The 138,471-nt window shown below is 31.7% G+C and overlaps 16 protein-coding genes and 2 pseudogenes across 25 annotated transcripts; 5 read left to right on the top strand and 13 right to left on the bottom strand.

The window, feature by feature from the left end:
- Window positions 1-344: 344 nt before the first annotated feature.
- On the bottom strand, window positions 345-3,015 carry LOC105642065 (Heavy metal transport/detoxification superfamily protein). Its single transcript, XM_012226759.4, has 4 exons — window positions 2,591-3,015; window positions 2,332-2,385; window positions 1,422-1,481; window positions 345-602 (listed from the first exon to the last, which is right to left on the bottom strand). The coding sequence occupies exons 1-4, from the start codon at window positions 2,915-2,917 to the stop codon at window positions 474-476; spliced, it is 570 nt and encodes a 189-aa protein (XP_012082149.1). The 5' UTR covers window positions 2,918-3,015; the 3' UTR covers window positions 345-473.
- A 19,425-nt stretch (window positions 3,016-22,440) lies between these two features.
- LOC105642056 (uncharacterized) lies at window positions 22,441-28,103 on the bottom strand. 3 transcript variants are annotated; one of them, XM_089716259.1, is made up of 10 exons: window positions 27,948-28,103; window positions 27,677-27,784; window positions 27,148-27,306; window positions 26,490-26,567; window positions 25,688-25,783; window positions 24,759-24,851; window positions 24,535-24,678; window positions 23,817-23,924; window positions 23,079-23,130; window positions 22,441-22,648 (listed from the first exon to the last, which is right to left on the bottom strand). In XM_089716259.1, the coding sequence occupies exons 2-10, from the start codon at window positions 27,773-27,775 to the stop codon at window positions 22,614-22,616; spliced, it is 864 nt and encodes a 287-aa protein (XP_089572385.1). In that variant the 5' UTR covers window positions 27,776-27,784; window positions 27,948-28,103; the 3' UTR covers window positions 22,441-22,613. The 3 variants fall into 3 exon arrangements, with proteins under 3 accessions (XP_089572385.1, XP_089572384.1, XP_089572386.1); XM_089716258.1 differs by having other exon boundaries at window positions 27,888-28,091; XM_089716260.1 differs by lacking the exon at window positions 22,441-22,648 and adding an exon at window positions 22,722-23,000 and having other exon boundaries at window positions 27,888-28,092.
- Window positions 28,104-32,612: 4,509 nt separating this feature from the next.
- Window positions 32,613-34,979, top strand: LOC105642027 (protein NRT1/ PTR FAMILY 2.10). The gene is made up of 4 exons (XM_012226704.4): window positions 32,613-32,746; window positions 32,941-33,158; window positions 33,336-33,898; window positions 34,043-34,979. The coding sequence occupies exons 1-4, from the start codon at window positions 32,653-32,655 to the stop codon at window positions 34,941-34,943; spliced, it is 1,776 nt and encodes a 591-aa protein (XP_012082094.1). The 5' UTR covers window positions 32,613-32,652; the 3' UTR covers window positions 34,944-34,979.
- A 2-nt stretch (window positions 34,980-34,981) lies between these two features.
- EMB506 (Ankyrin repeat family protein) lies at window positions 34,982-39,998 on the bottom strand. Of its 3 annotated transcripts, XR_001047275.4 has the most exons (9): window positions 39,640-39,995; window positions 38,172-38,605; window positions 36,625-36,704; window positions 36,271-36,369; window positions 36,078-36,176; window positions 35,883-35,981; window positions 35,700-35,798; window positions 35,368-35,620; window positions 34,982-35,227 (listed from the first exon to the last, which is right to left on the bottom strand). XR_001047275.4 is itself a non-coding variant. In XM_020682480.3 (8 exons), the coding sequence occupies exons 2-8, from the start codon at window positions 38,563-38,565 to the stop codon at window positions 35,516-35,518; spliced, it is 975 nt and encodes a 324-aa protein (XP_020538139.1). In that variant the 5' UTR covers window positions 38,566-38,576; window positions 39,640-39,998; the 3' UTR covers window positions 34,982-35,515. The 3 variants fall into 3 exon arrangements, 2 of the variants coding, with proteins under 2 accessions (XP_020538139.1, XP_020538137.1); XM_020682480.3 differs by having other exon boundaries at window positions 34,982-35,620; window positions 38,172-38,576; window positions 39,640-39,998; XM_020682478.3 differs by having other exon boundaries at window positions 34,982-35,620.
- A 1,315-nt stretch (window positions 39,999-41,313) lies between these two features.
- On the bottom strand, window positions 41,314-44,952 carry CSLC04 (Cellulose-synthase-like C4). The gene is made up of 4 exons (XM_012226692.4): window positions 43,875-44,952; window positions 43,433-43,741; window positions 42,567-42,971; window positions 41,314-42,257 (listed from the first exon to the last, which is right to left on the bottom strand). Exons 1-4 carry the CDS (start codon window positions 44,514-44,516, stop codon window positions 41,619-41,621), a joined length of 1,995 nt encoding a protein of 664 aa, XP_012082082.1. The 5' UTR covers window positions 44,517-44,952; the 3' UTR covers window positions 41,314-41,618.
- Window positions 44,953-53,749: 8,797 nt separating this feature from the next.
- LOC105642007 (putative small nuclear ribonucleoprotein F) lies at window positions 53,750-56,518 on the top strand. Of its 2 annotated transcripts, none has more exons than XM_012226682.4 (6): window positions 53,750-53,887; window positions 54,508-54,570; window positions 54,796-54,883; window positions 55,020-55,057; window positions 55,240-55,304; window positions 56,262-56,518. In XM_012226682.4, exons 2-6 carry the CDS (start codon window positions 54,565-54,567, stop codon window positions 56,329-56,331), a joined length of 267 nt encoding a protein of 88 aa, XP_012082072.1. In that variant the 5' UTR covers window positions 53,750-53,887; window positions 54,508-54,564; the 3' UTR covers window positions 56,332-56,518. The 2 variants fall into 2 exon arrangements, with proteins under 2 accessions (XP_012082072.1, XP_020537949.1); XM_020682290.3 differs by having other exon boundaries at window positions 53,772-53,871.
- A 4,567-nt stretch (window positions 56,519-61,085) lies between these two features.
- On the top strand, window positions 61,086-64,004 carry TBL22 (TRICHOME BIREFRINGENCE-LIKE 22). The gene is made up of 3 exons (XM_012226669.4): window positions 61,086-61,431; window positions 61,524-61,807; window positions 63,090-64,004. The coding sequence occupies exons 1-3, from the start codon at window positions 61,200-61,202 to the stop codon at window positions 63,849-63,851; spliced, it is 1,278 nt and encodes a 425-aa protein (XP_012082059.1). The 5' UTR covers window positions 61,086-61,199; the 3' UTR covers window positions 63,852-64,004.
- Window positions 64,005-65,989: 1,985 nt separating this feature from the next.
- LOC105641991 (hypothetical protein) lies at window positions 65,990-67,195 on the bottom strand. The gene has a single exon (XM_012226657.3). It carries the CDS (start codon window positions 66,637-66,639, stop codon window positions 66,088-66,090), a length of 552 nt encoding a protein of 183 aa, XP_012082047.1. The 5' UTR covers window positions 66,640-67,195; the 3' UTR covers window positions 65,990-66,087.
- A 5,588-nt stretch (window positions 67,196-72,783) lies between these two features.
- Window positions 72,784-77,544, bottom strand: DOX1 (Peroxidase superfamily protein). The gene is made up of 10 exons (XM_089716020.1): window positions 77,372-77,544; window positions 77,020-77,283; window positions 76,239-76,388; window positions 75,209-75,342; window positions 74,804-75,017; window positions 74,539-74,684; window positions 74,213-74,440; window positions 73,850-74,052; window positions 73,512-73,755; window positions 72,784-73,235 (listed from the first exon to the last, which is right to left on the bottom strand). Exons 1-10 carry the CDS (start codon window positions 77,492-77,494, stop codon window positions 73,010-73,012), a joined length of 1,932 nt encoding a protein of 643 aa, XP_089572146.1. The 5' UTR covers window positions 77,495-77,544; the 3' UTR covers window positions 72,784-73,009.
- Window positions 77,545-81,466: 3,922 nt separating this feature from the next.
- Window positions 81,467-87,739, top strand: DEG9 (DegP protease 9). Its single transcript, XM_012226602.4, has 10 exons — window positions 81,467-82,128; window positions 82,272-82,471; window positions 82,581-82,761; window positions 82,905-83,096; window positions 84,985-85,217; window positions 86,166-86,267; window positions 86,411-86,461; window positions 86,543-86,647; window positions 86,736-86,854; window positions 87,370-87,739. Exons 1-9 carry the CDS (start codon window positions 81,534-81,536, stop codon window positions 86,832-86,834), a joined length of 1,758 nt encoding a protein of 585 aa, XP_012081992.1. The 5' UTR covers window positions 81,467-81,533; the 3' UTR covers window positions 86,835-86,854; window positions 87,370-87,739.
- Window positions 87,740-87,851: 112 nt separating this feature from the next.
- On the bottom strand, window positions 87,852-91,088 carry LOC105641952 (WAT1-related protein At3g28050). The gene is made up of 7 exons (XM_012226612.4): window positions 90,711-91,088; window positions 90,539-90,604; window positions 90,340-90,453; window positions 88,936-89,173; window positions 88,674-88,832; window positions 88,425-88,576; window positions 87,852-88,321 (listed from the first exon to the last, which is right to left on the bottom strand). Exons 1-7 carry the CDS (start codon window positions 90,902-90,904, stop codon window positions 88,180-88,182), a joined length of 1,065 nt encoding a protein of 354 aa, XP_012082002.1. The 5' UTR covers window positions 90,905-91,088; the 3' UTR covers window positions 87,852-88,179.
- A 2,620-nt stretch (window positions 91,089-93,708) lies between these two features.
- On the bottom strand, window positions 93,709-95,806 carry LOC105641964 (WAT1-related protein At5g40240). Its single transcript, XM_012226622.4, has 7 exons — window positions 95,397-95,806; window positions 95,194-95,259; window positions 94,977-95,090; window positions 94,636-94,870; window positions 94,391-94,549; window positions 94,118-94,269; window positions 93,709-93,996 (listed from the first exon to the last, which is right to left on the bottom strand). Exons 1-7 carry the CDS (start codon window positions 95,585-95,587, stop codon window positions 93,858-93,860), a joined length of 1,056 nt encoding a protein of 351 aa, XP_012082012.3. The 5' UTR covers window positions 95,588-95,806; the 3' UTR covers window positions 93,709-93,857.
- Window positions 95,807-96,851: 1,045 nt separating this feature from the next.
- LOC105643089 (WAT1-related protein At5g40230) lies at window positions 96,852-100,641 on the bottom strand. Of its 3 annotated transcripts, none has more exons than XM_089716063.1 (7): window positions 100,335-100,641; window positions 100,159-100,218; window positions 99,931-100,044; window positions 99,508-99,748; window positions 98,344-98,502; window positions 97,514-97,559; window positions 96,852-97,149 (listed from the first exon to the last, which is right to left on the bottom strand). In XM_089716063.1, exons 1-7 carry the CDS (start codon window positions 100,523-100,525, stop codon window positions 97,133-97,135), a joined length of 828 nt encoding a protein of 275 aa, XP_089572189.1. In that variant the 5' UTR covers window positions 100,526-100,641; the 3' UTR covers window positions 96,852-97,132. The 3 variants fall into 3 exon arrangements, with proteins under 3 accessions (XP_089572189.1, XP_089572188.1, XP_089572191.1); XM_089716062.1 differs by having other exon boundaries at window positions 97,514-97,665; window positions 100,335-100,639; XM_089716065.1 differs by lacking the exon at window positions 97,514-97,559.
- Window positions 100,642-101,696: 1,055 nt separating this feature from the next.
- Window positions 101,697-105,656, bottom strand: LOC119369347 (WAT1-related protein At5g40230-like). Of its 2 annotated transcripts, none has more exons than XM_089716306.1 (7): window positions 105,321-105,656; window positions 105,168-105,213; window positions 104,945-105,058; window positions 104,516-104,756; window positions 103,316-103,474; window positions 102,469-102,620; window positions 101,697-102,093 (listed from the first exon to the last, which is right to left on the bottom strand). In XM_089716306.1, the coding sequence occupies exons 1-7, from the start codon at window positions 105,532-105,534 to the stop codon at window positions 101,943-101,945; spliced, it is 1,077 nt and encodes a 358-aa protein (XP_089572432.1). In that variant the 5' UTR covers window positions 105,535-105,656; the 3' UTR covers window positions 101,697-101,942. The 2 variants fall into 2 exon arrangements, with proteins under 2 accessions (XP_089572432.1, XP_089572431.1); XM_089716305.1 differs by having other exon boundaries at window positions 105,168-105,227; window positions 105,344-105,656.
- Window positions 105,657-112,636: 6,980 nt separating this feature from the next.
- On the bottom strand, window positions 112,637-128,705 carry LOC119369348 (WAT1-related protein At5g40230-like; annotated as a pseudogene).
- On the top strand, window positions 117,950-124,105 carry LOC149492492 (uncharacterized). The gene is made up of 10 exons (XM_089716307.1): window positions 117,950-118,505; window positions 118,609-118,716; window positions 119,112-119,270; window positions 119,852-119,929; window positions 120,597-120,692; window positions 121,539-121,637; window positions 121,711-121,854; window positions 122,466-122,573; window positions 123,262-123,313; window positions 123,745-124,105. The coding sequence occupies exons 2-10, from the start codon at window positions 118,618-118,620 to the stop codon at window positions 123,777-123,779; spliced, it is 870 nt and encodes a 289-aa protein (XP_089572433.1). The 5' UTR covers window positions 117,950-118,505; window positions 118,609-118,617; the 3' UTR covers window positions 123,780-124,105.
- LOC149492491 (WAT1-related protein At5g40240-like) lies at window positions 126,435-127,849 on the bottom strand (annotated as a pseudogene). The gene is made up of 5 exons (XR_016318844.1): window positions 127,842-127,849; window positions 127,593-127,705; window positions 127,229-127,475; window positions 126,936-127,093; window positions 126,435-126,691 (listed from the first exon to the last, which is right to left on the bottom strand). The product of XR_016318844.1 is annotated as a WAT1-related protein At5g40240-like (transcript).
- Window positions 128,706-129,403: 698 nt separating the features above from the next.
- LOC119369090 (WAT1-related protein At5g40230-like) lies at window positions 129,404-133,373 on the bottom strand. Its single transcript, XM_089716304.1, has 7 exons — window positions 133,101-133,373; window positions 132,925-132,984; window positions 132,702-132,815; window positions 132,287-132,527; window positions 131,026-131,184; window positions 130,179-130,330; window positions 129,404-129,804 (listed from the first exon to the last, which is right to left on the bottom strand). Exons 1-7 carry the CDS (start codon window positions 133,289-133,291, stop codon window positions 129,654-129,656), a joined length of 1,068 nt encoding a protein of 355 aa, XP_089572430.1. The 5' UTR covers window positions 133,292-133,373; the 3' UTR covers window positions 129,404-129,653.
- Window positions 133,374-138,471: the final 5,098 nt, after the last annotated feature.

Here is a 138,471-nt window from a genome sequence, read left to right as displayed (position 1 = left end):
TAATATTTAAAACACTAAAAACTATTTCAAAAGCTATTACAGAAATAGTTAATCGAATCTATCGGCGGGGTGAACACAGTCAATTCGGTGTAGTTGGAAAAGTTTTTCAAATTAAACTAGAAATTACGTTCTGAAAATTTTTCAATTCAAATGAGATTATTTTATTACTGCAACCAAACAGGATCGGTATAAATTGCAGCTTGAAAATAGTTGTGCATCAATAAATAGCCATTGTTGTTCACTGAATTCGTAGAACACAAAATTATACAGAGCATATAATTATTACTACACCAGACAACCTTACAAACAGAATCTCATCGATCAAAGATCATTTAGACACAGCCTACAAAAAATGCCAATTGATAGTTTATATTTTACTTCCAAGAAAGAGTATGCATACATGGAATTTTGAGAGAATCGAATATAGGAACTACAAATTTTTCTCTCATTTTTAGCTTAAAAAATTGCATGGTTTAAACAAGGACATCTTCCTCATCTAAAAAACTCAAGTTCAAAGTCTGTAACTTGAAACCTGCACCTTGTATAAGCTCTACCAAACCAGAAGCCACTCCAGTAGCTTGCACAGTAGTTTGTTTTGTTAACTGAAAAATTGGAAAAACAAAAAAAAAAAAAAAAAAAAAAAAAAAAGAAAAAGAAAAGGAAAAAAGGTGATTATATGCAGCTGATTTATTGTTCATAAAGTACTCCATCCCTTCCATTTAAACTGTCAACTTTTAGATTTTTACACAGACAAAAAAATTGACTAGTTTATCTTGATTCTACAAAATTTACACTTCAAATTACCTCAAAACCTTTTTACTAATTATCTAACACTATAATTTATAATTATAGTGGGATTCAATAAATAAGGGTAAAAAAAGTAAAAGTACAATAAATTTTTTCTTGAAATTTTAAAAAATAACAATTAAGTGGAACAAAGCAAACCGTAAAAACTGACAGTTTGAGTGGAATAAAGGGAGTACTAATTTATACATTTACAACGGTTCTAGTAGAATATTCGCAATAAGAAAATCTTGATTATTGACTTTAGAGATAAAATAAAACAAACTACCAAGACCAAAAACTATTCTTACCCATTAAAAAATTGTGTGTTTCATAAATTTGAAAAATATGTATCACATATAACTTCAACCAAAACTTAAGATTATAAATTTGCCATTCCGTAGAATAATTAGTCAATATCTAAATCTCAACCAAACAAGTCTTAAATGGCTGATTTAATAAATTACATGTAAGCAAGGCAAATCAAAAATAAAATCAATTACTCATGCAAACATTTGACATATATTAAATTCCCTGAAAGTTCCAAACTGACCTAAATATATAAATATTATGCTAAACTGAACTGCAGCTAAAGTGTTACCATAAGATATGAGAGGGAAGAAACAGTTTGTACCCACCTGCACACTTGCAAGACCCTCTTCAATTTGAACCTTCAAATCCGTAATACCATCGGTCGTCTATATAAGAAATAACACATCACTCAACAATTAAAAGAGGCCAATTAATCAGTAAGCATGTAAGCAGCACAAAAGTGTTCTCTCAACATTACAGTAATCACATCTCAAGTAGACTATAAATTGATGACCAAATCATCACCAAAGGGCAGATATGAGATCTAGAACCAACCTAAAAATTACATAGATTCCATCACCTAAACAGAAAATTCAAGCTTCAAACAACACATTGATGTTATCATTCAAATTAACTTATAGGTCATGTCCTTCGGAAGTCAGTAATTATTAGAAATGCCAGCCTGAAATTGCTGCATGTAATGTCCAAAACCTATTGATTGTTATGAAAAATTCAGGCAAGGGGAATACATTTACCAATGTTTCATCATTTGTCCAGCATCCTTAATTTTCTAGTTTCAGTTTGCAGGTATATAGTGAATGCAAAACCAATACCACCTCCATCAATTTAGGATTCTTTTCCAACAATTGGAAAATAGGTATTCTGTCTCATTACACATGCTGAACGTTTTAGATTAATTACTTAAGCTTTAGAAACATAACTTGAGTTTACCAAATTACGTTTTGATGTTTATCATAGGTCTACCAGGTTCCAGGTAAAATCCAAGAGAGCAATTCTATCCTCATTCTGAAAACTTATTGCAAATCATAACATTATTTGGGAAGAAATTGAACTTTCGTTATCCTCATTATAGAGAGGATACTCCATAATAGGAAGAGATAAATCCACGTGAACACACATTGTAAAAATCTGCAACAAGCCCCTCACCAAATCCAAAACAAATTTTCTATCTTAATTCAAAACAAAAGAAACAAAGGGTGGGTGGAATTTTCGTACCTCCAAGGCCTTGGTGACTGTAGGAACAGCAGATTCATTCAATACTCCCTCAGCCTTCAAAATGCAAAAACAGTAACATGATCAGTACCAAGAACATTTCAATATTCCATATGAATTCAAAAACTAACAACTGCAATTGATTCAATTACTACCTTCCCTATAGCATTGTTGAATTGAGTTCAAGAAATCTTTAAAAGAACTTGATAATTATAAATAATAGCAAAAATTTCAAGAGAACTTCAAAAAAACACAACAGTACCTGAAAGAACATGGTAAGAGTGTCCGAAGGAGAGACAGGGACAGAAACTGTTTGTTGTTCAGCTCCTTCTTGTACTTGAGCTCCTTCTTCTTGTTGTTGTTCTACTTCTGGGATTTGGGTTTCCTCTTCAGCTGACCTTAATTTTCCAATTCGATAGAGAAACGAATTGTTTTTCTTTAATTTCAGGCGGTTGAGAGAATTGGGAAACCCATGGAATTGGAAATGGAGGTTTTTTATGGGAAGGGAAAGGGAATGAGATGCAATTCTAAGAGAATTGGGAGTGGAAAGTGAGTGTGGAGTCGAGAAGGCGGAGACTGCGAAAGCCATTTGCGTGTTGGATTATTGGGCGAGAGACTGCCTGAGAGGTTTTAGTACTGTTTGCTGGTTCCCTCCCTATCCATACCACAGAAAGAGTTTTGTTTGTCTGTGACTACTTAGACGGTTATAACCTCAATGTTTTTTTTTTTTGACGTTCGGTAATTATACGTCCCTGAGTTATCATCAAAATTATTATTACGTCCCTGCTGTTTAGTAAAATTATTAATTATGTAGTTAGTTAAACTACATATTTCTTTCGTGCAAAAAGGGTTGAATAGTAAATATCTATAATTATAAATATTTAAATATTATTTAATACTGTTACATTTAATACTGTTTAGTCCCTTGAATTTACCATTGAATTATTATTTAATTCTTCACTAGTTCACTTAACAATAAAAATAGTTTTTTTTTTTAAAATCAAGCAATAAAATAAATATACGAATCTAGATTTAAGAAAAAATTAGTGATTTTGCTAAATAAAGAGATATGATGGTAACTTCAACTAAAATTGAGGGACTGCATAATTAATTATCCCTTTTTCTTTAATTTTTTATTGAGTTTAATATTTTCAAGTTAATTAATGAGAATAAAGGCTAATTTGGCACTGAATTTATTTAGAAGGACCAACAAACCGTGACTCATGTAAAGTTGATTCATTATGCAATAGGAAAAAAGCTCGATTTACCCCCTCAATTTGGCATGAATATTCGAAATGCAAACAAGGCACCTTTTCGGCTAAAAACCTTAGGAAATTGCAATTTTTTAATCAAAATACTTGTTTTTCCCCTGGGTCTTTGGCCGTGTATCTCACGTGGTCAAACTAATTTTTTATTCAATAAATATTCTAAAAATAAAAAACTATAACGGTATTAAAATTCCTAATTCCTTAAATCACCTATACCTCTCCTCATGAAAATCTTCTAATACAATACCAATTCCTTACATTGCAATCCTCAAATCAGTAAACAAAATGCTAAGATTGGGATATGAAAGGTGATGAATCGAGCATGAATTCATCAAGTTGTTCTTCTTACATATTTGTGAGACATCACGGAAATTCTCCTCTGAAATTTGATTATGAAGCGCCACCTAAGTTTTGTAATTGTGGATTAAAGGTACCAAGATGAGTTTCATGGAATGAATCAAAACTAGGAAGAAGGTTTTATTCATTTCGGTATTTTAAGGTAATTGAATATGGATATCCCTTCATGTATTCTGAAATTTTTATTAGTTTGTGTTACTGATAAATTCTCATTTTCCCTTCTAAATGGCAGCCAGAAGGATGTCATTTCTTTGAGTGGCACGATGAGAAGATGAGTGAGAAGGCTGTAAATGTCATAAATGATTTGAGGGCAAATTTTTCGACTGTCAATGAAGGCGATGCACATTCCTGTCAATTGATAAGGGATAGATATGATATTCGTGCACAAGAAATGGAGGTTGAGATGCCAGTTGTGTGATGTGATTTGTATGAATAGACAAATGAATTTAATAAGCTCAAGAAAAGAGTATTTTGGTTATGGGTTGGCTTTGGGTTAATGTTGGTGTTTTGCACTTTGCTCTTTTAGCGGAGATATCTACAGAGCACATTTGACTTGTGCTTAGCTTGTTTTGTGCAATTTGTTGAGTCTTGTTGGCAATTTCTAGCACTTTGCTCTATTAGCTTTGCATAGCTTGTTGCTTAGTTAGATGCAAGAACCTATTATGTAATATTTGATTTCAATGGGAATGAGAAATACTAGAATTGTTTTAATAAAATCTCATAACATAACACCATTAACAAGTAAAGAAGGCATGAAAAACAAATAAATTGAATTAAAACCTGCAAAGCTAAACCGGAACCTATAATGATAGAATGCAAAAGCTTGATAAATAGTATTCTTTACGCATTGCTCCTGTGACATCCTACCGAGTCGAGTCTTAGCATAGAGTTGAGTAGTCGAGTTGAGTCGAGTTGAACCAAACCCGGTTGGGGTAGAATGGGTTTATAAGTGGAGTTACTTGAGTGAGAGAAAAAGATCAAAGCATATGGGTGAGGATTTATTTGCATTAAAAGATCAAGCTTGGGTATTAAGTGATAGCCTTTTGCTAATTGAGGTACCAGTTAGGAAGTTTTACATAAAATCCTTTGATTTTTGATGGCCTACCCGTGATTATCACTTCACTTTCCCATTTTTATCTTTATCTTCATCTTCTTCATTTTCTTCCTTTCCTCTTCCACCTTCCTTTCAATTTTAATGGTAGTTAAGCCATAACTTCAATTTTTCTTCTATCCAAGTAAGTAAACCTTCTTGAAGTTCATAATTGAATCAATTGGTGCTATTATTTTAGAATTCATAAGAATTCTTATTTATAGGTGAAGTGAGTTCAAAGGTAGTAGAAAAAAGAAGTTAAAGAGGAGCTCAAGCTTTTGGAGTAAAGGTTTGATATCTCTTTTCCTTTACCATTTTCTTTGTATGAGATTTGTGTGGTGTGTTGCTAATGAGACAATATTGCTTCATGTTGAGTGGGAGGACTGGTAATGGTGAGAAACAGGGGAGAACAGGGGAGGTATTGAATAAATGAAGTAAATAGTGAGTTTATGCTGAAACAGGGCTTGCTGGAAATTCTACCAGTAACTTCATCTTGATTTTGACCCTATTTAATGATGGAATTAGGAAGTGTCATAGAAGAGTTATTTGTTCCTCTATGTGTTATCTTTACATGGGTTTTTGAATCATCCAAATCGGAGTTGTATATTGAGAGATATGACTAAAAGAGTACAGACTGTGCAGGCTGGAAAACGCGAAACGCGCGCGCGAATCGCATGACGAGCTCGCGTTGCCTTCTCGCGCTCGCGATTTTCAAATGCGCGCTCGCGACTTTCACCTCAAACTCTCTGACTCGCATTTGGCACTTCTCGCGCTCACAACTTTGAAGTACGCGCTCGCGTACTTGGCCCTTGGCTTGTAAGCGCTCGCGACCTTCATCGCGCGCTCGCGAATTTGGCCTGGGAACTCACTGTCTCTCATTTGGCACTTCTCGCGCTCGCGACTTTCAAGTACGCGCTCGCGACTTATGCCCGATAACTCACTGTCTCTCATTTTGCACTCTACGCGCTCGCGACTTTCAAGTGCGCGCTCGCGACTTTCACCTGGAAACTCACTGACCTTCAAGTGTGCATTACGCGCTCGCGACCTTGCAAGGCGCGCTCGCGACCTTGCAAGGCGCGCTCGCGACTTGTGTTTTCATGCACTTTTGGACTTCATTTTCAATGCAATTGTATTCCTTTGCTTCACTTATATGCCTCCAATCATCTTAATACCAAAATACAACATTAGAACATGTATCAAAACAACATTCAAGCATGCAAATGATGTGAAATCAAATATACATTATGAATTATGAAGTTATGAACTATTAATATGATGTTGTGTTATATTATTGACATACCAACATTATGCTCCATTGAGGTTAGGTAGAAACCATGTAGATAAGGCTATGTCGCGACATAGGATAGCAGATCTGCACCTCATACAGTTTGATACTCCGGCTACAGGCTGTTGAGTGGATATGATTATATATGGGCCATAGCAGCCAAGCATACAGTATTCATCCAGTTTCATACAGTTTTTCTTATCACTTCGGTTTCACTATAACCTTATGGAGCCATACAGATATCTTGATATAGCATTTCATGAATTATACAGTATTATAAACAGTACAAAAGATAATCAAGGTATCATGACAGTATCATGATGTGTGTGCTTATATGTGCCATATGTGTTTACATGGTTCTTTCTATACATGTATGTGTTTAATTGTTTCTTTATCTGTTGTGATATCCACTGAGCTTTATTTGCTCAGTGAGTTACCTGTTTAACTCGCAGGTTTTGAGATTGGACCGTAGAGAGTCAGCTTACAACTGCTGCAGTTCATCTGTAGAAGACTCAGTCTTCAGGGTAGCTACTCATTTGGATGTGTATCTTTTGTCTATCCTTTTCATGGCATGTACAGGACACACAGTTGGGCCCATTTCATTTTGACACTAGTATCATGTTTCGTAAATATAAATTACATTATTATTGTAAACAACATCAGCATGATATTATATTCGATATACATTATGATTTCAGCATGTCAGGCCATACAGTCAACCAGTTTGTAGCGTCTCGGTCCGGTTCATTCGGGTTTACGGGTGGACCGGGAAGGGGTGTTACAAATTTTGGTATCAGAGCCCTAGGTTTAGTTTCCCCGGGCTTGCATGAATAAGTCAGTATAGTGTACATGCCATGTCTACCCTGATGAACTAAGCAGTTGTTGTTCTTTTAGGAGGATGTCACAGGAAGGTGAGAGTGAGTCACACGCCTCCAGAGCAGTGGAGGGTGAGGCTCCAGTAGCACCAGGTCAAGCCAGAGCAGTGGAGGTTGAGGCTCCAGTAGCACCAGGTCAAGAGGTGTTGTTAAAGCAACTTGCAGACACTTTTAGACAGATTGCAGGGGTGATACCTCAAGCACCAATAGTAGTAGAAAGAGAAAGAAAGCCCCCACTAGAGAAGCTTCGGAAATATGGGGCGAAAGAATTCAGTGCTAACAAGGATGATAATCCAGAAAGAGCTGAGTATTGGTTAGATGGGACATCGAGAGTTCTGGAACAATTACAATGTACACCAGAGGACAAGTTGGTTTGTGCCACATCATTGCTCATAGATGAAGCATATACATGGTGGACTACTGTTCAGCAGCGGGTATCAGCAGAGCAGCGTACATGGCAATTCTTCTTGGATGAATTCAAGAAAAAATTCATCACAGAGGCTTACCTAGATGCGAGAAGGAAAGAATTCTTATACCTGAGGCAGAACAGAATGTCAGTTGCCGAATATGAAAGAGAATTCACCAGGCTCAGCAGGTATGGTAAGGGGATAGTGACTACAGAGGCCGAAAGGTGTAAAAAGTTTCAGGAAGGCCTGAACGATGAGATTCAAATGGGAGTGGTAGCTTCCAAATTCAGAGAGTTCTCAGCTTTGGTAGAGGCAACTCAGGAGATAGAGCGCATTCAGGCCAGTCAGCGTACCAGACGCCAGCGGTCTCAGCAGAGGAGAGACCAGACTCAGAGTGCACCCAGTACCTATCAGTCAGAAAGCAAGAGATTCGGAGGTGCTAGTAGTTCAGCTAGTGCTAGACCTTCCTTTAGCCAAGGCGCAGCTAGGGTTACTAACGCGCTAGCGGTATCAGTTGTGGCTAGTTCTGCCGGAGGTAGTCGAGGTTCAGGCAGAGGAATTGGTAGAGGCACTAGTAGAGGTGCAGAGTCAGCCGGTTATATTTTTCCACCTTGTGAGCATTGTGGCAGACGACATGGTGGAGATTGTTGGTTGATGACTGGTAAATGTTGGATATGCGGAGCATCAGACCATCAGAAGAAGGATTGTCCGAAGAGGGCAAAAGTTCCTACACAGTTCATAGCAGGCAGAGGTAGAGGTGAGAGCTCCGGAGGGCAGAGACAGCAGTCAGAGACTGTAGACAGACTTGATACAAGAGGTCCAGCCAGGGTCTATGCTATGCGAACCAGGGAAGATGAGGAAGCTCCAGATGTAATAGTTGGTGAGTTTTCCTTATGTGATCATACAGTTTATGCTTTAATTGATCCTGGCTCATCTCATTCATACATTAGTGTACTTAAACCTTGGGTTAAAGGGTTAGAAGTTGCATATGTGAGTCAGGGTATGTTGGTTACAAATCCATTAGGAGATGTAGTAAAAAACTCATACAGTGGTCGAAGGATGTCCAATTGTTATTCATGGAAAAGAGTTTCCAGGAGATCTTATGGAGTTGCCATTTAGAGAATTTGATGTTATTCTGGGTATGGATTGGCTATCCAGACATCAGGCTATAGTTGATTGTGCAAAGAAAAGGGTGACATTATATACAACAGCAGGGGAAGAGATTATAGTAGTCGGGAAGCGGCGAGATTTTCTGGGTCATGTGATATCAGCCATGGCAGCAAAGAGATTAATTCAGAAGGGTTGTGAAGCATACTTGATATGTGCATTACAAGCAGAGAAAGAACAGTCAGAAGTGCAAGACATACCAACAGTGTGTGATTATCCAGATGTATTTCCAGAAGAGTTACCAGGGTTACCACCAAGGAGGGAAGTGGAGTTTACTATAGATGTCTATCCTGGAGCAGCACCAGTATCAATTGCACCTTACAGAATGGCACCAGCAGAGCTAAAAGAGTTAAAGATTCAGCTACAGGAGTTATTGGATAAAGGCTTTATCAGACCCAGTGTATCACCTTGGGGAGCACCGGTGTTATTTGTAAAGAAGAAAGATGGATCAATCAGATTGTGCATTGACTACAGACAACTGAACAAACTGACAATCAAGAATAAGTATCCATTGCCTCGAATCGATGATTTGTTTGATCAGCTAAAAGGTGCAGGTATGTTTTCTAAGATCGACCTTAGGTCGGGATACCATCAGTTGCGGATAAAGGAAGAAGATATCGCTAAGACTGCATTCAGGACCCGATATGGTCACTATGAATTTTTAGTCATGCCATTCGGTCTCACAAATGCACCAGCGGTTTTCATGGATCTCATGAACCGCGTGTTTCATTCATATCTGGATCAGTTTGTGGTGGTGTTTATAGATGACATTTTGGTCTACTCCAGAGACAGGGTTGAACATGATAAACATTTGCGGATTGTACTTCAAACACTGAGGGATAAACAGCTATATGCCAAGCTCAGTAAGTGTGAGTTTTGGCTGGAAGAAGTTTCTTTCTTAGGACATGTGGTGTCATCGGAGGGTATCAGAGTGGATCCTCATAAGATTGAAGCTATTGTTGATTGGAGACCACCCAGAAACGTCACAGAAGTTCGAAGTTTTCTGGGTTTAGCCGGCTATTACAGAAGGTTCGTAAAAGGATTCTCCATCATTGCATCACCTTTAACAAGATTATTGAAGAAAGCAGTTGTATTCCAATGGGATGATAGATGTCACCAAAGTTTTGACACTTTGAAGAAAAAGTTGACTGAAGTACCAGTGTTGACTCAGCCAGTGTCAGGTAAAGACTTTGAGATTTACAGTGATGCCTCTCATACTGGGTTAGGGTGTGTACTCATGCAAGACAGGAAAGTGGTAGCTTATGTCTCCAGACAATTGAAGCCACATGAATTGAATTATCCAACCCATGATTTAGAATTGGCAGCCATTGTTCTAGCATTCAAAGTATGGCGGCATTATCTGTACGGTGAAAAGTGTTACATTTACACAGATCATCAGAGTTTAAAGTATTTACCGACACAAAAGGATTTGAATTCAAGACAACGGAAGTGGATGCAGATTCTGGCTAATTATGATTATGTCATTAATTATCATCCAGGCAAAGCTAACGTGGTAGCTGATGCCCTTAGCCTCAAATCATTGTTTGCTTTGAGAGCAATGAGAATTAGCATGGAGTTGCAACAGCAGGGAGTTATTCTAGCACAGATGCAAGTACAGCCATCTTGGGTTTAGGAAGTTGCAGAGGCACAGAAGAAAGATGCACAAACAGCACTATGGGTAAAACAAGTACAGGAAGATCATGGTGGGAAATTCAGATTGGATAACAGTGGAGTCTTATTCTATGAAGACAGAGTTGTTGTACCACAGATAGGGGAGCTTAGACAAAAGATTCTGCATGAAGCTCATAACAGTCCATATACAATGCATCCAGGTAGTACCAAGATGTATCAAGATTTGAAGAAAGGTTATTGGTGGCCGGGCATGAAGAAAGATATCGGAAATGTTGTAACAAGATATTTAACATGTCAACAAGTAAAAGCAGAACATCAACTGCCAGCTGGGTTACTTCATCCAATAACAGTGCCAACATGGAAGTGGGATCAGATCACGATGGATTTTGTTACTGGATTACCTCAGACGCAGCGGAAGCATGATGCAGTATGGGTGATCGTGGACAGATTAACTAAGTCCGCACACTTTCTACCAGTTCGGATGGACTATTCTCTGGACAAGTTAGCAGACATTTATGTTAGCGAAATAGTCCGACTACATGGAGTTCCATCATCCATTATATCTGATCGTGATCCAAGGTTTACATCGAAATTTTGGGGTAAACTGCAGGAAGCATTAGGAACGAAATTGCATTTCAGCACTGCATTTCATCCTCAAACAGATGGCCAATCAAAGAGAGTCATTCAAATTCTAGAAGACATGATGAGATCATGTGTCATAGAATTTGAAGGCAGTTGGGACAAATATGTACCTCTCATGGAGTTTGCCTACAACAACAGCTACCAATCAAGCATTAAGATGGCACCATATGAAGCATTGTATGGTAGACCATGTAGGACACCTGTGTGTTGGACAGAACTGAGTGAGAAGAAGATTTTGGGTCCAGATTTGGTTAGAGAAATGGAAGAGAAAGTGGAACTCATCAGAAAACGGCTGAAAGAAGCAAGTGATCGACAGAAGTCTTATGCTGATTTAAAGAGAAAGGATATGGAGTACTCGGTCGGTGATAAGGTATTTCTGAAAGTTTCGCCATGGAAAAAGATCCTAAGGTTTGGACGAAAAGGTAAGCTTAGCCCTAGGTTCATTGGTCCATACGAGATTGTTGAACGCGTAGGACCATTAGCCTATCGCCTAGCGTTACCTTCAACCTTAGATCGAATTCATAATGTCTTTCACGTATCCATGTTAAGGAGATACAGATCAGACCCATCACACGTGTTATCAGCAGAAGAGATTGAAATTCAGCCGGATCTCACCTATGAAGAAGAACCAGTTCAGATCTTAGCCAGAGAAATTAAAGAATTACGGAACAAGAAAATAGCATTGGTAAAAGTTCTTTGGAGGAATCATAAGACAGAAGAAGCAACTTGGGAATCTGAAGACACCATGCGACAACAGTATCCGCAATTGTTCACAACAGGTAAACTTCGGGACGAAGTTTTTATTTAGGAGGGGAGAATTGTGACATCCTACTGAGTCGAGTCTTAGCATAGAGTTGAGTAGTCGAGTTGAGTCGAGTTGAACCAAACCCGGTTGGGGTAGAATGGGTTTATAAGTGGAGTTACTTGAGTGAGAGAAAAAGATCAAAGCATATGAGTGAGGATTTATTTGCATTAAAAGATCAAGCTTGGGTATTAAGTGATAGCCTTTTGCTAATTGAGGTACCAGTTAGGAAGTTTTACATAAAATCCTTTGATTTTTGATGGCCTACCCGTGATTATCACTTCACTTTCCCATTTTCATCTTTATCTTCATCTTCTTCATTTTCTTCCTTTCCTCTTCCACCTTCCTTTCAATTTTAATGGTAGTTAAGCCTTAACTTCAATTTTTCTTCTATCCAAGTAAGTAAACCTTCTTGAAGTTCATAATTGAATCAATTGGTGCTATTATTTTAGAATTCATAAGAATTCTTATTTATAGGTGAAGTGAGTTCAAAGGTAGTAGAAAAAAGAAGTTAAAGAGGAGCTCAAGCTTTTGGAGTAAAGGTTTGATATCTCTTTTCCTTTACCATTTTCTTTGTATGAGATTTGTGTGGTGTGTTGCTAATGAGACAATATTGCTTCATGTTGAGTGGGAGGACTGGTAATGGTGAGAAACAGTAGAGAACAGGGGAGGTATTGAATAAATGAAGTAAATAGTGAGTTTATGCTGAAACAGGGCTTGCTGGAAATTCTACCAGTAACTTCATCTTGATTTTGACCCCATTTAATGATGGAATTAGGAACTGTCATAGAAGAGTTATTTTTTCCTCTATGTGTTAGCTTTACATGGGTTTTTGAATCATCCAAATCGGAGTTGTATATTGAGAGATATGACCAAAAGAGTACAGACTGTGCAGGCTGGAAAACGCGAAACACGCGCGCGAATCGCATGACGAGCTCGCGTTGCCTTCTCGCGCTCGCGATTTTCAAATGCGCGCTCGCGACTTTCACCTCAAACTCTCTGACTCGCATTTGGCACTTCTCGCGCTCGCAACTTTGAAGTACGCGCTCGCGTACTTGGCCCTTGGCCTGTAAGCGCTCGCGACCTTCATCGCGCGCTCGCGAATTTGGCCTGGGAACTCACTGTCTCTCATTTGGCACTTCTCGCGCTCGCGACTTTCAAGTACGCGCTCGCGACTTGTGCCCGATAACTCACTGTCTCTCATTTTGCACTCTACGCGCTCGCGACTTTCAAGTGCGCGCTCGCGACTTTCACCTGGAAACTCACTGACCTTCAGGTGTGCATTATGCGCTCGCGACCTTGCAAGGCGCGCTCGCGACTTGTGTTTTCATGCACTTTTGGACTTCATTTTCAATGCAATTGTATTCCTTTGCTTCACTTATATGCCTCCAATCATCTTAATACCAAAATACAACATTAGAACATGTATCAAAACAACATTCAAGCATGCAAATGATGTGAAATCAAATATACATTATGAATTATGAAGTTATGAACTATTAATATGATGTTGTGTTATATTATTGACATACCAACATTATGCTCCATTGAGGTTAGGTAGAAACCATGTAGATAAGGCTATGTCGCGACATAGGATAGCAGATCTGCACCTTATACAGTTTGATACTCCGGCTACAGGCCGTTGAGTGGATATGATTATATATGGGCCATAGCAGCCAAGCATACAGTATTCATCCAGTTTCATACAGTTTTTCTTATCACTTCGGTTTCACTATAACCTTATGGAGCCATACAGATATCTTGACATAACATTTCATGAATTATACAGTATTATAAACAGTACAAAAGATAATCAAGGTATCATGACAGTATCATGATGTGTGTGCTTATATGTGCCATATGTGTTTACATGGTTCTTTCTATACATGTATGTGTTTAATTGTTTCTTTATCTGTTGAGATATCCACTGAGCTTTATTTGCTCAGCGAGTTACCTGTTTAACTCGCAGGTTTTGAGATTGAACCGTAGAGAGTCAGCTTACAACTGCTGCAGTTCATCTGTAGAAGACTCAGTCTTCAGGGTAGCTACTCATTTGGATGTGTATCTTTTGTCTATCCTTTTCATGGCATGTACAGGACACACAGTTGGGCCCATTTCATTTTGACACTAGTATCATGTTTCGTAAATATAAATTACATTATTATTGTAAACAACATCAGCATGATATTATATTCGATATACATTATGATTTTAGCATGTCAGGCCATACAGTCAACCAGTTTGTAGCGTCTCGGTCCAGTTCATTCGGGTTTACGGGTGGACCGGGAAGGGGTGTTACAGCTCCACCATTGTAACCTAAATAACAAGAAGTACTTGTTGCAGAACTAACAAAAAGAAGCTGCTACTACATCTATATAACATATAACCAAAACTCTATTTGTACTATAGCAATAAGAAAAAGAAGCTACTGCCTATTCAATCTGTATAACCCCATAACCAAAATGACCAAAATATCATCTGCAGCTTATTTCATAAAAAATTACAGCTGCTAAACCAAAATATAAAATGAATCTAAATTATCTAAAATCTTCAAGACAAACAAAAACAACAAAAATTGCTAAGTAACTTCAGTACTTCATGGCTTCCATAGAGGCCTAATTGGCTGCATTTTTGCCCTCTGAACCTTTTGCCTAGTCTGCTGCACTGCTGGCATATGCAAATCACAATCAATTGAAGTACTATTTGTAGGATTGTTTCCTGTGACAGTACTTTCTTGTGTTTGAATGTTTCTCCTTCTCTACTTGGTATTTGAGCGAACTGGGAATGCTGAAATGAGGTTGAAGAGGCAGGGATGTTTGAAGATCTTGCATTTAATGAGGCTTGCATATTTTTTTTTTCTTGTTATATTCCCAATTGCTCTTTGTTGTTATTCAAACAATTGTCTTGTGGTGACACATGGAGAACTATTCCATTGAAGGCCAATTGCTTGAAAATCTCCATATCTAGGATTACGATCATATATGTTCATAGGGGAGTCTACGGTAATCTTTCTCTATTTTTCAGCAAGAATTGGATTTGAAGACCTCAAGTTCATCTTATTCCACATGTCAGGCTGTTTTAAATAGCAATGAAAATCAATAATGTACTTTCCATCAAAATGAAGCTCAAACCAAAAGTATTGCACTTACATTCCATTTGACAGCTCCAGTAACCTCATCATAGTAAAATCCAAGGCCAAAAGTGCCCTTTCTCTTCTTGTTGAATTTATTAGTGCTTATTGGATCAACCTTCTCCTTTCCGTTTTTAGAGCCACAAGGTGGATTTGGGGGTCTCATAAGGCCATGGGAATTGGGGTCTCATAATGACCAGACATTAACATGTGATGAACAACAACATCATCCTTCACCTCGATTAACCCATCATCTTGTACACTACTTTCTTTCGGCAGCCAATAAATCTTAAAGTTACCTCCATAACCACAAGGCCTACCATTTTGGTTAGTCTCCTATAGTGTAACCTATCAATGTCATTGACATTAAAAAATCCAATCTCACATCCATCATAACTGACTTTACCTATTCTTACTGTAAAAACACCCTTGTGATGAACTACAATTGTGATACTAATCTCACACGACATGCTGATCATAAATAAGAAAGAACATATAAGAGGTTTTCACATGCAAAATATTGACTGTAATAGAAAAATCGTTTTCCCAATACTGCTATATAAATCTCATTCTTTTTTCCATTCAACGAAATAGTCACATAATCTACCATTCTAAGCTTTTTATATAAAAATAAGTGAAAGAACGTTACCTGGAAAGGGGCGATACAGTTTGATAAAGAACGCGACTTCAATCAATTCTAGGTTTTTGAATTTTCTTGATTTCTACTACAACTTAGCCAAACAGCCCCAAAACAAAGTTTGTTATGAGGGATTCCGATATGATTTTCCCTCCTAAATGTTATTGATGGAGATCAATAGTTGCCCTCGCTAGCATTCGACTCCCTAATTGCAATTCCAAATGCTTCATGTTCTGCGTATATCACGCGTATTGACCCAGAGGGAGAAACAGGTATTTTAATTTAAATATTGCAAGTTCCTAAGGTTCTAGCCAAAAAAGATACTTCGTGTGCATTTTGAAAATTCATGCCAAGTTGAGTGGCAAATTGAGCTTTTTCCTATGCAATAAAATAACTTTTATAATTTAATTAATAAAATTAATAGCTTTTAAACTTAATAAAAATAAAAATTGTAAATATCCTACTAATAAATGAATAAAGCTATTTAGCACAGATTGTGCTACCTCAATAGGGGCTTTTTTGAATTTTATTATATATATATATTTTTTTGTTTTCAATTGATTAAATGCTATAATATAAAGACAGAATTATTCTTTTATTATGTGGGAGGAATTTTCATAATTAAATTTCAAATTTAAGTTATTTGTTAATCCTTGAGCAACATTTATTACATTTAATTGGTTCCAATGTATATTAATTTTAGTTCCAAAGACCATTTATTAAAGAATTAATTGCTGACTAAATGCTTAATTTGTATTTCAATTGGCTTATAAACTAGGAGATTACAAAAGAAAAAGATGTAACATTAAAAATTAAATATATTTGAAGTAATATCATGATTTATACTTTAAAGAATTATATAGTTTGTCCCTTAAAGAACTTATATATTTTTAACTATGATTTATACTTATAAAAAAATATATGTATTAGCTATGAAACTACAAATAAAATGGAAGTACGAATTTAATTAAGAAACCTTTAAGATTATTTATCTTATGAATTTTTATTTAATTAAATTAGGGAAGTAGATTTAAATTCATTACGTACGTAAATATCTTAATCTCAACCATATTACTCATATATGATTTATTTAGTATTTTCTTTAGACAAATTAATAATTTCTCTTCAATTCATATACTATTATAATATATTTATTATAATCCATGAAAATATAAATTATTTTTAATCGAAAAAATTTATTTTTTTATTTAATCTAATTATAATCACAAAAACTTTCTAACTAATCAAACTCGAAACATGACAAAAATATTAATTAATTTAATTAAGTATATTAGTGTTTAATAGAATTACTCTTGTAAATAATTTTCATTTATTTAAATTATAATCTTATATTAAATTATTTAATTCTTATATTTAATTTGATTATTTTTATTAATTTTTTAATTTTATTACACATTGTATTGATTTATATTCATTCCAACTGGCATTGTCAGAGATTTAGATTGAAAATTCTAATAATTATATCATTAAAGATTTGTATTTAATATATATATATATATAAGAAAATTAGCTTTATTCGATAAAATTCGGTACTTATATTTTATTTTCTCTGTTTTCACCTTTATTATTTATTTATATTTTTTAGTTAATAATTTAACTAATTGATGTGGAAATTCAAAATAAAAGGCTGAAAATTGTCAAAAAAAAACCAAAAGTCAATTTATATTCTTAAAATAAAACTAAAGCTTAAACGCTAACTTTAAAATAAAAATAAATTTCAAGCATAAATTTTAAGCCTTTAATTAACCAGTAATTATTATAATTTTTTTTTTCCATTGTGGTCCTCTTTATCTTCAATCAACCTCTCATTGTTTAAGATCGGTGCTCATGGAGATAGATGGATGAAGATATGTCTTTGCCCCTGCTTGTTGTTGTTTTTAACTTTTTTTTTTTTTTTTGTTAAAAAATATAAATAGTTCATTAAAATAAGTTTATCATGCAACTCACATAAAACCTTTAAACAATTTGGCTTGTGAGTTCAAATTTATAGCACATAGTTACAGTTCAAACTCATGAACAAATAAAATTTTTTTTCTCCTAGAATGTTCAAAAGTTTATAATAGTCAAAAAATAAAATTCTCTTCAATAAAATGTGCTCAACTTTGAAAAATAATTTATCTACATTCTAAAAAATATAACTATTTATTAATTTATTATTTTAATCAATTGATATAAAAAAAATTCAAAAATTATATTCTAATTAAAAAATATTAGAAGATTACGTGTATATGATCAAAATTATATATATATATAATTTTGTTTCAATTAAATAAAAAGTTTTAGAAATTAAAATTTCAGGATGTTATAATATATATTTAATTTTTGAACAAAATTTAATTTAATATAATTGCTCTTTATGAGATTAATGTTTTCACTATTTTACATCATACGTATCTTTACTTCAGAGATGTAGTACATATATATATATCTTAGTGATTTAATTAGTAGTTTAATACTTATAAAATAAATTATATCGTATAATTATATATACTATGCTTACTGTAAAATTGAATAATTACACTTTGCATGCATAAGAAAGATTGAATAATTATATAATTGAAGTACATAGATCAATATGAATTTTAGAAGTAGTTGGTCAATATAGACTATATAATAACATATACAATTTCTATACCAACGTATCTAATGTTGAAAAGGAGAAAGCTTCTTTGTAAAAATATTGATTTCTTTTGAATTTACTTAACCACTTGTCATCAGTTGATTGGATGACAAACACAATTTTTTCCACATAACAAAATCACACACTTTCCACCCTTAAGAAAGGCCTAACATAACAATTGCAAATAATTTTAATATTGATTTAATTATATGTTAAGGAAATGCTATTTTCATGAGTTTGCTTGCTATAATTAAGTTGGTGGAATGTCTTTTTCTTTATAGCTATTATTGTAATTTATTTTTTTAAAATTTAATTAACATTAACATGAAAATTAATTGAAATATTGGAGTCAATTAAATTGTTTTTCATTTATATTAGCAAATGGATATTTTAAGATAACTTGTAATACAAGTTATCCATATCAGAAACATTGGTGCACAACGGTTACACTATAAGTTTCAAAAGTTTTGGTTCGGATATTGCATTAGATGATCACCAACTACTTGTATTAATAACAAACTTTTTTCTAATTGTTTATGGAGTAAAAAGTTAATTAAATTACCTGGCGCCAAATGTTAGTTTAGTCAGATTTAGTTATTATTCTCGTAGTTCCTTCAACTATACTTTGACTGATGTAAATAAACAAAAGATAACTGTAACTTGATCATTTCAATGAAATGATCAGAAGATATTTTTCATTCACTAGAGTTCTTATTATGTTTGCTTTTTGGTGTTCAGATAACACGAGAAAATCAATTTGATAAAACCATGAAGATGCTTTTAGTTTACAAATATATATTGTATAATGGATTAACACTATTATTTATGTTATTTTAATTATATATTTCTTAAATTTTCTTAGATAGGAGTGGTTTTATATGTTAGATTTTTTAATTTAGGTTGCTATGTATTCATTTATTTTTATGATTTATCATACAATTTAACATATTAAATAATTTTTCTCAAATCACTAAATATATAATTTAAATATTTTGTTTTCTTTATTTTTATTTGCGTGTTAAGGTTGTTGTACAAAATATCTTGTATAATTATATTGGTATTTTAAACTTTATTTACTTCATTTAGAATTTAAATAAATCAGATTCATTAAAAATAAATAAATTAGTAAATAATAAGTGAAATGTATATATAAGTTCGATATTAACATATTTCATGTAGAAAGGAAGAAAGCTTTTTCTTTATAAAAATATCAATTGCCTGTCATGAGTAATTGATTGGATGGTGTACACAATTTTTTTCCATGACAAATAAATCACAATTTTTAAGAAAGATCTTTTTTTTTTTTTTTTTTGAGTATTGAGGAAAAGAGATTTGAATCCAGATCTATTGCTGGATCATATATACACTTACCACTGAGTTATGTCTTAATGTGCCTAATTTTTTTTTAATAATTAAAAAAGGGTTAACTTAACGATTGCAAATATTTATCGTTAATGGAATGATTTTTTCCATTAATTTAAAGATTGTCAAATGGTTTTCTAAAATTATTGAATTTTGTGCAATAATATTAATTATTCTATATACAATTTTTGGGATGAAATAAGTCTAGTTAAATTTATATTAAATTTTTAAAAAACAAAGAAATTCAACGACTATAATAATAATAATAATAATGCATAGTTAAATATTAATGGAATGAGTAAAGACTAGAGAGAACCAAATTTGCTATTAGAGAATTTAAAAGAAAAAAATAACAGACTCAAACTTAGGTCTCTAGTCGTTTGAGTGTGTACGACCCTTCATGGTCAGATCTGACTTGATCTTCAATCCAATTTTGAGAATAGGTAACACTCAAACATGGAGAAGTCCAGCAGCGACGCTGTATGGAAAAAGAACAGAGTGCGCAAAGAGATAGAGATTGTGGCCGGGAGAGACAGATAGAGAGGAAGAATAAATTAGCGATTAAAGAGAGTAAAAAAAAATGGAAATGAAAATTTGTTGATTTTAAAGGGGTAATTTAATCTTTTCAATATTAAATAAACAGCAAAATCTAAAAAAAAAAAAAAATGAAAGGATCATGGAATTAGACGAAATAAAACATTAAGAATAAACTACTCCATTTAAAAAACAACAAAAAAAAAAAATTTAAGGATGAGAAGTTATTATTTTGTCGGTCAAATTAATTAATGGATTAATTGCTGTTATAAAAATTTATTATTTCTTTTATCAAGATGAATTTCAATTGGAAAGTCTAATATTATAATTTTTTAATTTTAATTTCATTTTTCAAAAGGATATGAATTTTTTTTATTTCATTAAAAGGTTATTGAACTCTATTAGCTATTAATAATATAATTCTATATCTAATTTATACGAGTATTTGTAATTATTCATATCATCGATGAGTTACATTTAGGAAAAAAAAAATTATAAAAATTATAGATTATAGATTTGATGTTTTAATTTTATTCTTATCTTTTTCAAATATTTAAGAAGACTATATCGAGACATATTAATATGACCGTTATACTTCCAATTTGAGTCTTTGATTAAGCTATTTATGATATCATATGACCGTTAATTGTAGTTCGAGGTTTTGGTTTCGCTCTTACTGATACTGCCATTGCTAGCCATATTATATGCTTCTCGTATCTCATGTTGAAGAGATAAGGAAATTTGTCATAAAACACATTATTGATGGGATGATAAAAACAATTTTTTTTCATAACAAAAGTTTTGTAAAATGCCATTTTCATGAGTTTGCTTGGTTTAAATATTGTCAAATCTCTCTCTCTTTTTTAATCCATTGTAGTGTTTGTTTTTTATTCCTTAATTAAATAATAATATGCGACTTAAGATATTGGAGTCAATTAAATTTCTTATCAAATTCATATTTTAAGATACATAATCGATAAAGTTATGAAAAGAAAGGGGTGGTAGCTCAGTTTCCACAAATTCACATTATTCTTTTTTTTTTTTTTTTTTTTTTTGGTTTTGTTTTGTTGGCTCACTATTTTAAACGCATTCTATTTAAAGCATCAATTCCAACGTGATAAGGTATAAAATCATTACAGAAAATAGAAATATATAAAAAATAATTGGTAAAGTTCAGAGAGTAACAAAATATTATACATTGAATAGTTTTTTTATTTTTTTCCAAGAACATAAGGTGCCAAATTATTAATGTAGCACCTCTTAAAAGCCAAGGATTTATCACTTATTTAACAAGCATAAAATTTGAGGGTTCAATAAAGAAGTTTCAAAAAATGACTTAATAGAAAAACTTATTCAAGATCATGGAAAAAAAAAATGTGTTTGTCCATTTACTGTTTCTTGAAAATTTTTGGTGAATAAGAAAGGTGTAAATAGGGTGAGTGATTATTAATATTGGAAATATAAACTTATATCCCAACTTAATAAATCTTTTTGTTTTTAAGAAATCACCGTAAAGTGTTTAATATTTATTTAAATTCATTATTAAATTATTCTATATAAAAGGTTATCATTTTACCCTTAGTTAAACACATTTTTAGGCTAAAAAGTGCTAATTTTTTAGATAGAAACGACATAATAGTGAATTTAAGCAAAAATTAAAAATGTCATAATAATTTCTAAAAAAAAAAAAAAAGAAATGCTAATTAGAATATAAGTTGAGAACATAAGTGTATTAAGTGCATTTGTTATTTATTTTGCAAATTTTAGTAGTGAGTGCAAAGAGATGTTTGGTATTATTTATCTTTCTGGGTTTTTTTTATATATGTTTTTATTTAAAAATGACTGATACTTAAAAAAATTGAAAAATAAAAATTAAGCATAAACAATAAAAAAAATATCACGTTAAATCTACTATTAACAAAAATAGTACGATATAAAGATGCAATATTTATTCTTTAGCAGAAACTCTTTAATTATTTTATCATTAGTAATTTCTTTTAGAATGATCATTAATTATTTTTTTTAGAACATGATGATGAATTACATTTAACAGTAAACTACACATCACAATTAATTAGTCCAGAGAACTTATAGTTCGTGTGATGTAAGTAAATTGTTTTGGTTGATCTATTTTCATTTAAATTTAATTTTTTCGTTAAAAAAATAAACAAACCTTAATTGCATCTATATAATTACATTCAATGGAATGCCAAATTTCCACCTATTTTTATTAATACTATTTTCAAATTTCCACCTACTTTAATTATTAAAAAATAGCAAAAATAAAAATATACTCAGATCATTATCAAACTGACTGCAATCAACGTCATGGCATGCTTCACTTTCAGTTGCTGAGGATCAAAACATTATCCTTTAATTCACTAAAAGTTCGAAAGCCTACGGCACTACTACTACTGCTACTACATAATGTGAGCGAACATATCCTAGGATTCAGATTACTTTCTGTTGCAATCCTCTTCAATTTGGCCAACTGCATAAAAATCAGATGTACAATTTTATGCTGGCAAGGATATGAAACACAATAACTCTTGAACCCACAGAAATAAGGGGGAAAAAACATGTTATTTCATGTTATTCACTTTACAGTTCTTGAAAATTTCATTGACAAAAGCTGATCTATGTTTTATTCTATTAAACAATTAAGGTCTGGTTCCTTAATACTGTTAGTCCAATGCAATGTCGATATGTCAGACCTTCAATTAGCCACAACATATTAGTACCATGGCGTATTAGCATGGCCTAATAATGTTAAAGCATCAAACCCTTTGTTAACAGAACAAAGCATATGCCATCTCATCTATGTTGACACAAATATTCAGACCCTAAAATGATGCAAGAAAAGATATGTAACTTTTTTTGGCACTTTTCCAGAAAAAAGAGTACAGCTTGAAAATCCTTACCCCGGAGATTAATGGCCAGGTTTGCTTGTTTATCAGCTTCGGAATTGTATTCCTGGATAGAGAATAGAATGTTAGTGAATGAGCCAGTGCAGCAGAAAACAAGGCCTTTCAATTAGACAAATGATATGCAAATAGTGCAAGAGCTATGAGTAACTACTAGTAGATTACCTCTAGTTACATTCAAATAAATTTCTTGCTTACTCTGACATTTTTAGTATTTTACAGATTACAAAGAACTGAAATATAGTATAAGTGCAGGTCATCCAAGTGTAGCAACCTACACATGCAATGTACCACAATATACAACTCACGATAAACAACACTGAATGAATAACTTGTTATGGTGATAAATCTTTAACAACATTATGAATTGCAGAATTTGAAACAAATAGAAGGCACAGCAGAGATGAGCGCAAAAGACCCAGCCCAAAAAATTAAAACTTTAACGAGCAGATTGAAGTGTGAGTTCAATGCCTCCTCACCACTTGATTGAGTTCATAAGATCAATTAATACAGTGAATACAGTATGTTGTCTATGATAGCAAGCAGTAATCAAGAAAAGAAAATCAATCAATGATGAAATCCATCAGAAGAATTTCAAAATATTACAACTTACTCAAAGAATATGAACATAGAGACTTTTGAACAAATGCTGATACTTGTTTGTCTAAAATAGTTATAGCATATATTTTATAAATGTTGTGGCTTCTTAGTAAACAAGTCATTATCTGTCTATACCCTAAGAACATGTCGAATCTGGAATGATGTAAACTTATCCTTGAGCTCCTTGGCCTCTTTACACAAGTCCGCCAGATTCTGGGCTTTGATTTTCCATAGACCCTGAATCTGTATATAAGCAAGACACAACTATAAAACAATATATCAAAACGCTAAGAGGGAAAGTAAAATAAAATAAAAGGGCAAATGATGAGTTCATCATTTAATGATAAATTCAAGAACAAAATGAAGCATTTTGCTGTGATTATGTTGACACATTAATCGCATAGAATAAAGGAAATAACTATTATGTTCTCTCCTTGAGCTTCAGTTGCAGAGTTTTGTCCCTTTCTGGAAGCAGTTTGGACGAATTAAGACAAGGGAAATATCAAATAAATAATTAGCAATAAAACCAAATAAGATACCAATTAGTAGTTACAATTGTGTATTTCAGAGTAATAGAACTAAAAGAATGTGTATCAGCTCTCATTTTTCAGAAATTTTTTTAGCTAAACTGTTTTTAGTTTTCTCTTTCTGATTTATTATCCTCATTTTTTATTGTATAATTCCTTTCACATTTTCTTTCCTTTCAGAAAACTTGCAAAAGCAAGAAATTCATTTACAGGGCAATCTAATTTTCTTTTGGTCTGCTTTTGAAAATAAAACCAAACTTCCTTAAGTATATTTGCAAAATAATATCCTTCAAAAAGGAAGGTATTGTAGGATTAAAACATAGAACCTGCATGCAGACAAGATTTGAATCTCCTTGGACACGGATATTTTTGAACCCTTTCCTAAGTGCATGCTTCAGTCCTAATATTACAGCTCGATATTCAGCAACATTATTTGTTGCAGTGCCCAATCCCTCACGAAGCCGGCAGACCTACCAAAGCTCAGAAATAGAAAGAGGTATAGTTTAAAGATCATATGGCAGACTAATATATAATTCAAGTAACAGCATACCATGCTCCCATCTGCAGCACGCAGCACAGCTCCAGCTCCAGCTGGACCAGGATTTCCTTTTGAAGCACCGTCAAATTCAAGAGTGCAGGATAACTGAACATATTAATTTTTAAGTTTTATTTTCACCACAGATATTCAAGAATATTATACTGTTCTTCATATTTGGCTTGGACAAAAGTCAGATACTCCAACCTATATAACTACTGCGTAAGATTTAGGTAACTACGGTGCATACTGAGAGTGTATGAAATGTCACAACAGTTGCCAAAAAAAACATATTTAGTGGAAATATTTTCTAACCATAGCCATTCAGCCAAACATATTGTTGACACTACAAAATTTTTGGGACAGGTCTGCAATTTTTTTGGGATGTTTGAAAGATATCCATAACATTTTAATTTTCAAACATATAGGATATCAAAATTTAGCATCTGATTAAATGTATTTGAGGACAGAAAATAAAAGAACAGGAAGAACTTTCATCAATGAATTTCACAAAAAATAATAATAATAATAAATGGTAGATGATAGGTTTCTAAACAGACAAACCAAGCATACCATTTAATAAATACTGGAGAGGTCATAAAAAATATGTCCAAGATGGGAGACGATATAAACCTTGGGAGAAACACACTCCAAAAGCTAGCTCGTGAAAGTGTTGAGCCCAAAGCCCATAGAAATCCCACATTGAAATCTCATACTTTCAAGTCCAACGTTTGCAGTTAGAATCCTAACAGGAGATCTAATATTTAGATATATCCTAAAAAATATATGAAAATAAAAATCATATTTAACACAAAGACACATGCAAAGGAAAATGTAAGAGGCCGATGGATTAAGGCAGACAATTAAATGTGCATAAAGAAAATTAAAAACATTTTTTATAAACAGATAGCATGTGAAAATGTAACTTCGTTAGAACAACTCACACAACTGGAAGCCATCACTTTAGTTTCAACAGAATTATCTGATTTCAGATGGTTCTTTAGAGGATTTGTTGAATTTGAAGTTGATCCAATTGCTACCTGCAATACAATAAATTGTATAAGCAAACAATTCTTACCGTATTGCAAATCTAGCAGAAATGTACACTCATGCTCCAGTGTCAAATAACTCAAACAATCCCTCCCAAAACTGTATATAAGATATCAGGAAAACAGTCACAGCTAGAGGAAGTTGCTTTCACTGCAACACAGTGAACAAATTTTTGAACTCATGCTATGAGGATTTGTTGAAATTGAAGTTGATGCAATTAGTTGAAAACAATAAGAGATATAAACATGGCTAGCATAGTTTGAAAATGCAGAATATAGTGAATATATATATATATATATATATGTGTGTGTGTGTGTGTGTGTGTGTGTGTGTGTGTGTGTTATTCCCTTTCCCGAAACCAAAAAAGATACAGAAAGCTTCAGGTAAGATATTTCACATCCATCATATGCCAATCTGAAAATTTTGAAGGGAAATAAAGAACTTGAGATAATCAAAATCAAACCTTCAGCAAGTTAATCAGACAGAAATGATGTAAGAAGAATATTCCAAATCGCTGAAATTAAAATGTAACAGTAATAAAATTACCCATACCCAAAACAAACTAAGAATTGTCTTGAACACAATATATTTCTAAAAATAGAAAATATTGCATTAGTTTAGAGTTTTGACCTGGTTTAACTTTTTCTGAGAATATAGTTAATTTGAAATGATGCAAATGTGAATCTTTAAACTTACTGCCAAACCAAGCACATCTTGCAATCTCTGTGGCGGAGAATAATAATCTAATGCTTTTCCTCCAGAAGAATTCGGTTGCTGTAAGCACGTAAATATCAAGAAATACATAATAAATACAGAACTCATCTATTAAATAAATGAAATGGCTTAATTAACTTGCACAATTATTATACTCTTAAATTGTTGATATAGAATAGGATTATGGTGGACACCTAAGATAGCAATGATAAATAAAAAAGTAGGAATACAATTCAAAAACAATGTAGTAAACGATTAACAAAAACTTTAAGCCAATAACAAGGATTACTAGAACTTTTCTCACTTGTACTTGTAGAAAGGTAGAATGTGTAGTTGAGAGGGGTGATTGAGATGGTTTGGCATGTCCAACATAGACTAATAGATAAACCAGTATGAAAAGCTATATCCAAGTCCGAGAGACAAAGAAGAGAGGTTGCAAACCTAGGATGACTTGGGGCAAAGTAGAAAAGAAGGTTTAGAACTTCCCTACAGCCAACCTCAAATAAGATTTGAAGCAAGGCTTCCATGAGTTTAGTTGAGTTTTTAAAAGCTTTAATGTCACAAAGACGTTTTCTAAATTTAACAAGAACATTGGGATGGGGACTATGCAAAAAGAACACCTAATTTAAGGTAAACTAACCTGAAAAGGGCAGGGAACAATTTTACCAAAAAGATCCTTTTGAACATCAACAGCATGGATAGAATAGGTAGCATTCTTGAGCCCATGCGAGAGTAGGTGCTCCTCAGCTTCCTTAGGCAAACCATACCCCTTGAACACAGTTACAGAAGGATCACATACCTGAAAAGAAAAAAAAAAATGTCCAGTGAATGAATGATGCAGAATCAGCAATAGTTCAACTAAAGAGGAAAGAAATCGTAGCCAATTTTAACAATGATATATACAAAGCCAGATATATTGGCTCCCAATACAAGCTCAACAGCATAGAATTAAACCGAATACAAGCTCAAAACAAGCTTGAGACCAATACACCAATTTATTTACCAAATGAAAAAAAAAAAAAAAAAAAAAAAAAGGCTCGCACAAGAATTTAATTTAATGTAAAAAGGGTATATTTTTCAAAACTCGAGAAGACCCAAATAATGATTTTGAAGTGCGTACGCAAAAATTGGTAATCAACAGTTAAAAATAAACAAAAGAAAGTAATTACTGATGATCCAGCTTGAGCTTGACAATCACTTAAGCTTTTATAAATGCCAACAATATCTCCTTTCCGCACAACGTAAAAAGCATCTTTCTCGTCCTCCATTTTAGATTGCTGTACAAATAAAACAACAATCAGGGTTTCGAGCTACATAAACATGATTCAGCTAAAAAACTGTTCAAACATGATATGATGATGATAGCTATTAGACTGATACCTAATAATCCAGAGTACAGTAGAAGAGAAGGTAAAGTAGGACTCAATACGAAGAGCAGACCTGTCGCTCGATACTGAGTTTATAGCTACGAGAGATGACGAGTATATCCTCGATAGTGTAGCGCAGTATAGTCTAGTCAAGTCCCGTCCCGTCTTGATTTCGGTTCCCTGAAGCGTTCAGAGCACGATTAACAGACGGGAAGGAGAAGAGACAACAATTTTTTGGGCTTTGGCGGGAAAGGGGTAAATGGACTAATGGGCTTCATTTCAATGCTTAGTGGGCTTTGACTTGGTCCATTCACGAATTCTTTGGGCTTTAATGCAACCTTTGGTTTGGGTTTACAAATTCATCGGTTTATCACCCAACTACTGGTGGACCCATACAAAATTTTCCAGCTTGAGACATGTTTAGGATTGCGAAAAAGCGAGGAGAAACACTTATACATAACAAATAGAATTTATATTTCTTCAAATAGAAAAAAACAGAATTTATCTTATATTTATTTGTCATTTCCATGTAAACATAATTTTGATATCTCTATTACCAGCATATATAAGATCAAATGCAATCATTTAATTATGAATCATTATTTGCTCAGCATTAATTCTCGATAGCTAATTGCTAATTACCCACAATTAACCACTAATGCTAAATAAACAAGCTAAGTCTTTTAAATTTGGAAAAAATATTATGGGATTTTTTTTGGTAAAATCAAATATTTTTCGTATTAGTTCTAATCCATTTTTAGTCTAAAAGGATTCATGACCAAATTTACTTTGAAATGGTGATTAATCTACCCTCCAGAAGTTTTGAATAGAGCTGAAAGGATTCAATTCCAACAACTTAAATTATCCTATGTTTCCTTCTAATATGAAAATGAAATTTAATTGAAAATTTGAATCAAGTTTGAAATTTCTACCGTAAATTTGAGTCTTTCAAATTGGGTCTGGTATAATTTTTAATGTAGCGGATTGAAATATCTAAAATATCCTTAATAGATTCATGCGATAGATTTTAACTGTAACAAAGAGCCCAAAGGATTCAATTTAAGGATTAAAAATGAAATTTCATTGAAAAATTTGAAAATTATAATTAAAAATTAAACTTTAAATAATAAGCTTTATCAACTCTTACATTAATATGCAAGTTGTCCATAGTTAGCCTTTTGTTCCTCATAACTCAGAAGTCAAAGGGAAACCATCAAATGTTGGGACAACCTGCATATTTGATTTGATCTTTGTCATTTACCTATATTTATATTTTGATGTTGGACTTGTTTATTGTAGTTGTACACACATGATGATCATTTTCTGCCCTGTTATCAGGATGCCACATGGTCCGTTGGATTGGACATGATAGGAACTTTTCTTTTCTATATTTTTTCAAGATATAAGAAATAAATAACAAAATAGTATAACAAAACATCTAAAACATGTTAATCTTACCTTTATCTTGATAATTTGAATAAAAAATTAATAAGCTAAACTTCAAGTGAATTATCAACGGGTCGTCTTTGAACATCATTCAATTTTTTACGACCAACGTTGTGTTCATGGACCGCTTTTTAATAGCTTTTAAAATATATTCGGTAAGATTAATTATTTTAATAATTATTAGCTATTTTAATAGTCGTTAATTGTTAAATATTAGTTGTTTATATAGCTATTTAAAACAAAAGTGTTTGGTGAAAATAACTGTTTGATTAGTTATTGAATTTAAAATGATAAAAAAAGACATTTGAGTATTGAGTTAGAATTTTAAATTATTACTATAAAAGTAAACTTGATATAATAAAAAAAAGAGATGATTACGTGATGTGTTATAAATCTATAGTGTATAATACAGTTATATAAAAGAAGATATCATTGCAGTATTATAGCAATTAGGTTTGAACAAGACCGAGAAGCGCAACGCTACAATCATATAAGAAGAAGAGAGTCCTACATGGTGTCACTTGACCAATAACTAAATCCTGACCAATAACTAAAACCGAATAAACATAAGGTACTAGAATTACTCGTTGCTCTATCGAGACAAGCCATTCGAAGCCAATCGAAATAGCTCAAATTTCACTGCGTATGAGCTACTTCCAAACAAATAATTCATAAATGAAAGAACTAATTAAGAGTATAGTGAAATTTTTGAAAGAGTTAAATTATTTTATACATTTAGTTTGAGTTTGCTAGTTATTCGTCAAATAAGTTTACTAACAGGGCATCGTTTTTTTAAAAGAACTAAATAAATAAATAAATATTAAAATGAAATAAAAAAAAAATTATACATTAAATTACCCAAGGCAATTTATTTGAAATTTGATATTAAATTTTCAATATTTCATCATACTTCAAAATCTTTATAATATATTTTTTTATTTTAAAGTTGTCAATTACTTTATTATAACATATAAAGAATTGTTTTTTTTTTTTTTTCAAAAGAAATGGTGTTTTGACTTCACACAAAGGATATGGTTAACAAAACTAACTGTTTTAATAGTTGTTAGTCGTTTTAATTGCGTTTAGTTGTTTGAGTAGTTAGTAGTTATTTGAGTAATTTTTTATAAACCATTCAAAATTAAACCTTATAAGTGTTTGTTGGAGTATGTGGGTAATCCCACATCGGATAAATACAACTGATTAAAAGGGCATATAATGTGAAGAGTGAACCAACCAAAATAGTGTAGGCCATTTTGTGTTAAAGGTAAGCCCAATATTAAATATATAATTGAATTTGATTTGATTAATTGCTCCTAGGGCCCAGATTCTCAACATGGTATCAGAGCCTAGGACCCGAACCTGCATGAGGAAAGTTTCTGTGTTGGGTCGTACCCTGATGGACCCATGTATTGGGCCATTGTATGCTTGTCAAGTGGTACTACCCACTTGAGGGGGGAGTGTTGGAGTATGTGGGTAATTTCACATCAGATAAATACAACTGATTAAAATTGCATATAATGTGAAGGGTGAATCAACCAAAATGGCCTATTTAAAGATAAGCCAACTCATTATAAGCTCGATATTAAATATATAATTGAATTTATTTAATTAATTGTTCATAGGATCCAGATTCTCAACTGTGTTAGCTTTTTATAGCACGCTACTTCAACCTTTACTGTAGCTGTACACATGTGATGATCATTTTCAGCCCTATTATCGGCATGCCACATGGTCCGTTGCATTGGACATGGTAGAAAAGTTTTTTTTATTTTCGCAGGATATAAGAAATAAATAAAAAATTATTATAAAAAAATATCTAAAATATGTTGTTCTTACCTTATCTTAATCGGTTGAATAAAAAGTTGATGAGTTTACTTCACGTGAGATGAATAGGTCGTTTTTTAACGTCATTCATTTTGTACAAAGAAAAACATATTTATAACATGTTTATGGCTATTCACGAATTAAATTAATAAAATTAAAAATTTTTATTGAAATGTTGATATTTTTAATTATGTATATATATATTTTTAAAAAAGATAACATCGGAATGCATTTTTTAAGAATTTTTAATTTTATTTATTTGGTTTATAAGTGGACCACGAATCCTATTTAGGCAAGTTTTTTTTTTTTTTTTGAGAAAAATCAAACTAAAAATTTCATTAATTGAAAACTGTACACAGATATAAGATACAGATTAATATATTTCTGCATAGGAAGCTTGTAATAAACCACTTATTCAGAGAATAAAAAAACACAATCTTGATTTGAAGTATCTGATCAAGTTCACAAATCATAATATTTGTACTATAGGCGATCTTTTGCTCCACTTGGTGGCTACTCATGGCCACTGTTCGACTTCATGGTCTTTCTACAAGTCCGATCTGATTACCTTCAAATTTCTTTCTTCACTGGAGAGGAAATCTGCTTTTCTTTCTGCATAACCATCCAAATAATAGAAGATGCTAGACAAAATCACTATAATGTTGATAATAATAACTCAGAATTAAATCTGAGAACAAAATCTCAAAATATGGACAATAATAATTCAAAACTAAATCTAAAAATAAAATCAAAAAATATGAACAACAACCCAATATTTGGACGATAATAACTCTGAAAACAGATTTGAGGAATATTTTAAAAAAAAAAGTAAAGAGAGTGGTCATCCGTACAAGAAAATAAAAAAAAAAAAAAGAGTTTTTTAGATTCTTTAGATTTTGAAAGAGAGAAAGGGAGAGAGAGCCGCACCCTAAGCAAGTAATTCTTAATATCTATACATTTTAGAAATTTCACTAAAAGCCAGTTTTATATATATATATATATATATATATATATATATATATATAACATAAGGGAGAGGAAAACCCTCTAAACACAGGACTAGTGATACATATATTTAGTATATCACATGGCACATTTGGTTTGGCATTTACAAATTACATGTGTATGGTACGTTTGGGTCAACCAGATTGCATATTATATTATCTATCTCTCCCTTTACTCATTAATTTAAAGTTGTGTTTCAAATTAAATTTGAAGTTAGGTCAATGCAGAGATTTAGAGATCTGTGAATATATTTTTAAAATTATTTCTTTTTCACAAATTATAATTTCATAAATTTTCTAAACATGATGAAAGCAAAGCAATATATCAAACATATATATTCTAATTGAAATAACAAACAAACACTAAAATCATAATTTTATTTTTTAAATATTACAACTATGGTTAAAATACATCCACCTACCCTTAATAGTATTTTCATTCACAGCAAACTTAATATAAAATGGTTAGATGTCCACAACTGAAGCCTCCTGTGCTGAGCATCCATGGAGAACAAAAAGGAGGAGAAAAATGATTCAAACATCGATGATAAGCCAGAAATCAACTATGCAGGAATCAAAGCTATGCCTTTTATAATTGGTAATGTATTAGTTATTTATTTTATATTTACATATGCATATACGGATGGCGCTAATCCATGCTCGAGTCGAGCGTAGTATTCTAATAATACTCTCTCAACAGTGATACTAGGAGATACAATTCATTTCTGCTGATTCAATCGCCTATTGATAAATATGGATGATATTTTAATTTATATGTACAAAAATTTGCAGGAAATGAGAGTTTTGAGAAGCTTGGCACCATAGGTTCTTCACAAAACCTTGTGGTGTATCTAACAACAGTTTTTAACATGAAGAGCGTGAAGGCCACAACCTTTATAAACGTCTTCAACGGCACTGCAAGTATAGCCACCTTAGTTGGAGCCTTCCTTTCTGATACTTATTTTGGACGTTACAACTCTCTGGGTTTTGCTTCTGTTGCTTCTTTCTTGGTATTTTTGGCTTTTAAATTTAATTTCTTAAACTTAATAGCTTTGCTAGCTATTAGTATATAACTAGTATAAGGTTGAAACAATAGTTTCTTCCTTCTAGACATGAGACTTTGATCTCTGATTCCCCTCCAGGTAGAATGACCAAAATGGCATTTTTTTTTCTCCTTTTGTCTTCAGGGAATGCTTGTTCTAATGCTAACAGCAGCAATCCCCAATCTTCATCCTCCAAAATGTGCAGCAGGGGAGAGCAACAGCAACTGTATCAGCCCAACTCCGTGGCAATTTGCTTTTCTACTAAGTGCATTTGGGTTCTTAGTCATTGGAGCTGGTGGCATTAGGCCTTGCAATTTAGCCTTTGGGGCTGACCAATTCAATCCCAATACAGAATCAGGCAAAAAGGGTATTAGTAGTTTTGTCAATTGGTACTTTATCACCTACACAGTTGCAGTTATGGTATCTGCCACTGCTATTGTCTATGTGCAATCAGATGTTAGTTGGGCTATTGGTTTGGCTATTCCTGCATTTCTTATGTTCCTTTCTTGTACTGTTTTCTTTCTGGGAACAAGAATTTATGTTATTGTTAAACCTCAAGGTAGTCCCTTGACTAGTGTAGCTCAAGTACTTGTAGCTGCTGCGAAGAAGCAATCCTTGAAGCTTCCTCAAAATCCAGCAGCTTCTCTTTTCAATTTCATTCCTTCCAAATCTTTAAACTCCAAGCTTCCACATACAAACCAGTTCAGGTAAATATATATTTTACTTCTCCAAATAATATTTTTTGTCCATTTGGTAAAACACCCTCGAGTTTGAACTCACGATTAAGTCCTGAAGGCAATTGTAATATCAATTAAGTCCGAGTCTAACATAGGTTTGCATTACAACTTCAGGTTCCTTGACAAGGCAGCAATTATCACAAGCGACAGCGAAATCAACTTAGATGGGTCTGCTAAGAATCCATGGAGACTTTGCAGCATTCAACAAGTTGAAGAAGTGAAATGTTGGGTAAGAATATTTCCCTTATGGGCATCAGCTATAATATTCCATCTTCCTTTGATTCAACAACAGACATATCCAGTTCTACAAGCTCTTCAGCTAGACAGAAGATTAGGCACTAGTGGTTTTAAGATACCTGCTGCTACTTATACAATCTTTACTATGCTAACTCTCACCGTTTGGATTCCTATCTACGACCGGATTGTCGTTCCATATCTTCAAAGACTCACTGGCAAAGAAGGTGGATTCACATTACTTCAAAGAATGGGAATTGGAATTATTCTTTCAATTCTTTGTATGCTGGTTTCTGGTTTAGTTGAAGAACATAGAAGAAATCTGGCATTTAACAAGCCTACACTTGGGATTGCACAAAAAGGAGGTAAAATTTCATCAATATCTGGTATGTGGTTAGTACCTCAACTAGCAATTTCAGGATTAGCAGAGGGTTTCAATTATGTTGCTCAAATTGAGTTTTACTATAAGCAATTCCCAGAAAATATGAGGAGTATCGCTCAATCTTTCTTCTTTGCTAGCCAGGCAATCTCAAGCTATTTAAGTGGGTTTCTTGTTTCTATAGTTCATCAAATTACTTCAGGGACCGCAACTGGAGATTGGCTAGCTGAGGATCTTAATGAGGGGAAGTTGGATTATTTTTATTACATGATTGGTGTGTTTGAGATCGTTAACTTAATGTATTTTCTAGTATGTGCTAAGTGGTATAGATACACAGGAGTTGATGATACATCAGTTGAACTGGCCAAGGGAACCAAGGAATCCCAGAAGCAAATTGTCTGAATTGGAATGTTTGAATGGAATTATACAATTACTTAATATTGGCTCTGAAACTTTTTATCAATTTCAATTTCCCATGTATAAGATGCTAATTCATTGGCAAGATTTATAGAAACAAGTGCTTAATTTAACATCAACTAACTTCTCATCATAAACCATCAATGAACTAGCTTATATGTAACGTTGCCAGGGCGTGATAAATCCAGCAATAACTGACATTGACACATTCACAGATGATCATCATTGGGGCAGTAGCAGCATCAACTATTCCAGCAGGCTTATACGACCTGTATCACTGACAAACAAAATTAGACATCTCCAAAAGGATTATATTTGTCAGCAAGCTCCAATCTCATTGTGCATATTGCTTTTAATTGGGTACCCTAGAGACCAACAGGTTTGACTGATGAACAGAAAGTCAGCGCACCATGTACAAGAGATGACAAGTCTATCCAGAAACAGCATGGTCTAAGATTTGTTTCATGCACAGTAAAATGCAGAAGATGCTTTCAAATTATCTTCCAAATCAACAGTACATTGATCGAGAAAGTTGCCAAACACCATTCCCTTTCCCATCAAAGATCTCTGTTAGCTGGTACAATCTTTACTAACTTTGCAAGGTCATACGATTTGAAGTCTTTTCCATAACATAAACAAAGATCCAGAGGTGTTCTTCCATCCTGGACAAGTAGATCAATTAACAATATCAGCTAACCTACTATAATATTCATGGTCAATTGCATAATTATATACATTTACCTTATTTCGTCTGTTCTTATCTGCACCATTCACTAACAAAATTTTAACTATATCTCTATTTCTACTTTGCACTGCAATATGCAAGGGAGTCCAGCCTTCCTGAAAGAAAGTTAGAGAGAAAGTTTGAGGCTCAACATATCAGCAGAGCACAGAGATCAGGACAGTTCTAGAAACTATACGTACATTATCTGCAATGTTGACATCAACCTCATATTTTATCAATAACTTCACAGTTTGCTTAGCACCAACTTGAACTGCATAATGGAGAGTGCTAGCACCATCCTGTTATTAGGATAAACGGACAAGCACTCTATTTATTAGATAAACCCAAAAAGAAGAAGATAATGGAACTTTGTGATGATGAAATTTTATCCTCACCTGATCTTTGACATGAGGGCTTGCACCTTTCCTTAAAAGATGACTTATTACAGCTTCCTTTTTACCAATAATTGCTTTTTGCAGAGCAGTGAGACCATCCTATTATACCATTTCAATTTAAAGTTTATTTCTCAAGGTGAAAGAAATAGAAAACATAAGATATAGGCTGAATGCTAGTACTAATAAAATTCACCTTATCAACATTGTCAATATCAAGTCCATTTTCTAGTAGCTTATCCATAGAGCTTATCTGTCCTGATAATGCAAGGGTCTGGAGTGGCTTCCATTTTGCCTGAATAATGGAGGTATAATAAATAACCAATAAAATCAAATACCTTGATAAGTGCAAAAATTGCACATATACTACCTTTTTTTAACAGATAATGAGCCCTAGATAGCTAAGTCAAATTTCAATAACCGAGTTCCTTCAGTAAAAATTGCCACCAATGCATAAGCAAGAAAGGCAACATTTTAATAGAGGTATGGATAAAAAGAACAGGTTTCATATTAGAGATAAAAGAAGAAGCTCAGAGTTCTCATGACTTACCGTTGATATCTTATCAACATTATAAGTTGCATTCTGCTGTAAAATTGCTGTTTCTTCTGGTCCTAAAAGCTGTTCAACCTCTGTAAAAGTTTCCAATAAGCTTTATTACTTTGGCAACTCAGCAATTATATAAATCCAAAAGGAAGAGGGTAAGAACTAACTGCAGGTGTATAGCCTACATATAGAGAGAGCCAATATCTTTAGTCCATTTCAATTTGGAACCCAACCGACACAGATATCAGGTTATTGCTTCTCTTTTCTAATGAGTTTGGTTAATTCCTAGATTAGAATAAAATACAAACATAGTTTGATCTTGCCCACAAAAAGAAATGAGAACGACAATTGTGAAAAAAGGACATCATATTAGACTCTATAGGTATCACCCTATACAGCTGATAATCAACTATCAAGTCAGATCATCAACTATGCCTGCCATCTGTGAACAGAATTGGCCAGGATGTCTTCCTTTCTCCCTTTCATGTTACCTACATGCTCATGCATGTTTTCCATTGGACCAGACAACGGCCAATATTACACACAGTTACAAATTAATATAGTAAATATAAATTTAACATCAAATGACCCTGAACCAATCAAAAGTAACATGGCTATATTTTCTAGTTTGATGTTGGCATGGTGGTTTAACTACACAAAATTTCCTTTCAGGTACTGAAATGGAGAATAGAGCTTTGGTTGTTTCAGTCACATCTTTGCAAACAAAGCTGTATCCTTATAATCCAAGAATTGCTTTTACTTATCACTCACATAAAACTTCCCCTTTTTAAATGATTAAGAGCATGACAACATAACATTCATCAAAGTAAACAAACTGAATCCTGTGTGCAATGCCTCTTAAGACATGCTTATTTAATATTAATCAAAAGACATCTCAAGCATAACATTTTCTTTTTTGATAGTCTTTTTTTTTTTTTCTTTCCAAAGAATTCCATTTGATATAATCAGAAATTTGAATCCATGTTTTCCCATTTTATCATTCAGTTTAAATCAACCATGAACACTGCACTTATTTTACACTTCAGTGACACTTGAACAGGGGATTACATGGATATAAACAATAGAAGAACTTTTCCTGTCTTCTGCTGTTAATCAAGCATAATAACTATAGACATGGAAGTATCCGTAATTCCTTCTATAGATAGCGAATGACAAAATACCTAATTGGCTAATTCACATAATCAATAAAATACGAATGTTGACAGAATAATAAAATTGAGAAGTAGAGATTTCTAGTTAAGACTTGTTAACCAGGGTTACTAATGCTTAAGCATGTATATTAACATGTATATTAAACCCTCCATAGATTTACATATAAATGCAGAAAGACTATCTATTTAAATGACTGGACTTTCACATGTTTTAACAAACTGCAATAGTTTGAGTGAGAAACTTATTGTTTGCACCACACTTATTTTTTGGGTTTCTTTCTAAAAACAAATATTCCAATAAGATCACAAAATCATCTTATAAACATGCCTCTTTTTTCTTTTTCTTCTTTTTATTCATGAACAAGGGATAAAAGGCCTCACCTTTAACAAGACCCTCCTCATAATTTAAGGTCGAATTACCAACTGTACTGGTAATAATGGATGCAGTATCTGATCCGTGCTCCCAATCACTCTCATAATCCAAATCATTTGCTTCAATTTCCTCATTTTCTTCATCATAATCACTATCACTACCATCATCAGGGTCTTCCCAAACTCCCTGCACTCTTTCTGCAGGTGAAACCCGTTTCGATTCAAACACAAAAGTACTCAACTTTGAGTCTTTCATGTCAAGAGAGAAAGCAAATCTTCCATTTTTTCTAAAGCAATTAGATAATCTGAAAAGGTTGGTGCCAAAATTTACACTTGGGGCAGCAGAGAACTGACAAAGCAAACAATTAAGAGGAGAAACCAATGCAACTCTTGTCACGAACATTTTCTTCTTCTCTTCAACAACAGAACATATCAAATTCAAACTGCAATCCCAAAAAACTAATATAATATCACAATATAGTCAAAGAAGCAAATCAACTATAGAATACAGAAATTATATTGCAAGAAATAAACAAAAATGAAATAAATCAATACCTAAAGATAATTCAGCATCTTTTATTCATAATTAAGTGTTCGAACATTGGACAAGTATGCAGACAAACCAGAAAGATCTTTGGCATTGGCCTTATCATAAACCCCAGTTCAGACTAGGGTGGGCAGCGGGGCAGATTCCCGCAAAAAATAAACTAACCGAATCCGTCCCGAATCCGTTAAGGAATAAACCAATAATACCCAAATCCATTTAGAAATACCCGCGTACTACCTGAATCCGTTTAAATACCCGTTTAAAAACCGAGCCGTAACAAAAACCACAAATTTTGATCCAGACCGGTTAATCCGAACAGAACTGGAAACAAATAAATCACAGATAATAAACTTATGACACATCACAGACACCATTGATAAGTTTCATATGTACCATCCCATCTTAATATTTATTGAATCAAAAAAATCCAAAACCAAGTAAAATCCATTTTGTTTCCGAGTTATTTTTTAGTTTTCTATATAAATATGGATCTGATGTGTTTGGCCAGAACGACATTGATGTCGGCCACCTGGTATGTTAAAAACTGTTTCCTGAAATTGCCTGTGATGACCTGTGGCCACATTCTCACTCTAAGCTTGTTTGTTTTGCAGGAAATTGGCAGAAAATAAGAGATTCTGAAAATAAATCATTATCAATTCATCCATTACTTGCGCAGACACTAACGATCACAGTACTTTAGTAAGCAAGGAATTATAGAAAGCAAAATTCATTGCGCTTTCAACCCTTTTAGCAAAGATAAACTATTATTTACCAATGACCACACAAAAAGAAAAAAAATATGAATTTTTAGAATTTATTTTCTAAGGCCCATTTTCTACAGAATTCAAACCGAACAAAAAATATATTGAGAGAATGAATTCAAACCCAACAAAAGAAGGAAATGAAGAGAAAGAGGTGATGAAAACTGACCTGATTAGAAGAAATCGCAGCTCAACTAGAAGTAGACACCAAGTTCGGCAACTTCAGGTGGTGAATTTTGGCCGGAAAAGTAGATTGGTGAAGGGAGAGAAACGTGATGAGAACTGAGAACGGAGAAGATGAAGGCAATCGCGATTTGCAAAAGAGAGAAATTGCCGAACACGGCCTTGTTACGGATAGACTTGAAGAGCGCAAAGAGCTTCATCTTTTATATTCATGAAGCTATTGATGTGGTTATTGTTTCATTAATTGGATTTAATTATCACCAATAGTACTATCAAGTCAAGAAGAAGAAGAGCAAGGTCATAAAAACCCTCTTGATTTAGAAAACTGCAACTTAAGTTTAATGTATCTATGAGATAAAATTTCTTTTTTTTTTTTTTAATCATGAGATAAAATTTGTAAATATTCCAATTCTTACTTTATGATTATATAAGTATCAGTTGTCCACGTGGACATGACTATGTTATTATCAGAAAATCTTAAAATTTTAAATATTTTTTTACTTTTCTTCTCCATCTTCTCTCTATTACTAAATGACACAATCACAATGTTTTTTTTATCTCATCCTCCTTAGATACAACTGATTGCCATCTACGGTGGAAGCTGAGAAAAAAGCATTGGAGATAACTTGGCAGATTTATGATGCAACGACAATAGGGGAGCCGATGGTTGGCGCATGTATCTTCACCACGCGTACGCCGGATTGGATCCACGGCTAGAGTTAAAAGATAATTATTTTAGAGGAGCCAAATAATTTTTTTTTTTTTAAACTTTTAGGAGGCCAAATGTATTTTTTCTATATTTTAAAGATTTAAAATATAACTTTTATAAGTAAACCTTTGCCTCTGGACCCACCACTAGGGATGATAATTTTATCTGATCCCGTGGATAACCAATCTAATTTCATTTTAGTAGGCTAGGCACGAGTTCAGATAGAATTTTTAGTACTCTTATTGGGTCAGTAGGGGTATGCACGAGATTGCGGGATTTTTGGTACATTTCTAAAAATCGATCCGAATTTTTCATCCAAAAAAATCCAATATTAATTTAATAGTCACCCGAAAGTAATTATGGGATGAGATTTATTTTTAATTAAAATCGATCTAGACCAATCCAAGTTCTGTCCCTTCCATCCAGAAAATCGGGATTTCCCATTCAATTTTTATTTAAAATTCTAGTTGTCTTTTTTTGTGAATTTCAAATTATGTCCATAAAAATTATTTCATCCTTTTTATTTTAGTTTTTTTATGATACTAATTATTGCTAAAGTATAATAATACGAAAAAATATTACGCATTTTCTAAAATTTAAATATTAATTTTTGTTGTTACAATAATAAATTATTAAGAACATTCTTGTTTTTGTCCAAATCGAATTAAGAACTTAAACTCTTGTCCTCTTTGGATTCCTAATTGAATTTCTATTATATTAAGATTTTTCATTGAGTTTAAATATTACAAATTGGGTTAAAATTATTTCTCATTTTTTTGTTTTATTAAAAATATTGGAACTTCTGATTGTGTTTCTAAATAGAATTCTGAGCAATTCTCCAAATAACCTTTTTTTGGGAGGGCTCAAAACTGCCACAATTAATGGATATTTGAGGGAGAATTAGAATTAAAAAGCAAGAAATGCTTTATAATCTAAAAATCAAGTAATTAATTTAAAAGAAAAATATAATCTTTTCTTATATTTGCTCCTTATTATTCTATTAATTCATACATTGATATAACATACATGAATAATATTGTACAAACTCAACTTCAGTAATTCAATCTTTTTAATTATCCGATCCGTCGCCTACTGAATCTGTAATTCAAGAACCATTAATTAATTATATCCAACTCTTTCTTTTCTTCTATCTGTGATGTAATTAATTAAGCAGCAATGTTTGTCTGCAGAAAACAACAGGACTCTTTATAAACACAAAAAAACCTTTTAACTTAATTAATATATCTGCTTCCTCCTCAGCTTACTTGCTCACCAATCAAGTCCAAGCCAACAACTAGAAAAGACAATCCTTGAAACAACAAGAAGTAGAAATGAACTCCATGGGCAGATAGAAGGCTTCTTGCTGCTGCAGTTAGCAGAAGGAAAGCAAGAGCAAGTTCTTTCCTATAAACCCTATTTCGCTTTTTAACACGAGGACTTTCTTGTTCTTGATCGAGTTTATTTAGTAACTCCAAACCAGACTCTGAATATCTTCTTTGCATTTTCTCTGTGCTTGCAGATTTTGATTCTCTCTCAGCTAAAGCTAATAAGTCAGACTCTGATGATCTTCCAGTTTTTTTTGTCACAACCCATTCGTATGCGCTTCCAAGCTGAAATAAACCTGACACCATGGCGTTAAATTTTGTGACAGACATTGTGTTTTCGAATAACAAGTATGGGACCAAGAAAGGGAAGGATTTTGGTGCAGGAAGGATGTTCAAAAAGGACATAAAAATGGGTACATAACAAATTACCCAAAGAGGTAATTCTGCTTCTGGAATAAACATGGTCAATGGGAGTATAATACAAAATAATGTGAAGGAGTAAAATGGAAGTATAAGTTTCCTCAAAAGAAAGAAAAGAAATATCAAGTTTGTCTTCTTCCATATCGAAATCTGCATACAACAAAATTAAAAAAACAAAGTAAGTTATATAAAAATTTTTTGATCTCTAAAACATCTATATAATGGGTTCTAGTTTGTCATTTCCATTGGTAGCAACATTTTTCTTTGTGACTAAAAATTTGGAAATATTCTTTTCAACCACTCAGCAAGCTTAGCTCAGCAGTAAGTGCATATATATATATATATGAAATGGACAAAATCCCCAAGTGCCAGCATTCCTAAATCAGTTTTGGACGTATAAAATCAATTTCAAAATCTAAATTCACTATCTAACATTTGCTAAGAGCAATTGTAGCAAACCTTGGAAGTGATTATAGCAGGAAGGCATAAGCGAAAGAGTTGCATCGGACCGGAATGCCAACGATGTTGTTGTTTCTTGTAAGCTTCATAAGATTCTGGTAATTCACAAAGAACTTTAACATCATTGAGGAAAATAAATTTCCATCCATTTAAGTGTGCTCTTACTGCAATATCCATATCCTCTACTGTTGTTCTCTCAAGCCAACCTCCTGAATCCTCTAATGCTTTAATTCTCCAAACACCAGCTGTTCCATTGAACCCAAAGAAATTAAGAAAATAACCATTTACTTGTTGTTCCACCTCAAAATGGAAGCACAAGTTCACATTTTGAAGCCTTGTAAGTAAGTTCTCATCTTTGTTCACAAATGACCATCGAGCCTGAACTAGTCCCAAGTCAGGATTTCCCTGTCATAAAAAATCACATCATAATTAGCATTCACTCAGTAATTTAACAGCCTTAGAAATAGGGATGGAGGTAGAGCAGATTCTTGTGAGTATCCAACCCACCCCAACTTGTCACATGTTCGGATTTAAGGACTCGGATATTGTTTGTTAGTTCTTTCTGGGACTTATCTCTACTTGGAAACAGTGGCAAAGTTAGAGTTCAAAAAAATTAGAAAATTTTAAATTTGAAACTCAATTCTTGCTCAGTCAAGCTTTAATTTCCATGCTCAATTAGTATTTTGAAAGATTAAAAATTTATTTATTAATATTAAAATAAAACTTAAATAAATTCGAGAGTTAAATCTTTAATTAGACTCGTCAGCAACTCGAATAAGATATTATAATACTCGAACTAAATCCCTACTACTAATGGAGCCAAAACTCATTAAAGTCAGAAGATGTTGAAAATTACTACTTTTTACCTTAAAGTGAGGAATAGTTTGCTTGAGGAAATCTGGATTAGGTTGGAAATCTGCATCGAAAATTGCAACGAATTCATAGTCTTTGACGTAATCACAACCCATAGCTGATTTAAGATTTCCAGCTTTATATCCAGTTCTTATTAATCTATGTCTATAGATTATATTGATCCCTTTCTGTCTCCATGAAGAAACTTCATCTTTAATCAGAAGTTGCACATTTCCATCGTCTGAATCATCCAGAACTTGAATTAACAATCTGTCTCTTGGCCAATCAAGCTGACAAGCCGCTGCTATGGATTGTGCATACACCTAAATAAAAATAAAATGCAAATTCTCAATTTTGGATCTGAAAATAAAAAGATGAATGAATCTGAAATATATAATTCATACCAAACGGAGAATTATAAAATTTCAAATGAAACACACAAAATATTGTAGTTACCTCTCTTTCGTTGCACATCGGAATCTGAACAAGAACCATTGGAAAACTCGAAGGATCTTCAATGTCATAAGCTTCACCATTAATCTCTGGCTTCAATTTCTTGTACTTAATCCAAAAACATCCAAGACAGAGTACTAATCGGTCTAGAGATTGAATCAAGAATAGTACAGTACAAAATTTGGAAAGCATTATAACCCAAGGAGCAATATAATCAACTCTAAATGATAACCAAGCTACATAAGACCATTGAACCAGACCTTCTTGAATATCCCATGGTGAAATAAGATTCAAGTTCCATTTCTTGAAATGTGCAATAATTTCTATCACCAAAGCTACTATTGATATAAAAAGAAAAGCTTTGATAAATCGATACAACTTTCCTCTACTTCTTGGCTCTTCTTCGTTAATTTCAGATAAAGCAATGCGTTTCTTGATTGAAATAAGTCTAGATTTGAAAGCCATCGCTAACCAGGAGATGCAAGATAGAGCTTTATAGGCTTTTAGAAGAAGAACCCATGAAAATTGCTTTGGACTCGCTGCCTTTTGTTTATCAGGAAACAAAGATTGATCTGAAGCATTAATTTCTACTATAGAGAAGCTGTTTGCCTTCTCCATTGTTACAACAACTGAGCTCGGAGCCATTTTCCGTCTGGTTTAAGTTCAAAACAGAGGGAACAGAGCAACAAACAAGGCCGAAGAAACAGAGCAACACTTGAAAACCTCCCAAAACAGAGAGCTCAGAGCAATACTCAAGAACGCAGATCAAGTTTTAGTAGCAGAAGCTATAATTTGAGGTGGGAATATTTTTTTTGAGATTTAAAAATCATTTTTGGAAGGAAATTTGGCAAAACAACCAAGAATCACCTGTTTTACGTGTATATTTCACTACAGTCTGGATCTCTAAAAATACAGTGGAAACAGAGTTGCAAGAAGATTGACGTATGAGATTTCAAATCTAAGGATAATAGAAATGCAAGAAAGACACAGAGAGAGAGCTCGTCTTCATATGCTATCTGTGAACTACTAATAAAGAAGTAGAAGAGTGAAATTTCTAGTGTCTATGGTCAGAGTTGAAAGATCCAGCTCATATATATATCATATTTATATATAATTCCCTTTTATGAACAGAAACAATATTTAAATAATTGTAAGTAACTAATTAGAAAATATAATCAAAATTTGTGTTCTATGATCTAACCATGATTGATTATGTTAATTAAAGTCAAATGACAATAGTAGTTTATTTGAATTTCTAGTTTGAGAGTAGCAATGAAAGGCTAATTAGATGCCTCTGTGGTATAATTAGTTTTCGTGCTTTCTATTAAAATATAGATAGCGACAAGTCCGATTTCAAACGATAACAAAAATTTGAATTATTTTAATAAATATAATAAAGAGTAATTTCTATTGTGTAACCTCAAAATATTATCTCAATTTATTAGATTTTGCAGTCAATTATAAAAGAAGCGGTAGACCGTAGCTTGAGCCTGCCTGTGAGTTGTGCCTTAAAATGGCGAAGTTAAGATCAAGAGGCTTTTAGGTCGACAACTGGGTACAGCCTAATTGCATATTACCCCACAAAAAATTCTTGCTGTCCGATGAATGGGAGGCCACGGATATGTTCAATTATCGTCTACTACAATTTTTTTTTTTTAAAAAAAAACATTTTTATGTCAGAATTCATTGGTCCTACTAATTTAGATTTGCACCGGACAGATCCATAAAAAAGGCAAAACGTTTCCTTCTAAGTGTTTAAAAAGACTCCACACTCAGAATTTGAACTCAAAATCTTTAATTAAGTGAAAAGGGATATCTAGTTAAGTGAAAAGGGATTTCTGGTTAAGTGAGAAGAGATCTCTGTCATCTCATCTTATCTTTCGGAGTGATGTACTATAATTTATATGCAAATAATATTAGAAATTCAGACAATTAACAAGTGTCATTTTTTTCTATTTTGATAAATAGGAAGTTTGATTTTTGAGACTAATTTATAAATAAATATTTTTCTTTCATTTACGATTCTTTAATCCGAGATAAATAATCTATCTTTTTGATTGTACTATAAAAATAAATTAATTCATAATTTAATCTTACAACTAAACTAATAGCAAAAATGAGACTTCTTTGTCATTACTTACCAAACACCAAGAAGTTTCTCTTGGCTTTACTTTTATTGCCAGGCATGGAATTTGATTACTTTGTTGACATTTTTAGTTATTTAACGCGTTCTAATTATTAGATTTTCATTTTTGACTAGAGTACTTAGTTAGACTTTTGCTTGGTTGTATCTTAGCTATTAACAATTTGGTGTACGCAAAGTAGGTTTATCTAATTATTTTCTCTTTATGTCTTTTAATATTTTAAAAGTGAAACGTTTCACATTTAAACGATTAAATCCATTTCGCTAGTCTTGTCACCGAGAGAAACGAGAGATTAAATAAATTTTTACCAATTTTGTGATTCAAAACAAAAGATATTGGCTTTAATTTAAAACTGATTTTTTTTAATCTATTTTAATTTGAAATCAAAATTGATTTTGGCTATATTAATAATTCATTTGGATTACTATCAAGATTTTTAAAGGGTATGATTTTTTAAACTCAACTCGCTATAAAGATTCTATGGGAGGGAAGTCTTATATAAAAATAGCTCGATGTTAGGATGATAAAAAGCTTAGCACACCTTATTTTTAGTATTTTTCTAATATGAAAAAAAAAAAAATAAAAAAGATTGTATTGTTCAAAACTTCAATTATGAAATTACTTTTCTCCTACTTCACACCTCAAAGCAGAACAGATCGTTCTTATAAAAAGAAAGGTTCTTTCACATCTTCCTAATCTGAAATAGTTAGAAATTAGAAAAATTCCCTTTGTAGGATATACCTATAAAAATAGATCCAGTGAATACAGAGTAGAGTCTACGTGTATTGTACATACACATATACATGAATTCTATAAATAAAAAAATGACACATAGGATTTTATTTTTTGTATCTATTTGGCATTTTGAATTGCTCAATTTCTTCTATTTATGTTAGGATAGAATGGTCTGAATTCATTCATTTACAGAACGTGAGAATGGTTATGTTCTCATCATTGAAATCTTGTCTTTTGTAGGATGATGTACTGACAGTAAATGTATGAAATTGATGCCAAATCCCTGAATTAAATGCTCTAGGTCAAACAAGTCTCTGTTTGGGTACAAATATAGTTTCTCCATTAATTAGTTTAACGGAGTTGCAATTCCCATCCTACCTTATTCTTTACAAATTCAATTTTTTCAATTTAATTAAAAAAAAAGTTTGGATTTTAAACGGTACTTTTAAAACCGAACTGAAAGTCAAACCGATTTGATAAATGAGTAGTGATAGGATAAAGCTAATTCAGCTTAAGTGAATTTTTTTATTTTATAATTATTTATAAAATTACAAATGTAAATTTAAACAATTCTTTAGTAAAAAAAAAAAACAATATAATTACAAATATAGAATTATTCTTGAAACCATTCATCATTAAAATTTTTAAATAATAATAACAAATTTTATATGCAGCATAATAGTTATAACAAATATCGGTAAATATTTAAATATAATTGAATAGAAAAATATAAGCTATAGATTTCCAGACATAAATAAAAATAAATAAATTATTTAACAGAAACATCAATTTTTTAATGAGAATCATTAACGAGCATGACTTAATATAAATTATAACAATTTCACTTAAGATGTTGTATGTAGCTTTAACGAGTGAGGAATTTAATTGGAGAGATTGACTGTACAATGCGCGTAGTTATACCATTTTGACTTTTTTTGATTGTTAATACAAAAAATCTAATTTTTACCGGTTTATTCTATTCTTTAATTTTTCGATTTTTACTAATTCAATCTAATTTCATTTTAAATAAAATTAAATCGGCGTAATCACTGCTTTTTAAAGTGACCAATCAGATTCAATTTTTAATGCTCCGTTTAGTACAAATAAATTCAAAATATGGAATTCATTTGTAAATGAAATCTGTGAATGAATTATTCATGTTTGGTATAATTAGTTCAAAACATGTAATTTAATTAAATTCTATGTAACTATGTATGAAATAAATTTATAATTGATAATTCATTTGCCTTTTTTTCCCTAAAATATCCTTGAAATAATAATTATATAATAATAAATATCAATTATATTTATGTTATGCTATATAATTTTTTGTATACTTTTATTAAAATAAATATATAAAAAATAATATTAATAAAATTATTTCTTTTAATTTGGTTATGAATGAATATTTAATTTGAATCTCTCTCCTCAACAGTAAAAAAAGCTCAAAATATTAAATATAAAAAATAAAAATATTAAAATAAAAAACAATAATAGAAAAATATTTTTCTAAAAGAAAATTTTTTTACATGGTTTTGATCAAGTTTGATAAATAAATAAATTAAATAATTAAAAATTGAAAAATTGGCTTTATAGAAGAAGAATGGTAGTTTTGTCATAAAAGTTGGATGATTTAGTTTTGTGGAATTCATTTAGAAATTTCAACTATTTTTAGGAATTTGGTGTAGTTATATTCAATTCCATAGAATTGAATTCTGGAATTGAAATCTACATTTTTTTTTTCATTCCAAACACAAAAATATAGATTTCTAAATAAATTCTATAAAATTTTGTGGAATTCATTCGTTTCAAATAAAGGGTTAAGCTTTGATTTAAGTGACATTGGGGAAAATTCATTTTAAAATATTAATCAAGTGAATCAAAGAGAGTGCTCTTTAAACTTATAAGGAATTTAATTTTGATCAATACACAAAACTGATTTAAAAATATTTTAGTTGATATTAATAAACTACCTTAACATGATATGAATAAATAAATGAAAAAGGGAAATCCCAACAATAGAAACTCAATATTCCTTTGTGTGGATGAGATTGAGATTTATTGAAAGGGAATTTAATAAATTATTCAAAACAAAGCTTCTAAAAATTGAATAAATCAAGCTCTATTGAAATATCAACATTAAGTTATTATTTGAATCATATTAATGATTGTCATTTTGTTTGAGTGAATAATTGTACGTCAGCGATGCAGGGTATATATGTAACAAGAGTTCTCGAATTCAATCTTCATTAAATATACTTGCAAAGAAGGGTAAAAAACTTTAACTGTGATTAAATCCCAATTAAGTTTCAAATCGAATTAAATGGTCCCTAATAACAGAATATCTGTCCCGAACTGGATTAACCGGTCTCTAATAATACAGTTCATATACCAATAATTTAAAAAGAAAAAAAAAGAATCCAAAGTCCCAGAGGTGGAGTGAAAACGAGAATGAAAAGCTAACTTTTGGCATGAGACTCTAACAAGAAGAAGAATATGTAATCAAACTCCTTTGAGCTTTTGGTTCAAATTATAGGTAAAAAGTGATGATCTGTGTATCTGATAGAGTGGCCCATTAAAACTCATATTTGAATTTGACACATAGACACCATAATTATTAAATTTGTACTCAAATAACCATGAATGCTCTTTCTTTCTTTCTTCTTTTGTTCTTTGCCACACTGCAGAGAAATCGAGAATCTCGTGAAAGTACTTATACAACTTAATTATTAAACCCTCAACTTGCTGATTTGGTTCAATTATTAGATCTGTATAATTTTTTTAAATTGATTTAAAAATCCCCATTACAATAAATTAGATTGCCAACAATTTAATTTGGACCGAAATCGAATCAAATTGATTTATCAAAATATCATATCAAAATCAATTGAGATGTTTTAGGTCAAATTTGATAAAATTAACTGTTTTAGTAATTTTCTTTTCAGAAATATTACGGTAGAATTTATTAATTAGGTGCTTGGCCGTCAAATTTTGACAATTCAAAGAAAATTGTACAAATTAACATTAAAAATTTAGTATTTTATTTTAAATTTCCATGCATAAAAGAGAAAAGGGAAGAATTAATTTAATTGAAATAGAATAATATATAGTTTGGGGTCAATGATTGATGATTTTAACAACATTATCAGGGTGTGATTGGGTGCATGTGTTCCCAATTAAATAATTTCATTATCAAAATAAAAAAGACAGTACATTGAGAAGTGGGGACTCCTAATTCTATAGTATTGAGAGCCCATGTGATGTGAGCCTAACTCACACTTACTCTTTGTGTTCTGGGGAACTTCAATTAATTACTGACATCACATTCCCTCAATTTCAAATTACAATTTGTTAGTTAATATAGTTAACTTCTCAATCTCTAACTGACAACACCTTTCAAATGTTACTCTCTGCCTATAAATGTTTTAATTGCTGTATAATAATTCTAAATGACTTATATTTATGGACAAATGGAATAAGTATTATGGAATATATATTTATAAAAATATTTGATTAAGTCTTATATAAAAATGATAATTATAAGCGTATATATGACTTAAGTTAGACTATATGGGCGGTTTTGCTGGTCCGGATATAAATGTTTGATTTTGTTAAATTTTTTCTGGATAATAATAATAATAAATGAAAAAAAAATTAAAATTTTGAAAAGTGCATAGGTAATAAGCTTACCAAACCCATGAATAGTTGGACCCCTAATTATATTTACATATTAAAATATATTTAAGTGAATCTGAATCAAAATCAAAGATATTTTTTCAGAAGATTCTAAATATGCCATAAATCAAGCAATAAATTAAGTTTCCTTTTCTTGTCTATTAATCTCCTGTTCCCACATGAAAACTAATTTTCTAGGGAAATCACAAAATTTCCAACAAATGATGAATATAGTAAGGGTTAATAAATAAAAAATAAATAAAAATGTACAAGCAAAAAGAAAGAAGAACAATTCAAGGATTAGTGAAAATGGATAAAGGTTTGTCAAGCTTCAATGGAAAAGGAAAAACAAAAATGGGGATAGCAGCTTAATGTGATAGAGATGGGGTGTATCCTAGCAACCAAGCACAGCAACTCAAAGCCCTCATCCAGCAAAGCCCCACACTTACAATAGTAGCAGTATATTCAGATATTTGCATCACTAAGCCAATTTTGTCTTGGCTTTGGCTGCTGGTGGCTGCCTATGGGCACCTTCACATGTGAAAATACTGTCCCATGTGATGAGCTAACCTGTTTATGGTTGTTCTCATCAACTTATACTATAATATCAGCTGCACTTCACTTATTAATAAATTATTCTCATTTTCTGGTCGTGGTTGTTCCACAATAGTAGTTGTTTCAGTAGTTCTTAATTGTTTAATTAACATTTTATCAAACACATTTTATCATATTAAAAGCGTTTCATAATCGGCTTCTTCAAATTTTAAACCTCATTGTAAGCGCTATATTACTGAAACATATAAATAACACGTAATATTTTGACCTTTAGTTAAAATATTAACCGCTATTTAAAAAGTTATTGTGGAACATCGGCCATTGCACTAAATTTATATCACAAAGTAGTTTATATATTGAATTAAATTATTTATTTGGTACAATGAAAGTTCTTTTTTTTTTCCTTCTAATTTTGTATATATATAAACATTAATTCTAATAATTAATGTTTCTAGCATTTTAGTATCACTATTATTATTTCTTTTTGTTCCATGTTCGGTGGATCGAGGGCACTTAATTAGCATCTGATTTAAATCTTCAGTGTAAAGTGGCTTCGAATCTAATTTCAGCAGTGTAGATCAAAGATGTTTCGAATGCCAGTTCTTAAATGCTCTAAACATGAAGATTTGCTAGCTCCTCCACTAGCATTATATATCATTATTGCTGGTGCACCCTTTTTTTAATTATTTTTTATATTTGCATATAGAAGGCAAAAACCAAAGCTTTTTAATTTTTTTCAACTGATTTTTATTAAACACAAATGATACAAAAAAATTCTTTAATTTCAATATAATTTTCGCTAATTTTATTTTAAATTATTAATCAATTCTTATATATTTTTTTTTTTTGACAATTATAAATTACGGCCTTCATATAATTGTATCGAAATTCAATTAATATGGTGAATAAAACAAACAATGTAGATCCCACATATAATATGCTATTGCTAAATGAGAAATATATTAATAATCACATCGAACGTGATGGTAATCACACGGAAGCCGTATTTATTCAGAACAACAAAAATACAAATATTGATTAATAAAATTAAAAAAATTGACTAAAATTATAAAAATATGGAAATTGAGAACTTATTTGATTGAAGATAAATTGTTTACTACGGTGAAAATCTTTAAAAAAAAAATTAAATTTATTATCTAATATACAGGAAAACAAGAACTCAACTATTTACCCGATTTTTCATTTTTCGTTTTCCAAGAACACATGCGAACACCGTAGCAACCGATAGGCAGCGGCTGGCGGGGCATAATTTGTGTAAATGTGTAGTGAATTGCCGACACAGAAAGCACATAAGCATATGCAGATTTATGAAACTAACACTGATAGTAGTAAAACAAGTGTTCCCTGACCAAAAGGCAGCCCTTTCTACATCAAATTAAAAGCTCCGCAACTGACTTTACCTTCTAAGAAGAGAGAATAGCGAGAAGCACAAAGCAACCAAATGGCCAACGGTAACTATCAGAACCCAGAAAAGATTAACAAGAATGTGGCTTTGTCTGAAATGTTTGTCTATTGTCTGTTTGGTAAGATGTCCATTTTTAGTATTACAAGTGGACTCATAATTTGAACAATAAGTTTAGATGATCATAAACTCCATGCATGCATGCATCATAAAAAAAAACAAATGCCTGTTCTCTAATTTACAATACTTTCTAAATGCCTTTCAATTATTTGGATTCTCTCAATATATAATTTATTTCTTTTTGTTATTTTTTTATACTAGCAAACGTATTTGGATTCTAAATGCCTTTCAATTATTTGGATTCTCTCAATATATAATTTATTTCTTTTTGTTATTTTTTTATACTAGCAAACGTATCCTCCGTTTCCAATTTAACCGTTGGATGAACGATTAATTATTTTCGATCATGAGCAATTATGTTTGAAATTTTTTCTAAGATGCCGACTCAATTGCTTGTTTCTGCGATCATCAGAGTGGAATTTAATTCACTTAACCGGTAAACCAAATTGTCTTGAGTATATATATTTAATATGCCTTGTTTCATTAATTTAAGCTGATAAACCACAATCTTATAATTTTAAAATTATACATCATTTAGTATAAATAAATTAAAAAACAAAGATATTATTTAGAAATGAAAATCATATTTCATATATTATAACTTAATCAATTAGTATTTGAAAACACTTTGTCATTTTAATCAGTTACTTAAAAATACCACAAGATAATTAATTTATATTATTTTTTAATTCAATAATATAAATCTAAAATTTTTTTAATTTTGAAAATGACTTTAATATCATATCATTGTCTGGAGCAGCTAATTAGTAAAATGATTAATGTTCAACAATATATAGTTGATTCCATAAATATGAATTGGCTCGAAAATGTCTTTAATTATTATAAATAAATAAATTTAGGTATATACCATATATATAGTTTAATATATAATACAACTATCTCTTTAACAAATTAGAATCATTAATAGAAAAATACAAAACTATGTATTCTATGATTAATCAAGAAACAATCATTTGTTGAGGGACTTGAGTTTATTAAAAGCAAATACAGGAGTAGCTGAGGCTATTATTTGTTGAGTTCTCCATTTTAACAAAAAAAAAAAAAAACATTGAATGTAGGCAATAAAGGGCCATTAATGGGCTTGTGCCTTCACATTTTAAGTTTAGGCATGGCTTATCTAATGGCTATAAAAGCCCAAAATGATAATTATAAATAAATCCATGCTATTCAAAATTTAGTGAAACGCAGAGTTTTGGCGGTAAAAAAAAAAAAATCAACATATAATAAAAACGAATTATAGACAAAAGGCCAGGGCGAAAAAAATTAGGGATTTCAAGTGTTGAAGCAGAGCGGAGTTGCAGAGCAAGCAGCTTTATCATCCTTCTCTGTTCGATTTCTCTCTGGTTCTCTTCTTTTTCTTGTTTTGATATTGAAATTTCTCGTTCTTCTTAGCCCATCATTCTGTTTCTTTGCTACTTCCTTGCTGAACTTATGTTTATGTTGTAGAAAATTATGATAATTTTTTTTTGTTTCTTTAGTTGCTATTTAATTCTAATTTTTTATTTATTAATTTTGTTGAATGCTGGTTTTACGAATTCAAGTTCTATGTCTTTACCTATCTTTTATAGTTGATATTCTAATTTTTTAGTTAAATTTTATATTGTTACTGGCTTAGTTATTTCTTTTCAGAAAAAAAAAAAAAAAACGAGTTGCATTGTTTAATTGGAAGAAAAATGGATGTCGCAGAAGTTGAAGATATTGTCATTGTTGAATTGTTCATTACCTGTGAATTTCTTTTGAGTTGGTATTAAATAAATGTTGAATTCCTTTATTTTTGAAGTTGTTGTTATGTTTATCCTTAGTAGTGGAGATTCCTTAAAGTTATGTTTTGTTAAATTTTTTATGGTTGAATATGCATGAAAGTACCATTTCCTACTACTCTGTATAGCTATATTTTCTGAATTATTATCATTTTATGATTCAATTTTGTGACACAAGTTTATTTTCCCTCCACAAATTTTAGGTTAAAGCAAGTCTTGATTATTTTCATCAACTTCTTTCTGCTCTTCTTCCATCCTCCATGGCTGTAAGTACCAGTTTAAATGCTTATTTCCATTTCTTTCTTTCCTTATTCCACCATTTCTCCTACTCTTTAATTGCCTTAAATGTTCTTGCATGTAAAAAACAAAAGGTTTGAATTTTATTTTCGTGGGTTATTTCTAATATTCCAGTTCTTCTCTGCTATTTAAATAAGAGACAACAATTTCTTGCATGATCTTGCTGGTTGATGGGTTTAGATTGAATATTGCAGACCATACCAGTTAATCCTAAGCCTTTCTTGAACAACTTGACTGGGAAGACTGTTATTGTAAAACTCAAGTGGGGAATGGAATACAAAGGCAAGCCTATCTTCTTTTTCTTTCTCTTTATCTTTTTGCCTTTTTTCCTTTTTTTTTTTTTTTTTTTTGGGTCTTTCTTTAGTTTTCTTCTTTTTACTCTTAGTTTTCCTTATCTTTCAATTGGTTCCCATTTCAGGTTTTCTCGCTTCAGTAGATTCATACATGAATCTACAGGTACTGCCTCAATTTTCTTGTATAACTTGATTTTTTGTGGCACTATCCCATGTAGCTTATTTGTTGAAATAATAATCCTTTTCAATTCCGTTGGAATTCTTTCTTTTGTCTTGTTTCAGCTATTTTTACTCTTTGATTTAGGTTGTTCTAACCTCGTATGATTAATGGAATCCAATATGCAGCTTGGCAACACTGAAGAATATATTGATGGACAATTCACAGGAAATCTTGGAGAGATTCTGATTAGGTAACTTAAAATAAATGCTTCCTAGTGTGAAAACTGTGTCTAAGGCATGGGTCATAAGTTAAAATTTCTTTCCAGTTGCTGGGAAGGTGGATAAAAGTAGAAATTTCAAGGTCTTCAGCTTTTTGGAAAAACCATCATACTGTTTTGTTTTTTATTCATCTTCTTAGCTTTGAGTCTGAGTTTTTATGTTAGAAGGCAGCATTATGCTTCTCTGACGATAAATTTGCATTTTCTCACATCTTTAATTTCACATTTGAAGTTTAGATTGTAAATTTGTCATTATTTTCTGGAAAAACATGTGAAGGGGCATTGATAACTTTTTTGGTGGATAGATATGTCTTGTACTCAATAATTTTGCTGGCTACTGATGTAAAGGCTAACATCCTTAGAATTTTGTTTAAGTGATCAAGTTCAGTTCTGTAGCTGATTAGTGAGGTCTTAAAAACTTCGTGCTAACTGGTAAAGAGTTTAAATTATTGAAGAAAAATTGCTAGTCATTGGATAGTGGTGGAGTTTAAGTTCCTTATCGGCCAAATATTGGTGGATTATTGGGGTTGGAGGGACTATTGAGCTAGGGAAAGGAAGGGCTCCCCCAATGGCAGTTATGTAGCACCACTATGTATGTATAATGTTTTGCATTATTGTTTGAACTGCCATTGAAAACAATAATGGTATATTGAAAATGTTATTTAGAGGATTATTAAATTTTGTTTTAAGATAAATCACATGCTCTAGTCATGAATAAATTGAAAATTGTTGAACATTACTCCCAAATTTCTTTCTCCCACATCATCCAAAACAGTGCTTTTATGGCAAAGCAATTTCAATCTTGTTGCCAAATAGACCTGTTTGGTTCACGGAATAGCATGACATAGGAATGGAATAGGCTAAATGCATAAATTCATCTCTTTACTTTGTGCAAATGATTTACTTGTTTTTATGTTATTACTCTTGCAGATGCAACAACGTTCTCTATCTTCGTGGTGTTCCAGAGGATGAAGACATAGAAGATGCAGACCGTGACTGAGAAGTGGATGAGTCTCATTGAATTAATATAACTCTTGCAGTTCTACTCTTCATGTTTGACTTCGAATCCCGTCCATGACATTTACTGTTGCTCGATTAACAAATTGACATCACTAATTCTGCCTTGGATTTGTTGTATGTGGAATCTTGAATTAGGTGATTATTAGAGATCGTCTGATTGCGTGCTCTATGGTAAATTTACACTTCTGTGTTGAATAACCATCTATTACAGGAATTCGGAGCCTTCTTACTACTAATGTACTCGCCTGAAAAGCACTTCTATTCCAAAGATAGAGTGCTGCTAAATTTTGTACATGGGTCCTTAACCCATTGCTTGTCCTTTTCACTTCAATTCCTGTAATTAAAATTAGGGGTAAGCCGAGCTGAATTTGAATCTGTCAGGCGAAGCTTGGTTGGAAACTTGGCGAGCCTGAAATTATTTGAGGCTTGAGTCCAACTCAAAAAGTTTTAAGCTTGAGCTCGACTCGAGGTTTGAGGTTTAAGTAAGTCTAAAATAAATATTATGTATATGTATATATAAAAGCTTGATAAACTTTTGAATTGAATATCATTAGGATTGAGCTCAATTTAAGGCTAAAGTTTAATTTGAAAAGTTTTAAGCTCGACCTCGACTTGAGATTCGAGGCTTAAGTAAATCTAAAATAAATACTCTTTCTGTCCTATTTTATTTGTATGGTTTAACAAAACACGTATATTAAGAATTTAGTCAACAAAAGTTATTTTACCCTTCTTTACTTTTAATAACTCATTAAGATATTAAAAACTCTTTATTCAGTAAACAATTATAAATGTTATTGTGGGAAAAATAATTGTTTATATGTCTAAATTTAAAAGCCTTACAAACATTTTAGGACATTCAAAAAAGAAATAATAAGCAAACAAAATGTGACAGAATGAGTATTATATATGTTTATATAAAATCTCGATAAATTTTGATAATTTTTTGAGTTGAACATCATTAAAATTAAGTTCGGAGTCGTTTGCTAAACAGTTCTTCTCAAACTCAATTTCAATTTGAGCCGAATTGCGGAGTTCAAATAACTCGTGAATTGGGTTGGCTCATTTACATCCACAATTAAAATTATGGTGGGACAATTAGAGTATTGTAGCATATAGCCTTCAAATTACTTTTTTTTTTTTTTTAAATTTGGAAAATTCCATTTTATGATAATGACAATACAAATGTTACTGAAGAAGGATTCAGTTTGACGCCCAGCTGGTGAACAAGAAAGGCATCTCGTGTGCGTACTGATCTGGCATGACAGGTTTGATTCTCTATATTTCGAAACTATAACCAAATTTTTGCTAAATCAGCGCTATTCTTTTTTACAAATATCTGTCTTTGTTCTGTTGCTATATTACCTCCAAAAATAAAGGTGAAAAAATTGATTGAAGAATTTTAATATTATTGATATTCTTGTTCCAGCTCTATCAAAGTTCAAAACAATTAATAACTTTGCAATTGAGGTTTACAGATAATTAATATCACTAATTAATATAATATTAATTGTAGTCTTTCATTAAAATCCAAATCAATTATGTCAATTAGGTAGCGGTTTTAGTTGATCTTTTTATTTATGGGAGGAGTGGAGGTCTCGAGTTCGAGTTCTTTCAACCATAGTTATTTTCATCACTTTGATGAGCTAAGAGGTTACTTTATTACGTAACCCGTAATGTTATTTCGATCCATAAAAATTTGCAATAAATTTTAAAAAAATTTAATACCTTGTATCGTTTGATAATATTTTTCAACGTAGATAAGATGTAAGATGGCTAAATCAAAGATCTCCATTTTGCCAACTCAAAGTAAAAAGATCTCCATTCTGAAAATTAAAGTAAATATCTTTGCAATGGAGTTTATGCGCTGTGACATCCAACAACTTACCTCACATGGAAATATTGGAAATCCTCCTCCGATGGCTTTGACTTAGGCTTGCGTGACAAAAGGGCCGCCGCAGTTGCCAATTAGTTTTTTTTATTTACTTTTTAAAAAATTAATATTGAATTGTTAAGCACCGAATACTTTAATTATTAAAATTTCTGATTTTTTTTTTTTTTTTTCATTAGCTCTGTATCCAGGAAAAATACACCTTAAAAGTTATGAGATTATCTGGAAAGAAAATAAAGGAAAATAGCTGGAAAGGGATTTTGAAAAAAAAAAAAATTTCTTTTCCGTGTTTGGATACCGAACAAAAATTCAATTTGTTTCCATTTATCAATTTATTATTATAATTTTTATTTATTCTCTAATTTGAAAAGAAAATTTGTCTTTTTTTTCCCTTCATTTTTTCAAATAAAATAATAATTTTTTTATTATTTTTTTAAATTAATTTCCTTTCTTTCCTTTCCTATTTTCTACCCTTAAATTTTCTCCTCTCAAACACCGACTTTGCACACAAATATTAAAATATTAAAATCATTAATGGGACTGAAGCATCCTTCAAAATAAACAATTTAAATTAAATGATGCTTCAGAATTGCTGTTTCAAGAGCATTTTTAATTTTTTTTATTAAATGTGTCAATTTTACTGAATAAACTGCAGCCTCCATCTATTGTTTCTTGCTTGCAAAATTTCACCTGAAAAACAATTCATTTTGATAAATAATTCTAAAATTAAGATCTGTCATAGTTTTTTTATTTCACATTATTTTTGTCCAAAATCCCTAAAACATAAACACAAGAAAATGTACATTTTTTCAAAATATGAAACAAAACCTAATGAAGTCAACGAGACAAGAACACCGTAGCCATAGCACCGCAAGTTCGTAGGGTTCAAGCAATCACTGTCTGTGTGTCACTCTATTCACTTCCTCCAAGGATATATAAAGCTGAAACTTTTTTTCTTTTCACATTTTAACTTTTTTTTTTTTTTTGACATTTTAAATAGTTGGTAGAATGCAAGAATGTCGGTACATGAAATTAACAAGTGATGGGTTTTATTCATCCCTGTCCTACTCCTTATTCCTCCTGAATTACGACATGCAATGCAAACGACCAAACAACATCCAAAGGACTGTTAACCACACCATGGATCATATATCCGTACTGAGCTTACAAATATCTGTGCACCATTATATATAATCATATATATAATCAGGAGGCGTAAGTTTCGGATATTAGAATATAAAGATTTTTTAACATTTTCAGTAAAATATACTTTTCGGATATTCAATTTGTGCATTGTTGATTGTTATATATATACTCATTGTCTCTCTTCTTTTTTAGCCAAATGTATAAAAATTCCTTAATATATTCCAAAATCTCTAAAGAATTTCAGTCATGCCTGCATCCCAAAAACTAAATTTTATTTATTTATTTATTTATTTTTGATTTCTCCCAATGGTTTTCAATTGATTTTGAAAATGGACAACATATTTATTAACACGAATTGGTGACATTGGAATGTATTAAAACAAAGAATATCCTTTCGTTATAATACAAGAAGTTGACAGTTGATTATGAAGACAAGGAAAGAAGTGTTTATAGAAAATAATTGAAAAAGGAAATAAAATATTTATGAAAGGAATTGAAAAGGAAACTAAAAGATATTAGATTTAATTAGATTGGTGATTAATTCTGTAAATTTTAATATCATAGAAAAATATGCTCTAGCATTAATATTGTCCATTCTGGCAATATACATAGAAAAAAAAAAAATATATATATATATATATTAAGCGATGGTAAATAATAAAATGCGAATAATTTTTAAAAAATTTATATTGTAATTGATTTAATTTATGGAATGGTTCATATATGCAAATATTGTCGTCGAAGAATATTACTTCTCTTTCTTTCTTTTTTTTTTTTTTTTTTTTCGTTTTTACACCTTTTTAACTTATTTTATCCTGATAAGAGATTCACTAGTAAAGAAATAACTTAGTATTAAAAGACATGATGCATAGATTTGATCATGTATTTTCAGTGATTATTTTTATATCTCTTGAATTTTGCGGGAAGCTTATTATGACTTTGTATTTTCACATTTTAATAATAATTATACTTATGAAATATGAAAGTATAAGATTATAAATAAACAAATGTTTCATTTTGACAAGGACATAGTTATTACTAAAAATAAGAAAGTATATAATCATGATTGAACTCTTATAAATTTCAAGATACTAAAAAAATAATTGACTATATTTCAAGGTCAAATTTATAGGCCAATATTAAAATTGATAGTTTGTTTGGATGGATGTAAAATGTGAGTAGATGTAAGATATGCGGTGAAAATATCTTGGAATTTCAAAATTCCTTATTTGATTTGGATGAAAATGTGAAAGAGGGTGTAAAATAAAATTATTTTACACTCTTCTAGCCTAATTTTCACTCTATTTTGAGAAGGGAATAGTTTCATTTTACACCCTTTTTTACTTCCTTCCCCTTCCCAAACATGGCATAAGTCGTATCGATTACATGCAAAACACATATTTGAGTTTGAGACAGGAAATCATATACTTTATGATGGATGAGGACTAAAGTTAAAAAAGTATGTCTAGCAGTTACACCATTACCACTGCCAAACGAGTACTTGTCAAATATTGACAAAATCATGCCGTGGATTCAGGTTGGTTAATTAGTGATGGTCCCACTTTACTACACAATCACATGCTGATATCTTTTCACATTTCATAATCCAACGGCTGAAAATACATTTTGTTTGAAGACAGAATCTTTTTGACCCTCCTATCACAAGATATCTCCTCCATTGATTATCTTTCCTTGATCATGAAACTTGTAGAATCTCCTTTTAACCATTTTGAAATTCTTTTAAGATTAAATTGATAATCTCTTTCATTTAAAAGTGAACCTAAATTCTCTCTTTCTGTGACTAGACTTAAAGAATGAAGTACTCTTCCTCTTCTTCTCCTCCTTCTTCCTCTCTTTTCTTGTATAACAAAAAGGACGGATGCATCAGCATGGGGAAGAATAAGATAGTTCCTTTCTTGTTATCTTCTTTAGGTTTAACCACCATTTTCAGTTTGTTCCTTCTTTATTCTCCAAGCCCTTTTAAGATTATTCCTAAACATGATGATCACCATAACCAAAAGCTCCATTTGATCAATCTAAAAGAGGGTATTGTTTCTTTTTCTTTCGTTTTTCCTATTACTTAATTTTCTTTCTGTTTCATTTTTCCATTAATTTACTTGTTTGGTTTTATTTTGCAGAGGAAGAGAATTGTGACTTGTTTAAAGGTAAGTGGATACCTGACCTTAGAGGGTCTTTGTATACAAATTCAAGTTGTTCAACAATTCCAAGTTCAAAGAATTGCTTTAGAAATGGCAGAAAGGACATAGATTTCCTGAATTGGAGATGGAAACCAGAGAAATGCGACGTTCCAAGGTTTGATCCAAAGGGTTTTCTGGACATTGTTAGAGGGAAAACATTGGCATTCATTGGTGACTCAGTTGCCAGAAACCATATGGAATCACTTCTTTGTCTCCTATCACAGGTCAGTTTCTCTTTTTAAAACAAAATAATTATTCTGGAATTAAAATTTAAACTCGCAATTTTATAGTTTATAATTCTTAACTAATTAGCTAAATATTATCTTGATTACATTTGGAATTTGAACAACCATATCAATGGCGATAACAACAATTAAATCTTAATTCCAAACTAAACTAATTGGCATTGGCTGTATAATTCTTAGGATATTTGAGTATATTAACCATATTAGTGAAAAAATATTTTTAAAAATCCCAACCAAACAAGTGGAGAATTGCAATTGGCAATAAGAATGCTATTTTGTCTTCTTTTTACCATTTCGGGACTATACTGCCATATACGGTTTTCTTGACATATTTGTAGTAAATTTAGGTATAGGTCCAATCATGCTTTATTATTTTGCAATTAAGGCTTTCTTTCTTTCTTTTTTTTTTTTTTTGTCCTTGAGCAAATCATGTGATTAAGGCTTATTTTTCCAATTAGGTACCAAAACTATTTTTTTGAGACAATATCTTGTTTCTTATTATTTTATTGCATAATAATTACATCTCAAAGCAAGGGACCTAATGTATAAATTTGACTCAGCACTTTTATCCCGCCAAAATGATAATTTTTCAGGAGTTCAATCATGACTCAATTTTTTTTTATAAAGGACATAGTTAATACCGATAAAATTCAGGTGGTCATAAAAATAATTATGGAAAATACTAAGTTGAAATTTATGCATTAAAGGTAAAGCAAAGTATCTTGGATGAAACAAACTTATGGAGGCAAAGCAAAGTACTTGACATGTTAGGTGTCTTTGCACTGCTAAAGTAAGAAAATTATGTTCAGTTCTAAACAAGGGTTTGGGATATCAATGTTAGGGTTGGCAGTACCATCAGCTATTTGCTATTTTGGGAAAAGTAATAATACTTGTGATGATGATATAATCCGTCAGTTGAAATTTAAAAATAAATAAATAGAAAAACTGTATAATTAACATACTATAAAATGTGAAACGCAAAAAGATCAGTTGCTCTTCCTAAGTCATGATTCTGAAACTAAACCCACAAAAATTATCAAATTTGATGAATTTAGAAAAACTGTTGCACAGCTAAGCATAACAGTGAAAAATCATATATTAAAAAAAATCATATTCAATATGCATGGAGATAGTATTTATTGGAATTAATAATTGACTAATAGATTATATATTTAATAGTATATAAGGAAAATTAAGATAAGATACTGATAATTTCTCCTCTTGGAGAATTTCCAAATTGAATTAACTTATCATCACGCAGGAAGAAGTTCCAATAGATGCATACAAGGACAATGAAGACAGGAACAGAATATGGCATTTTACTGCCCATGACTTCACCCTGAAAATCCTCTGGACTAAATTTCTAGTAACCGGAGAAGAAAGAATGATCAACGGAACTTCCTCCGGCGTTTTCGACTTGTACTTAGACAAGATCGACAATAATTGGGCAAAGGACATACGCGCTCTAGATTATATTATAATTTCTAACGGACATTGGTTTTTCAGGCCATTATACTTACATGAAGGTTCAGATATAATAGCATGTGTATATTGCAACGAACCAAACATTACAGATAAAGGAGTCAATTTTGCTATTAGTATGGCATTTAGAACTGCATTAAGTCACATTAACAACTGCAAAAGATGTAAAAGGAGCATGGTGACCTTATTAAGGACATTTTCACCATCCCATTTTGAGAATGGGTTTTGGAACACCGGAGGTGGCTGCAATAGAACAACTCCTTTCAGCGAAAGGGAGATCGATTATGGAACTCGTGAATGGGAGATAAGAAACATGCAAGTAGAGGAGATCAAAAGGGTGAACAAAGGAAGAAGACGAGCGAACAGGTTTAGTGTTATGGACGTAACCGGAGCTATGCTTATGAGACCTGATGGGCATCCAGGAGCTTTCTGGGGTAATAAATGGATGAAAGGGTATAACGATTGTGTTCATTGGTGCTTGCCTGGTCCTATTGATTTGTGGAATGATTTGTTGCTTGCTGTCCTTAGGAGGCTAAGTTGATATTATCAAGAGGGAGAGCGATTAGGTAGAAAGAGTATACAGGTTTTTTATATACTAGTAATAAATGTCCAATTTTTTTCTTTGGACATAATTCTTAGCTGGAAAGTACAAGAATTACAATGGATACAGAAATAAATATCATGTTAAGATTCATTGGTATTAAAAGAAATACTTAAAAATATTATGTCATTAAATAACTCATAATTGAAAAATATACTTAAATATTTTTAGGTATAAAAATAACAAGTAATATGAGATTCTTTTGGACCAAACTAAACAATAGAATCATATTCAAGAATTGTATTCCATTCACATTTTCATGACCCACAAGCAGCCTAGCCTAGCGTTTAAAATTTGATACTTCCTTCAAGAAATCTCATATTTGAATCCCCCAACATTTTCTATTCTGTAGGTTGTAGCTTATTTAACTAAAAGGTCTCGAACCCGATAAATTAACAAGGAAAATAAGAATTCAGATGACCAGGGTAACAAAAAAAACAGATGGATTCAGAAGTCCAACAATGTCATCCTGTTAAATGAAATAAAATAAATAAATAAATAAACATTCAAATGGCCAAATACAAGACACGAGAAATTGTAGACGTAAATGGAGCAACTGCATGTTCAGACGTCAACAACACAGAAAAGTAGAATAAATATAAAATATCTTGTATCCCTCATTCTCAAATCCTGTATGAAGTGCTAACTAGCAAGAAACTTCAAACGTAGACAATTTAAAAGAACATAAGCTACATTTGATAAGCTGCAATGAAATATAATATAAAGTAATCAAATTGAATTTTAGTGATTGATACCACCGGTTTATGAAGCTTAAAAAACAGGTTTTCCAAGCTTACCTTAAAAGTGATCCTAATTATGAGGTATGTGTACAAGGCAATGCAAGAATATCTGTAAAGCAGGTTGATAAAAAAATAATTAGTATCAAGATCATAGCACAATTAGCTTTGCTCCTGCTACATTTATACCAAATACAGGATGTGCGCAGAGACCACCTACAGGATGCCTCAAATGTACTGACTCCATCTTGATCGACGTGGGAAAATGGATTCCAGCATGCCAATCCCATTACAAAGACATAAAAAATACCACCATCATAATATGAAAAGCTGAATCAGATTGAATTGGTTGTTTAAATTTCTAGATCCCAACTGGCCATGCTCAGTTCTAAAAAATTAGACCCACTACCAAACCAAGCTTCTAAACCACACAAAGAAGCATATTTGATATTTGGGATTATTCGATTTGAACAGACAATTACCTGTTCTTGAAATCAAACACAAGACCAAACCAAGCTTCCACAATTGAAAGGGCACCAATACTCGGCCAATTTCAGGAGGGATTACATATTTGATTTAAGCAGTGAACAAAACCTGCACCTAAGTTAGCATTGCAACTCTACTTTAGAATATGATGCTTGAAATAAGTAATAATAGCCGTTGGAAGAGAGATAACCCTCTCTGCTCTTATATATAGATTTAAAAAGTGTACTGCTTAGGTACAAGGGATAATATCTTATCTACAATTTGGCTGTTTCAGATATTCTGAATGCCCTATCATGCAAATGATTCCCTAGTTCTTTCTTTTACCCTGCAGTGAATTCTTTTCATGTCATTAATTAAATAAAAACAAATAAATAAAGAACATGAACCCCACTAGAAAGGCAAAGAACAGTTTTAGGAACATAAAAATCCGGATTTAAAGAAGCACCCTGCACTCATCTGACAGAAAATGCAGCTTCTTAATGAGATACAATCATCTTAAAAACTGACGTTTCAAAAACAAATTCTTCTCCAAATTAAATAAAAGAATGGGTGGAGAACTCGAAATTACCCTAAAGCAAAAAATAACACATTGATCACTAACTATTAGTGAAGAAAATGAGCACACATGTTAAGTGATATAGAACATGAAGTGCATAAAAAATATATACATAAAAGAGCGGAAAACAATCTCAAAATCTGACAAAATATGTTGTCCCCTAATCCAAACTGGAAAAAAAAAAAAAAGAAAGATAAACTACTACCATTTCTAAATTACGCTCATAAACACAAAATGCAAATTCTTTACCATGCTCTAAACTATCACCATTCATATGAACCTACATTAGAACCAAAATATGTAAAAAGTAACACATCAAATTATAAATCTAAAATTTCCAAAGTAATACAATATAACAGCACAATATCATCAATAAAAAATAGAAAGTGAAAAACCGTCATCCTTCTACTGAATTATCAAGCGGGAAGGAGAATATTTCACGAACCGGTGAGAACTCCACCAACCCAATATCCATTGCATATCCGGTAACTGGCAACTTCAAGTCTCTTAAAACGCAAAATGCCTCTCCTATTCTTGCCTTTGGCACATCTTGAGCCACTGCACAATACGGAATCCACGAGTCAGGGCGGTACTCTTCACTAATATCACATCCTTCTTTCTTCAAGGCATCATATAGCTGAGATTGAAAATGAAGAAGTGAAACTGAAGGCGTAGGAGCTAAAAAAAGGACATTATTGTCATTTGGAAGTGCCCCAATTGCAGAGAGAGATAAGGGTAATGGCTCCTGCTTTGAAGCAAAGGTCTTGACAATTGCTTCAAGCTTTGTGGGATCAACAAATAAGCTTGAATAGAGGGTTATATGAGGGCGAGACTCGATTTCGATGAGTTGGGTACTGATTTGGCGTCGAGCAAGCACGTTCCAGGCCTTCAAGACCTGGTTTTCAAGGGCCGGATCGAAATAGAGCTGAATTGCATAGCCTTGTGACATTGAATGAACAATTAAGAACTACTTCAAACAGAATAATTTCAAGTATAGAAGAACTGTTAACAAGAGAAACGAATTTTAAGATCCAAAAGACTACACAGATATAGAAACAAGTAATTAATATGTGAAATTAAACTAAAACCTAACAACAAACACGAGAGAAGCAAAAACCTCAGTTGGAAATTGGAACGATCCAGAAAGAGAAAATAGCAGAAAACCCTAGAAATTGCAAATGGGATCAGCACAAAATATAAGACACCCAGTTGAAATTGAAGTAATTAAAAGCTAAAACGAGGTAAAGAAATGTGTAAGACAATTAAAAAGAGAGGCCAGTTTAGAGAGAGATCGAAAGGAAGAGAGATGGGCAGCAAGAAGAGCATGTGCAATGGTGGGTCGATTTTACGGGCTCATTTGAAAGAGACAAAGGGAATAAAGAAAGAGATGTTGAAAGGAGGAGTTTTTGATATTTAACAAAAAAAAAAAAAAAAAATGAAGGCAGGAAAAATGATGGCGAATGTCTACTGTCTGTAGGTTTCTCCCACGGATACAGTTCTTTTGTGCGGTGATATTTGAAGAGGAGAGGGAGAAATAATTAAAAATAATAATTATTTTTTAATTAATTTTAATTTGTAATTTTTATTATTTATTTATTTATTTATTTATGAATTGTGGCTTACCAACCACCATTTTGCTTTTTTTTTTTTTTCAAATATCAAATGCCAATTATGCATTTCTATTTATACTGCTTTAAATAATTTTATTAAAATAAAGAAAAGTGAATAAAAAAAATTCTTTTCAATGTTTTTTATAAATGTTTTATTATATATAATTTGATATAAATATTTTAAATTTTTATCATCAATAATTAGAATGAGATAATCTGAAGTTTTCAGTTCAGATGACCAAAAAAAAATGAATTTTAACATTTTTATAATTTTGTTCAATTCTTATAATTTTAAAAAACGATATGTGTAGGGGTGGCCACGGTTCCGGAATCGAGCTGAAAATTTCCGGTTCCGGTTCCGATTTGGAACCGAACGGTTTCGGTTCCGGTTCTAGTATGGTGTCAAAACCGACGGTTCCGATCGATTTTTCGACCGATTTTTCGGCAAATCGCATAATTTTAAATTTTAAATTTTAAAAATCGGTTTTCAAAATTTAATAAATTTGTGAAAGTTATTTGTAAAAAAAAATACACCTAAAAAATTAAAAAATGCTTCAATTAAATTTATTTTTTTAAAGACTTGAACTTAATTATTTTTTAAAGAGATTTCACAACAAAATAAAAAAAAAACCTGACAGTTTCTAACGGCTAGAACCGGCTGTTCTAACCGGTGGTTCCATCCGGTTCCGACCGGTTTGTTGAAACCGCCGGTTGCGGTTCCATCAAAACTGAAATCAGAACCGAATTGAAAATCTCTAGTTTGGACCAATTCCGATTCTCACCGGTTTTAGTTACGGTTCAGGATCGGTTCAAACCGACGGTTCCGGTTCCCGAAACCGTAATATGGCCACCCTTAGATATGTGGACTCTGCTCTTCTCCAAGACCTTTTAAGCCTAATAACCCATTCTTTCAAAGCGCTTTACTGGGCTGGATCAATTATTATTAGACCCAACTAGTAGATTTAGGCCTATATCAACAATATTCAAATTTAAAGTTTTTTTTTTTTTTTTTCCCAAACTCGAGAGGATATTTAAATCAAAATGTATTGTCAGGTTATATTTTTTTATTAAAAAATAAATCCTTTTCATTTTTGGGACAATTTCCAATTGCCTAATATATCAAGATATCCCGGGTTTTGTAACCTTATGCAATTTTACTCCATTTGAAACTTTTATATCAATTTTGCTTCAATTTCAACTTTTTATAGCAGTAACACCCTTAACTAAAATTAAAAATTAAATTTTACATAAAAAAATATTTCACTCGTTTTACAAAATTAACAATAAAGATAATATTTTAAATTTTCTTTAAATATCAAATTATATTTTAGTGGACGTCACAATTATACATTTAGAAATATGATATTTGAGATATGCAAATTTAAAATAATTAAAAAGTTATTAGAGTATTTTGTATTAAGTGCATACTAATAATTTGACCATGCTATCAAATCCAAAAATTAATAGAAATAGTGTTAGAACCGCGCAATGTGCGGAACAATATTAAAGAATGAAATAATCTTTTATAACATCATTCAAAATGACAAAATTGTATAATAAAATGATCATAAAATGTATTATAAAATTATATCTCATTTTGATATGCCGAAAAAGTTGCAATGTTAAGATATTTTATATTCCATAACGTGTCAAAAAAATCAAACAAATTGATAAACATTTATATTAAAGAGATTGTTTTGATTTCTCAATCTATACAATCATACAGACTCTTAAAAAAGTAGCATATGAATAAATGATAAATTAGGAAGTATACAAAAGACAATATGTAGTATAAATAGTCCTATATGTACACACACATAGATTACTTTAGTTAACTGTAGAAATATCATTGAAATATATCATTCAAATATCATTGTTAAATCCTCTTGTAGAATATCAAAGGATAACATGTAGTATATCAAGAGATATTTAATAAAAAATATTTTCATCTTGTAGCACCATCTCCAGAGAGAATGCACTGTTTGAGTTATCATGTTTTGGAACTTGCCACAAATGCACCATACATCCCTTCAGCTCATTGATGAAATCAATTTGTAAAAGCTATAATTTAAACCAATCAGATTTCTGCAATTAATTAAAGAATACAGAATTTATGCACTTGTTCTTCAAGTGTCATATTTAGAGATTTGAATAACAACTTATATTTAAACAATTAACAAAAGCATTTTGAGAAATGAACAAACACATCTACATAAAATATCAATCTTGAGGAATGAACAAACACGTTGATATAAATTACTTGTATGAACTTTTGTTTTTTTTTTTTTTTTTTTCGTTTTCTATTTATGTTTCTAATATTTGTCATTCTATAATTCAAAAGACTGACGAGTGACAAATTATGTTACTTCATTCGACTTCTATATAAAGCAAACTACTCTCCTTAGATTATTATATTTAAAATTTATTTTATTTGTTATTTATTATATTTCACTTGTAGACTATAAATAATTGCGTGATTTTACTTATTAGTATATTTATTTTTTTGATAAATTAAAAATTCATAATAAATGATAAAAATAAATAAAGAAAACTTTAAATATATATAAATAATTGATACGAATTAAGTTTGATTAAAAATATAAATAAATTAATATGAAGAAAGAAATAATATATGTTATTTTCTCTTTAACTTATTTTTTAGTCTTTGACCATTATAATAAAAAGGGCAAATTATAATCCTACTTGTATTATTTACAAAAAATAATTATTTTATCTTTGTTTTTTGAAAAAAGATTGACATACTCATCGTAGTTTGAGTTTGTTACATTCATTTGTCGTTTATTCCAATATTTGCGATTTTAGATCATTAACGAAGTATATCGTCAAACTTTCCATGAAGTAGATTATCAATTCTACTCACGAAATAGTTCATTCAATTTCCCTCAAAAAAGAGAAGTAAGTTCTTTAGAGATGACTAAAGAAGCTGCACTTCCCTAGTTTAAGTGTAAAATTTGATCATATTATCTAAATACACTCAAATATATATCATGAATACAATTGTAATTTGTAGATTGAGAGCAATTTACTTTTAGGAAGTTGATTTACATACCAAATAGATTCAAATTATACTTTGTAGGAAATAATTTCTTTGGAAATGTACTTCCTTCGCAGGAAATGCGTAATTTTGAGCCAAACAATGTCTATATTCAGGAGAATTATATATATTTAACGATTAAATACTAAATAAAGTGAAAGGAGAAAGGTTAAATAAAAGAAAATAAGTCAATCATGTGTAGTCTGGTGGGTCTTCTCAATTAAAAGTGGGGGATCTCTCGAGTTCGATTCATGGAGACCTTGAGATTTAATAATCATGTGAGAAGTGGGAGATCTCGAGTTTGAGTTCTCTCGACCACAAAATTTTTCATTAATTTGGTGAGTCAAGGGAAGACTAGCCCTTGTTATATAACTTATAATATTATTTCGATCCATTAGACCTTCCAATAAATAAAAATAAAAGAGAATAAAGGCTTTAAAAAAGAGAGAATAAAGGAGATATGTGCTTTAATTCCATTAGTATTAGAACCTACGAGATGTGCAGAGCAATATTAAAGGATAAAATAATCTTTAATACATCATTAAAAAATAATATAATTGTATAATAAAATGATCATGAAATGTATTATAAAATTGTATCTCATTGAAAGATGTTAAAATAGTTGCAATGCTAAGATGTACCTTTTTAAGTATCCCGCGAAACCTTTTATAAAGGTATGCAATAGCAAAAGCCATATATAATATAACTTGCTTTAAACAATACTACTTAGGACCCAAAATATGGCATGAACCATAGTGAGCCAAACTCGGTTACTTTCCTATAAAATTAATAATAACAATTCATAGAAAATACATAAACAATAATTTCTTATATAATTATTAACCCTTCGGTAAAAATAACAGCTCATAGAAAACTTATTAGGTGTAGCTGCCTATAAACACATATATATTCAATAATTTTAGAGCATAAATTTGCTCACAAAGAATTTTAGCCAAAGACCTAAATAGGCAAATTCATGTGCCAGCCTGCATATGCACACAAATTACTCACATTGAGTGATCAGCTGACTTAGCAATGATTTTGTAAGCAATATCCGTGGAAGAAACATCAAATTTCTCCTTTGAGAAGACACAAAACTATAAACCCTGATGTTATAAGCAATATTAAATAATAAAATAATCTCTATAACATAATTAAAAAATAACATCATTTAAAAAATAATAAATAATTTTATTTAATTGAAAACTACAAATTAAAATACCTATTTAAATTAGATTAGGCAAAAATTCTTTATATACTATATTTGTAGCTTCATTTTAATTTGCCCCTCATCATCATCATAAGTTAAAACTTTTAATTCATTTCTACTTTTCACCCTTGAAAGAGCAACATAAAGTTGTCTATGCATGCAGACGGGTCTTTTCATAAATAACTCGACGTGAGATAATGATTGTCCTTGACTTTTATATTAATTTTTTCTTTCTAATTTTTTCTTCTCTTTTGGGTTTTTTTCTGTTGGTAATTTTGCTCACCTTTTTGTAATTTCTGAAATTCTAGTTAAATAAATCCCGGCGCTTGCAATTTGTGTTTTTTTTTTATTATTATTACAGCTGGTTCAGAAAATTTTGTTATTCGTTGTTGTTTCTTTGCTATTTATTGATATTATGTATTGCTGAACTCTTTTGTAAATTGGACCTGATTATTCATTTTGAGATTTTTCAATTCCATTGGATGTTAATCTCAGTTAACTTTAGTTAATCTTAGTTCTAAACTCCTTTCAAAGCAATTTTCTGTTTTGATTATCGGTTATAATGCAATCTTTTGCCTTAATATCGTGATTATGAATTTATATTTCTAATTGTTATTCTTTTTACGGTTTTTTTTTTTTTAAAGGTTTTTTATGGGTTTAAACCTTGCTAAAAATTCTGATTTTGACTTTGAACCTCTTGTGGGTTTGACTCAATAAATTACATTTCAACAACCAACTCATTGTAATTGTTTTCAATCTTTGAAACAAAATGGAAATTCTCAGTAACTCCTTTGGATTTCTGAAAAAACATCTCTTTTGGACATATTTTGATAAGTTAAACTTCATAAATCAGATCTATGCTACAGTTTTCTTATAATGAGGAACAATTTTGTTTTATTTTTCTGCTCCAGGGTAATTGTCTTTTCACTCTTTTAACGGCAAAAGCCATGGATTTTGGACAAAAGAACCTTTTTAATGAGATGGAACAAAATTACCGGGACTAAATACCTAATATACAAAAATATAAGAAGAAGAAAATTAATTTTATAAAACTTTATAGACTATAAATAATTATTTTTCCTAACGTAAATTCCTATTTTCTAGGAAAAGTTCATTTGACTATAAATTTTATAACTGGTTCAACCAGTTAAATACAAGAATTTTTGGTTCAGATATCAGTATAGAAAATTTCGAAAAAGTTGATAGACCAAATTTGCAATTAATCCTTCATCGATTTATTAATCAAATAATACAGAGAGTATTTCAAATAATACAGAGAGTATTTCATGATACAACAAATAAGGAAATTTCTCTTAAAAAAAAAAAAAACAAATAAGGGAATTCAGTTGATAGAACTGTGGATGGCTGGTGAGGTGTTAATCCTACATATATACACAAATGTATATACCTTTCTTCACCACCATTTTATTTAAAATGCAAAAAACTACTTTGGAACGCGAAAATAGATTGGGATAGGATTTTTAGCAGTAGGAGGTGAATCCCAAACAGAGAAAGCACTTGCAGAGTTCATCCATTTCTTTGTCATTTCTGGGTAATGACGATCTAATACATCTTTTAGACTCTCTGTAGTATTTACCCATTCAAATCCTTTCTTTGTGTATGTTTCCTCATTGAAATTGCTTGTGAAAAATCTGTCAGCCTCTAACCTCCTGCAAATCACCAAGTCCACATAACAATTCAAAACAACTATTAATTAGCATCTAATTAACAACATTTTTTTCTTTTTTCATATCGAAATTTTAATACGATAAAATTTTAAGATTATTCTTAAAATAGATTATGAATTCCTTCAAAGGGTTCGAAATTGTCATCTCTAACGGTAATATGCAGTAGTGATATATTAAGAGACGACGAGTAAAAATTGATTCTAATCTCTTTGCTTGTCATTATCTATTTTTCTTTTATGTTAATTATTAGCCAATTACCTGGTTGCCATTACAAGGAATATGATAAAAGCAGTCTCACTAATGGCAAATCCTTTGATTTTCTTTTCTGCCATAAGGCCCACTAGAAGATCAAGTTCTTCCACATCATCACCGTACACCTCATTCAGTACTTGAATTGCTTCTTCGTCATCCGTCAGATCTTCCCATTTGGATATGGGTATTAACAATATTGACCTACGGAACTCATTATACCTTGCAACATTCCTTTCCCTGTCCCTGTAAACTGCGTTATTCGAAAAACATAGGTATAAATTCCTTGTCATATGGTCATTGGAAAATCAATTAATTGAATAAATGGCTATGATCAGTTTACATACCTTCAAGAGCTGGTAGGTCCACACGATCAGGCCTATCATGGCCATTGATGTCCTGTGGTATAACATCCCTTAGCCACATGGGATAATTCCAGAGCTCCAGGGCTCCAGAAGCTTGGTGACCCATTGAAACCATTTGTTTAGTAAATCCAATCTCTTCTAAAACCTTCTCTCCTTTGTGGCCTATCAGGTTTTCCATAGGGATCCTGTTCATACACAGTCAGTTTAGAAAAAATTTTTTCAAAAAGAAAAAAAATGATAAGTCAATCAGGAATGGTCTGACAGCTCGCAGTGTTATTTCGACGCATTGAACCTCTCGATGAATTTAAAAAAAAAAAAAAAAAGATGAATTGGTGAGATACATACTCTTTGATTAATGGGAGAGATTTGTTGGATCCAGGAGTAGTTGAAATGTCTCTGAGGGCCAGATGATCAGGCATAAGTGAGTGCATTCTATATACACTCACAAATTCTTCAGTTAAGGAATATGGGACACCATGATTTTCTGGTTTCTTTAAACCTACGAGACCTCCTAAACTGGCTCCTCCAACGTGCCCAAATGTGTCCTTAAATTTCTTTCCCAGCAATCCATACCTAAAACATATTTTGGAACCCAAGACCAGTTATTAATTTCTTTAATTTTACATGTATATATATTGCTGAATTTACTTAGAAATAGATAATTAATTTACCAATTGGCGCGCATTCCTGCCAATAATGTATCAGTTTTCAGAAGTTCGACGGTCCAATCAATGGTGTGAATCTTCGCAATTACAGCAGATGTTACCAATCTTGCATGCCTGTATAACTCTTCATCACTTAAATCTGGATATTCCTTCTGAAAAATCAAGAACAAAAATGAGGAAGAATCCAAGTCAATGGAGGTCATCTATAATTTTATATTAAAAAAATGTGTATATATATATATATATATATATATATAATAATCTCTGTTACCTTAAGAACATCGCAAACTGCATTGTGCTCCTTGATAAAGAGGGCCTGCAAGGTGGAAACACCAATCCAACTATTCCGAACATCTCCCGATAGAGCAATTCCATCTTGGTCATGAAGGAGAAGTCCATTTTCTGAAATTTTGAGCTTCCCATCTTTAAATGTTCTTACCTTGTGCAATCTTTCTGCATTGCTTCCATATATAGCACTTCCATCCCTGCACAGCATCGAAATTGCTTTTCAATCTTTCTATTATATCTATAAACTATTTTCTACTACATGTATGAAAATATTTTAAGAAGGAATTAATGATGGGTTAAACTTTCAACGATCTGAAATATAAAATAGATATAATATATATATATATATATATATATATATATATAAATATATAGGAAGTGTTCTTACCACCAAGGGGTGCGGGTGTTCAAAGTACCAGTCTTTATATCATAAAAGCCAGTGGGAACTTCCTTTGTCTTGTAGAACTTGAAAGAACTAAGAGGACATTGACTTGCAACTTCTTTAGGGGCAGTCAGCTCAATCTGTATATAATTCACCCAAAAAAAAAAAAAAAATTGCTAAGGAAAAACTCAAAGCTTGATTAACATACATTTTTCCATTAAAAAAAAAAAAAAAAAGAAGAGGTAATCTGGCTAGAATCAGTAAATAGCATACTTCTGTTGTTGAGTAAATATATAATCGCAAAATCAAATTAAAATGAAATATGATTATAAAAATTGATTTAGATAACAAAATTTACAGCGTAGCTTTAAAAAATAAAACAATTGACCAATCAATTAGTGTAGTTGGCAATGATAGTAAGAATAAGGATTTTTCTTCCTCACTAATTAGAAATAAAAAATATATATATATATTTCTGAATAAATATATTTTTTAGAATTGTCAGAAAAAAGAATAATCATCAAATTATTTGAAACTAATCATAATTATATATGATGCTAAAACTAAACTTTTTTAATGATTAATCTCTAATTGTAATTGAAATATATGATTTTAATACTCTAAACTAAACCCTAGCTGATATCCTCCATCAATTACAGATGCCAGCGTAGGATTAAGAATAAAGTTCCTAACCCTAAATTATGAATGGCTGAAAAACATATGTAAGGGCATGAGAAAATCAAGAATTATAAATGGCTGAAACAGCAAGGACTAAAAGGATTAACCCCATATTTATAATTGACAATACAATAATTATAAAAGAGCTCAAGGATTTAATACGTAGAAAAATACTTATATATAAAAAAGAATCACGAATCCCAAAATAATATTAATCTCATATTTAAGAAATTTGTTAAGTTTAAATTTAGTCAAAGGCAATTAACTTAAAAAAAAATACAAAAATAAAATTTATTTTTTATTGATTAAATAAAAAACACACAATTCACACATATGGGTTACGAAAAGTGCAATAAACCTGGTTGGTATCCTCCAAGTGATCAATCCAATCATGGATCATGAATTGAATCCAAGAAGCTGCTATCATATTGAATTGCTTTCCTGTGTCAATAAACTTTCTCCGAGCTAGAAGTTTTGTCGCTACCACCATTGGATCTGGCTTCGTCAGCTGTAATTAAATGCACAGTAATATTAATCACTATCAAAAATTTTGAAGTGTATAATTATTATTAATTCATTATTTAATAATCATATTTATTAACTTTTTTTTGGGAAATATATATTTAGCTAAATTATTTATTGGACATGTTTTTGAAAAGAACTCTGAATCTTACTCTTATGTCTCCGTCAAAAAAAAAAAAAAAAAAAAGAGTTATTTGTTCAAACTTTACCTTTAAGAACAGGGAGAGAAAAAGCAATTTTGAGGTAATTTTTTCACAATTCATTTATTTTCTATTTTCATGAAATATTTTTACTAAGTTAATTTTTTAAAAAGAAAAATAACGGACAGAAAATTTGGACATAAGTGAGATGCCTATGTTTAGAATTTGGTACTTATTTATTTCACTTTTGCAATTCCATTAGGGAAAAAATATATTTACACATGAGATTTCTCAATTCCATCCTTTTTTTCTCAAAAATGGAATTTTAAATTTTAAATTTTTATTTCAAAATACTCTTCAAACTGGAAAAACCTTTTTTTTTTTCTTTAACCAAGAAAGGGCATCATCAATTTAAGCTACCAATATAATCTGTGAGAAGCTGCTAGGCTTCAAAGTGAAGTGCATTTATATGTATACCTTATTTTTCTGGACAACCGGGAGCATGTTCCGGCCAAAGAAAGTTCCTTGGCTGCCTGCAGCTTCATTGAAGGGATCATTGAATTGTCCATCAGCTGTTCTATAAGGAAAATCCGCCGGATTAAAGCGAACGCCAACCGGAGTTCTGCCTACATTTAATAAGTTATACTCCTGGTGCAGGTGCCGGCGTATAGCCAAATAAAAAAGACCTAAAAACACAGGTAACTTAGGCCATAACCCTAGCTTATCGACGGAGTGCACAATCTGCATGAAAATAAATTTTTAAAATTAGACACAAAATAACTATGAAAAAGATTAATAGTGATTAATGGATAATTAATAAGTAGCTTACGAGGAAAAGAAAAGTGTCAATGATAGTCATTTTAGCAACAACTGCATGGAAATCTTCATGAATTAAACGTCGCAAATGCGAAGATAACAGAGACCTAAGAGACGACATCAGTAACGTAAACATGTGTTTTGTGTTTAGGGATAGCAGAAAATATCTTTGTATGTCAAAAGTTCAGAAACTAAAATGAGTATTTATAGACTCAGAAAAGAGGAGAACGTAAGAAATGGAGACTCTTCTAATATCACATGTCGTTGAACAGAAAAACCCAACAAAATTTGGAAAAAGACCAAATCAAATTATTAGTCCATGTTTAATTTCATCGGAAAAGCACTCATGGTCAAGCTAGATTTTTAAAATGGAGAACAAAGCTCAAAAGGATAGGCTGCTCCAAGAGTCGTCGTGAGTGAGCCAGTAGTCCATGTTCGATAATAGTAGCTATTTTAGTAAATGCTAATTGTTTTAATTTACTAATCGTTAGCGATTAAATATAGAAAATACTTAACTAAATTAGGTACATGGATGCATTTATGAACCAAACTACTAAAAATATGAATTTTTTTAAAAATTTATTCCTATTTTATCATTTTTTTCCGACTATATGATTAGAAGAATTATCTTTTCAATAAAAACTCTTATTTAATTAATTTGGTCCATTGATTGAGCCATGACCCTATTTAGACAATTCAGCTACTACAGCTTAGTTGTTTATTTAGTAAAAATAATTATTCAATTAGCTGTTAAATGAGAAATAACAAAAAAGGATATGAACAAATGTTGTTTAGGTATTAGAATAAATAACAAATTAGCATAAATCAATATCTGCTTAATGATATTAACTATAGATTTGTGGTCACTTGAGCTGGAGTACCATCTTAAACGCTAATATGCAGTTAGGTGCCCACGTAAAAAGCATTAATCATCGATGATTATTAGCAAGCAGCCACCAATTATTGAAAAGGGCTTTTCAAGACAACAGCTTCACAAAGATATAAAAGAAAAAAAGAAAAAGCTGACAAGCAAACTACTTGCCAATATAAAATAATAAAAAAATAAATAGCAATCCCTAAATTACTAAAAAAAACTCAATTTCGAATCTTTTTCAAATCAATTTCTAGCTAATTTATATTGAAATTAAAATACTAATTTATAAAAATAATTACTAATTAAATTTTTTAAAATATGTTTATGTCATCATATAGTTTTCTAAAAATGAAAGCTAACTATTAAACAGTATTATAAATATTTCTTAATACGAGATACCAGCTATTATAAACAGCTAAATTAAATAAATTTTTGGTTTCATTATTGATAAAATATGAGAAAATAAATGAATAATTATTAGTATTTTGTAATGTATGGATGCAAGCAAGCAGCCATATAAATTTGCACGTGGAAATTACGCAGCCGCTAATTTTTTATTTTTTATTTTTCCGAAACAGGTTACGCAGCCGCTAGATTACAGACACGAAAGAAAATAAATAAATAAATAAATAGTTGTATAAAAATTAAGCAGCCTAAAAAGAATAATTGACTGTGCAGCCAGTTTCTCCTCCATCTCTCTCCTTTTACGATTCTCTTTTATAAATCTTTTATTTTCCAATTTGCTTTGCTTTGAATAACCAACGCCGCATGTCAAATAAACTTCAACTTTGTTTTTTTTTTTTTTTTTAAATTACCAGTATTTAGAATCTAATTCAGTTCAGACTCGGTCACAGTTAAGGAACTCAAAAGTTTTTTCTATGTTTTCAGCTTGTATTATCAACTGAATTATAATTTATAGATACTTCAATTTTGTTATTTATTATTTAAAATATTCAATAGCAGGTGAGAATATTACATGATAGGGAAAAAAAACTCTTATAAATATATAAAAATAATAATAATGATTAGTCTGAGAAATTTATTGTTGAAACCAAATACAATCTATTTGAGAAGACGTGGCAATTTTTCTTTTTGATGAACATAAATTTTAAAAAGAAAATAGGGATCAAAAATAAATTAATTAAATTTATAAATTTAGATATAAGAATTTTAGGAAAAAGACCCTTTGACTCCTCATTTTTATATATAAATCCACATTTGACGAGGATGGATGTCTATCTTTCGTGCAAAATGTATCTTTTCTCCCTAATGAAAATGACGCTAAACTTATCTAAATTCATTTATTATTCACTAATTAAAGAAAAAATTATCCTATTGAAAGGAACTAAAATAATTAAAAATGACGGTTTAACTTCTATTCTGGCTTTGCATCTGATCAACTTTAATGAGTCTCTGAACTAATTTGGTTTCTTGCCAATGACCAATCCATTTTAATAGAGTGAATAAAAGTAAGACTCAACCAATTATTATATGATTATCTATGACTAAAAAAAAAACATTCATTTGGATTAACATTTACAAAAGGAAGTAATTAAATTAAAAACCCTAATTTATTATCATTATTATTATTAATTTTTATTTTAGGATGTAATTAATATTAACATCCCATTTGAAACAAATTAATGAATTCTACAAAATCTTATAGAATTCGAAATAATTTTCTCCTTTTTATATTCAATTTTAGAATTATTCCAAATATAAAAAAAACTTGAAATTCAAACCGATCATATATTTTAAGAATTCATTAATAATGAATTATAATTATGACTTATTTAAAAATAAATTTTATATTTGTAATTTATTTGTATCAAATTGAAACTGGGACGTAATTGGTAGTAAAAAACAAGATGACAACTGAAGAAATGAGGAGTTGCTATGAAATGTTTGAACGTGGCAAACAGCTGAAAAGTCAGGATTCGCCCATTGGAATTGAAGAAACAAGTTGCAATTTGAAGCCAAAATTTATTGATTAACACGAGGTATGCTATGATTAACATGATAAGAAATCGAATTTGAAAAATAAAATTCAATTAGTGTTTTTGAGTGAAATAATTAATTAAAATTAATTAAGTTTAGAAAAATACATCATAAACATAATTTAAAGAATCGACTAAATTTAGAAGGTCTTTGGTCATTGAAATTTCAAGAAACTGATATAAGATTGCATAATTTTGAACTAGAATATTGCGTGTGGACCAAATCAACACTTTATTTATGTTAATTGTACTATTCTGAAATTAAGTTTTAGCGTTTTAGACAAATTAATTAATTTTTTTGATAATCATATCTATTTTTCCCCTAAATTCAATTAATTAAATAGCTAATGTCTTTTTTATTATTTTAAGTTAAACAATTATTTTTATCGAATACTTGTAATTTAAACTATTATATAACAATTATTTTCTAAAGTTTAGAATTAAAAAGCTATTATACTAAAACACCTAATATTGTTGAACATGCGACGAACAATAAACATATAAGTTCTTAATCCCTTAAAAATTTTGCTTTAATATCTTTTTTTTTTGTCTTCTAATTGTAACATTATCTTTATTTATTTTTAACAAAAACAAATAGTAAATCTTAATTTAATTCCAATGTTAGCCTTCATCTTTATTTTGTTATTGTTTGAATTATTAATTTTTGAAAAGAAAAGAAAACGAAGAGCTTCATTAATATAATAAATTTATTACATAATCATTAATTATATAAAAAAAAGAAAATAAAGATTATCTAGATAGGTATAGATGTAAATAGGCATGAAGTGAATTTAGTATCAATAAAAAATAAAAAATGAAAAATAAAAGAAAATCAAAAAAGACAATTGAAACATGAAATATGAGAAAAGTATAAAAATTAATATGGTTTTCATGAAAAGGCCACTGATAATAAAAAGGAAAATGTCTATAATATCTCTTCTTATTAGGCATTTGAAGATAGAATTTTAATTTTTCCTATAATTTCATTCATTAATAATAATTTTTAAATTGTCACAATTAGTTGAGAATATAAAAATTATGATTTAAAATTATCATTATATAGCTAAAACGTAAACTAAATGATTTTGGATGTCATGCTCAGGCACAGCCCAATAGCATTGGGCAAAAGTGCCGTAATGATGGACTAAAGACCATTTTCGAAAATGTGCCCTAATTTCGATTGAGGCCCACAAAAGCCCAACATGGTCTCTTCTGTCTCCTCCCCCTCTTCATTTGATTTACAGAGAATCCGAATAAGATTAACAAAAACCCTTACGCGCACCAGAAACACAACACCTAAAGAAATGGACAACAAACCCAGAAAACGCGGGCGGAAACCCAAGAAAACTCCAGCCCCAGACACCATGGACTTGCAATTCACCACCAACACACCCCAAATCGATGCCGTTTCTCTTCCCTCTACCGCCACCACCGATACCCCTAGCACTAGTTCTAGCCCTCCTCCCTCCGGCCGCGGCCGTGGAAGACCCAGAAAGAAAGGAAAACGCAGGGAAAAGTCGGAACCCAAGTCACCAGAACGAAGGCTGACACGACACGGAGAGCAAAACGGGGAATTCTATGCACCCGTCGGTGAAATTAGGCACAATAATATGATGGGAGTGGTTGCGGCGGCGGAATGGGAGACTGTAGTGAAAGTAGTTCCGGCAATGGATGCAGTGGTCAAGGTGTTTTGCGTGCATACTGAACCGAATTTTTCATTGCCCTGGCAGCGAAAAAGGCAGTATAGTTCGAGTAGTAGTGGGTTTATCATTGGGGGAAGAAGAGTATTGACAAATGCGCATTCTGTAGAGCATCACACCCAAGTTAAGCTGAAGAAGAGAGGGTCTGATACTAAGTATCTCGCTACTGTTTTGGCTATTGGCACTGAATGTGATATTGGTATGCAATTCTTTTATTGTTTGATATGTTAAAATACATAGCTTTCCTTCAATTTAAGTTACCTTTTTAATGCAGTTATCTTAGTAAGTTAGGCTATTTGATCGCATGGTGATGATTATTCTATATTTTCTTTATTTTTATAGCACTGTTGACAGTCAATGATGATGAGTTTTGGGAGGGAGTTACACCTGTGGAGTTTGGAGATTTGCCTGCCCTTCAAGATGCTGTTACTGTTGTGGGTTACCCAATTGGGGGTGACACAATTTCTGTGACAAGTGGTGTCGTTTCGCGCATAGAGATACTATCTTATGTCCATGGATCAACCGAGCTTTTGGGCTTGCAGGTTATAGAAAACAAATTCTACTTACTATAGTTTAATCATGTTTTCTTTTTGGTTATTGAGAATTGACCTATTCCAGCGGATGTGTTTTATTTTTTACAATTTAATGCAGATAGACGCAGCAATAAACTCTGGAAACTCTGGGGGGCCTGCCTTTAATGACAAGGGCAAATGTGTTGGTATTGCATTTCAATCTTTGAAACATGAAGATGTGGAGAATATTGGTTATGTAATACCCACACCAGTTATCATGCATTTTATTCATGATTATGAAAAGAATGGGGCTTATACAGGTATGGCATTTTCTCTATTTGGCTTGATTGGTCCCCTTTCAGCCATCATCTACTGTTGATTCTTTTTGTAATGCTATGGCTTTAATTTTTCTGCTTTTTTTTTTTTTTTACCTTAATTATTGTCCCTTTTGTGCTCTATTTAGGCTTCCCAATTCTTGGGGTTGAGTGGCAGAAGATGGAGAATCCTGATTTGCGCGTGTCAATGGGGATGGGACCTGATATGAAGGGTGTTCGCATTAGAAGAATTGAACCAACAGCTCCAGAATCCCATCTTTTGAAGCCATCTGATGTTATCCTTAGCTTTGATGGGGTTAAGATTGCTAATGATGGAACAAGTAAGCATTTTTCTTGTAAACATATTTATTATTTTCTTGCCCAAAATTTGAGTTCCTTTTTTCTTTTTTTTCTTTCTTTCTTTTTTTTTTTTTTTTGTGAAATTCCAATGTTACTATCTATTTTTCCTTCATTTTACCATTTAAGTATAATGTTATTTTGCATGATTATGCACGTTGTGTCTTCACTGTGCACTAAACAAAGGTAGTGAGATGAGGCAAAAACTTTATCATTGTTGACTATATTAATGTTGAAGTGTGGGGTGGTATTTTCATTTAAGTTTGAGTTTCTCATTGTTTGAAATTCTTGTCAACTACATAGTTGGGATTGAAGCATGTCATTTTTTGGGTACATCAAAATAATAAAATATTGTACAGAATAGATGGTAGCCTTTCTTTTCCTATCACCCTCATCTTAGTGGACATAAGATGTTCCAGATAATCATAATGATTAATGAGTCTTCTCGTCGTTTTGCTAATTCTGCATCTTTCCTTGTGTATGCTTCTTTTATAGTGGGGTTTTATCCTTCTCTTGGATGATAATTGGAAATGTCCTCGAAAATGGAACTCATTAATAAATCCATACTTGCAAGTTCTTGATTTCACCTAGGAAATGTTAAATGCTGCTGCTCATCTCATCACTAGTCCAATTTGAGATGAATATAACCGTGCTCTTTTATCTTATCGATCAATCAGTTCATGTATTGGCGAACTCATATAAGCTTCTCTTGTGGATGTCTTTGTTTTTATAAAAGTTTGAGTTAGATGTAGTTTTAACATTGTCACTAACATTTTACGGCAAAGGCCTGGCCTTGTGTTTTTGGAAGTGGTAGAAATTAAAGAAATCCATATGGGTGGGCTTAACTAGTTCTCCTTTTTTAAATCAAGCATCAGATGGCCTATACAGGGCATAACAGTGGTAATAAGCTTCTTACTTTACACTTCCTCCAGAAATAATAATAATAATAATAATAATAATAATAATAATAATAATGTCATTGTTTGGTGGTGTCGTGAATCAGTTTTATCTGGTTCTGGAATTTAATTTAATTGCATACTTCAGAGTGAGTTGTGGAATTTGTAGTTATTACTTTGTTGAGTTGGTTTTCCTGGGATTTAATTTGTTAATTGATCCAGTTTATATTTTCTGTACCTTGGCTTGAAAATGAATTTTGCTATTATGACCGGTGGTTTTGTCAAGGGGAGGATAACTTGTTTGACTGCTGTTAAAAGGCTGTTACGTGATAATGACAAGCTATTTTGGCACCAGGGAATCTACAAATTATTAAAAAAAAAAAAAAGTGAATTTCATTTCTTTGCTTCCCTTTTGCCCTTTTTGTTTTGGGATAATAATGCAAGTGGTGTCTTAACTTCTCAATTTTTGCTATTTTGGTGTTTGAGCGGAAAGTTTTGCAATTAAGTGTTTGAACTAGTTAAAAACTCGCAGTCAAGGAATCTTGTTGACATGGGTTTTTGGAATGCTGAATTCAACGAACTGAGGCCAATTTTTGCCATATGGTCAACTAACATGAAACAACCATGAGCTTGTCTAAGCATTGCACGTGACTTTTACAATGGAAAAGACAAAATAGCCTCAGTCCATTTCATTATTCATCTTCTTTTCAACCTAGTTTATCGATCAAACAACCAATTTAAGCAGCAATACTCAAATTAATGTTTGAACCTTTTTTCCATTAAGCACCAAAATAGCGAAAATTGAAAAGTTTGGACACCATTGGCATAATTATCTCTTTTATATTGTTGAACTTATTTTACATTTTCATTAACGTTTGACTGTTTATAAGAAAACTGTCTTGCACCAATTTCATCAATATGATTGTGTAATATATTGGATACGTTACATTAATCATTTCCATTGAATTGTTTCCAGTTCCATTCAGGCATGGAGAGCGAATTAGTTTTAGTTACCTTGTTTCTCAAAAGTATACTGGTGATAAAGCTGTGGTTAAAGTTCTCCGCAATTCAGAGATACTTGAGTTCAACATAAAACTTGCAGCTCACAAGCGGTTGATCCCAGCACATATTAAGGGCAAACCTCCTTCTTATTTCATTATTGCTGGATTTGTTTTTACTTCTGTATCTGTTCCATATCTGCGATCAGAGGTGTGCACTGCACTTGAATAATTTCATTGTTGTTTTTGCTTTTTGTAGTTTTGTTCCTTCTCTCTATTATTATTATTATTATTATTTTTTTTTTTTTTGCTTATTTTTCATTTTCTTTTTTGAAAACCTAATGTACTCAACAATGGTACTCCTATGCATGCATGGACTACTTTCATGTCTGTCTCTCCATGTGTGTTTAATCCTATACATGTGTGAAATGATGGCATGTCTTTGTGTCCATGTATGCTTAGAGCTAATTTCTTGTTGATTGTCTATTGTATTATTTTAGCAGATGAATTCAGCAGCTGGCTTGAAAGATTGAGTACTTGAACATAAAATATGTTTTTGAAAACTCTAAACTATCAATAATATACGTGGCAAAACCATGCAATCTGCGGTGGGCATATCAAAATTGATTGTAATCTGCTGGCCCAAATATTAACCTTTCAGTTGATCCTTTGCCTTCCACCGTTGTATTTATATACCACAGGCTATAGTCTGCCCCATTAGCTGTCTTTTATTTTCTTTTTCTAGAATAATGCAGTGCAAATATTTTGAAGGAAAAACTGTTGTCCTTTCGCTTCTTTTTTATATGCGATATCATATCAATTTGAGAACTGATGGTACAGAGGAGCCTTTATTCAAGGCTAAGCTTTCCGTTACCCAGATGATGTACATGCATGGTGCAACCCACACCCTTATTCTGTAATATAGGCTAGAATGTGACAATATTTTGATCTCTAGATTGAATTTAGAACTGGTAGTGGTTGATGATGGGATGCATTAGTTTGTTGCAGCCTATTCAACTTTAACAGTAGCTTAGTGAAATAAGTGCATGAACCTAGCAGCTTTATTAATTTGAAGATAGTACAGTAGTACTTCTGTTTGCATCTGTAAAAGTCTACGCAAGTTGTCCAACTGTAACTCTTTAAATTATCTTGGTTCCAGTATGGAAAGGACTATGAATTTGATGCTCCAGTCAAAATATTGGACAAGCATCTACATGCAATGGCACAATCTGTAGATGAACAGGTTGTTGTCGTTTCGCAGGTATCTCCCTGCTTTCCCCTTTTGACTCCCAAAAAAAAAAAAAAAAAAAAGTTCCATGTTTTTTTCTTTATGTTTTTCGGCCAGAGGTATCTTTATTGCTAATAATTTATTGCATACATATTTGTTTGTAATATGTATACTAGGTTCTTGTCGCTGACATTAACATTGGATATGAAGAAATAGTCAACACTCAGGTACTTTACTCAATTTTCAATGTGACATAACATAAGGAAACTTGAAAGGATTTTGTGATAATCTCTCTGGCTGTTATTTAGGTTCTTTCTTTCAATGGCAAGCCTGTGAAGAATCTGAAAAACTTGGCTGACATGGTGGAGAACTGTGATGATGAATATTTAAAATTTGACCTAGAATATCAGCAGGTACTCTCTGTTTCTCTCTGCCTTCTACAATCCTCCCTTTCCCACTCTCATTCATGACGTTTTTTGCATTGGGAATTGGTTTTTTCAGATAGTGGTCCTACAGACAAGCAATGCCAAGGCAGCTACTTTAGGTATCCTTGCAACACATTGTATACCTTCTGCTATGTCAGATGATCTTAAGACTTGAGAAAAAGCTAACAGTAAAAGGTACAGAATCTTGCTGCCATCTTAGATGCCTGGTAGAGTTTCAATTTTTGCATCTCCTTGTTGGAAATTCAGGATAATTCAACAGTTATGTTTGCCTCAAAGTATGAAATATTCAGTGATTTCCTGCTTTAATGTGCCCACTTGGCTTGCACTATTTTGCTACAGTTAGATGTGTCTTAATGGCAGTAGAGGAGTTCATTGTATTTGTACTTTTATCCACACGTATTTCATGTTGAGTGAAAGAAACAGATAGTTTGTCTCCCTAGGTCTCAGAGAGTATGTTTTGTTAGTTTCTCCTGCCGGTAAAATTATCTCAGGTGTAAGGTGTAATTTTCCTGTCCATATTTTATAATAGAAAACTATATAGGTATGGAGTAAACCATGATAAACATTTTGTTTTCATTTTATTTCATTTTTTGTATACTCATGTAAGATACTGGTTGTTGGATTTTATAGTTTGTGTTGTTTGTAATTTTCATAAAGCTCTTCAGTTTATGGAAGCATTTAATATGTAGGAAATGGACGACCATAGCACTATTGTGCGGATTACATGGCGAACAGGTGACTGTGTTTGCACATTCATGCTTGCATCTATAGTAAAAGCATTGCTCGTATAGTTGCTCTACTAAGGTATGGCAATTGGGTCAAAGTTGTAAAATGGAACTGGGTTTATTCTAGATTTAGGGGGGAAAAAAGAAGAAAAGAGACGGGAAAATTTTTATTTTTTAACATGCTCTGCTTGGGTTGAATGTGCCGTGTATCATATGAAATAATTCTCTTCAGCGATCAACGGTCTGCTGTTGGCTTAACTAGGCAAACCCTTTTGAAGGCCTTTGTTTGCCTAACCTCTGATTATTTGTGCCATTTGATTGTTTCTTTTACCAATTTTATCCTTTTGTTTATTACTTTTGATGCAAAAGTAATAATTAGAACAATGAAAAGTTGAGATCAAGGTCAACATTTGATGCTTGGTTTTGCATCGTACTATAGAAATCACTTGCTAATAATTTATGAAGATGTGCTTTTAGTTGCAAGCAAGGAGTTCTGATTACACTTTGTTAGGCATTTATAAGATTGAAAACACCAAATACCAAGCGTTGATGCAGCTTATGTTGTTCACCAGGCAAACATGAGCCATCACGTACTAGATTTTTATAAGAGTAGACACTTGTAGTTGGATACTTGTTATGTACAATAGCTATACGGTTTCCTCCAGCTTACTCGGTCCCGAGCATTTTTTACTGTTACACTGTACAATCATGCTGCTCAAGACTGGTAATAAGGTGGCAATTCTGGTCAATTTCGACCCTAACAAGTAAGAACTGCTACACTAGTTCTTCTTTGTAGTTTTGCAATAGAGGGACTTTGTGGGTGGATGGAGGTTGAGGATCCTCACTAAACTCTTCTTTGGCTTTCCCCCACATTACAGTATAGAACCCAATAGATATTATCGTTGCTCCGCTTAGACTGTCAAACACAGGATATGATAGGATCAAGAATATGCAAAACTAAAAGCTTCTACAAAAACACAGGGAACAGAAAATTTTGAATTATTTCATGGTTTTCATACCTTCCAAGATAGAGGGAATCACCAAGGAACATGGCTCCCATGGCAACTGCAATAGCAATTGACAAAGGCTTGAACATTGCTACAAAGACAGGTCCCTTCAAATGCAGAGCCCATGTGTGAACAGTATTGTTCAAGCATGATCCAAACAGTCCCTAACAAAAATGAAGTCAAAGGGATTAGAACAATAGCATCAGAGTTGTTCTCAACATTGACAGGTTTCAAGATTGAATTGCACGAGAACCAAATTACCGAGCAAACAACGGAGGCTAATGCTATACTTGGCCGAACAATCCAAGCACTAGTAGCACCTTCTGTAAACAGAGCTACAAAAGCTGCTATAATGCTCACAGTCAGGTTGTAAAAAAAGACTACTGTGAGCTCTGCTGGGTACTCTTTCATTATTTGAGTCTGTGCATCATTACAAGCACTGGTTAACCACATCTCTTAGACCATGTTCGGGTAAGAAACTTTCATTTTGAAAAGCATTATTGAAGGAAAGAATAGCTTGTACCTGAACAATATACCATAATGGAACAAGTATGTATTCACCAGTAAGAAAAATGCCACCAAGTATCCAATTTGGATTTGATGAATGAAGAAGAGGCTGATATAGAGAAACAGATGGTGATGAAACAATAACAATTGGTGGGCCTCTGTATAGAGTCACTACAAATGCTCCTGCTATTGACACAATTGTCCCTATGACTTTAGCTTGGCTACTTCTTCTTCTTAGTCCAACTCTCTCCATTCTTTTTCCAAGCAAAAAAAAAAAGAAGCATACAATAAAAGTTAGTAGTGGTGGTCCATGTGAATTGAAGTGTGGGGTCAGTTCTAGTCAATCCACTTGAAAGAATTGGTATCACTTTATATCAATATCATCATTTGTTCTTGTTCTTTACGAGGAAAATAATACCAATTGAGTTTAACCTAATAAGACTCATCACCCATTTTTCTGCTTTTGGAATCTTAATTGGACTAGATAAGATGCAATTACCATCACTATTATTGCATGCTGCCTAACAAGACAGGCACAGTCAAAAGGAAAATAAAAGAAATAATAAAAAAAAAACAACAGAAACAGCCTCCTATATTGTTTCTTTGAAAATCTTCTGTCCATAATACTAAGAAAATGCTAAAAAGAATTTTATTTTGTATCTCAATTATTGAAACAAATGATATTATAAATTTTCCAAAAAGGTAATTAAAATTTAAAAGAGCCCATTTTTTTTTTTGAAGAATCTTATAGACATTGTAATATAAATAAATGCATGTTTTTTATGTAATATATACATAAACATTAATTATGCAGCCAACTTGGCTTTATTAATGTTTTTCTACACTAGAGAGAAATTGAAGTAAAGCTTCTAAAGCTTTTGAATCACGTATCGGCCTGAAAGAACATGCCCGATCCGAGTCATACAAATTAATTCCCCCAGTTACGTTAAATCTAAGAAATAAGCAAAACTTAAGGGCGATCAGACCGAAATTAATCCTAGAATTTCAATTCTAAATTAAACAGGAATTGGAGAAATCGTCCAATTCTAACTCCTACAGCGAAGTGTGAGGGTAGAATTAACCCAGAACCGCTAGTTTAATTGGTGTTTCGAACCGGTTATTGTAAAAAATAGAAAACTGAAAAGTGCTCAACGACTCGCCAATAGTAGAAATGGGCCTGAAAAGACCGACCGGTACTGGTCACCACCAACGTACAAAGCCTAACACCTAGTCACCTAAGCTAACGGAGGGAAAGTAAAGTATCAACGACATGATCAAAATCAAAATCAAATTTTCAAGCCATTTCTAATGAAAATCAATGCGTTGGACTTTCTTTGGTAGTTTGATTAACACATAAGGGTATTCATGTAAATTATGAATAAAAGAAAAAAGTAAAAGAAAAAGAAACGGAAAGCAGTACCCGAAGATGATGGCAAGAATGAAAGTAAAAGCTGGTGTCAGGTTGCTGATGGCTGAAGAAAGAGTAGGAGAACTGTAATTGATTCCTGTATACCCTAAAATCTGAGATGAGCTCCTGCAAATTAACAAACTCAAATTAATTTCTTCAAAGAACCCACAGAACCCATAACTTTCGAATTTTTTTTCAATCAAAATTATACCCAATAAGCCCAAGAAGAGCAATTTTACGCATTATAGAGAAATTTAATGGAGGAAGCACTCTTGATCTGCATAAAAACAAAAAATTAATTAATTTCTTCAAAAACCCACTTGAGAAATGCAATTATATATGAAAAGGAACATAAAATCAAAGAGAAAGAGAGAGAAATTAACCTGTAGGAGATGAAAGGAGCAGGAAGGAGAACAAGAGCGGCAATAGCATAAGAATAAACAATGAAGATATGATAATTCATCCCTTTTAAAGTGGCTGCTTTGTAGAGAGTGTTTAAGCCTACGTTTATACACTCCATTGTTACTAAGCTTGTAAATGGCAATACATCCTTGTAACAGTATCTCCTGCTTGCCATCTCTCTCTGTCTCTCTGTCAAGAAATCAGATTAGGCTCAAGAATTCTGAGATCCCTATGTAAAATTTATAGGGAGAGAGATGACTTCCAAAAACAGGAACTGCTGTTTTGTTCCTTTTTATACTAATATCCTACATCTAATATATGTCATATTTGGTTCTGTTTTCTAGTTGGAAGTGTGTTTACTGTTTGTTGTTAATGTATCTACAGTTTATTATTATTGTCAAGAGTCGTATTCTTTCATCTTGAATATCAAGAAACCATATAAAAATGGGTATATATCGTGTGAAAGGTATCTTTGAGAAATTATTTATGTGCATTAGTGATATAATTGCCAAATGGTAATTATTCATGCTTAAGGTGTGAATGATGTAGAGAACTACTTTGAGTTCCCCACCCAACAAAATGATGGGTACCCCAGAAAATTAGAGGCACCTCTCATTTGCTAGTTCTAAGTACTAGTTTTAGAGCAAGTGATCCTCCAGCATAGTATAAGGAATGATGTCGTGAAATTTAAAGGTCTCAGGTTCTATTTCTCCTCCACCTTCTATAATCAAACCATCCTCAAGCTTAGCATAAAGATTGATATCCTGAAATTAAAAGGTCTCAGTCTCTGTTTCTCCTCCACTTTCTATAATTAAAGGATATTTTTATTTTATGAATTGTTCTCCATTAATTGATTTCTTTAGGGAGACGCATATATAGGTAAAAATTGAAAAATTCAACCGAATCGTTTAATTGGATTTTTATACGATAACATATCAATTTTTTAGGAGTTAACATACTTGGATTAAAATTAAAAAATGGAGCCGAATCAATTAATTTTATTTTTTAGTTTGATTATTTCAATTAATTAGTTCAATTTAGATTACATTTTAGATAATCTTAATTTTTAGTTTTCAATTTTTAAAAAATAAGTTAAACCCTAAATTTCCTTCTTTATTTATCAACTTTTTTTTTTTTTTTTTTTTTTGTGTTGAAACCTAATAATAATAGATTTCTAGAGAAACTAGTCTAATAATAATTGAGACATTTTTATTAAATTTTGATAAAAACGCAGTAATTGAATGAAAGAAATTGACAACCAGTGGAGTTTGACATCATAATAATAATTATTAATAATGTTTATAGAAACAAAATCAAATTTTAAATTTTATAATATAAATCTCTACCCCACAATAAAAGCAATTCGTGTGCTGACCACACGTCTGGACACAATCATGGCAAATTTGTAGATCTACCTAATAAATAAATCAAGCCTCTTTACGACACGTGTGGTCCACCCTCCACATCTATATAAATAAAATGCCATGTCTAAAATATTCGTAAGTGTTTTCATTTCATACTCCATCTACTATTATTTTATTTCGACTCTATTTGTTAATTATTACTCTAACCCAATCTATCGGTATTATTAATTTGAAAAATTACTATTAAATCTCTATTCATCCGAAAACTAATGACTACATTCATTTTAAAACAAAAAAATAATCACTTTGTCCTCACTTTTTAAAAAATTTACTAATTCATTCTTAATTTAGTTCCTCAGTTAGATTTTGTTCGGAAAAATTAATTATTTTAATGGTTGTTAGCTATTTTTTCGCATTTAACTGTAAGTTGTTTGAATAACTTTTTATGAAATGTGAAAGCTAAATGTTAGAAGTAATTTTTTACAAAATGTTATCCTAATCTCTAAAAACTAGTCCAAACTATGTTGCCGAACAACTTTACGTTTTGATAAAATACTTAAAAAACGGTTGCCGAATACAATTTTATAGTTTTTTTTTGCCGTTTAATTTTTTATAAAAGACAAAAACGCTCTTTCTTTTCATATAATTACAAAAGGATAAAATTATATAAGAATAAAGTCGGAACACTTTTTAAATAATTTTTATTGTTATTGATTTGATCCATAATCGTGGCTATGGATCAGTCTAGGCAAGTAATTTTCTTTTTTGTAAACACGCAATGCAAGACACTGGCACAACCAAATCCAAATGTGTAATATTTTAGGGCGTATGACCATAATAACGGGTTTTATGAATTTATCAAAATAATGAAAATTTTATTGAGAAATTTTAAGAAAATTCAATAAACATGAAGATGTATGAAATATAAGCAGATTCAATATAATCAAAACGCGATTTGTAAAGAAAATATATTAAAACACTGGAAATAATCCACTTGTACGTGTAAGTAAATTCAATGTATCTGACACACTAAATTTATCAATAAAAATGTTTTTTTATTGAAATGATGATATTTATAAACATACTGAGAAAAAGAAAATGATAAATGACAACAAAATTTTTTAAAAAAATTTCTATTTTCATTGGTTTAGTCTATGAAAAGGTCTATGAACCCAATCTATATAAGTTTAGTCCTTTTTTTTTATTAAAATGCTAGAAAAAATTTAACCAAAAGATTCAAATTCAGACCAATAGGTCTACGCTTTCCACCCGAACCTAAAATCTCCATCCTAAGTGAATGAACATAAAACAAAAGCGTCAAAAACTAAAACATTATAAAGAAAATAATGAGGATCTCTCCAATAATCAAAAACTAAAACGTTATAAAGAAAATAAAGAGGATCTCTCCAATAATTAATATAACTCTTAGAATAATAAATTTCATATTTTTCAACTATTTAATAAAATGTTTAAGTTTAATTTGATCTAATTTATAAATTGGATCATTAAATATAATAATTTACATATTGACATATTTAATCCGTGTAATTTTGAAGCGTTCAATAGATTAAAGTAGAAGTTGGTACGATGGAAGGTGCACTTTTTATTAAAAGCACATAAGTAAGTTTGTGTGTTTCACGTTTTTTTTTTTTTTTTTTTTTTTTTTTTGAATAAGAAGACTTAGAAAAGGATGAACTGTGAAGATTTAATAGTTGCCTCATACACTAAAAAACTAATATTAAACCTTCATTGAGCTTCAATTACTTAAGGATCTTCAGCTTTATGGTCTTGCAATAGAGGTTTGGTACCAGCAGAAGAGGATTCCTCTCTCATTTTTTCTTCTTTTGCTTTTCCCCATATCACAGCATACACTCCAATTGATATCACTACTGCTCCAATCACACTGCAAAACCAAAATATTAGAATAAATGTTCTGAATATTAAAAAAAAAAAAGAGAGCTATGAATTGAAATTCCAAAACCCAAATGGAAAAAAGCATGAAGCAACTCAAGATTTGACTATACCTTCCAAGATGAAGAGCATCTCCTAGAAAACTGAAGCTCATAGCAGCAGCAATGGCAATTGTTAGTGGCGTAAATGATGCAACATAGACAGGACCCTTCATGCGCAGACACCATAAGTGAATAATTCCAAGTGATGCTCCCCCAAGAATTCCCTGAAAAATTACAGTCTCTAATTACATATTTCCAATTTGCTTCTAAGATAATATTGGAAAGAAACAATTTATAATTGCTTTTCAGCTGTATATAAGCACAATTTAACATATTCTTACATACCGAGTATGTAAGCACGATGAATGTTATGTCAGGCCTTATCCTCCAAGCTTTCAAATATGGTTCTGCTATAAAACAAACTGGCGCAGATACTACAGTTGTGAACAAGCAGCTGAAGAATGCTATGAGTAGCTCTGATGGGCATATTTGCATCATTTGAGTCTGTAAAGTGCAACAATATTCTGGAAATGTTTTTCTTTTTTCCTTTTCAGATAGGTTCTTGGAGATATTGAAAGGTTAATTATTACCTGAATAATAAACAAGAAAGCATAAAGAATATGTTGAAGAGCAAGTAAAAAACCACCAATGACCCAATTTGATAGTGATGAACCCAGAGACTCATTAGATGACGGTGTTGTGGATGAAGTTGATAGAATTGTTGGGCCTTTGTAGAATACCATCATTAATGCACCTAATATTGATACTAAGGTTCCAGTGATTTTACTCTGAGTGCTTTTGCTCCTTAAATCCACCTTTTCCATTCTTTAAAAAAAGAGAGAGATTATTATACAAAAAGAAAAAAGAATATAGCACTGGGAGTTTAATTTTAAACATATATTCCTAATTACAGAGGTAGCAAAGTAAGAACCTGAAAAGGACTGCAAATAAGAAGGTCCATGCAGGAGTGAGATTGCTCATCGCAGAAGCCATAGTTGGAGAACTATACTTTATTCCTTTGTAACCAATAAGCTGAGAAAAAAGCCTAATCTCCAAGAAATTAGAAAAGAAAAAACCATTATTGGTTCTCCAAATTCTCCTTATGCATTTTCAATAACAAGAAGAGGGTCATGAACAAATTTCCATACCCAATAATCCCAAGTGCACAAAGTCTTGACAGAAGAGGAAATTTGAACAAGGCAACCGTCGTTCTGCTGCAAATTCAAAAACGAATCGAGTATATGATTATATTAAAGAGATACAAATTAAATCTGCAATTCAAACTAAAATTTATATGTAATAATATCTATTTCTGTTTACAAGAAGATATGCAGAGAATAGAGAGAGATACCTGCAAAGGAAAATTGGAACAGGGAGAAGGACAAGAGTGTTGAAGATGTTTGAATACAAGATGAATACATAATAGCTCAACCCTTTCAAAGAAGCAGCTTTGAACAGAGTGTTTAATCCTACACCTGCAACCAGTGTTGCAACCATAGCTACAACTGGTAAAAGTTCATTGTAAAAGTTACTTGATCCCATCTCTGTCTTTCTGATTTCTCCCTTGCAAAATTTAACTTTCTTCTATATCGAAGAAAACTTTTTATTTTGTCCGCAAGAAATTTGTTTCAAATGTTGCTGTTTCCTAGGGATGAATCAGAAGTTGTGACTTGGTCTGTCTGGCAGGGCAAACATAATGAAGATAACTTTGGTACAAATGAAGCAAAATTAGTTTGTTGTTACGAGAATTTTTTTAGTATATCAAAAAGATTAAATGTTTATTGCTAATATAATAGTGTTCCACTGACCTAATTAAGAACTAATTTATGTGTCTGGATCTGAAAAATTAATTTATGTGTCTGGATCTGAAATTTTTTTATCAACTTTATACATATTTCATTTTATTTATACAGGTATTTCCTTAAAATAATCTTTATAAATAAAAATGTGCATTAACTTTTGCCTTTGGTTTCTTTACACATGATTATACTGTCAAGAATATAAAAATAATGCAAAAAAATTAAATTACAAACAATCTTATTTTAAGACCACCAAATCAAATGATGACATGGTTTCAAATCACATGCTAATGAAACTAAAAAGAGACAAACAAAACAATTCAAATGGCTGTGATTTTTTAAGGAGAGAGAGAGAGAGAGCAATTTGTAGTTTTGTAAATCAATGCTCTTCAAATAAATTTAAAAAATGAGACAAATAAAACAATTCAAATGGCTGTGTTTGTTTCTAGAAGTGGACATTTGGAATATTCACTGGATAAATCAAAATTTATTTTTACGTAAATCGAATTGATTCAATTTAGTTTAGTTGAATTGAATTTTAACTATTTAAATTAATTTAGACTTATTTTTTTAAATTCAATAAAAATCTAACCGAATTAAAAAAACTTCAGTTCTTTCTATTATAAACTAAAATCAAACCAATTATATAAATAATAAATTGTATCTTACATTCATAAAGAGATGTAAAATTTTCAGGTTACTTTCAATTAATCAATACATCATTTGTTTGGTTGCTAACTCTTTATTTCAGGAGTATAGTTTAGTGACATTTAAGAGTTTATTTGATTTTTCACTAAAAAAAAAAGTTTATTTTTTGATAATATGAAAGATTATTATCCATATAGAAAAATATCCATGATTCATTACATAAATTTGACAATAAATATTTTTTGAAATGTTTAAACTGAGCACCGAATAAGAGTAATTTTTTTTCATTCAAGTATGAAATTTGATAAGCACGTCAATACATAACCTAATAGTAAATACATATATAACCTAACAATAGATTCGAGTTTAAATATTCTCTCTAATATTAAAAAAATATATATGGGATTTGATAAGGACAAAAACCTCAAAAATTTACAAATGAGGTGTGGTTAAGGACTAATAAAAGAAAAAATCAAAGATAAAAAATCTTTAATTACATTTTTTGGCTACATGTCATTAATGGGTGTTTGGAAGAAAGGAACTCTTTGAGTAGATCTCAAGTCACTAAAATCTTGTTCCTCACTTGATCTTTCTTCATTTGCTTTTCCCCATATCACAGTATAAAACCCCATTGATATTATTAGAGCTCCAATAATACTGCAATTACCAAAAAAAGAAAAAAAAGACAAATTAATAAAAAAATAAATAATGCTTAATTTGCTGATTTGAAATAACAAGCATGTATAATTTACCAAATATTGATATTTTCTATTGACTTAAAGAGAAACTTTCAATTAGAAAATCAATGGGTCAGATCTTGGAATGAAAAATTGATGCATATTTAAGCTGAGAAAAAACTAATTCACTGATTTTTTATTATTTATTTTTAACACAAGTTAATGGTATAAAATGCAAATTAATGAATTTTGAAGAATTTTCTTTTGTGAAATTGATAATTCCAAGGAATATATAAATGGAATACGAAAAATAATTTTTTTTAAAAAAAGATGAGCATACATACATCCCAAGATGGAGAGCATCCCCAAGAAATACGACACCCATAAAAGCTGCAATAGCAATTGACAATGGTTTGAATATAGCTACATACAAAGGCCCCTTCAAACGCAGCCCCCATGAATGAATAACGATGCTATAGCTTTGTACAAAAATTCCCTAAACAGATACCAAATCACATATTTAGATAACCTAATTAATATCACAAAAAGCCATTATCTTTTTTACCTCTTGCAATTTTATCTTAAAACTTTTTAATTTTATCAATTTTACCATAGGCTATAATTGGAAGAAAATATTATTATTTTATTATTAATACCGATAGACTATAATAAATATACCATAAGCTTATTCGTTAATATAACGAGCCCTTAAATGAGCCTAAAATCATTAGCATAGATGAGTATAAGACCGAGCATTATAAATTGAAATTCAAAGGATTCAATTCAGTAATGCTCAGTCAATTATGTATTGAATACCTGAGTCAACCGCTTGATATTAAAATTCATGTCTCTTATTCAGATAACTGGATAATAGCTGTATGCATTCTCTACAAAAGTCTCACAATTCTCTGTGTACGAACACTTAAGTTTATCTATCTCATATCAAAATAATAGTTCTTACTATTTTTCTCCCTGTTATCTTTTGTTTATTTTTGTAATTATCAAATATTAAGGCTAAAAGCCTTTAAATGGTCCTTGATCTTGCATTACTTAATTGCTAATGTAGTATTCAAATTCGGTTAATTGAGTCATTAGTTTAATAAATGACTCTCTATAATTTCTAAGTTGAAGGGTTCAATAGATATTATATATAGTTAAAAAAAAAAACACTTACCGAGCACAAAATAGCAAGTAATGCCAAATGAGGTTTTAGTAGCCAAGCATCCAAGTTGCTTTCCGCAACAAAGCATACTGGGGCGGATAGGAGGGTCACACACGAAGTGTATACAAATGTCACAATAAGCTCTTCCGGGTATATCTTCAAAATCTCAGCCTACATCAAATTAAGTCATGATGATCAAGTTCTTCCACAGAAAATTGAGCCCTCTGTTTAAATTTTTTTTTTAAATTATACTATTTCTGTGTTTTTTAAATGTGAAACGAAAGAAATTTCATATTAAAGTTCATGTGCAACTCTGGTGAGCTAATTCAGCATTTGATGCTTAATAGTTGCGACGTTTTTAGTAATAATTTAAATACTTAGACTCTATTTGTTTATGTAAAATAACTTGCAGGAAAATATTTTTCATAATTTTCCGTTGTTTGGGGCATTTAGGAAAATAAGTGAACGGAAAATATTTTTCTGGTTAAAGGAAAATTAATCATTTTTAAAGGAAAACAACTTTCCATTTTCAAGAGAGTAAAACATTTTACGAACATTGACAAACCTTATAAATTCATATTTTTAAAATTTATTAATCATTATAATCGCTACTACCAGTGACCATTTACTACCAACCACCACCACCGGCCACCACTGCCGACGACCGGCAGCCACCACCACAGGCCATCATTGACTTTTATAATTTACATTTTTTTTTCATTCTTCTCATATTAACAATAAAATTTTAAAATTTCTATTATTATTATGAGATAAAAACTTAAATATTTTTAACTAATTTCAATATTACAACCAAACAACGGAAAATAAGTTATTTGAAAAATATTATTCAAGGAAAATATTTTTTAGCAAGTTGTTTTCCTGTAAATTATTGTATGGAAACAAACGGAACATTAATTGTAATTTTTTTCATTTAAACACCAAAATAGAAAAACATTAAAAAGTTTAGACATCACTTGTATAATTAACCATATATTTTAATATTGGTATAAATTTTGAATGAGTATGTTTAGTGGTGAGGTTACGTTGTGGAGAAGGTGGGCTTGGAACCCAGAACTTAAACCAATCTCTCATTCTTTAAACAGTTTAGCTCTCTTGTTTTAAGTATTTTATATTTCGTATCTCTTAATTTAAAATCTTGATTTCACCTTTTCGTACCTGAATAATGTACCAAAGTGAACAAAGAAGATATTGTGTAGCAAGCAAGAGGCCACCAATAATCCAATCAGACATCGCAGAGGCAAGAGGCCAACGAAACGAAGTGGTGTTTGTCGGAGATATAGTGGATAAAATGGTTGGGCCTTTGTAGAAAAGAACCACCAACGCTCCTCCTATTGAAACCATAGTTCCAACAATTTTAGCTTGACTGCTTGACCTTCTCATAGCTACCTTCTCCATCCTTTACACCCAAGGAGAGGTTAGTTACTTAATTAGCAATACATTTGTTAGGATTACTTTGATTTGTAAAATTCTAAATTAACCATAAAGACAAATCACTATGGGATCTTTTATGATTAGCCTCCATAAAAAATGGATTAGACTTGAGTTTAAGGATTGAGACACACACACACACACACACACCTGAACAAAACTGCAAAGGCAAAGGTAAAAGCTGGAGTTAGGTTGCTCATGGCGGAGGAAAGAGTTGGAGAACTGTATTCTAGGCCTTTAGTTCCAACTATCTGAGTTAAGAACCTGCATAATTCTCCAGAAAACAAAAATTAATTAAAAAAAAAAAAAGAAAAAGAAAATTCAATGATAGCAAGAAAAATGAAAAAGGCAGATTGATTTATGAGATGCACTAATTACCCAATAAGCGCAAGAACACAAATTCTATAGAGAAGAGGCAACTTGATTTCTGCTGCTGCTCTGTATTCGCCATGAATAGATAATGAGAAATAAAACTACTGTTTTACTATTAGATTAGATCTATGAATAAGTTAAAAGGAAAAGATTGATTAGGAGAAACAGAAATAACTAAAGACCTGTAAAAAATGAAGGGGACAGGTAGAAGAACAAGAGTTGAAATTGCATGAGAATAAACTATGAATACATAATAACTCATCCCTTTCGAAGAAGCTGCTTTGAACAAAGTGTTTACTCCAACATTTGTGCATTCTACAGACACCATAGCTATAAAAGGAAGCAAATCTTTGTATAAAAACCTTGGACCCATTTACTTTTCTTTTCTTTTTTTTTTTTTTTTTTTAATCTCTGCAGCTCTGTTTCTGCACTGGGTCAGTTTAATGGTGGAAGAAATAAGAAGAATATAGGAAATGGAATAAACTAGCGACAAAGTGTTGTTTAATTTATCACTTCAATCAGATGTGAAAAGTATATTAATCAAATCAAACCCATGAATTATTTGGGTTTTATTTTTTTATTTTTGTAATCAGCAATAAATAAACAGAGTACTGTCTAAAGCAGGACAACTTTGCGTTTAATGATTTTTGTCCGTTACTTTTTTTCTGTTTTGATTATGATGAACAAAGTAATGAAGTATGAATAATTACACTCCACTAGCGACCACTTGCCAGCAAACAAATGAAGCATGGCACTGTCCGCAGGTTCAGTGAACCGTTGGTTTTGCTTCACTAGACCGTAATCGGCTCAGACCCATTAGTTCTGGGCTGGAGTCAGCTCCAGTGGCTGTTTGGTGCAATCGTGCAATTTTAGGGCTGTGATTTTTTTATGAGAGAGAGAGAGAGAGAGCAATTTGTAGTTTTGTAAACCAATGCTCTTCAAATAAATTTAAAAAATGAGACAAATAAAACAATTCAAATGGCTGTTTTTGTTTCTAGAAGTGGACATTCGAAATATTCACTAGATAAATCAAAATTTTTTTTACGTAAATCGAATCAAATCGAATTGATTCAATTTAGTTTAGTTGAATTGAATTTTAACTATTTTAATTAACTTAGACTTATTTTTTTAAGTTCAATAAAAATCTAACTGAATTAAAAAACTTCGGTTCTTTCTATTATAAACTAAAATCAAACCAATTATATAAATAATTAAACTAAATCAATTTGATTGGATTAATTTGTTCGGTTTTTCCCAACTTTACTCACCCGATTTGTTTAAATTATGAACTCAAATAAATTGTATCTTACATTCATAAAGAGATGTAAAATTTTCAGGTTACTTTCAATTAATCAATACATCGTTTGTTTGGTTGCTGGCTCTTTATTTCAGGAGTATAGTTTAGTGACATTTAAGAGTTTATTTGATTTTTCACTAAAAATTTTTTTTATTATTTGATAATATGAAAGATTATTATTCATATAAAAAGAAATCCATGATTCATTACATAAATTTGACAATAAATATTTTTTGAAATGTTTAAATTGAGCACCGAATAAGAGTAATTTTTTTCATTTAAATATGAAATTTGATAAGCACGTCAAGGCATAACCTAACAGTAAATATATGTATAACCTGACAATATATTCGAGTTTGAATATTCTCTAATATTAAAAAAAAAAAAAGCGATTTGATAAGGAAAAAAACCTCAAAAATTTACAAATGAGGTGTGGTTAAGGACTAATAAAAGAAAAAATCAAAGATAAAAAATCTTCAATTACATTTTTTGGCTACATGTCATTAATGGGTGTTTGCAAGAAAGGAACTCTTTGAGTAGATCTCAAGTCACTAAAATCTTGTTCCTCACTTGATCTTTCTTCATTTGCTTTTCCCCATATCACAGTATAAAACCCCATTGATATTATTAGAGCTCCAATAATACTGCAATTACAAAAATAAATAAATAAATAAATAAAAAAGACAAATTAATAAAAAATAAATAATGCTTAATTTGCTGATTTGACTTAATCAGCATGTATAATTTACCAAATATTGATATTTTCTATTGACTTAAAGAGAAACTTTCAATTAGAGAATGAATGGGTCAGATCTTGGAATGAAAAATTGATGAATATTTAAGCTGAGAAAAAACTAATTCACTGATTTTTTATTATTTATTTTTAATACAAGTTAATGGTATAAAATGCAAATTAATGAATTTTGAAGAATTTTCTTTTGTGAAATTGATAATTCCAAGGAATATATAAATGGAATACGAAAAATAATTTAAAAACAAAAAAAGATGAGCATACATACATCCCAAGATGGAGAGCATCCCCAAGAAATAAGACACCCATAAAAGCTGCAATAGCAATTGACAATGGTCTGAATATTGTTACATACAAAGGCCCCTTCAAACGCAGCCCCCATGAATGAATAACGGTGCTATAGCTTTGTGCAAAAATTCCCTAAACAGATACCAAATCACATATTTAGAAAACCTATTTAATATCACAAAAAGCCATTATCTTTTTTACCTCTTGCAATTTTATCTTAAAACTTTTTAATTTTTTCAATTTTACCATAAGGTATAATTGGAAGAAAATATTATTATTTTATTATTAATACTGATAGACTATAATAAATAGACCATAAGCTTATTCATTAATATAACAACCCCTTAAATGAGCCTAAAACCATTAGCATACATGAGTATAAGACCGAGCGTTATAAATTGAAATTCAAAGGGTCCAATTTAGTAACGCTTGGTCAACTATGTATTGAATACTTGAGTCAACTGCTTGATAATAAAACTCACGTCTCTTGTTCAGATAACTGGATAATAACTATATGCATTCTCTATAAAAGTCTCACAATTATCTGTGTACGAACACTTAATTTATCTATCTGATATCAAAATAATAGTTCTTACTATTTTTCTCCCTATTATCTTTTGTTTATTTTTGTAATTATCAAATATTAAGGCTAAAAGCCTTTAAATGGTCCTTGATCTTGCATTAGTTAATTGCTAATTTAGTATTCAAATTCAGTTAATTCAGTCATTAGTTTAATAATGACTCTCTATAATTTCGAAGTTGAAGGGTTCAATAGATATTATATATAGTTATAATTTAAGGATTTAAAAGAAAGAAAAAACACTTACCGAGTACAAAATAGCAAGTAATGCCAGATGAGGTTTTAGTAGCCAAGCATCCAAGTTGCTTTCCCCAACAAAGCATACTGGGGCGGATATGATGGTCAGACACGAAGTGTACACAAATGTCACAATAAGCTCTTCCGGGTATATCTTCAAAATCTCAGCCTACATCAAATTAAGTCATGATGATCAAGTTCTTCCACAGAAAATTGAGCCCTCTGTTTAATTTTTTTTTTTAAATTATATTATTTCTGTGTTTTTTTAAATGTGAAACGAAAGAAAATGGAATTAAAAATGAAGATAAAAAGTCAAATTTCATATTAAAGTTCATGTGCAACTCGGGTGAGCTAATTAAGCATTTGATGCTTAATAGTTGCAACGTTTTTAGTAATAATTTAAATACTTAGGCTCTATTTGTTTCTATAAAATAACTTGTAGGAAAATATTTTCTATAATTTTCCGTTGTTTTGGTCGCCTAGAAAAATAAGTCAACGGAAAATATTTTTCTGGCAAAAGGAGAATTAAGTTATTTTTTTGAAGAAAACAACTTTTCATTTTCAAGAAAGTAAAACATTTTCTGAACATTGATGGACCTTATAAATTCATATTTTTTTAAATTTATTAATTATCATAATCGCTATCATCAGTCATCATTACTACCAACCACCACCATCAGCCACCTCCACGTACGGGCCACCACCGACTTTTATAATTTATATTTTTTTTTTCATTCTTCTCATACTTAACAATAAAATTTTAAAATTTTAAAATTTCTATTATTATTAATATTTTTTATGGTTTTATGAGATAAAAACTTTTAATATTTTTAACTAATTTTCAATATTACAAGCAAACAATGGAAAATAAGTCATTTGGAAAATATTATTCAAGGAAAATGTTTTTGACTGAAAATATTTTTTAGCAAATTATTTTCTTGTAAATTATTGTACGGAAACAAACGGAAATATTAATTGTAATTTTTTTTTTTTGCTTAAACACCAAAATAGAAAAGATTAAAAAGTTCAGACATCACTTGTATAATTAACCATATATTTTAATATTGGTATAAATTTTGAATGAGTAAGTTTAGTGGTGAGGTTACGTTGTGAAGAAGGTGGCCTTGGAACCAGAACTTAAACCAATCTCTCATTAATTCTTTATCGTTCGTCTCTCTTAATTTAAAATCTTGATTTCACCTTTGCGTACCTGAATAATGTACCAAAGTGAACAAAGAAGATATTGTGTAGCAAGCAAGAGGCCACCAATAATCCAATCAGAAATCGCAGAGGCAAGAGGCCAACGAAATGAAATGGTGTTTGTCGGAGATACAGTGGATAAAATGGTTGGGCCTTTGTAGAAAAGAACCACCAACGCTCCTGCTATTGAAACTATAGTTCCAGCAATTTTAGCTTGACTGCTTGACCTTCTCATAGCTACCTTCTCCATCCTTTACACCCAAGGAGAGGTTAGTTACTTAATTAGCAATACATTTGTTAGGATTGCTTTGATTTGTAAAATTCTAAATTAACCATAAAGGCAAATCACGATGGGATCTTTTATGATTAGCCTCCAGAAAAAATGGATTAGACTTGAGTTTAAGGATTGAGACACACACACACACACACACACACACACCTGAACAAAACTGCAAAGGCAAAGGTAAAAGCTGGAGTTAGGTTGCTCATGGCTGAGGAAAGAGTTGGAGAACTGTATTCTAAACCTTTAGTTCCAACTATCTGACCTAAGAACCTGCATAATTCTCCAGAAAACAAAAATTAATTAAAAAAAAGAAAAGGAAAATTCAATGATAGCAAGAAAAATGAAAAAGGCAGATTGATTTATGAGATGAACTAATTACCCAATAAGCGCAAGAACACAAATTCTATAGAGAAGAGGCAACTTGATTTCTGCTGCTGCTCTGTATTCGCCATGAATACATAATGAGAAATAAAACTACTGTTTCACTATTAGATTAGATCTGTGAATAAGTTAAAAGGAAAAGATTGATTAGGAGAAACAGAAATAACTAAAGACCTGTAAAAAATGAAGGGAACAGGTAGAAGAACAAGAGTTGAAATTGCATTAGAATAAACTATGAATACATAATAACTCATCCCTTTCGAAGAAGCTGCTTTGAACAAAGTGCTTGTTCCAACATTTGTGCATTCTACAGACACCATAGCTATAAAAGGAAGCAAATCTCCGTATAAAAACCTTGGACCCATAGCTATATAGGAAATGGAATAAATTAGCGACAAAGTGTTGTTTAATTTATCAGTTCAATCAGATGTGAAAAGAAAATTAATCAAATCAAACCCATGAATTATTTGGGTTTTATTTTATTTTATTTTTGTAATCAGTAATTGATGCAGAGCAACTTGCATTTCAATATATAGAAAATTTGGATAGCTGCAAACGCAAGAAGAAGGGGCATGGCCGTGTCATATCCAGCACGCTTGTGCCAGCCCCTGGAAGCCTAGGACGCGAGACACACCCAAGTTTAAGAAACACATACAAGCCCGTGTCACTTTCCAACCAGCCCGTGCTAGCCTCTGGGAGTCCAGAGCACGCCCGTGCCATGTACAGCATGCCCCGTGCCAGTCTCTGGAAGCCCAGGACAAGCCCGTGTCATGTCAAGCATGCCCGTGCCACCACGCTTACTAGGGTTTTGTCTAGTTGACTTTTGTATTATTTTTAGGGTTTTATGCTTTAGCCTAACCTATAAATAGGTTATTTTGGATTATTGGCACATTCATTATCTTTTGATCATTATTCATATTTAATAAACTTCCTTGAGAGTTTAATTCTCTAATTTAGATCAAATGTCATTTATCAAAATTCCTGATGGAGTATAATCGTTATTCCCATTCACGTAACCATTCTGCATCAGTTGGTATCAAAGTCAAAAGGCGAAGTATCTCCATGGCCGACAATCATGAGACACGACTCATAGCCATCGAGAGGTGGTTCGAAGAGTTAACCGAATAGATTAGGCGGTTAACCATCGCAATCCAATAAGGCAACCTGCAACCTGCGGCTGCAACAGCAGCTCCGAATCCACAGCAACCAAATTATGCAAGACGCCAAAATCGTTATGATGGAGGCCGAGATTACAGAGGGAATGGTGACAATTTCCATGACGGATACAAGATAAAGGTAGATCTTCAACCTTTCTCAGGATTGTTAGATATGGAAAGCACTCTTGACTGACTAGCGGAGGTTGAACTTTGAGATCATGACTGTCAAGGATGAACGTAAAGTTTCCATTGTGGCCTATAAACTGAAAGGCGATGCATCAGTATGGTGGCATTCTATTCAAAACGAACGCCATCGTCGAAGGATTGAACCTATGCGAGACTGGGTTTTAATGAAACAGTTGATTGAGAAGCGATTTCTTCCCAGTGATCACTCCCAAGGAAATCGAAAGGTAGTTGAGTACATGTAAGAATTTTTGAGATTACAGGCTCGATGTGACAATTGTGAGACTGAATCCCAGCAAGTGGCTCATTATCAGAGGGGATTGAATCATAATATAATGTGTATGATGGGTGTAGCTCCGATTTTCACTGTGGCAGATGCAATTGAGATGGCCAAATGTGCGGAAGATAGAATTAATTGGCAGCCTCGACAACCACCTAATTGTAACCAGAATTTCAGGAAACCTTATTCCTCCAGAAATCAGTAGTTCAGTAGAAATTTTGGTGGACAGAACTCAAGAGCAGCCACTCCTGCCAATAACCAGAGTTCACAGTAGCTCACAATAGAAGAAAAGAAAGACTCCCAGGGAAAGGCTCCCATGGCAGACAGAAACAATAAGTCAAATCCGTATCAGAATCCAAGTGGAGATTATTGTTACCGTTGTTGAAAACAAGGGCATACATTTAATATATGTCCAGAACGTAGGGGGCTAATGATGGGCGTCGACATGTGAATGTAGTTGATGAGGTGACTGAGGTTGAAGAGGTAGAAGATGAAGATGATGGATCCATGGCTAGTTTTGAATATGGAGAAGTTACATATGTTGTTTAGAAAATTGTGTTCTCCAAAACAGGAAAATGACACTCAAGGAAGAAAAATTTTCCAAGCTAAATGTCGGGTTGGTGAAGCGGTGTGCCCACTCATTATCAACAGTTGCAGTTATGAAAATTTGATAGCTAAACAGTTGGTTGAAAAACTAAATTTACCCACAGAACCACGTTCTTCACCGTACAAGGTATGTTGTTCAGAAAATTTTATGTTCTCCAAAACAGGAAAGCGACACTCAACGAAGAAAAATTTTCCAAGCTAAATGTTGAGTTGGTGAAGTGGTGTGCTGACTCATTATCGACAATTGTAGTTGTGAAAATTTGATAGCTAAGCAGTTGGTTGAAAAACTAAATTTACCCACAGAATCATATCCTTCGCCGTATAAGGTAAGGTGGATTAAAGAGGGTCTAACAATTGAAGTAAACCGGATTTGCAAGGTTCCTATATCAATGGAAAAGTCATACTCAGACTCCGTTAGTTGTGATGTTGTGGATAAGATGCTTGTGGAGTACTGTTAGGATGTCCATGGCAGTTTGATGTTGATGCATTGCACAAGAGAAAAGAGAATTCATACTTGTTCAATTGGAAAAATAAGAAAATCATTGTCTTACCTTCTGGATCTTCTGCCAAAGCTTCTAAAGTGGAGGGGAAAATTCATAGTAGCTGTTTTTTACAATGTGCAGGAATTATCTGATGCAATTAAGAAGTTCAGAGGTGCATTGGCATTGCTGATCAAACCAGAGACAGGCTCTAATGAAGGAGCACTAGTACCCCCACCAGTCAAGGAGTTGCTAGATGGGTTTCATGCCATAGTTGAAGAACCATCTACACTTCTACCTTTGCGGGACATTCAACATGAGATTGATTTCATCCCTGGATCGAAGATACCGAAGCTGCCTTATTATAAGATGAATCCAAAGGAGAGCCAGATTCTTCAAGAACAGGTAGAAGAATTATTGAAAAAGGGACATATTCAGGAGAACATTAGTCCTTGTGGAGTTCTTGCTTTATTGGTACCAAAGAAGGATGGGACCTGGAGAATGTGTGTGGATAGCCGAGCCGCCAATAAGATCACGGTGCAGTATCGATTCCCTATTCCTCATCTGAAGGACATGTTGGACCAACTGTCAGGATCTATAGTATTTTCTAAAATAGATATTTACAGAGGGTATCATCAAATTCAAATCAAAGAGGGAGATGAATGGAAGACTGCCTTCAAGACCAAGGAAGGATTATATGAATGGTTGGTTATGCCGTTTGGGTTGACTACTGCACCGAGCACATTCATACGACTTATCACTTAGGTTTTGCGCCCTTTCTTGCTCAAATTTGTGGTTGTTTATTTTGATGACATCTTAATTTTCAGTCGCAGCGAGGAAGAACACCTTCAGCACCTTCGATAGGTTTCGGATGCTTTACAGAAAAATGAGTTGTACATCAACCTTAAGAAGTGCAATTTTATGACTGAGTGGATTCTGTTTCTTGGTTATATTGTTAGCTCCGAAGGAATTCATGTTGATGACAGAAAGATTGAGGTCATTCGAAATTGGCCTATTCCCAAGAACATCACTAAAGTTTGCAGCTTTCATGGTCTCACTACTTTCTATAGGCGGTTCATTAGAAACTTCAGCATCATCGTCGCTCCCATCACCGATTGTTTGAAGAAGGAGAGAGTTCGTCAATTTGTATGGACTAAAGCTGCAAATAAGAGCTTCGAAGAAATCAAAGATAAGCTTACTTCCGCCCCTACTCTTGTTTTACCTGATTTTGATAAATTGTTTGAGGTTGATTGTGATGCTTGTGAGATTGGAATTGGTAGTGTGCTATCACAATCCTGAAAGCCTATAGCATTCTTTAGCGAAAATTTGAATAAAACTAGACAGAAATGGTCTACTTATGAGTAAGAATTGTATGCAGTTTTCCAATCCTTCAAAACTTGGAAACATTATTTGTTGGGGTGTGAGTTCATTATTTACACTGATCGTCAGGCTTTAACTCATTTTTAAACTCAGAAGAAAGTGAGCAAGATGCATGCGCGTTGGTCAACTTATTTTGGTGTTTTCCATTATTTCATTAAGCACAAATCAGGTACTTGTAACACAGTAGCGGATGCTTTGAGTAGGAAAGCAGACTTGTTGATTACAATTAGGCAAGAGATTGTGGGGTTCGAACTTCTTAAAGATCTCTATGCCTCGGATGAAGATTTTGCTGACATATGGGTAAAAATTAATGCTAAAGAGCCTACCGACGGTTTCTTGGTTCATGAAGGGTATTTATTCAAGGAACACAGGTTGTGCATCCCTCGGTCTTCCCTCCGGGAAAAGTTAATCCGAGAAATCCATGGTGGAGGATTGAGTAGACACGTGGGGTGAGAGGCTCGATTTTATTGGCCACAATTGAAGAAGGAAGCAGGGAGGCTAGTAAAAAATGATCAGTTTACCAGACACAGAAATGCCATTCCCAAAATACTGATCTATACACTCCATTGGCTATACCGGAACATGCTTGGGAGGACTTATCCATGGATTTTGTTTTGGGTTTACCACGAAATCAACGCGGAGCTAACTCTATTTTTGTTGTTGTTGACAGGTTCTCCAAGAAGGCACTCTTTATTCCTTGTAAACAAACTAATGATGCCTCGCATATAGCAAAGTTATTTTTCCAAGAGATTGTTCGATTACATGGCATTCCCAAAACCATCACATCTGACCGAGACACAAAGTTTCTAACTCACTTTGGACAACTTTGTGGAAGAGGTTTAACACTTAACTCTACTACAGCAATACCGCGCACCCCCAAACTGATGGACAAACTAAAGTGGTGAACCGGACCCTTGGTAATCTCCTTAGGTGCATTTGCAGCGAGAAGAAGAAGATGTGGGACCATGCTCTTGCCCAAATATAATTTGCTTACAACAGTTCGATCCATAGCGCCACCAAGATGTCCCCTTTTGCAATTATCTACCGGAAGGTTCCAACCCATACTCTTGATCTCCTTTCCCTTCCAGCAGGTGTAGAGAAGAGTATTGCAGCTAACAACTTGGCTACCGAGCATGTGGAGGTATCCAAGCAAGTGCAGCAATTCATCACTGCTGCTAATGAAAAATATAAAGCTGTAGCTGATAAACACCGGCGTTGTAAATCTTTTATCATGGGTGATTGGGTCATGGTTTATCTTTGCAAGGAGCGTGGCGAAGGACAGAAGAAGCTTGATTCCAAAAAGATTGGCCCCCTTCAGGCACTTAAGAAGATCAATGATAATGCCTATTTACTTGACCTGCCCGAAGACAAGAAGATCTCCAGGTCCTTCAATGTTGCTGATTTATTCCCTTTCTATCCCAATGATGATCACTCGAGGTCGAGTTCTTTTGAAGTGGAGGGGATTGATGCGGAGCAACTTGCACTTCAATATATGGAAGATTTGGATCACTGCAAACCCAAGAAGAAGGGGCACGGCCGTGCCATATCCAGCACGCCCGTGCCAGCCTCTGGAAGTTCAGGACGCGAGACACGCCCAAGCTTAAGAAGCACAGACACGCCCGTGTCACTTTCCAACCTGCTCGTGCTAGCCTCTGGGAATCTAGAGCACGCCCGTGCCATGTACAGCACTCCCGTACCAACGGGTTCATCTACGATTCGCATATAGACATGCCCATGTCACTTCTAGCACGCCCTGTGCCAGCCTTTGGAAGTCTAAGACATGCCCGTGTCATGTCTAGCACGCTTGTGCCGCCACCCTTACTAGGTTTTGTCTAGTTATGACTTTTGTATCATTTTTAGGGTTTTATGCTTTAGCCTAACCTATAAATAGGTTATTTTGTATCATTGGCACATTTATTATCTTTTGATCATTATTCATATTCAATAAACTTCGTTAAGAGTTTAATTCTCTAATTCTTTCGTCAGATCACACGTCATTGATCAAAACTCCTGACGGATTATAATCTTTATTCTCATTCACGTAACCATTCTGCATCGGTAATAAATAATATGTGGCATTTATTTGTTGGAATTGGCCGACTCCATCTGATTCTAGCTATATCTGGCCAGCTCTGGTTCCACAGAGATTGCAGCTTCTTGGTTTTGGTTCTATCTGAAACACGAATTCTCCAAGTCAATTAGGTTAGTGTATGAAACCACCCATATGATGTAGGCAAGTCTTATCCATAAAATAAATGCCACATATTAGCTATATTTTCATTACTCTAATTAATTTTTAATCGAAAAATTAGGTAGTACCAATAACATTATCAAAATTAAACCTATTTTGCAATCCCAAAGCAATAAACCTATCATTTTGATTGTTGATGATGAGCACTTCTAGATAATTGGGATCATTTCAACATTAGGTATGTGAGGGATCCAATATTTCTTCATGCATCTTCAATTTCAATTTTGGCAACGAATTTCGTATCAACAATGGACTAGAAAAGTTTCCTATCAATAATTAGAATCTTCTCCTAATTTCGTCAAACACCAAACCAATAAAGAAATTTAGCGTGATGAAATGTCAAGTTATTGATAAAATGTTTCTGTCAATATTTTCATAGTGATGCAATTTATGATGTTGAAGTTTATTCGAGGGTTATTGATGATGTTTCAAGAAAAAATAATATTCAAGTTATAAATCAATTTTTATGTTTGGATGAACTTTTCTTTCCCGTTTTGATATATATATATATATATATATATATATATATATATATATATATATATATGTTTCAAGAAAAAATAATATTCAAGTTATAAATCAATTTTTATGTTTGGATGAACTTTTCTTTCCCGTTTTGATATATATATATATATATATATTAATTAATTAATTAGTCTTTGAGATTTAATTCTGTTAAACTATTTTATTCTCCGTTTAAAAAATATTTTTTCATTTGTTAATTAAGTGGGGACTAAATAATATTAATAATAAATGTGAATAGGGACGACAGTGGGGTGAATACTTTTCAGAAATAGTCCATTCATTACATAAATTGACAATAATCATTTTTTAAAAAAAATCAAATTGAGTAAAAAATAAAAGTAATTTCATGAAAACATTTTTCTTTTTCAACCAAAATTCAAGTATTACAATTGAGTTTGCTTAAAGGACTAAATCTTTAATTAACAAGCAGTAATTTACACCCCTTTTTTTTTTTTTTTTTTGCTACATGTCATCAATTTGCAAGAAAGTAACTTTTTCACTTGGTATTTCTTCATTTGCTTTTCCCCCTATCACAGCGTAAAACCCTATTGATATTACCAGAGCTCCAACAACTCTGAAATTCCCTTAACAAATACCATTTCACACTTATTTAGACTTAAACAACCCCTTCAGAACCTGTGGTTCACGCATTTTATGGGTTGGATAGGTCAAAAACAGGGGCAGAGTGAGGGACTGAGGAGCTTGACCCCCCTAAACTCAAAAAAGAAAAAAAAAATTAAAAATTCACCCCTAAAAATGCAAATTTTTTTTATTTTTTCATTTTACCCCTTTAATTTTAAAAATTTTCTTTTGGCCTCCTCTAATTTTGAAATCTCTGCCCCTATAAAAAAAAATCATTGATTCACACGTACAGATCAAATACTTTAAATCAATAAATCCCATCTAACCCAATCCAATCCACGTGTAGACCTACTAATAAATGATAGTATCAACTTTTTAATATTATTTTATTAAGAATTATGGCCGAAAGGCTTTAATTGGCCCTTGATCTCCTTATATTAGGTAATTGCTCATTTAGGGACTGTTTGGTTAGTGGTTGTTGATAGCTGGTGACTGATATTAATTAAGCAATTATGAAATGCATTTAATTATATTACATTATACTCTATTAAGATTGATCAACCATTATATTTAAATCCTTTTCAACCGCGACATTCCTTTAAACAATTTCTAAAAAAAAATAAATAAAAAAAATTACTGAGTAGAAAACAGCAACTAATGCTGTATCATATTTGAGCAGCCAAGCATCTAAAATCTGTTCTGCCAAAAAACATACTGGTGCAGATATGATTGTCGCACACAAGGCGTATAGAAATGTCACAACCAGCTCTGTTGGGCATATCTTCAGAATATCAGCCTACACCATGCACATTAGATTAAGTTTAGTTTTTATCCATAATTTTTTTTTTCTAAAAAAAAGCTAAATTTATAAATACTTGATTAAAAAACTATACTTCTCAATTTTTATTTTAAAAATGATATAATTTAAGGACAGAAACAATTCTTATATTTTTATGATAAAAATAACTGAATCAAATTCCATTATTTAAAAACACACATATCTACAAAGAGAGGTTATGCCATATTATGTTGGGTATATATTTAATATTTTAAATTAGTATGTGTTCTAGAAGATGTAGTTCGAGTCTTCACCACCATAAACGTTATCACTAATTTGGCGAATGTTATTGATAAGGGAGCATTCCCCGTTGTGTAGCCTACAATATTATTTTAATTCTTTGGGCTTTCATATATAAAAAAGTTATTATGTGCTCAATGGTGAGATCGCAGATCATAAATCTCAAATCTAGGATTTGCCCTTTAAATATTTTAAAGTTATCCTCCTTAATTTAAAATCTCGATAACTTAAATGCTTGTATACCTCAAGGATGCACCAAAGTGCATAAAGAAGATACCCTATAGCAAGCAAGAGGCCACCAATAAGCCAGTCAGATTGTGCAGAAGCAAGAGGCCAATGAAATGAAATGGAGTTTGATGGAGATGAAGTGGAGAAAAATTGTTGAGCTTTCGTAGAAAACCACCACTGACGCTCCTGATATTGAAACTATTGTTCCAATAAGTTTAGCTTGAGTGCTTGACCTTCTCATATCTACATTTTCCATTCTTTACAAGTCGCACCCAATGAAAGGTTAGTTCTTAACAATCTAGTTTCAAACTTATTGAGTAAAAGTTTAGTAAAAATCTTAAGGTAGGATTTTTTCAGGTAACTTATTTGCGCCAATCTGATTATATAGGTATTAAGTATTTATAAACAGGTTTAAGATTGTGAATAAAAATGAAAACTCTTTTTGAAAAATTTCAATTTTGATTAATTTGATCGGTGATAGAGTCTAGTCATGTTTAATCTATTCTAAAATAGAAAGGATAAAAATATAAATAAGAACAAACTTAAGAATTTTTAATTTTTCATTTATATCTGGTGGTGTTTCAATCAGAACAAACTCTTTTATTTTTGATATAGTATTAAGGTAAAACCGTCCTAATAATAGTGACAATTAATCTTTTAATATTCACTTAGATCCTCTTTGTTTTTTTTTTTTCTTTTTTAATTAAAACCAATATCCAAGGCATCTTTTTATAATTAAAACCTCTGAACAAATAATAAATAAAAATAGCCTTGAATTTGAGACACACCTGAACAAAACTGCAAGAGCAAAGGTAAAAGCTGGCGTTAGATTGCTCATGGCTGAAGAAAGAGTTGTAGAAGTGTATTATAGACCTTTCTTTCCAGCAATATTAGCTACAACCCTGCATGCTTCCCAAGAAACAAAGTTAATTAATAATTACCCGAATAAGCGAGAACGCAAATTCTATAGAGAAGAGGGAACTTGATTGATGAAGATACTACTGCACTGTAAAGAGAAATCAAATTAGCATTTTACTATTGCTTTGGATTTATGAACAAGTTGAAAAGAAAATATGAAATAGGGAAAGTGAAATAATTGAAGACCTTTAAAAAATGAAGGGGACCGGTGTAAGAACAAGAGTTGCTATTGCATTATAGTAAGCTATGAAAACAAAATAAATCATCCCTGTCAAAGAGGCTGCTTTGAATAAAGTGTTTAAACCTACATTTGTGCATTCTACAGACACCATAGCCATCAAAGGAAGTAGATCTCCGTATAAAAATCTTGAACCCATTTCCCTCTTTTTCTCTGTAGTGCTATTTCTCCACTGAGGTCTATTAAAGAATAGATAAGCGAGAGAGTAGCTTGCTTAATGTCGTATAAACACACAATTTGATCCTTGAACTTTTATTGAATATTCAATTTAGTTCAAAATTAATTTTGATGCCAATTTAGGATACGATCAATTTACCACGTTTTTGCAAAATTACTTGTTATGCGACTTATATCTTATTGTTTCTGGCCATATTCCTTAGGTTTTGCTTCTAAAAAATAAAAAAATAATATCAGCCACGTTGTTTTTCGATTTTCAATTTAATTAGAAATTGAATTTTCAAAATTAGAATTCGATTAAAATTGAGCCGATTTTAATCTTATTTCAATTTAAATTGAAGTTATATTCATATTTGATTACACATTCGAAACATAAAATTTAAAGATGCTCATTTTACTCGTTGAGTCTCTATTTAAACTCGAACTGAATAGAGTGAGTATAAATTTTACAAATAAATCTTACCCTTCCTGTGAATTACTTTTTAAAAATATTTTTTGAATAAAATCCAATTCGAATATAATCTACCCTATGTCTCCATCTAACCCATCCCACCCTTGATGTGGGATGGTGATGAAACATGTATATATTTAATCTTACAGGGGAAATGTAAATATTAAAAACCCACTTCGTGATCATCCTTAGTAGAGTTAGATGAATTATTATTCTCAATAAGTAAATAAATAAATAAAAATGCAAGTGGCTGAACCAGAATGAAGGTTAGGTATCAAAATAATTTCAAAAACTAAGGGGGAAAATTAAAAAAAAAATTAGGAGTAAAATTAAAAAGTTTCACTATTTTAAGAACCAAATTTGCAAAAAACACCATAACCACTCCCCTCTGCCTTGAATGCAATAAGTTGCAGTCTAGGCTATGTTTGGTACACTGTAATCAATCATATAATAAAATAAGAATTACATTACGTGACTGATTACATTGTTTGGTTAGACTTTTTTAATCTCATAATGTAATTGACATTACATCTATAATTTCATTAATTAAATTGATGTTTGATGTAATATTCATTACATAAAAAATATATATATATAAAGCCCACTACATTCCTTAAAATCCATACTCATCCTCAACCACCACCATAACCACCATTCCACCACTACCGCAACCACCATCCACCACCTCAACCATTACTCTACCACCACCACCGCAACCATCACCACCAACATCACCACCACTACCACATCATTATTAATTATTCTTTTATATTGTTATAGAAATAGGAAGAATAAAATGAATAATTACTAAAAAGATCAAAATATCATAATTTTATATTGTAATTTAATTTATTCAATGAAAATATAAAAGATTGTGTAAAAAAATTAATTTTCAATGACTTTAACTTTTATTTTATCACATTACACTTTTTTCTGACTTATTCTTTTTTAATTTTCTAGTCCAAATAGCTTATAGATCTATATAGTCTTTAATAGTTTCGTATAATGAATACTTTTGTATTCAAATATTTTCTTTTTATTAGTATTGATGTGGTGGTGATGGAGTGGTGTTGTGCTGATTGTGGTGGAGGTGGAGCTAGAGTGATGGTGGTGGTGGGAGTGGGGTGGAGGTGTGATTGGTGGTAGTGACATATACTAATTACATTATATAATTACAAACAAACGTAAAAATAAAATGTTAATTACATTCCATAACATTACATTTTTTATTGCATTACATCAAACCAAATATAGTCTAATAATTGATTAATTTAACATTTTAATCACTTGACTAGAAGAATTGCTGAAACAGTAATGAAAATAATAATTATATTAGTTCAATAGGATTGATAAAGTATAAAAATTGAAAAATAAAATTAATTCTCATTTTTTTTATAAATTATCAGTTTAGTTCAAATTAATAATCAGTGTCCCTGTCAGTTAGAAAACTCTAATAATGGCACAACTGCCCATATTTAACTTGCATGATAAAAACCCTATTAGGAGGAAAAAAAGCATACCCCACAAAAATAAAATCTTGTTGCCCTTTTTAGAAAAAAACATAAATGCCAAAAATAAAAAGACATCTAAATAATGGAGGACCACAAAATTTAAAGATGCTTTCAATATTATATGAAAAAAAGATATAAAAACTATAGCAATTTATATGTTAGGATGTATTTGTCTTTTTTAATTTGGTAATTTAGCTCTATTGAATTATTTAATCCTTTGTTTAGAAAGTGTTATTTTTATCATTCAAGAAAGGACTAAATAGTAATTTAATAGTAGTGCGTGGACAAAGTACTAATGCTAAATTAATTGTGATTAAAAGAAGGACCAACTAATCAAATATTACAAGATATTAACCTCTAGAATGACACTTCTTAGATCAAACTAATTAGTTTAATGAGATTAGATGTTAAACTAATTAACGCATTTATCAAAATAATTTGACAATTTTTATACTTAAGGCTCAAATTCGAAACATTTGATTAAAAGAGAATGAGTCTCAACCGCTCTATCCGACTAATATCAGTAATTTAACTACTTTATATGAATTAATTATACACAAATAACTGTAACTATAATAATAATAATAATAATAATAATAATAATAATAATAATATAATGTTTTAAGGAAATAGTTAAAACATCCAATCACTCAATATTTCTAAAAAGAGCATGAAAATGGAAGAAAGAGAAAACCTTATCCATACATCTCCTTTAACTAAACCACTATCAGTGGTTTTGAAACAAATCCCTCGAGATTATTAAAATTATTTAATAAATTTTCTCAAGAAAAGAGTTCAAATTTTCATTATAGAAAACTCTAAAATTACAGACATAAAAGCAGATGTTTTTTTCATTATGTTCTCTCTCGAACTCACATTTCCATGTACACTTTCATATGATTCTCCTAATTCCTGCCTGTTACAGGAACAGAAATTGCTTTTCAAGTAAAATTAGGCACACTAATTATCTTCTCTAAAAGAAGCATTCCTTTGTAAAAGAGGGACTTTTTGACTGCTAAAAGCTTCATTGTTCTTCTCCTTCATTTGATCTTATATATGTTGGTAATAGAGATATCAAAATTATGTTTAGATGGAAATGACAAATAAATATAAGATAAATTCTGTTTCTTTCTATTTGAAGAAATATAAATTCTATTTATTATGTGTAAGTGTTTCTCCTCTCGCTTTTTCGCAATCCTAAACATGTCTCAAGCTGGAAAATTTTGTATGTCTCAAGCTCTTCGTATTGAGTTCTACTTTACCTTCTCTTCTACTGTACTCTGGATTATTAGGTATCAGTCCAATAGCTATCATCATCATATCATGTTTGAACAGTTTTTTTGCTGAATCATGTTTATGTAGCTCGAAACCCTGATTGTTGTTTTATTTGTACAGCAATCTAAAATGGAGGACGAGAAAGATGCTTTTTACGTTGTGCGGAAAGGAGATATTGTTGGCATTTATAAAAGCTTAAGTGATTGTCAAGCTCAAGCTGGATCATCAGTAATTACTTTCTTTTGTTTATTTTTAACTGTTGATTACCAATTTTTGCGTACCCACTTCAAAATCATTATTTGGGTCTTCTCGAGTTTTGAAAAATATACCCTTTTTACATTAAATTAAATTCTTGTGCGAGGGTTGTTGTTGTTCTTTTTTTTTTTTTTTTTTTTTTTTTTTTTTTTTTTTTTCATTTGGTAAATAAATTGGTGTATTGGTCTCAAGCTTGTTTTGAGCTTGTATTCGGTTTAATTCTATGCTGTTGAGCTTGTATTGGGAGCCAATATATCTGGCTTTGTATATATCATTGTTAAAATTGTCTACGATGTCTTTCCTCTTTAGTTGAACTATTGCTGATTCTGCATCATTCATTCACTGGACTTTTTTTTTTTTTCTTTCAGGTATGTAATCCTTCTGTAACTGTGTTCAAGGGGTATGGTTTGCCTAAGGAAGCTGAGGAATACCTACTCTCGCATGGGCTCAAGAATGCTACCTATTCTATCCATGCTGTTGATGTTCAAAAGGATCTTTTTGGTAAAATTGTTCCCTGCCCTTTTCAGGTTAGTTTACCTTAAATTAGGTGTTCTTTTTGCATTGTCCCCATCCCAATGTTCTTGTTAAATTTAGAAAACGTCTTTGTGACATTAAAGCTTTTAAAAACTCAACTAAACTCATGGAAGCCTTGCCCCAAATTTTCTTTGAGGTTGGCTGTAGGGATGTTCTAAACCTTCTTTTCTACTTTGCCCCAAGTCATCCTAGGTTTGCAACCTCTCTTCTTTGTCTCTCTGACTTGGATATAGCTTTTCATACTGGTTTATCTATTAGTCTATGTTGGACATGCCAAACCATCTCAATCACCCCTCTCAACTACACATTCTACCTTTCTACAAGTACAAGTGAGAAAAGTTCTAGTAATCCTTGTTATTGACTTAAAGTTTTTGTTAATCGTGTACTACATTGTTTTTGAATTGTATTCCTACTTTTTTATTTATCATTGCTATCTTAGGTGTCCACCATAATCCTATTCTATATCAACAATTTAAGAGTATAATAATTTTGCAAGTTAATTAAGCCATTTCATTTATTTAATAGATGAGTTTCTGTATTTATTATGTATTTCTTGATATTTACGTGCTTACAGCAACCGAATTCTTCTGGAGGAAAAGCATTAGATTATTATTCTCCGCCACAGAGATTGCAAGATGTGCTTGGTTCGGCAGTAAGTTTAAAGATTCACATTTGCATCATTTCAAATTAACTATATTCTCAGAAAAAGTTAAACCATGTCAAAACTCTAAACAAATGCAATATTTTCTATTTTTAGAAATATATTGTGTTCAAGACAATTCTTAGTTTGTTTTGGGTATGGATAATTTTATTACTGTTACATTTTAATTTCAGCGATTTGGAATATTCTTCTTACATCATTTCTGTCTGATTTAACTTGCTGAAGGTTTGATTTTGATTATCTCAAGTTCTTTATTTCCCTTCAAAATTTTCAGATTGGCATATGATGGATGTGAAATATCTTACCTGAAGCTTTCTGTATCTTTTTTGGTTTCGGGAAAGGGAATAATATATATATATATATATATTCACTATATTCTGCACTTTCAAACTATGCTAGCCATGTTTATATCTCTTATTGTTTTCAACTAATTGCATCAACTTCAATTTCAACAAATCCTCATAGCATGAGTTCAAAAATTTGTTCACTCTGTTGCAGTGAAAGCAACTTCCTCTAGCTGTGACTGTTTTCCTGATATCTTATATACAGTATTGGGAGGGATTGTTTGAGTTATTTGACACTGGCGCATGAGTGTACATTTCTGCTAGATTTGCAATACGGTAAGAATTGTTTGCTTATACAATTTATTGTATTGCAGGTAGCAATTGGATCAACTTCAAATTCAACAAATCCTCTAAAGAACCATCTGAAATCAGATAATTCTGTTGAAACTAAAGTGATGGCTTCCAGTTGTGTGAGTTGTTCTAACGAAGTTACATTTTCACATGCTATCTGTTTATAAAAAATGTTTTTAATTTTCTTTATGCACTTTTAATTGTCTACCTTAATCCATTGGCCTCTTACATTTTCCTTTGCATGTGTCTTTGTGTTAAATATGATTTTTATTTTCATATATTTTTTAGGATATATCTAAATATCAGATCTCCTGTTAGGATTCTAACTGCAAACGTTGGACTTGAATCCCACATTGAAAGTATGAGATCAATGTGGGATTTCTATGGGCTTTGGGCTCAACACTTTCACGAGCTAGCTTTTGGAGTGTGGTTCTCCCAAGGTTTATATCATCTCCCATCATGGACATATTTTTATGACCTCTCCAGTATTTATTAGATGATATGCTTGGTTTGTCTGTTTAGAAACCTATCATCTACCATTTATTATTATTATTATTATTTTTTTGTGAAATTCATTGATGAAAGTTCTTCCTGTTCTTTTATTTTCTGTCCTCAAATACATTTAATCAGATGCTAAATTTTGATATCCTATATGTTTGAAAATTAAAATGTTATGGATATCTTTCAAACATCCCAAAAATTGCAGACATGTCCCAAAAATTTTGTAGTGTCAACAATATGTTTGGCTGAATGGCTACGGTTAGAAAATATTTCCACTAAATATGTTTTTTTGGCAACTGTTGTGACATTTCATACACTCTCAGTATGCACCGCTGTTACCTAAATCTTACGCAGTAGTTATGTAGGTTGGTGTATCTGACTTTTGTCCAAGCCAAATATGTAGAACAGTATAATATTCTTGAATATCTGTGGTGAAAATAAAACTTAAAAATTAATATGTTCAGTTATCCTGCACTCTTGAATTTGACGGTGCTTCAAAAGGAAATCCTGGTCCAGCTGGTGCTGGAGCTGTGCTGCGTGCTGCAGAGGGAGCATGGTATGCTGTTACTTGAATTATTTATTAGTCTGCCATATGATCTTTAAACTATACCTCTTTCTATTTCTGAGCTTTGGTAGGTCTGCCGGCTTCGTGAGGGATTGGGCACTGCAACAAATAATGTTGCTGAATATCGAGCTGTAATATTAGGACTGAAGCATGCACTTAGGAAAGGGTTCAAAAATATCCGTGTCCAAGGAGATTCAAATCTTGTCTGCATGCAGGTTCTATGTTTTAATCCTACAATACCTTCCTTTTTGAAGGATATTATTTTGCAAATATACTTAAGGAAGTTTGGTTTTATTTTCAAAAGCAGACCAAAAGAAAATTAGATTGCCCTGTGAATGAATTTCTTGCTTTTGCAAGTTTTCTGAAAGGAAAGAAAATGTGAAAGGAATTATAAAAGAAAAAATGAGGATAATAAATCAGAAAGAGAAAACTAAGAACAGTTTAGCAAAAAAAATTTCTGAAAAATGAGAGCTGATACACATTCTTTTAGTTCTATTACTCTGAAATACACAATTGTAACTACTAATTGGTATCTTATTTGGTTTTATTGCAAATTATTTATTTGATATTTCCCTTGTCTTAATTCATCCAAACTGCTTCCAGAAAGGGACAAAACTCTGCGACTAAAGCTCAAAGAGAGAACATAATAGTTATTTCTTTTATTCTATGCGATTAATGTGTCAACATAATCACTGCAAAATGCTTCATTTTGTTCTTGAATTTATCATTAAATGATGAACTCGTCGTTTGCCCTTTTATTTTATTTTACTTTCCCTCTTAGCGTTTTGATATATTGTTTTATAGTTGTGTTCTTGCTTATATACAGATTCAGGGTCTACGGAAAATCAAAGCCCAGAATCTGGCGGACTTGTGTAAAGAGGCCAAGGAGCTCAAGGATAAGTTTACATCATTCCGGATTCAACATGTTCTTAGGGTATAGACAGATAATTACTTGTTTACTAAGAAGCCACAACATTTATAAAATATACGCTATAACTATTTTAGACAAACAAATATCACCATTTGTTCAAAAGTCTCTATGTTCATATTCTTTGAGTAAGTTGTAATATTTTGAAATTCTTCCGACGGATTTCATCATTGATTGATTTTCTTTCCTTGATTACTATTTGCTATCATAGACAACATACTGTATTCACTTTATTAATTGATCTTATGAACTCAATCAAGTGGTGAGGAGGCATTGAACTCACACTTCAATCTGCTCGTTAAAGTTTTAATTTTTTGGGCTCGGTCTTTTGCACTCATCTCTGGTGTGCCTTCAATTTGTTTCAAATTCTGCAATTCATAATGTTGTTAAAGATCTATCACCGTAACAAGTTATTCATTCAGTGTTGTTTTTCGTGAGTTGTATATTGTGGTACATTGCATGTGTAGGTTGCTACACTTGGATGACCTGCACTTATACTATATTTCAGTTCTTTGTAATCTGTAAAATACTAAAAATGTCAGAGTAAGCAAGAAATTTTATTTGAATGTGACTAGAGGTAATCTACTAGTAGTTACTCATAGCTCTTACACTATTTGCATATCATTTTGTCTAATTAAAAGGCCTTGTTTTCTGCTGCACTGGCTCATTCACTAACATTCTATTCTCTATCCAGGAATACAATTCTGAAGCTGATAAACAAGCAAACCGGGCCATTAATCTCCGGGGTAAGGATTTTCAAGCTGTAACTTTTTTCTGGAAAAGTGCCAAAAAAAGTTACATATCTTTTCATGCATCATTTTAGGGTCTGAATATTTGTGTCAACATAGATGAGATGGCATATGTTTTGTTCTGTTAACAAAGGGTTTGATGCTTTAACATTATTAGTCCATGCTAATACGCCATGGTACTAATATGTTGTGGCTAATTGAAGGTCTGACATATCAACATTGCATTGGACTAACAGTATTAAGGAACCAGACCTTAATTGTTTAATAGAATAAAACGTAGACCAGCTTTTGTCAATGAAATTTTCAAGAACTGTAAAGTGAATAACATGAAATAACATGTTTTTTCCCCCTTATTTTTGTGGGTTCAAGATTTATTGTGTTTCATATCCTTGCTCCAGCATAAAATTGTACATCTGATTTTTATGCAGTTGGCCAAATTGAAGAGGATTGCAACAGAAAGTAATCTGAATCCTAGGATATGTTCGCTCACATTTTGTAGTAGCAGTAGTAGTAGTACCGTAGGCTTTCGAACTTTTTAGCTAGGATCTGTTTGCGACATTTTGTAGTAATAATAGTAGTGGTGCCGTGGGCTTTCGAACTTTTAGCGAATTAAAGGATAATGTTTTGATCCTCAGCAACTGAAAGTGAAGCATACTAGATAATCTCAACTGCACTATGTCCATGGAAGATGCTGCTAAAGTTTTAGCATATGTGAAATGGATATGAAATGGATATAATTTGAAGCAGAAATAGTAATATATAAAATATCAAGCTTTTTTTGAAAGCAAATATCAAGTTTACTTTTTTTCCTTTTGTTTTACAATTACAAGCGAATAATCCTTTATTATTTTTATTTTTGCTATTTTTTAATAATTAAAGTATGTGGAAATTTGGCATTCCATTGAATGTAATTATATAGATGCAAGTAAGGTTTGTTTATTTTTTTTAACGAATAAATTAAATTTAAATGAAAATAGATCACCCAAAACAATTTACTTTCATCACACGCACTGTAGTTTACTGTTAAATGTAATTAATCATCATGTTCTGAAAAAAAAAATAATTAAATAAAAAATTTGCACTACTAAAAGAAATTATTAATGATAAATAATTAAAGAGTTTCTGCTAAAGAATAAATATGCACCCACCGGATCCACTACTTGTTTATGTATTGCATCTTTATATCGTACTATTTTTGTTAATAGTAGATTTAACTTGATATTTTTGTTATTGTTTATGCTTAATTTTTATTTTTCAAATTTTTTTTAAATATCAGTCATTTTTAAATAAAAAAATATAAAAAAAAACCCAAAAAGATAAATAGTACCAAACATCTCTTTGCACTCACTACTAAAATTTACAAAATAAATAACAAATGCACTTAATACACTTATGTTCTTAACTTATATTCTAATTAACATTTTTTTTTTTAGAAATTATTACGACATTTTTAATTTTTGCTTAAATTAACTGTTAGGTCGTTTCCATCTAAAAAATTAGCACTTTTCGCCTAAAAAATGTGTTTAACTAACGGTAAAATGATAATCTTTTATATGGAATAATTTAATAATGAATTTAAATAAATATTAAACACTTTACGGTGATTTCTTAAGAACAAAAAGATATAAGTTGGGATATAAGTTTATATTGCCCATATTAATAATCACTCACCCTATTTACACCCTTCTTATTCACCAAAAAATTTCAAGAAACAGTAAATGGACAAACACATATTTTTTCCATGATTTTTAATAAGTTTTTAATTGAGTCATTTTTTGAAACTTTTTTATTGAACCCTCAAATTTTACGCTTGTTAAATAAGTGCTCCTTGTCAAATCCTTGCCTTTTAACAGGTGCTACACTAATAATTTGGCACCTTATGTTCTTGGAAAAAAATTAAAAACTATTCAATGTATACTACTTTGTTACTCTCTGCACTTTACCAATTATTTTTTATATATTTCTATTTTCTTTAATGATTTTATACATTGTCACGTTGGAATTGATGCTTTAAATAAAACGCGTTTAAAATGATGAGCCAATAAAAAAAAAAAATTCTAATGTGAATTTGTCGAAATTGAGCTACCAACCCTTTCTTTTCATAACTTTGTCGATTATGGATCTTAAAATATGAATTTGATAAGAAATTTAATTGATTACGATATCTTAAGTAGCATATTATTATTTAATTAAGGAATAAAAAGACAAACACTATAATGGATTAAAAAAAGAGAGAGAGAGAGATTTGACAGTATTTAAACAAAGCAAACTCATGAAAATGGCATTTTACAAAACTTTTGTTATGGAAAAAAATTGTTTTTATCATCCCATCAATAATGTTTTTATGAGAAATTTCCTTGTCTCCAACATGAGATACGAGAAGCATATAATATGACTAGCAATGGAAGTATCAGAAAGAGCGAAGCCAAAACCTCGAACTACAATTATCGGTCATATGATATCATAAATAGCTTAATCAAAGACTCAAATTGGAAGTATAAGGGTGATAATCTTATCAAAGTGTACTATATTAATATGTCTCGATGTAGTCTTCTTAAATATTTGAAAAAGATAAGAATAAAATTAAAAGCATCTAAAATAAATCTATAATCTATAATATTTATAATGTTTTTTTTTTTTTCTAAATGTAACTCATCAATGATATGAATAATTACAAATACTCGTATAAATTAGATATAAAATTATATTATTAATAGCTAATAGAGTTCAATGATCTTTTAAAGAAATAAAAAAAATTCATATCCTTTTGAAAAATGAAATTAAAATTAAAAAATTATAATATTAGACTTTCCGATTGAAATTCATCTTGACAAAAGAAATAATAAATTTTTATAACAGCAATTAATCCATTAATTAATTTGACCAACAAAATAATAACTTCTCATCCTTATCTTTTTTTTTTTTTTAAATGGAGTAGTTTATTCTTAATGTTTTATTTCGTCTAATTCCATGATCCTTTCATTTTTTTTTAAGATTTTGCTGTTTATTTAATATTGAAAAGATTAAATTACCCCTTTAAAATCAAGAAATTTTCATTTCCATTTTATTTTTCTTTTTACTCTCTTCAATCGCTATTTTATTCTTCCTCTCTGTCTCTCTCTTCCGGCCACAATCTCCGTCTCTTTGCGCACTCTTATCTTTTTCCATACAGGCAGCGTCGCTGCTGCACGTAGTCGTTGGACTTCTCCATGTTGAGCGTTAACTATTCAATTAAGTCAGATCTGACCATCAAGTGACTGTCATGAACACAGCAATAGCAATACCCAAAGGCTTGAACAATGCTACTTATAAAGGTCCTTTCTTGCCCAAGCACCATGTGTGAAACCCAATTCGAAACAGACTCCCAAATACTGCCTAAATCACACCAAATCAAAGGTTAATTATCTATCAAGTCAATTAGGAAAAAATAAAAATATCCGGGGACTATTACTTGAATTTACATTTGTAAAAGAAAAAAAAAAGGATAAATAATTTTGACTCGGTTAGAAATATTTAAATTTAATTAATATTATTATAATATAAAATAATAGAAATAAAAAAAAAACCATTATAGAGTAATAAATAAATAAATAAATAAAATCTGGATAGATTTTCTTACTGTGAAAACGATGGCAATAATTTCAATGGCAGATTTCAATCTCCATGCATTTGGATTCCTTTCCAAAATAAGTGAGAAAATGCACTTTGGATTGTGATAAACAAGGTGAAAAAGAACACTACGCTCATTTCTTCTGGGTACTGCTTCACTGTTGCTCCCTGCAAATATGAATTCACAAAATATTTGGAATAAATGAATGAAAACATTCAATTGATTTAAATTTAAATTGATTTAAACATATATAGAATTAAATTAAATTTTCAGGGAAAAGTAATTAAAAAAACAAAAATCACCTGGGCGATGGTCCAGGTTGCGGACAGAAGGCAAACAATTACAAGGAGAAAACCTCCAAAGATCCACTCTGGTTTCTGTGAGTGAAGAGGTTGAAGTTGAAGATGGTGACAGTGAGAAGTTAGTGACTGGATCATAAAAATTGCAGGGCCTTTATATAGGGTCACCATAGATGCTCCTGTTACTGATACAATAGCTCCCGAAAGTTTAGCTTGGCCACTTGATCTTCTTAAATCTAGAGTTTCCATCCTGTTAATTTTTCCAAAACAAAAGTGGAAAAATTTCATAGTCACTTCCATTCAAGACAAAAAACGGAAAAACTGATTTCCCAGAAAATGTATATAAAAATGAAAAATGGATATTGACCTTGTGATTACTGCAAGCAAGAAAGTGAAAATGGGTATAAGATTGGCCATAGCAGAAGAAAGAGTTGGAGAACTCAATTAACAGCTGCTAAATAAATTATTTGTCCTGTACTTCTGCAATAAACATTTTTATTAATTAAACTTCAGTGTATTGAAGGTCAAAAGATCACAATATGAAACACAAACCCTATCAAACCCAGAAGGAAGAATCTAAAAAGGAAAATATATATGCATAAATTCACTTTTAAACTTTGTCATTTTAACTTTAGGGCACCCTCAAATTTTTTTTATTAAAAACTTCGACTTATAAAATTACGTCCATTAAATACTTAATTTTCAAATTTATTTTATTGAACACTTCAACTTATAAGATTAGATCAATTAAACACTAATTAATAGTTGAAATTTATGAAAATTATTAGTGTCGAAAGGTATGTAATATTATCAACATTTACAAGTTTAAATAAAATTATTGATATCAGTGTCGAAAGATATGTAATATTAATAAAATTTACAAGTTCAAATGCATAATAGCTCATCTATAAAATTTAGGGTGCCAAAAAATAAAAATTATGCATTTTCAATAACGAGAAGAGGGTCATGAACAAATTTCCATACCCAATAATCCCAAGTGCACAAAGTCTTGACAGAAGAGGAAATTTGAACAAGGCAACTGTCGTTCTGCTGCAAATTCAAAAACAAATCAAGTATATGATTATATTAAAGAGATACAAATTAAATCTGAAATTCAAACTAAAATTTATATGTAATAATATCTATTTCTGTTTACAAGAAGATATGCAGAGAATAAAGAGAGATACCTCCAAAGGAAAATTGGAACAGGGAGAAGGACAAGAGTGTTGAAGATGTTTGAATACAAGATGAATACATAATAGCTCAACCCTTTCAAAGAAGCAGCTTTGAACAGAGTGTTTAATCCTACACCTGCAACCAGTGTTGCAACCATAGCTACAACTGGTAAAAGTTCATTGTAAAAGTTACTTGATCCCATCTCTGTCTTTCTGATTTCTCCCTTGCAAAATTTAACTTTCTTCTATATCGAAGAAAACTTTTTATTTTGTCCGCAAGAAATTTGTTTCAAATGTTGCTGTTTCCTAGGGCTGAATCAGATGTTGTGACTTGGTCTGTGATTTTTTAAGGAGAGAGAGAGCAATTTATAGTTTTGTAAACCAATGCTCTTCAAATAAATTTAAAAAATGAGACAAATAAAACAATTCAAATGGCTGTTTTTGTTTCTAGAAGTGGACATTTGGAATATTCACTAGATAAATCAAAAATTTTTTTTACGTAAATCGAATCGAATCAAATCGAATTGATTCAATTTTGTTTAGTTGAATTGAATTTTAACTATTTTAATTAATTTAGACTTATTTTTTTAAATTCAATAAAAATCTAACCGAATTAAAAAACTTCAGTTCTTGCTATTATAAACTAAAATCAAACCAATTATATAAATAATTAAACTAAATCAATTTGATTGGATTAATTTGTTCAGTTTTTCCCAACTTTGCTTACCCGATTTGTTTAAATTATCAACTCAAATAAATTGTATCTTACATTCATAAAGAGATGTAAAATTTTCAGGTTACTTTCAATTAATCAATACATCATTTGTTTGGTTGCTGGCTCTTTATTTCAGGAGTATAGTTTAGTGACATTTAAGAGTTTATTTGATTTTCACTAAAAAAAAAGTTTATTATTTGATAATACGAAAGATTATTATCCATATAAAAAAATATTCATGATTCATTACATAAATTTGACAATAAATATTTTTTGAAACGTTTAAACTGAGCACCGAATAAGATTATTTTTTTTTTCATTCAAGTATGAAATTTGATAAACACGTCAAGGCATAATCTAACAGTAAATACATGTATGACCTGACAATAGATTCGAGTTTGAACATTCTCTCTAATATTTAAAAAAAAAAAAAGGGATTTGATGAGGACAAAAACCTCAAAAATTTACAAATGAGGTGTGGTTAAGTACTAATAAAAGAAAAAATCAAAGATAAAAAATCTTCAATTACATTTTTTGGCTACATGTCATTAATGGGTGTTTGCAAGAAAGGAACTCTTTGAGTAGATCTCAAGTCACTAAAATCTTGTTCCTCACTTGATCTTTCTTCATTTGCTTTTCCCCATATCACAGTATAAAACCCCATTGATATTATTAGAGCTCCAATAATACTGCAATTATAAAAAAAAAAAAATAAATAAATAAAAAAGACAAATTAATAAATAATAAATAATGCTTAATTTGCTGATTTGACTTAATCAGCATTTATAATTTACCAAATATTGATATTTTCTATTGACTTAAAGAGAAACTTTCAATTAGAGAATCAATGGGTCAGATCTTGGAATGAAAAATTGATGAATATTTAAGCTGAGAAAAACTAATTCACTGATTTTTTATTATTTATTTTTAACACAAGTTAATGGTATAAAATGCAAATTAATGAATTTTGAAGAATTTTCTTTTGTGAAATTGATAATTCCAAGGAATATATAAATGGAATACGAAAAATAATTTAAAAACAAAAAAAGATGAGCATACATACATCCCAAGATGGAGAGCATCCCCAAGAAATAAGACACCCATAAAAGCTGCAATAGCAATTGACAATGGTCTGAATATTGTTACATACAAAGGCCCCTTCAAACGCAGCCCCCATGAATGAATAACGGTGCTATAGCTTTGTGCAAAAATTCCCTAAACAGATACCAAATCACATATTTAGATAACCTATTTAATATCACAAAAAGCCATTATCTTTTTTACCTCTTGCAATTTTATCTTAAAACTTTTTAATTTTTTCAATTTTACCATAAGGTATAATTGGAAGAAAATATTATTATTTTATTATTAATACCGATGGACTATAGTAAATATACCATAAGCTTATTCGTTAATATAACAACCCCTTAAATGAGCCTAAAACCATTAGCATATATGAGTATAAGACCGAGCGTTATAAATTGAAATTCAAAGGATCCAGTTTAGTAACGCTCGGTCAACTATGTATTGAATATCTGAGTCAACCGCTTGATAATAAAACTCACGTCTCTTGTTCAGATAACTGGATAATAACTATATGCATTCTCTATAAAAGTCTCACAATTATCTGTGTACGAACACTTAATTTATCTATCTGATATCAAAATAATAGTTCTTACTATTTTTCTCCCTATTATCTTTTGTTTATTTTTGTAATTATCAAATATTAAGGCTAAAAGCCTTTAAATGGTCCTTGATCTTGCATTAGTTAATTGCTAATTTAGTATTCAAATTGGGTTAATTGAATCATTAGTTTAATAAATGACTCTCTATAATTTCGAAGCTGAAGGGTTCAATAGATATTATATATAGTTAAAATTTAAGGATTTAAAAGAAAAAAAAACACTTACCGAGTACAAAATAGCAAGTAATGCCATATGAGGTTTTAGTAGCCAAGCATCCAAGTTGCTTTCCGCAACAAAGCATACTGGGGCGGATATGATGGTCACACACGAAGTGTACACAAATGTCACAATAAGCTCTTTTGGGTATATCTTCAAAATCTCAGCCTACATCAAATTAAGTCATGATGATCAAGTTCTTCCACAGAAAATTGAGCCCTCTGTTTAAATTTTTTTTAAATTATATTATTTCTGTGTTTTTTAAATGTGAAACGAAAGAAAATGGAATTAAAAATGAAGATAAAAGTCAAAATTTCATATTAAAGTTCGTATGCAACTCTGGTGAGCTAATTCAGCATTTGATGCTTAATAGTTGCAGCGTTTTTAGTAATAATTTAAATACTTAGACGCCATTTGTTTCTGTAAAATAATTTATAGAAAAATATTTTTCATAATTTTTCATTATTTGGGGCATTTAGAAAAATAAGTCAACAGAAAATATTTTTCTGGCCAAAGGAGAATTAAGTTATTTTTTAAAGAAAACAACTTTTTATTTTCAAGAAAGTAAAACATTTTCTGAACATTGACGGACCTTATAAATTCATATTTTTTAAATTGATTAATTATCATAATCGCTACCACTAGTCACCATTACTACCAACCACCATCCATCGGCCACCACTGCCGGCGACCGGCAGCCACCTCCACGTACGGGCCACCTCCACGTACGGGCCACCACCGACTTTTATAATTTACATTTTTTTTTTTGCATTCTTCTCGTACTTAATAATAAAATTTTAAAATTTTAAAATATCTATTATTAATAATATTTTTTATGGTCTTATGAGATAAAAACTTTAATATTTTTAACTAATTTTCAATATCACAATCAAACAATGGAAAATAAATCATTTGAAAAATATTATTCAAAGAAAATATTTTTCATTGAAAATATTTTTCAGCAAGTTATTTTCCTGTAAATTATTGTATGGAAATAAACCGAGCATTAATTGTAATTTTGTTGATTTAAACACCAAAATAGAAAAGATTAAAAAGTTCAGACATCACTTGTATAATTAACCATATATTTTAATATTGGTATAAATTTTGAACGAGTATGTTTAGTGGTGAGGTTACGTTGTGGAGAAGGTGGGCTTGGAACCCAGATCTTAAACCAATCTCTCATTCTTTACACAGTTTGGCTCTCTTGTTTTAAGTATTTTATATTTCGTATCTCTTAATTTAAAATCTTGATTTCACCTTTGCGTACCTGAATAATGTACCAAAGTGAACCAAGAAGACATTGTGTAGCAAGCAAGAGGCCACCAATAATCCAATCAGACATCGCAGAGCCAAGAGGCCAACGAAACGAAATGGTGTTTGTCGGAGATATAGTGGATAAAATGGTTGGGCCTTTGTAGAAAAGAACCACCAACGCTCCTGCTATTGAAACTATAGTTCCAACAATTTTAGCTTGACTGCTTGACCTTCTCATAGCTACCTTCTCCATCCTTTACACCGAAGGAGAGGTTAGTTACTAAATTAGCAATACATTTGTTAGGATTACTTTGATTTGTAAAATTCTAAATTAACCATAAAGACAAATCACTATGGGATCTTTTATGATTAGCCTCCATAAAAAATGGATTAGACTTGAGTTTAAGGATTGAGACACACACACACACCTGAACAAAACTGCAAAGGCAAAGGTAAAAGCTGGAGTTAGGTTGCTCATGGCTGAGGAAAGAGTTGGAGAACTGTATTCTAAACCTTTAGTTCCAACTATCTGACCTAAGAACCTGCATAATTCTCCAGAAAACAAAAATTAATTAAAAAAAAGAAAAGGAAAATTCAAAGATAGCAAGAAAAATGAAAAAGGCAGATTGATTTATGAGATGTACTAATTACCCAATAAGCGCAAGAACACAAATTCTATAGAGAAGAGGCAACTTGATTTCTGCTGCTGCTCTGTATTCGCCATGAATAGATAATGAGAAATAAAACTACTGTTTTACCATTAGATTAGATCTATGAATAAGTTAAAAGGAAAAGATTGATTAGGAGAAACAGAAATAACTAAAGACCTGTAAAAACTGAAGGGTACAGGTAGAAGAACAAGAGTTGAAATTGCATGAGAATAAACTATGAATACATAATAACTCATCCCTTTCGAAGAAGCTGCTTTGAACAAAGTGTTTGCTCCAACATTTGTGCATTCTACAGACACCATAGCTATAAAAGGAAGCAAATCTCCGTATAAAAACCATGGACCCATTTCCTTTTCTTTTCTTTATTTATTATTATTATTTTTTTAATCTCTGCAGCTTTGTTTCTGCACTGGGTCAGTTTAATGGTGGAAGAAATAAGAGGAATATAGGAAATGGAATAAATTAGCGACAAAGTGTTGTTTAATTTATCACTTCAATCAGATGTGAAAAGAAAATTAATCAAGTCAAACCCATGAATTATTTGGGTTTTATTTTTTTATTTTTGTGATTAGTAATTGATGCGGAGCAACTTGCACTTCAATATATGGAAGATTTGGATCGCTGCAAACCCAAGAAGAAGGGGCACGACCGTGCCATATCCAGCACGGCCGTGCCAGCCTCTGGAAGTCCAGGACGCAAAACACGCTCAAGCTTAAGAAGCACAGACACGCCCGTGTCACTTTCCAACCCACCCGTGCTAGCCTCCGGGAGTCTAGAGCAAGCCCGTGCCATGTACAACACGCCCGTGCCGACAGGTCCAGCTACGATTTGCATATAGATACGCCCATGTCACTTCCAGCACGCCCCATGCCAGCCTCTTGAAGCCCAGGACATGCCCGTGTCATGTCTAGCACGCCCGTGCCGCCACTCTTACCAGGGTTTTGTCTAGTTGACTTTTGTATTATTTTTAGGGTTTTATGCTTTAACCTAATCTATAAATAGGCTATTTTGTATTATTGGCACATTCATTATCTTTTGATCATTATTCATATTCAATAAACTTCCTTGAGAGTTTAATTCTCTAATTCTTTTGTCAGATCAAACGTCATTGATCAAAACTCTTGACGGAGTACAATCGTTATTTCCATTCACGTAACCGTTCTGCGTCAGTTGGTATCAGGGTCGAAACGCGAAGTATCTCCATGGCCGACAATCATGAGACACGACTCATAGCCATCGAGGCGAGGTTCGAAGAGTTAACCGAACAGATTAGGTAGTTGACCATCGCAATCCAACAAGGCAACCCGTAACCTGCGGCTGCAACAGCAGCTCCGAATCCATAGCAACCAGATTATGCAAGACAGCAAAATCGTTATGATGGAGGCCGAGATTACATAGGGAATGGTGACAATTTCAATGACGGATACAAGATAAAGGTAGATCTTCAACCTTTCTCAGGATTGTTAGATATAGAAAGCACTCTTGACTGGCTAGTGGAGGTTGAACAATTCTTTGAGATCACGAATGTCGAGGATGAACGTAAAGTTTCCATTGTGGCCTATAAACTGAAAGGCGGTGCAACAGCATGGTGGCATTCTATTCAAAACGAATGCCATCGTTGAAGGATTGAACCAGTGCGATACTGGGTTTTAATGGAATAGTTGATTGAGCAGCGATTTCTTCCCAGTGATCACTCTCAAATACTGTACAACAGGTATCATGACTGTTTCTAAGGAAATCAAAAGGTAGATGAGTACATGGAAGAATTTTTGAGATTACAGGCTCGATGTGACAATTGTGAGACTGAATCCTAGCAAGTGGCTCATTATCAGAGGGGATTGAATCATATGATATAATGTGTATGATGGGTGTAGCTGCGATTTTCACTTTGGTAGATGCTATTGAGATGGTCAAATGTGCAGAAGATAGAATTAATTGGCAGCCTCAACAACCACCTAATTTTAACTAGAATTTCAAGCAACCCCATTCATTCGGAAATCAGCAATTCAGTAGAAATTCTGGTGGACAGAACTCAAGAGCAACCACTCCTGCCAATAACCAGAGTTCACAGCAGCTCACAATAGAAGAAAAGAAAGTCTCCCGAGGAAAGGTTCCCACGGCAGATAGAAACAATAAGTCAAATCCATATCAGAAGCCAACTTGAGATTTTTGTTACCATTGTAGAAAATAGGGGCATACATCTAATATATGTCCAGAACATAGGGGGGCTATTGATGGGCGTTGACAGGTGAATGTAGTTGATGAGGTGACTGAGGTTGAAGAGGTAGAAGACGAAGATGATGGATCCATGGCTGGTTCTGAAGATGGAGAAGTTACATATGTTGTTCAGAAAATTTTGTATTCTCCAAAACAGGATAGCGACACTCAACGAAGAAAAATTTTCGAAGCTAAATGTCAGGTTGCTTGTAACATCCCTTCCCGGTCCACCCGTTAACCCGAATGAACCGAGCTGAGACGCTACAATCTGGTTGACCCTATGTCCTGTCATGCGGATATCATACTGTATGAAAAATATGAATATAAACTACTCCCAATTACACTCTAAACTTCCAACGTCTCCAAAGAATCATCATAACACAATAACACTTTATATATCTTTTCATAATTGTATAAATCCTCAATAGCATTTAATATCTAGCAATTAGTTTCAATCAGAATCTATATCAAGTTTTTCATGACCTAATCATACCAACTATAGTAAACTATTTCAATCATGTCCTCCAAATATTTACACCACAATAATTACATGCTTCCATTATATTTACAATCACATAAGCTCTAACAAATGTAATAATTATACATACCATAAATCTTAATACATGCCATAATTCTTAATTATACAACTCTCAATCTATTATGACCAAGTTAGTCACTTTTGCTTTAATAGTACTCTTCAAGTCTTCAAATAGCAATCACGATCTCCAATCTACGCGTGATAAAAATCAACGCGCTGAGTATAAAACTCAGTGGTGCTCATAATTCACATACTAAACAAAATGCGATGGCAACTAACTTAAAATACAAATTTCCTAAAGCATTGATACTCATAGAATCAGTAAATTTCAACATAAATGTCTCTTTATAGCAACGAATAAATTTCTCATTCGAAACATCAATAATTTAGTTCTAATTATCTCATAACTCCTTTACCTGAACCTTAAATCACACTTTATGATACTATCATGATCTTACCTGCTGTTCATTGTGTTGTATGAATGAAACCATTAACATGTAAGATTACATAACAATATATGTTCATTGTCTTACTTGCTATTCATTATGCTGTATGACTTATGCACTTTTAGTCACATCATCTAAGTTATGATTAATAACATCTCATGACTGTATGGCTCCTTAAAGAGTCAATAAATAAACTTGTAAGCATATATAACATGATACTATCATACTCTTACCTGATGTTCTTTATGTTGTATGACCTCTGCAACTTTGATTAAACTCAGTGAATATCACAATGAATGAAGAAACATATAAGCACATACATATGTAGAAATAAACATTTACTCACATATGGAATGTAAGCACACATATCATGATACTTTCATTTTCCCTTAATGATCTTTCTTGTTGTTTAGTATACTGTATGATTATGCAATTTATAGTCGATATAACTGTATAGCTCCATAAGGTTATAGTGAAACCGAAGTGATAAGAAAAACTGTATGAAACTGGATGAAACTGTATGCTTGGCTGCTATGGCCTGTATAATCATATCCACTCAACGGCCTGTAGCCGGAGTACCAAACTGTATGGGGCGCAGATCTGCTATTCTATGTCGCGACATAGCCTTATCTACATGGTTTCTACCTAACCTCAATGGAGCATAATGGTGGTATGTCAATAGATAAAACAAATGCATGGTAACTGTATTATAATTTGCATGCTTGTGTCATGTTATTTTCACTTGCTTGTGTCATAAAATTAACTGCTTCATCATTTCATAAAATTTACTGCTTACCTGTATGTTGATAGCCTCGCCAAGCGGGCAACTTGTGTCATGTTAGTTTCACACCATTTGCATGCTTGCATTTTGTGTTTATACATGTGTTCATGTTGTCTTTTTGCTTTAAAATGATTGAAGACACACAAGTTGAGAAAAGGAATACAATTGCATAGAATTCATAACTTCACACACCATTTCACATCATTTCACAATTGCATAGAATACAATTACAAGTTGTGTTTACCTCATTTCACATCATTTGCATGCTTGCATGTTGTTTTGATGTATGTTCTAATGTTGTCTTTTTGTTTTAAATTGATTGGAGGCATATAAGTTGAGTAAAGGAATACAATTGCATTGAAAAAGAAGTCCAAAAGTGCATGAAAACACATGTCGCGACCGCGTCTTTCAAAGTCGCGAGCGCGAGATGCAAAAAATGAGAGTCTGTGTGTTATCGGGCACAAGTCGCGAGCGCGCACTTGAAAGTCGCGAGCGCGTAGAGTGCAAAATGAGAGACAGTGAGTTCCCAGGCCAAATTCGCGAGCGCGCGAGGAAGGTCGCGAGCGCTTACAGGCCAAGGGCTAAGTCGCGAGCGCGCAGTGCAAAATCGCGAGCGCGTAAAGCACCAAATGAGAGTCAGAGAGTTTCAGGTGAAAGTCGCGAGCGCGCAAATGAAAGTCGCGATCGCGAGCTCTTCATGCAATTCGCGCGCGCGCATTTTCCAGCCTGCACAGTCTGTACTCTTTTGACCATATCTCTCACTATATAACTCCGATTTGGGTGATTCAAAAACCCATGTAAAGCTAACACATAGAGGAACAAATAACTCTTCTATGACACTTCCTAATTCCATCATTAAATGGGGTAAAAATCAAGGTTAAGTTACTGGTAACTTTTCCAGCAAAACTTGTTTCAGCATGAACTCAATATCTACTTCATTTATTCATTTCATCTCATGCTTTTTCACCATTTTCAGTCATCTTACTCAACATGAACCAACATACTTTCTCATTATCAACACACCACACAAATTCTCATGCAAGGAAATTAATTAAACGAAAAGAGATAGTGTCATGGCCCAGCCCATGGTAAGTATTGTCCGCTTTGGGCCCTTCCGTATGAGGTCACCCTCACGGTTTTGTCCCTTTGGGCTAGGGAAACCTCCACTCTGCCAACCCAAAAGGCGCCTACCATGTTCTGAGACCACCCCTCTTTATGTATAGATCGTTTACCTCGTCCATAGCCGATGTGGGATTCGCCTAAGGTGATGTGCCCCAAACCTGGGATGTCACATTCACCCCCCCTTAGGGACTCAGCGTCCTCGCTGAGGTTTGCCCCACCACCAGCCAGAGGGAACGCGACCGGCTCTAATACCAAATTGTCATGGCCCAGCCCATGGTAAGTATTGTCCGCTTTGGGCCCTTCCGTACGAGGTCACCCTCACGGTTTTGTCCCTTTGGGCCAGGGAAACCTCCACTCTGCCAATCCAAAAGGCGCCTACCATGTTCTGAGACCACCCCTCTTTATGTATAGATCGTTTACCTC

Source organism: Jatropha curcas, chromosome 11, assembly GCF_041381405.1.
Source record: "Jatropha curcas cultivar XTBG-Jc1 chromosome 11, XTBG_Jcur_1.0, whole genome shotgun sequence".
Lineage (NCBI taxonomy): Eukaryota > Viridiplantae > Streptophyta > Magnoliopsida > Malpighiales > Euphorbiaceae > Jatropha > Jatropha curcas.
The sequence above is the reverse complement of the archived record's forward strand: the minus strand, read 5'-3'. Positions and strand labels throughout refer to the sequence as shown.

Bases quoted from the DNA above. Each gene is read 5' to 3' on its own strand.
- LOC105641964 (XM_012226622.4), bottom strand. From the start codon at position 95,587: ATGGGATCAAGTAACTTTTACAATGAACTTTTACCAGTTGTAGCTATG. The intron at 95,260-95,396 runs GTATCTCTCTCT...TTGAATTTGCAG, and splicing joins GTTCCAATTTTCCTTTGCAG to CAGAACGACGGTTGCCTTGT. The intron at 94,871-94,976 runs GTTCTTACTTTG...CTTTTTTTAAAG, and splicing joins TTATTTGCAGTCCTTTTCAG to AATGGAAAAGGTGGATTTAA.
- LOC105643089 (XM_089716062.1), bottom strand. From the start codon at position 100,525: ATGGGTCCAAGGTTTTTATACAAAGATTTGCTTCCTTTTATAGCTATG. The intron at 97,666-98,343 runs GTAAGTGTTTTT...GTATCTGTTTAG, and splicing joins TACTTGCTATTTTGTGCTCG to GGAATTTTTGTACAAAGCTA. The intron at 97,150-97,513 runs GTATGTATGCTC...TGGTAATTGCAG, and splicing joins GATGCTCTCCATCTTGGGAT to TATTATTGGAGCTCTAATAA.
- LOC105642007 (XM_012226682.4), top strand. The intron at 54,884-55,019 runs GCAAGCCTATCT...TTCCCATTTCAG, and splicing joins GTGGGGAATGGAATACAAAG to GTTTTCTCGCTTCAGTAGAT. The intron at 55,058-55,239 runs GTACTGCCTCAA...TCCAATATGCAG, and splicing joins ATTCATACATGAATCTACAG to CTTGGCAACACTGAAGAATA.
- LOC105642056 (XM_089716259.1), bottom strand. From the start codon at position 27,775: ATGGAGGACGAGAAAGATGCTTTTTACGTTGTGCGGAAAGGAGATATT. The intron at 24,679-24,758 runs GTATGCTGTTAC...GAGCTTTGGTAG, and splicing joins GTGCTGCAGATGGGAGCATG to GTCTGCCGGCTTCGTGAGGG. The intron at 23,925-24,534 runs GTTCTATGTTTT...GCTTATATACAG, and splicing joins CAAATCTTGTCTGCATGCAG to ATTCAGGGTCTATGGAAAAT.
- EMB506 (XM_020682480.3), bottom strand. From the start codon at position 38,565: ATGTTCGTGACAAGAGTTGCATTGGTTTCTCCTCTTAATTGTTTGCTT. The intron at 36,705-38,171 runs GTGAGGCCTTTT...AAACTTTTACAG, and splicing joins TGAGGAGGGTCTTGTTAAAG to AGGTTGAACAGCTTTTAGGA. The intron at 35,982-36,077 runs GTGAGGATAAAA...TCCTAATAACAG, and splicing joins GCCCTCATGTCAAAGATCAG to GATGGTGCTAGCACTCTCCA.
- LOC105641952 (XM_012226612.4), bottom strand. From the start codon at position 90,904: ATGGCAAGCAGGAGATACTGTTACAAGGATGTATTGCCATTTACAAGC. The intron at 90,605-90,710 runs GTTAATTTCTCT...GTTTTTATGCAG, and splicing joins GCTCCTTTCATCTCCTACAG to ATCAAGAGTGCTTCCTCCAT. The intron at 88,833-88,935 runs GTACAAGCTATT...AATGATGCACAG, and splicing joins CATTATGGTATATTGTTCAG to ACTCAAATAATGAAAGAGTA.
- LOC105641991 (XM_012226657.3), bottom strand. From the start codon at position 66,639: ATGTCACAAGGCTATGCAATTCAGCTCTATTTCGATCCGGCCCTTGAA.
- LOC105642065 (XM_012226759.4), bottom strand. From the start codon at position 2,917: ATGGCTTTCGCAGTCTCCGCCTTCTCGACTCCACACTCACTTTCCACT. The intron at 1,482-2,331 runs GTACGAAAATTC...TTTCTTATATAG, and splicing joins CAGTCACCAAGGCCTTGGAG to ACGACCGATGGTATTACGGA. The intron at 603-1,421 runs GTGGGTACAAAC...CCAATTTTTCAG, and splicing joins AGGGTCTTGCAAGTGTGCAG to TTAACAAAACAAACTACTGT.
- DOX1 (XM_089716020.1), bottom strand. From the start codon at position 77,494: ATGTTTACGTTACTGATGTCGTCTCTTAGGTCTCTGTTATCTTCGCAT. The intron at 76,389-77,019 runs GTATACATATAA...ATTTAATTACAG, and splicing joins CGGTTGTCCAGAAAAATAAG to CTGACGAAGCCAGATCCAAT. The intron at 75,343-76,238 runs GTTTATTGCACT...AATTATATACAG, and splicing joins ACTTGGAGGATACCAACCAG to ATTGAGCTGACTGCCCCTAA.
- LOC119369090 (XM_089716304.1), bottom strand. From the start codon at position 133,291: ATGGGTCCATGGTTTTTATACGGAGATTTGCTTCCTTTTATAGCTATG. The intron at 132,816-132,924 runs GTAATTAGTACA...AGAATTATGCAG, and splicing joins TGTGTTCTTGCGCTTATTGG to GTTCTTAGGTCAGATAGTTG. The intron at 130,331-131,025 runs GTAAGTGTTTTT...GTATCTGTTTAG, and splicing joins TACTTGCTATTTTGTACTCG to GGAATTTTTGCACAAAGCTA.
- LOC119369347 (XM_089716306.1), bottom strand. From the start codon at position 105,534: ATGGGTCCAAGGTTTTTATACGGAGATTTGCTTCCTTTTATAGCTATG. The intron at 105,059-105,167 runs GTAATTAGTTCA...AGAATTATGCAG, and splicing joins TGTGTTCTTGCGCTTATTGG to GTTCTTAGGTCAGATAGTTG. The intron at 103,475-104,515 runs GTACGCAAAGGT...AATTTGATGTAG, and splicing joins CACTTTGGTACATTATTCAG to GCTGAGATTTTGAAGATATA.
- DEG9 (XM_012226602.4), top strand. From the start codon at position 81,534: ATGGACAACAAACCCAGAAAACGCGGGCGGAAACCCAAGAAAACTCCA. The intron at 82,762-82,904 runs GTATGGCATTTT...TGCTCTATTTAG, and splicing joins AAAGAATGGGGCTTATACAG to GCTTCCCAATTCTTGGGGTT. The intron at 86,268-86,410 runs GTATCTCCCTGC...TATGTATACTAG, and splicing joins AGGTTGTTGTCGTTTCGCAG to GTTCTTGTCGCTGACATTAA.
- LOC149492492 (XM_089716307.1), top strand. From the start codon at position 118,618: ATGGAGGACGAGAAAGATGCTTTTTACGTTGTGCGGAAAGGAGATATT. The intron at 121,638-121,710 runs GTTACTTGAATT...GAGCTTTGGTAG, and splicing joins CAGAGGGAGCATGGTATGCT to GTCTGCCGGCTTCGTGAGGG. The intron at 121,855-122,465 runs GTTCTATGTTTT...GCTTATATACAG, and splicing joins CAAATCTTGTCTGCATGCAG to ATTCAGGGTCTACGGAAAAT.
- CSLC04 (XM_012226692.4), bottom strand. From the start codon at position 44,516: ATGGCTCCGAGCTCAGTTGTTGTAACAATGGAGAAGGCAAACAGCTTC. The intron at 43,742-43,874 runs GTAACTACAATA...ATTTTTATTTAG, and splicing joins CGATGTGCAACGAAAGAGAG to GTGTATGCACAATCCATAGC. The intron at 42,258-42,566 runs GTTTGCTACAAT...TGTTGTATGCAG, and splicing joins CTGCTATAATCACTTCCAAG to ATTTCGATATGGAAGAAGAC.
- TBL22 (XM_012226669.4), top strand. From the start codon at position 61,200: ATGAAGTACTCTTCCTCTTCTTCTCCTCCTTCTTCCTCTCTTTTCTTG. The intron at 61,432-61,523 runs GTATTGTTTCTT...TTTATTTTGCAG, and splicing joins TTTGATCAATCTAAAAGAGG to AGGAAGAGAATTGTGACTTG. The intron at 61,808-63,089 runs GTCAGTTTCTCT...ATCATCACGCAG, and splicing joins TTCTTTGTCTCCTATCACAG to GAAGAAGTTCCAATAGATGC.
- LOC105642027 (XM_012226704.4), top strand. From the start codon at position 32,653: ATGGAGAACAAAAAGGAGGAGAAAAATGATTCAAACATCGATGATAAG. The intron at 32,747-32,940 runs GTAATGTATTAG...AAAAATTTGCAG, and splicing joins AGCTATGCCTTTTATAATTG to GAAATGAGAGTTTTGAGAAG. The intron at 33,899-34,042 runs GTAAATATATAT...TTACAACTTCAG, and splicing joins CCACATACAAACCAGTTCAG to GTTCCTTGACAAGGCAGCAA.